This window comes from Tauraco erythrolophus, chromosome 10, assembly GCF_009769465.1.
Source record: "Tauraco erythrolophus isolate bTauEry1 chromosome 10, bTauEry1.pri, whole genome shotgun sequence".
NCBI classification, from domain to species: Eukaryota; Metazoa; Chordata; class Aves; order Musophagiformes; family Musophagidae; genus Tauraco; species Tauraco erythrolophus.
In genome coordinates, this window is record NC_141474.1 from 16,180,503 (window position 1) to 16,321,077 (window position 140,575).

Here is a 140,575-nt window from a genome sequence, read left to right on the forward strand (position 1 = left end):
TGGCGTATGCTGGTGGGTCGATCCAGGCCTCAGTTCTCTGATGTCCAGGGCTGCCAAGGAAGCAGCCTGGTGAACTTCAGGAGCAACCATGCGACTGATGGGAAGTTTTAAGAAAAGCTATGAGAAGGAAAATAATTAAGAAGGAAAAAGCCACGATTTTTTAACAGGTCTAGCGTTCTCTTTAACAGGAGCAGGAAGATACAGTGTCAAGTTATTTGCCTACCAAGGTCTGCCTAAAAAAGAGATATGAAAGCTGAGTTATGTTTTCTTTCATGCATGTGAAGAAAAAAAAAAGAAAAAAAGATGGAAGACACACAAGTCTCACGTCCTTCACAAGGAACAGTTCTGGTAACCTACACCGTCCCTGTGCACATTTCCTCTGCGTGTTTTGCTATATTGTTCTTGTAGGCAAACATCACTGTGAAATAAAACCAATGATTGTTAATATTTAGCTGGTTGGCAAACAAAATCAAACACTTTGGATGCTTTGGTACACGTACACTGGTGAAACAGGCTGCAAATGTTTTAGGTCCTGCTGAATAGAGAAGTGAAGCCTACCAAATAGGAGGGAGAAAAGACTGACCTACCTGCTGCAAGTCAACAAACTTACTTGCTGTTACGATGCTCGAGGAAGAAAATTGTGAAATATGTCAGGCATTTTGATTGCACAGCAAGCAATCTGAAGTCCTTTGTTGCCTTCTGCTTGTGTACTGGTTTTTAGCAAGTTAAAAGCTAATACCAGCAGCAAACTTTTCACTCAGATTCGAGTGGATGGGGTGGGGGACATACGGTGACACAGAATCCCCAACACTAATAACAATGCAGGTAAGTTACATTTTTAGTCTTTTATATTAGCTCTATCCAGGAACATACTTTGGCATGCAACTATTCTCTAGCTATACTGCCACTGATAAGAATGCAACTACCACATTTTAAGGGAAGGTCATGAATCTCAAGTAAAAATAAAAAAAGCACAAAAGAGTCTGCCTTAAGCTTATTTATCAACAGCTACCACTACCAGATAACAAAAAACACCCTCTATTTTCATAAGAGGATAGAGGACAGAAGAAGACATCAGTATTGGAATCAATGAAAAAGTAGTGGATTAAGAAGAAAGCATTTAGATATTCTAATATTCTGAATATATTCAGTTTTGTTTTAAATAAATCTTAATCTTTACAAACATTTAGATAAGTTTTTCACTTCAGCAAGTTATTTTATCATGAATATGCATAATATTTGTGTCCTTAAAAATCAGACACAGAGGGGAGTCTTTCTCAAATATAAGACTTGGGCTCCCAGTCTTACAACTGCCAAAACTAATGTTTAAAAACCCTTCCCAAATCAGGGATTTCCACCACTACCCACTTTCAAGAAAAGTCTGGGTTTGTTGGGGTTTTTTTTTCTACTGCAGTATTTTAGGTTTTGTCCTATGCAATTCTCTGAGCATTTTGGCATCACGTGCATCTCTGAAGACATCTCCATATAAGGGAATTTGCTCAATACAGGGAAAACACAGAACACAGATATCGGGTAATAATTCCATCAAGGCTGAATTTGGCCCCAGGATTCAGCTTGTGGTATTAGTAAGAAGTCCATGTAGTTAGTTTTTCCAGATGTCGATTTGAAGACACTTGTAAACTGGCCTTTTAGATAGAATTAATGACTGCCAAAAAAATGTTGTCTTCTGTAGTCTGGTAGAGAGGAAAGAGGAGTGGGCTACAAACACCTCATAGCATCCGTAATTGTTCTACAAGGCAAGAGGATCTCATACAGGATGAGAGTAGAGTCTGTTAAAGTAGTCAAGAAATGATACAGCACACATACAGCATGGCATGTTTAATTAAAGCACTGAGGGCAGTACTTTTAGGGGTATTTAGCATGCCCCTAAAATAATTAGCAGTTTGAGCACAGCAGTGTTTTAAGTAAGTGTTTGAGGTAACATATCAAAAGATGTTATGCAAGCTTATCTAGGACACTAATTATTTTCAAAAAGAATCGTAACAAATGAAAGTTCAAGGACAGTTTTGAGTACTGCTAAGGCTCACCATTGGCTCTTCTGTAGAGTTCTTGTTCTGCAGTTTCTTCAGTGCCGCTTGCATGCTGTACTAACGTTTGGGCTTAACGGGCATCAACCAGCAGGAAGAAGCAAGTCTCAGTAGAGTCACAAGTGTAGTTATCCTACAGCTGTTTTAGTAACTTCAGTCACATAAGTTAATTAGTCTAAAACATGACTGGGTGTTAGTGTCACTACCACAGGCCATTTCAGACTAGTTAACACACTGACGTGGGACAGGACAGCCCAGGAAAGACTCCCCCAAGTTCAAGGGAATTGCAAAAGGGCTTAGTTAGCTCCTTGTCTCTTAGCTGAAGCTTAAAGTATCCTTCCCCTTCTTAAAGCACCAGGTTATTGGAAAGCACTTTCTTTAGCCCACTCCCCCATGGGCTACCTGCAGGCCAGTGAGCTCCATAAATGTCTGTGCAGTGTGGGACCTGCTCCTCAGCAGTCACCCATACAAAGCCAGCACAACTCCCTGCTCCAATTTCCTCCTTCACTCCAGTGCTTTTAAGCACTGTAGCTCCCACCCAGGAGCCTACTCCTCTGCTCTGGGAAAAAAATCACACCCTCACCAATGACCACAAATGACCAGTGGCACGTTTTCTTCAACTTCTCCTACCCAGCCCCATAGCAGGTACCACCATCCTCCCCAGTTCAGAACCCTACTCCCCTCCCTCCAACTAGCCATACCACTCAGCAAAACCTTCTCCTTATATCTCACCCTTTGAAGGTACTCCTGGCAAATTAACCTCCCATACACAGTTTAGCTCTCTCCTTCTAGCATTCAGGAAAATCATCCTGCTCCTCAGCTGAGCCAGATGATTAAACCAAGGCCCTTTATCAGGATCAGACGGGTAGGAACAAGACGATGATCCATCTCAGACATGGCTAGCCTGACTCTACATGTAGGCCTTGCCAGTCACCCCCTCACACATCTTCAATCATGGGCGCTCAGTATGGCTCCGACACGGAGCGGAACATAGAAATCACAATGTGTATTTGATAGTTTTCCATTGAGCCACATTAATTCTATAGATTACCGTCGAATTACACAAGGGATAATTTAGGCTCAGGGAGTTTAATAGGACTACACATATGCTTACAATAATTCATGTGCAAGAATGCTTGTAAGATTATGGTCCATGTTTCCAAGAAAACAGACTTTGTCTCTTCAGAGCTCTTTTTCCTTGGTTTCCAGCTGAAGTCATCAGCACATGTTTATGATATTACATGTGGTTGCTGAAGAAGTTATTACAATGTCACAAAGAGGATTATGATTTCAGGTGGGGAATAATTCTCGAACAAATCCTCTTTCCATACAAACAGCCTTAGTAATAAGGAATGTAGAAAAATAGGGCAAAGATAAGAGATTTACACATAATGAGCCAGATTGCCCAGTATGCTCCAGCTGCTTTGTACTGCACTGATGGGTTTAAATTTGCTTTGTGTTGTCAGAGCGATGCAAAACAGAAAATGTTTTTAACTATGCTCAAATTACTTCTTATACAACCTTTTCTTGTGGGGCATGAGCATATTACTGATCACAGAATAAATGGCAGGAATCACCCCAAAAGATTGGTAGTTTTCTTATCAGAGGCTCAGTATCAATGTAAAAACACCAAATGGTATTTATGACCTGCTTGGATGAGGTAAAAAATAAAAATGCTAAATGATTTAGTTGAGGATAGTTTAAAACTCATTGTCCAGCAAGAAAGTATTATGCCATATTTTTGTCTGCTACTAATCAGGACCATTTTATTTTAAAATTGATGAAACATGTAATTTATGGAGCTGAGAAAAGCATACCAATTGTAAATGTCTCAAACTTCCCAAGCCACTGCGTATTGTAGCAAAAATGATTGAGAGCATTAACAAATAAGGTCCTGATCCAACTTTACTTAAGTCAATAGAAACATTTCCAAGGATTTCGGAGGATATTGAATCTAGCCCTAAATCATATGTTCTCTGAGGTCATGAAAGATGAGTTTATCCCAACATGAATGTCTGAAAACTAATGAACTTTCATTATGTTTACATGAACCGCCATTTCCCTCACCCCATTCTTCAGTTTCCTGCTTCTCTTGCACAGTTTCCTTTTCCCAATGGGTAGTTCAGGCAGTTCTGCTTCCTTTAATTAGGAACAGCCCTGGCTGTTTTCGTTAGAGGCTGTGCAGCGGTGGAGCGGTTTGAGCTGAGCTGATCCACAGCACCACAATATAAAAAAACCTCCTGGCTGCCCTGGGAGTCCCTCAGGACTGTTAGAGCCTGACAGGGCCACAAGTCTTTTGAAAGAGCCCTGTTCATTTCAACCGGAGTTGGACCAGTTAGTCCTGCATTTTTGCTATGAAATGGAAGCACCAACTAGTTATTTCTGGGGGATACCAAGTAGGTGGCTAGCGGGCCACAGCTCCAGCAGCCAGTTTTACAGACTTCCTTACCCAATGAGTCCTGTCAGCTGATTACCTTCTGATTATTATCTTCTGATTATTATTTTCAAATTTGATAAAATGTAACTGTATTCGAAAGGTATGTATATTCGTGTGCCCAGCGTTACAGTAACACTGAAGGAAACACAGTGCTGTAATTTCGGGTCAGTACCTCACTCAACAAGCCAAGCACTGAATCTGCGCCCGCTTTCGAGAGCGGCTTCAGCGCCCAAGCCAGCAGTGGCCGACTACGCCCTGGGCTGGAACTGGTATGGTCCTGCTGGTATGCCCAGCACGGAAACCCAGAGGAGGGGGACTGGTTGCAGAGCAGACAGGCCGCTCACCCCAGCCTTGGACAGCACAGGCCTGTGTTGATTCACTAGCGCTTCAAGGCAGTAGGCAAAGGGAGTAACCCGCACCAAAATCTGGAGGTGCCAGCTCTCGCAGGGATTCATCCCCACAACATGGTGCAGAGGAACGCTGAGCTCGAGGTGAGCCCATCGTCCTACTCCACCTCAATCTCACTGCAACGATTTGTGCACTTTTTCTGGCCCCTTTTCACCATCTTCCAGCATTTTGCAAAGCTTATTGTGATTCTATAGCCTTTTACAGGAATTTCGGAAGTAGCTCAAGGCATCACGCAGTGCAGGAGAGCTGTTTGCGTGAGCGGCTGAGGCCCTGCCCAGCCGCCAGCCCTTCCTGCGGCCGGTCGTCTCCTCGAGCCCTCCTCTCCGGCGGCGGGCGGGAGCCCCCGGTCTCGCACCGTCCGGGAAGAGCCTGAGGAAAGGCTTCACCCCGTAACGGAAAGCCACCGCCGCCCTCCCTGACTTCCCGGCTCCTCGGCTGCTTTGCCAGTGCTGTCATCCCGGTCCGGCGGGGGCTTCCCACCGCGTACCAGCAGTTCCCCAGCCGGGGCGGGGAGGCCGACGTGAGCGGCGGTGCAGCGCTGCGCCGGGGCCGCCGGTCCCTCACCGAGACCCCCTCCCACCCCGCCGCGGGGGCGCCGCAGGCGGCAGGAATCCGCGGCGGCGGCGCATTCCGCGGCAGCTCCCGGCGGCGCTTCCCCGCGGCGGCCTTCGGTGGCAGCGGATTCTTTCCCGCTGACGTTCCCCCTCTCCTCTCCGCTCCGCTCCGCTCTGCTCCCCGCCCCGGGCCGGCCTCCCCGGGCGGCACCCGGCGGCGGGCGGGGCCGGGGCGGGGCCGGCGCCCCTCCCCCGCGGCCAGGCGCCCCCTCCCCGGGCGGGCCGGGAGGGGCTGCCGCAGCCCCGCGCCCCGATTGGCGCGCGGGCGGCTCCGACGGCCGCGGGGAGGGCGGTGGGGCCGGGCCGGGAGGGAGGGACTAGAACTTTCCGCGGCCGCGGGCGGACTTTAGCCTCAGCCCGGAGCCGCCAGAGCCTGCGACCAGCGCCCCCAGGCAGCGGGGAGACCGCCGATATGACCCACTTCAACAAGGGACCCTCCTACGGGCTGTCTGCCGAGGTCAAGAACAAGGTAGGGGCGGCGGCGAGGGGCTCGACCGGGCTTTGTCTGCGCCGGGCCGGCGGGATGGGACGGGACGCGACTCGACGCGGGGCTTCGCTGCCTCCGGCTCCCGGCGGGGGTCGCCGCCCGCCCCGCGCGGTGGCGGCACGGGAAGGATGCTTTCTTCGCTGGCGCCGGGACAGCGCTGTCGTCCGGGGCACCGCTCGGGAAACTTGCTGCCGCAGCGGGGACTGGAGAGTTGTCAGCGCCGGGCGGCGCCGCGATTCGCGCCGCGTCCCGGGCTGCTGCCCGGGCTGCACCTGCCCGCGTCGGCAGCCCTGGCACGGGGCGTCCCGCTCACCCTCGCGGGCGCCGTCCCCTCTCCTCTCGCCGGGGCCGGGCGGGGCGCGGCGCTGGGGCTCGCAGCCATCCCAAACCCGTGCCGCGGCCGGCGGAGCGGAGGAGATCAGCAGGGCGCGGAGCGGTGGGCAGCGCCGGCCCCGCCGGGGCAGGGCGCAGCCGGCCCGCGCCGAGCGGAGCGGAGCAGATGAGACGCGCGGCGCGTCCCGGCCCCCCGCGCGGCGCATTCCAGCCGCATGACATCATGGGCACGGGCGGCGCGCGGCCAATCGGCGTGGGCCCCGCACAGACCGCGCATTGTCTGCCCGCGCGGCGCGGCCCCGCCCCGCCCCGCCCGGCGGGGGCACACAAAGGCGCGCGGGGGCGCGCGGCCCCGCGCCGCGGGGGGAGCGGGCGCTCGGTGATCCCCGGCCCGGCGGGGCCTTCCCGCAGCCTCCCGTCGCTGCCGAGCGCGCCTCCAGCAGGGAGAGCACCGGGCGGTCGCTGCTGTGACAGGGGCTTGTCACGGCACCCGGTGCGTCGGTGTAAGGCGGCGGAAAAAAAAAAAAGCCTCCGCTGACAGCGGCCGAGCCTTTGCCGCCGGAGAGATGCGCGCCTTTTGTGCGTTGTTGCACTGAGTTGCTCTGACGTGTCTTTGATTTTTCTCTTATTCTGTGGACCAAAAGGTGCTTCCGTTAGTGTCCTGTTACACAGCCTGTTACCTTGCAGCGAGCGATTACTTGGCAAGAGGAAAAAGCCTTTGCAATAAAAATTACACCGGTAAACAACTCGAGATGAGTTGGTGCTCTGTGTCTTTATTCACAAGGTTAAATTCCAAACGTGGTATTTAATAAGTAGTTATTTCACTCGTGTAGTTTCAGGCCTCAGTAAATCCCAAAATCCTGTTTTACTTCTGCCTGAGTAGAAGGGGGAGGAGGGAGAAAAGTGGTTCAGTTTAAAACATTGTAATTTATGCAGTAAGTCTAAGTTACTATGTTGGAAACTTTACAAAACGTACTTTGGCTTTCTCAGGATGGCTGTGGGGTTCTGCTGCGAAGTTTGATGACATCATGTAACCAAATGTCTTCCAGAGCAATTGCATCCAATGTCTAAGCTTAGTGATTTATCTACACCGTAACAATCTGGAAAAAAAAAAAAAAAGACAGTAAAACATATGTTGTGCATTATTGCATGTGAATTAGGAAGAAAGTAAACGCTCTTCTACTTTAAAAAATATTGATGGAATCATGTAGGCTTAACAGTGCTGCTTAATAGAGATGAGATGGGAAGAAGTTCTTGAGTTGCTTTTTCCAGTTTCTTATTGTCATCAGCTTTCTCCGGGCCTCCTGAGAGGAAGTGTTCCAAGCCCCTGCCTTAACAGAGAGTTTGAAACTGGTGTATTTCACACCTTTATGCAAAGAGCCTTCTACTTTATCTTGCTGAGTGTCTGTTATTTCACTCACTTTCTCTGCTTTCTTCAATGCAAATGTTCCAGAGGGATGTGTGTTCTGTGGCAGCTTCAGTTTACTTGTGTGCAGGCTTCTGCTGCAGTCCTTGGAAATGTCATGAAATAGTAGAATGGTTTGGGTTGGAAAGGACCTTGAAGGTCATGTAGTTCCAACCCTGTCAATGCAGCCATAAAATATGATTCAAATGTGCCAAAGAGATGAACTCATCTATTTCAAAAAAAAAAAAAAAAAAAGGAAAAAAAAAAAACCCCAACAACAAAAGCTTCAGCAAAAGATATAGCTTTGAACTTTGAGAATGTTGTGTTTTGCTGCAAGAGATCAAATTTCAAAGCAATTGTGTTATAGATAGATGTATTGCATACTGCCCATCTAGTATCTCGGGTGGGTCTGTGCATTAGATATGTTTCTGTTTCTCTGTGTAGCTACAGAGGATTAGCAAATAATGTCTTTGTAAAGATCAGAAATTCCTTTTTCCAGATCCTTCTGTCTCATAAAGATTTGAGGAACAACATCTTGTTTCCAGCTCTTGGGGGGTCATTTTTCAGTACTGATCTTAATCACGTTTTCTAAACCACTGACCCTCGTGCAAACTATCATGTCATGAGGTTTTTTAGTGTGGTGTCGGTCTAATGTTTGTAAGTAGCTCTGGTACCTCCCTGCTTGAATGATGGTGGATCTTAGATACCCTAGTTTGAAATTTTCAGTGCTAATCCCTAAGGAGATTTCTGCAGAAAACAGACGTGTTGATAGCCATGCTGCCTGAGGGCACAGCTATGCTGGATAGAAAAGTCTTTTGGTTTTGGTTTTTATTCTTTTTCTCATTTGGCTTTATATTAGTGTTCACAGAGACCTTTTTTTCATTTGCTGTGGTATTCAGATAGATGAATATAACCTCCTGATACTTTATAAGAATTTTGTTTAATTGATGTTCAAGATTCTGTCTCTAAACTTAAAATCTTTGTTTAGCTTGGTGTTTAGGGATTTTTTTTTTTTTTTGTCCTTTTGGGGCTCCACCCTCCTCTTGTTTTGCTCCTTACCTTAGTTCACACTGATAAGGTGTCGGGTCTCTGTTAGGGATCTCTTTTCCGCATTCCTACAAAGAAAGGATGGAATCTGTGTACTGGTTCTCAGCTGTAAGGAAACTTGTCTGCATGAGAAATGTGTAGGTAGTCAAACCTACAAAGCATCCCTTTGAAGCTGATTCCCTATTTACTTGAGATCACAGAAGATACTTGATCCAAAACAACCACTCGGTGAGGAGCCCTTTAAGCTGATTGAAATGGATAGTTTCTTCTGCAGGCAATAAATAATTTTCTTCTTAAGCAATGGGAGAGTTTCTGCAGTGCATAAGGTTAGCATAGCTGGAGACGGTGATGCAATTAGGTAAAGCTACAAGCTAATGTTATATTTGTCTCTGATTTACAGCTGAGGTAGGTGAGAAATTAGCAGAAGCTTTTGCTTCACTGCCAGGCTGCATAAGGTGTGGAGCAAACAGGAACAACGGGCAGGAGGAGGAGAGGTTCCAGTTCATTCAGCTGCTTCCTAGTGACTCCACCCTTCCCATGGAAATGGTATTTGTATCAGGCAGCCATTTATCTTGTCTTACGTTTGATACACTGCCAGTTTCATCTCCATGTGAAAGGAAAGATGGGCAGAAAGAGATCTCTTCTGTCTGTATGGGCAGTTAAACTTTACATAGCAATTGGCTATCCCATGTCCTCACTCTAATCTCTGACCTTCCTTCCAAGCCATCCCTCTGTCAGGAAGCTGGCACTGGTCAGTGCCGCTTTCCAAACTTAAAGACAGTAGAGTAGCTGAGGTGAGTTAGTCTGTCCCTGCAGCTGCCACCCTGAATGGTCAAGTGCTAGCGATATGGAAAAGGAAGGGAAAGAAACTTTTTAAACTGGAGGCTGTTAGACAAATGAAGCCTGTAAACAAAATACCTATTTTGCAAGCGTGCAGGAGGGCAGTAGTACTTCCTGCTTTTCTTCTCGAGGGCAAATACAGATTAATGAAAAAGAATTGAAGTGTGTGGTGAATAACGCTAACCAGTCCCAGGTATGATTATTCCGTTCCTTCTGAAACTGCTGAGGAGAAAATTACTGTATTTCACTTGCTATAGGCCAGATAAACAGATATAATTGGTTTCTCCAGAAATTACTCTTTTATGAAAATTTTGTAATCAGGAACTAGATTCAAATAATTAATTTTCAGATTTTTTTAATTAGTGATTTAATAGCTAGATGAAGTTTTGGCTGCCTGTAGTTGGACCATTAAAGCCTCTCCTTCCTCTTTCCTACCTCTCCTTTCAAAACAATAATACCACCCTCTTCCTTCTTAAAACGTAACTGTTGTGCTATATACTACTTTTATCCTTCCATACTTCCTGTAGGCTATTTTCCTTTAGCAGACCTTTAGGTTTGCTAACCGAATTTCATGAACCTTGGGTAAGAATGTTTGCTGATGAAAAAATGTATTTATATTAATGATGTCTGAAATTATGTAATAAAAATGGAGACTGTATTGGATAAAGGCAATAAAAACTTAACGCTTTTAGAGTACAGGTGGATATCTTCTGTGATAAAACCCGACAGTATTGGATCTCTGCATTCCTATTCTCTTGTATGTAGATGTCTGTATAGCTTTTAAAGAAGTAATATTTTTAATTTACGAGTTTTGAATTAAATTCAGATATTTAGTTAAAAAAAAAAAATCAGCTTCTGTGGCCTTTTCCATGATACAAATCTTCATTTTTTTGCATAGAGAATAAATTAAAAATCCAATATTTTGGTGCTATCAGCAATATTGTAATAGAAATACATACACTGAAACTTTACAAAGCAAATTTCAGAGGAAGTAGCAGAAGTATTTTACAGGAACAAGTGTTGAACTTCAGTTTGCTCCAATTAATTCATGGTTTCTGATAGTTGATCACAGCTCTTGAAGTTAACATTTACTAGCTAAATATTGGTTTCAGTGTGTGTAGCACTGAAACTTCTCTTTGTGTCCAATTTCTGTATTTTTTTCAAAGAACTGTGAATTTTTTTCCAGCTGGATCCAAGACTTAGGAACAGATCTGCAGTTAAAATGAACAACTTCATAACTTTGTCCTTTATATTTATTGTCTTCCAGAAATCTGTGTTAATCTTCAAGCATCCTATTTTTTTTTAATAGCTGTTCCCAAACCTCCTTTATAATTGCAGTACAGAGGGATGAATGAAATGCTGAGTGCTCTGCACAGAATGTATTCAACATAAGAGAATAGTACTTAATGGTACAGTTTTGATAACTGAGTCAACAGCAAAATGCATCACAAAACATAAATACAACAGTGGAATAATTCCATAGCTAAACTTACAGGTCAGTCAATGTTTGGCACAATAACTACGTGTCTCACTTAAAACATACCAGTGATAGAAACGGTGAAAACTTGTATTTTGTCAGTTAGTCTTAAGATGCTTTTTTAAAATCTATCAGCAACCAAATGATGAGAATTCTCCAATTTATTTACAATATCCCTGCTGGTTACTTCTTTCTGATGCTTAGTTTTACCTTGACTGACGATACTGAATTTCAGTAACTTGGGTTCAACAGCAGTTGAAAACAGTCCTGCTGCATGCTTCCCTCCGCTTCCATGTCATGCATCATTCCTTTTCTGGGCAGGAGCCTCTGATGCTTCCGAATGTTTGCTATCTCAATTTCCGAAACATTAATTTAACCTTTTGCTGGAAATTTTGCAGAGGATTTTTTTTAGATAAACCAGTGAAACACTAGCTTTATTAAGCTGTAGTAACCTACTAATTTGTGTTCTCCTAGTGTAAGATCCTGTGCGTGAAGACTTCTCACATTCATTGAGAAGTGATATTAATGTAGTAGCTCTGATCAATAGCTACATGTTTTGGTTACTTTTTTTTTCTAAAGGAGGAAGGTATTCCAGCAGTGGAGAATCTTAACTGCAGTGTGTCTATGCATCTTCATCCTCTACTGTCTAACTTAGTGTGTCTGCTCTCTCTCGATGTGTCCAATCCATTTTCCTCTCTCACAGGTCTGCTCTCTCGAGCGTGTATCAGGTATAGGTTTCCAATGCTGTGGCTACTTCAATAGAAGTATTAATACTACAGTGGTAATAAATAGACCTACTGACAGGTACAGACTGATGGTGATGAAGCCTATGTAGCATTGAGTTGACAGTTCATACCTATGATACATCTATTTTTACAATACGAAGCAGCAAGTAATTTGCCATGGAAACACTTCCCTTGCCAGCAACTTGGATGTTAGCACCCCTGTCATCTGCTTAAAGTATCCTGTCTTTGTCAGCCAAGCATTACCTGTTCTACACGCTCACCCAAGCCCACAAACAAGGAGACTTGCCTTTGGGAGCCCTTGCACAATTCCACTAGGTAGATATACCCTATATCCAGTTTCACTGGTCAGTAGCCCCTGAGTAGGTGAGATGAAACAAACCTGTGAAAGTCACTACCTTAGTGACATCTGGCAGTTGTTGGTGTAAACCACCGACACAGGAGTCAGTTTCTTTTTCTCAATGGTTTAAATCCCCACTAAACCTTGACACATCATTGCCAAGTTGCCAGTTGTCTTTTGGAGTCCTCATGCATCTCAAAACCGTCGCTTGGAACAGCGCACAGCTACTGCGAGATGTGTGTCGCTGCCCTGTGTTAAGCCCTGTGCGAGGGGTCTAATTTCCAGTTCTGTCTCTTGGTTTACACTATTTTTTCTAGGAGGAAGGCGATGAATGGCATGGCGCAGCTGGGATTAGCTACCACTGCCTCATGGACATCAAAGCAGAGGTGGAGCACTAGACCAGTCTGCCCCTGTGCGTGTATGAGGACAGCACAGATGGAAACTGCCAGTGCTGCTGCCCCCAAAGCATGGTTCCTAAGTCAATTTAAAGTGAGGATGTTTGCTGCAAATAAACTTTTGTTATGTTTAACCTCAGGAAGCACACTGTGTCCGCACTTCCAAATTTAAAGCACTTTCCGTGAATTTAGAAAATGTATTATAGTGACCTTGTTTCTGGTGGATTAGTAAACTTTTAGTAAAACTGTTACTGGTGATAGAAAAACATAAAACTTGCTGAGGTTAATGTTTAAGGGTGTGGAATAAGCATCAAGCCTTACATCCTTGATGTGCAAACTCACAGCATACCTCCTATGGCCAGAACACCTCTGAAGAAAGCAAATAGAGTTTGATAGTCATGACAGTTAAATGGCATTAGCAGTCTCAGAAAGTAAAAAAATTGACATGACAGTAATGCTTGCATGTCTAAAATGTACAAATGAATGTGCTTTTTGTGTGGTTTTGGAGTTAGACTTAGTTTAAAATTTAGAGGAAAAATACCTATTATATTCCTGTTGCTGAGTCAATACCCTTAACAGAGAGATGGATGGATGAATGCATCATTTTGGGATAATGGCACATCAGTGATTTTTTTTGTCACCTCGGCTTTTTTCATAAGAACATTAATTTGGAGACTTTTTCTTGCCTCCAAATAATTTATAATTTGCCTTGGAGAATAAAGGATAGAAACTTCTTTGTACTCACAATTGTTAGCTTCTGTAGCTACGTAACACTGTATACGCTGTGCATCTGACACATCCTTTTAAGGCAAACTTTGTAGAGATTCCCATCCCCTATGGAACTGTACAGGAAAGGCCTTCAGTAGAAACGGGCTTGAGGCCAGGACACGTAGGGCAATTTGAAACAGATTTTTTCTAAGTGAGATCATGTGAAAATCCTTCTTTTTTCTTTAAGAGGGACTCTTTTGCTTAAAAAGGCTTTTTGTAAGTATCTGATTCTAAACAACTGCTAACTTGTGTAGCTATGTCAAGCAGCAAATGCTCTCTTTTGGGTAAATATTTTTGGTTTTGCAGTAATGCCTCAGAGTAACTTATGTTGTTTCTGTTTAGTGGCATTGAATTACAGTGTTTTTCTCAAAAACAGTTTTGACTTTCTTCAGGTGGGTGTTTCTGTGTTTGGAGGTTTTTTCTTATAAAAACAAACAAAAACCAACCAACAAACAAAAAAACCCTCAACAGCCCCTTTTTTTCTTTCTTCCCCCCCACTCCCTCCTTAAACCAGTGCAGAGTTTAGTAGATACTAGGAAGGGAGACACAATTAAACTTCTTGCTGCTTTTATAAAACCATCTCTCACCTGAAGCAGATACGATTCTGGATGTGTAAATCGCAAAGACTTGAAGGCATCAGTCGCACTGGTGGAGCTGGCAGTAAGCGAGGCATGAAGTGTCACTGTCACAGCTACGGTCTGGTGCCCTGTTTGGACTCTCACCAAAGTGCCTTTCCCAGTTCCCATGGCTGGGCCAAGCATGCCTTAAGCCTTGGGAGTCTGAACTTGCTCTGGTCACTCACTGATCCTCGCTGGCTCCTGGAAACTGGACTTTAACCTTTCAGGGCCTTTGCTGCTTCCCTTCCAAGTCTTGACCTGGTCTTCTGGAGTCTAAACAGGAATTTTCTTGAGGACTTTATTTAGGCAGACATCTTTTTGGTTACAGAGTAATCCCTAAGAGTTACAGTGAAGTGAAACTGTACGTGGCTCATGCATACACCCAGCAGGACTTGAACACCAAGTCTTTTCCTAGATTTTGGCAAAGACTAAATATTTCTGCACTTCCTTGCTGTTCTGAAATGCCTTCATGAAGGTGGGATCTGACCTACTGCAAGTCCTAGCTGGCTGAATTATAGATGGATTCTAAATGGATCTTCCTACCCTGTTTTGCATGTTTGGACCACGGCTCTTCCCAGAGTAAAACCGGACGTTACTACTATAAAAACCTTACTTTGCTTTCCTGCTAAGAGAGCTCTTCTGTTATATTGCTTTCCTGTTGATATTTCCACTGCCACAGCCTCTTACTTATAGACAGCATTGTCTTAGTATTCCTGGTTTTGCTTGAATAAAAGTGATATAGTTGAAAATTATTTTTCTGTTGTCCTTGATAAATTGACTAAATGCTAGAAGCCTTCCCAGTAAAAGATAAGGCATAAGAGACACCTACATTTGGGAAGGGATTTGGCTATAGTCAGCTGTTCATGGTGAAAGCCAGGTCTTACCTCGCTGCTAACATGGGCCCCACCAGAACATTTCCCTTTTGTCTTGAGCACAGACAGAGCACGAGTCGGAGGTCAGGCCAGTACACACCAACCGGAGGGATGCACTGGAACAGGACCTGTACTGCAGCTCCTGTTGAGATTCCCACAGCCTGAGCTGCCACTGCTTTGGTTAACTTGATTACACTGCGTGGGATCAATCTGAAGTTACGTTATCTATAGTATCTGAAAGGCAATACAGTGTTGAGTCAGTGAAGCATATATAGTTCAGTCGCATAACTAGTTTTCTAAGACTAAATGTTCTTTGCTTATTTTTGCGAGAATATTGCTTAATATTACCTTGCTGACATTGTATTAATCATGCCTCAAAGTAAAAAGTACAAGTAACTTTCTAAGAAAATAAAGACTATTATATTTTGACTATGGTCTGACTTGATAGGATCCGTTATCATTAATAAATGATGGTATGAAAATGTTTGTGATATGGAAAGGTACTTATATTTGAAAGAATCTGGCAGGTTTTACTAAAAAAAAAATAACAAAAAAAGCTGTGCACTAAACATCAGAGGTAAAGAACTGGCCTTTGAATGGATGGAAAAGAATTGGAACAAAACATAACTAAGAAAGTTAGAGTTCAGTCAGGGCATCCAAGCATTTTGTTCTACAGAAGAAGAGTAAAACTTTAAATAATTTAGGACTGGGACCTCTCTCACGCATAATTTGTTGTACAGCATTGCCCACACATACCGCTGCTTATGTATTTCAAACCCACAGTGAATTGAGGTGTGCAGTGTAGTCAGAATACAACTTAGCTTGCGGACTTCAGCATTTTGGATGCAGTGTATGTGTGCATCCCCTACCCACCCCCAGCAATGCTAACAGTTCTTTCTGCTTAATTTCCAAAAAACATTGGTTTAGAAGTTACTACAGAGTGTTTAACCAGAACCTCTTACTTAGGATTTTGACTGTCTTTCCTACTTCAATGGTAATACTTTCTTTTGTACTTGTTGTAAATGTCAGTATAGCAGGCTGTTGGCTTGATTTTTACATAACTTAAACTACATTTTCATTAAATGAAAAGTTGAGCTAAAAGTTCATCTAATCCTAGTTTTTTAAAAATGTATCTAGCTGTCTGGTATACATATTTTATGATGTATATAGAACTGCCTATAAGATCTATGTAAGTTTCAAGTACTCTGTCTTAGAGTTTCTTCAGTAATCTTCTAAATTTCAATAGTAGGCCTTTAAAGATGGGTATTATTACAAAATTAAGTATATGTTTTCTAATGTATTTATGGTCATCACTTTTTTTTTTTTAATCACATTAATTGTAGATCATATTCTTCTAACTCTTTTTATATGATTAAAGCACAACTTGCTTGGCTGGCCATATCAAAAATATTTTTGGATGTTTCCTGGAGTATTATCAGCATTATGTATCGCCTACTGAACTTTAACTGGTCAGAGATACAACCGAAGGAGGGTGTGGAAGGCAGGGAGCAGCAGAAGCAGATTATTTTGTTCCATTCTTTGTGCTGAACTTATTCTTCCTTTTTTTTTTTTGTGACAGAAAAGCAAAACAATAGTATGAAGCCACTAGTAGGCAAGATCTTCTGAAGCTTAGGGTGTGAAATCTGCTTTTCTTGTTCTTCCACTGAAGAACTGGATATGGGGGAAACTACTTCAACCAGAAAAACCTACTATGTGTGAATTCAGAGATTTCTATCTGCTACCTGTATGAAAGATAAATCTAGGCAAACTTGGATGTCTAGTAGACGCTAAGGAACTTCTCAAGAAATCATATCTTTCACTTAAATTACAAAAAAACACAGATTGAGTCATTTTGTGCAAGTATGAAGTGGTGGTAAGAATAAGAGAAATCTGCGTTTTTCTTATGAATACCTATCACAGGCACCTCAGTTAGCCTGCTCATGTCAGTTCATGGAATTGAATTGGAGCAGGCTGACAGGGGGCCAAATAACGATCAGAGCAGTCGGTGGGAGACACAGAGCACAACTAACTGGTCGGGACCTGCCATGTTGTGTGGTTCTATTTTCATTCAAGCCTCTGTCTGGGGTCACAAGTGGCAATGAGTAGTTAAGTGTCTGAGCTTATCAGGCGGGCCAAAAGAGGTGTGAAAGCAGCAGTCTTGAGGTTTAGCTTCAAAAAAGGTACTGAGAAAAATGCAGCATGGACTGTGCTGTCACCGGAGAGGCAGAGGAAACATGCATTTTGAGTGACATTTAGCAAAGCTTCCATCAACAAACTTCAGTTCTCTTTAGCTAACTTTTTTTGAGATGTATGTTCAAGTTGCTGATGAGCTACTTGCTGCTGTAAAACACAATTCCTCTGCTGAGATAGTGAAGAAGGTTTGAAGAGAAGAAAAAAGGTGTGGAGAGAGACTCAGACAGAAATAATCAGGTTTTGTGGTCCTATTCGGAAGGTGAAGCTGGAAGGCATGTCAACACAGTTGGGCCTTGGGGAAGGGCCACAGAGTCACAACACAGTTTGGCTGTAATACGACATATTTTAAAAGCTGTTCTATTGGGGGAGAAAAATAACTTGAGAGAATATGTAATTTCCTGGATTGCTGTAGTAGCAATAGATTAGAAAAGTACTCTTAGAAAGATGCAGTGATCATTGATGTTACTGTTTCTGTTTGCAGACTCAGTCTAGCCTTTAAGAACAGTTCCACCAGTTACAGTAGAAGTCATCTCAGGAGACGCTTCCTTGGTTACTACCAGAAAAACCAGGTTGTTTTCACGAAATTTAGTTGGTTTTTTTCTGTTTATGCACCAGATTGTTCTGTTAGATTATATTTTTTTCCCCACAAAACAAGAGCAACTAGGTATCACTGAAGTCTGTCAGCACAGCAGCTTACCAGTATTTCATCGCAGCACTCAGTGTGTTGTTTCAGAAGACATCGCTGCTCATGATGTCAGAGCCTGCTCAGGTGTGCTGTGTCATAGCGGAGCTCAAGCCAGTCAAACTGGGGGTGGGTTTCAAAGGAAGGAGAATCTGTTTTCCTCAGGGAATAACAGGCTTTTGTGATATGGGTTGGATCAGTTTTGGCTGAAGAGAAACCTCATATCCCAGTGTTTTTTTTAATGAAAACAGCAGTGATTTCAAAGAATACATAGCAAATATTACTGAAACCGTGTTCTGTGAAGAAATTAAAACTGTTCAGCAATACGCAGACTAAAAATACAGCATAAAGGGACTTGATATCAAGAAGTATAACGTATGGTGGCAGGACCAGAAGGTGCTACAATTGAAAGCAGAAGCTGATGACTAAGGAGAGTTGGAGTTATAACCCAGAAAACTGTGACTATGACAAGAAAAGATAAGAAACAAGGAAATGCAAAAAAACCATGAGAACAGTTTTGAATGAGCAGGAGCGTTGCAGTAGTACAGCTGCAGAGAACGAGGGAACCAGCACTTGGTCCAAGGGCCAGCGTACATCCCTTCTCTGAGGGAAGAGGTGATAGCATTTGCTTCTTGAATAGTTTGCAGGCTGTCACAAAAGGATGCTGGACAGCCAGGGAGCAGAACACTTTGTTCTTCCAGCCTGCTGATCAGGCAGCATCACCATGCGTGACTACAGGTATCTCACTTGACTTGGAAACTCTGAGGCATGACTTGTTCTTACTTCACAGAGTTTAAAACCGGTGCCTATAGGGAGAGTGCCGGCAATTTTTTTTTTTTTATCCATCCTTCCTTTAAAGATTGCAGCTGAAATTTTGATTTACCAGGGACACAGTGAGATGTTGGCAAGTTATCAATTATGCTACACATAACAAAAAATACTGCTGAATATTAAGTAAAATGGATACAGCTGTAAACTATTTGTGCTAAGAAGCATAGTGGGATACAGTGAGATTTTTCAATATTAGAGTTAACGCAGTGTATTCTCTGCCTTTCTCTACAACGGCCCATAATGACACAGAGAAAAACACATGTTCAGACAGCAGGGCATACTTAATGGTGGCTTTCCATTTTTGAAGGACTTTCCCCTTTGGTTTTCATCTGGATTTTTACATTCTCTTTACCTTTGGGTTTCTGGTGTACAAGTATGCCTCCTCTGACATTTGTTTTTTTGCATGCAGTCCTGGTGCATTTCATACATGAAATTAACAGAGAATTTTAATTTGTCCTTATGATAAAAGGTCATGGGGTTGGTAGCTCAAGCAGCAAGAAGCTCCATGTGACAATAACCTCGGTACTTTGTCACTCCCTCTTCTCACCCACTTTCAGTAAAAAATCAAAACCTTGTATTTTCCCACTGCCTTAGGTTCTCTGTCTCAGCTTAAAAGGGATGCTATTTATTTATTCTATGACTTAATAATCACTCTGTTGGCAGACAACTAGAAGTGTTCTGCAGAAAAATACTGGTTATGTCCTTGTCATTCCCCCTCACCTCTGAAGCTGAAGATTAGATATATCATCTATTTACACCATAGAATTTTAACCAGAAAGTTTTAACTCAGTTGTATAATTTAAAAAAAATAATAATCTAGAAAACCTTTCTTTTTGCTTATGAGAAGAACACCTCCTGGTCTGTGCCTTTTTCTTGGTCATTTGTAAAACCATTAAGCTCTTAACACTTTTTTGTCCGACACATTTTGCTGTGTAAATTTTAGATGTGATGTTCAGAACTGTGTTCTGTAACAGCAAGTGATGAACATAATGGGGCAGCTCGGGTGCCAGTAGCTGGAATTCTGGGGAGTAATTTGGGACTGGCTGTGCAGCCTGCCTGACTCCCACTTCAGAGGAGTAAGGGCTTCCGGGAGCTTCTGCCTTGATACCAGGAGATAATTCTGCTTTCATCTTTCCCTGTACCATCATAAAGCCTTTAAAAGAGGAGGAGAAAGACCTCATCGCAAAATAGTGCCAAGCAAACAATAAAGAAGTATCAGCATTGGTGTCTTTGGCCTCTGCAAGACAAATCACTCCCAAGGTTAGTAATTATTTCAATGCAAAAGATGTTTGTAGGCACTACTGAAACAAAAAATCAGTTTCACTCAGTTCCAAATTAATAAAAATAGAAAAATTGATATAGGAACAAATTGCTGCTTAAAATGTAAACTGTACAACTTTAGGTCTTAAAAGCTAGAGTTTTCCTTTAGTTATCTTTATTTGGTTTTAGCAGTTTATAAACTAAATGTGTGAAAGTAAAACTAAAACCCCTAGCTAGACCTGGATTAAATTCACTGAGATGAATATGCCCCCATACTCGTTAGAAATCCAGCAAGCTTTCTTGAGCTTTTTTTGACTGAAAAAATTAGTAACTTTGTGTCACTTTAAGCAAGGATATAGGTCACACCAAATTTCTCCCTATGAAGAATATTAACATCTAAAGCCTAGAGCTTTTTTTGTTTTTCTTTTCACTTTGGTGAAAAAGTATGTGTGTAACCTCTTCATAAACTATCTTGGAGTAAAGTCCTGGCTCTTCCTCTTGCTTAACATGGCTCTGTATTTACCTTGGAAAACATTGACAGATAATCTATTTTGCTGCACTTTGTATGTATATAAATCTTAGATTTTGTTGACAAACAGTTCCTGTGATAGAGTTGTTCACTTGCTTTGATAAGCACATGCTTTTAGCGTTAAAACTTTTGACCAGAGAGCAGTTTCTTCAAATGCTTACTAGCACTTTAAATTTAGCATGCTGCACATTAAATGTTTGACCCCTGTGGTGAGGCCATAAAGCCTGAAGCTTTAGTCAAAAGTTTCTTCAGAACTAAGAAGGGCAGCTGCTGTGACATGATGGGTAATTTTGAAATTATCTTTTATACCTGCTTTTTAACTTCCTAAGTTTTCTGTTTGTTAGTCCCAGTGACTCGTAAAAAGCTATACAGCATACTTAAACTCTTTCTTGAGATACTGTTACAGTGTTTTTCCAGAGTAGCAGCAATATAGGCAGCTGAACTCTTAAACTAGAGATTTGGCACATATGTAGCCCTGAGCGTACAGTGTGTACTGTGTAATTTGGAAAAGATTAGTATAGAAGGACAATTGAAAGTCCATATGATATCATTTATGGTGTGAAATACTGGTTAACATCATCACTCAACCTTAGCATGCTACAGGCACACTGAGTTCCCTTAATGATCTGTCTGTGTCCCTTGAAGTTGGCCAACATAACTTCATTTGTTTCCAGGAATCCATACGCTTGATAAAAAGTGATGATTACTGTTCTTGTCCTACAAATGGAGGGAGGGTTTTTACACTGTAAGAGGTTCCAGACAGGAAAGTCCTACCTGAACAGAACAAGATGCAAGAATCGAGTGTGAAGTTGCCAGAGGAATCTAGTTTAACCCAAGGATTCTAGCCTTACACATACATTTATGCCAATGTATGCCCATCACATCACCTGCTAGTTATTAACTGCATCTGACGTTCAAAGATGACACTTGGCATTTAAAACAGGAATCACCTAGTAACAGGAAGAACTGACTTCTGGACCCGCTCCATCCTTCCACTCAAAGACAACAGAACTCCAGCCCTACAATTGAAGGGCATCTGTTTTAGGCAGTAGAGAAGCGTTTACTTTAACTTATCCATAATAGAAGATTACTATACTGAAAGAAGAGATTTTTAGCTGAAATACTGGTATTAGTATAACTGAGTTTTGCTGCTCCTGCATCATTAATTGAGGCAGTCTTTTATCCTGGCTGTACAGGATAGACACTGTTTAGCAGCATAAGCATCTGAAACATTTTAATTCCTGATAAACTTTAGTAATATGTTAAAATTGCATGAATGTGTGTGAAGCTCAGGAAAAAGCCAAATGTAATGTGATCTTAACTGGTACTAAAGAGTATCAAGTTCAAAATGCTCTCTTATAGCATGGAGAAGTTTTCCAGATTTCTGCCTCCTTCCTCACAAATTCAGATACAACTGGAGTATTTTGCAGAGTTGTAACTAACTAAAGTTGGTATTTTATACAGCTATAGTTAAAAAATCGGGAGGTGAAAATTTGGTTTTTAAATCTAATCTGAAACCAGTCCAAAAGGACAGTAATACACAAACCTAGTTTTTTCTCCAGCCTCCTCTTACTTGTGACTTACAACAGCAACGTGATATGTGCTGTCAGTCTTTTGAAGACTTGTAGTAGAACTATTAAAATTTCTACTTACAATTATTCAAAAAATTGCCTTTCAGTTAATCATCAAATTTTGTGTAGCTTTTTCTATATTGAATACAAAGACAACTCCTTTGTATTATGAACTTTATAGCAGTCAAGAGCTTGTAATAGACAAGTAACACCTACACTCTTCCTCCCACAACCTTAGATCACCTATAATTTTGACCACTTGTATAAACTTTATTTCCTTTCAAAGGTATTTCTGACTATTAAATCTGTATCTCTGAAGCATCAACAAAAAAGAGTAACATTTACAATTTCATATATCTTTCAAAATTTGTCAGAACAAAGTAAAGAAATTAACAGTTAGCTTCCTGCTGCCTGGTTTTATACTTTTATAAAATCTTTATATCCATCGCTACAATTTAATCTTTTCTACAGTGTTCTGAAACCATAGCTTTTTTATGGCATTGATGATGAATACTTTGAATGAAGCTGCTTAGCTACTGCTTTCATCTTTAGTAGATGATGTTTTCTTGTGCTTGATTTTCAGACTTGCAAGATTTTCAGTATCTTCCATGAAAGTTCAGTACTTGAAAAGGATCAAATGTTGGCATGTTGATTAGTAGTAATGGAAAAAGCCATAAATTTTTTTTCAGTAATATCAAAGCTTCCAACTTCGCCTCGTAGATAGCAATCAAAGGAAAACTGGAACAACTGATAGACATACGGAAAATATGAAGCATTCACTGACTTAGTGTTACATAACTTCTGGTGGTGCCAGTAAAAGAGCAAAGAATTCAGAGTAAGCCTAATGCCTCCTTTCTGGTAGTACCTGACCTGTTGGTCTGCCTGTTTAACCCTTTCTTGTCACATGTTTAAAACCAGATTCTTAAGTTTCCATTTCTTTCATTTCTCAGATAGATTGACTATATTTTTTCAAAGAAACTATCACCACATGTCACTTGTTGTAACCTAGTTTCCCACCATTTCAAAAACCAAAACAAAAACTTTTACCATATTTAAGTCAAACCATACACCAGTGAAGACAATGCAGAAAGTCAGCAGATTTAATAGTAGTGCTTTTAGTGTCAATAAGACAATTTTCCTCATGTGTATAAGCCTTTTTTATTTTCTATCTCTAGATAAGCACTGTAGTGATATCCCAAGACACTTTAAAACCCGTTGAAAAACTCAAGATTTGAACACATTTGAAAGTACTTCAACATAAAGTAAATATTTTTCAGAAGTGATAAAATTACATCCAATTAATTCTAAGTTCCCCAAGCAATGGGGGTAGCAATTTAATATTCAGCTCAGTTGTAATATCAAATATGGAATGCACTTAGTATGAAACGAGGAAAATTTTTGCCATTTTTTTTTTTATATGCTTGCCAAGAAAGATTAGAATAGCCACACTTGCAAAAGTCTTTAGGGTTCTCACTCCATATTTAGGTAGGTTTGTGGTTTTTTTTTTTTTTTCAAATATGGAGAGGGAGGACATAGACTCTGATCTTTAGAATGCGTTTCCTAATGGCATGATCACAGACTTAATTTTCTCTTTTAAAAAAAAATTATTACCAATACTTAAATATAAATGAAGTTGTAGAAAAATCACTTCTAGAAAGGCAACTCCAGTTGTATCCAGACAAATCCAACTGCAGGATGGATAAACTATGATTTAGCATTTTCTTTAATCTACACTGAAACAGAAACTGCCTGAATTTTCAGAAAGCGTAACATTTGTTACATTTCCAACTAACTAAAGAATTGTGGAAGAGATTAGCTTAAACCCCTCTCTGTACCCACACGCATGTTAGAACAGCAATTTTAGCGTAGGCTGAACTGTCAATGTACAAATGGCCAGCCCAAATCATCTGCTCTCTTCTAACTGGAATACAAGAACATACCAAGTTCTGGCCTTTCTAGAAATCCTGTTTTTTCTTTTGAACTGTTGTACAGAAATATATTATCTTCTGTCTGTCTAGTCTGTATACGTCACATAATATTTTATGGGCGAGATTGCTTTTGTAAGATCTCTGTAGGTTCTGTAATGTGTAATAAAGAGCATGATGCTATGTTTCATTCTTCTCGGGATGTTTTGAGATCTTTCTCCTTTGCACAAATATTTACTTTCACACAAAATAACTGACTCAGTCATGTCTAAGACTGCTGCTCTTCTATAAGTTTGAACAAGCTAGTTGAGTTCTGCCAGATGTTCTGGGGGAGACAAATCAAGGCTGTGATCACATAAGCTTTGTTTCCATAGGAAGTAAAAATAGCCATGAAAAGTACTTTGTAAGCTAATCACCAGGTGAGAAGGAGAAAGACGACAACCAGCTGCCTCATACACCATTCTCAAGATGTTATTCTTTCTGGTAGCCCCTCAGAAAAGGGTCTACCCACCCTTTACTGTTACTACCATTACCATAAACAAAGAATGTGGTTGTGCTGCTTCGCAGCGTCTTTCTCTATGGAGCTGTGAACTTCAGCTAGCTTTTCTAGTCTGCTTCTCGTCTTAGCTAGCTAATACCCAAAGGTGTGATTTGAAAAAATAATAGTCATGACATTTTCCTCACACTAGGCAGTATTACCTCAGCTTTTTTCTTCAATGAAAAAGGGGTATCTTGGTTATTTTAGATGAGCACTGAAGCACTTGTCATCTTGTGCAGAACACTGCACAAAATTTTACACCTTAATCAAGATCTGAATAAGAGAATGAGTTAGTCCATTATCCTGATCTGTAACTAAGGCACCATAGCACCACTATTACAAATAGTCTAAGGAAAATAAGTATTACTCAGTCTGGTTTTTGAAGTAAAGCCAGAGATACAGGAATTTTCCATTCTCCTTAGAAGAAAAATAGAGAACGGAATACTGTAATTTTTAGTTTGGTCAGTTTGGAGTTGAGGATTACTAACGCTAGCCAAAATGTAGCAATTGCCTCTATCCAAGTAATTCAGATAGGTTGGAATTATAATCTCATGCAGTATAAATAGCTGCTAGTATCTGGTCTTTCTGGGCTGAAGTCTAAGACTATATGTAAAAAGTCTGACATTTACATTCCGATCTGAATGTGAATGGCTTTACATGAGTTTCTTGTTAGGAATCTGTAAGTAACCGGTAGTAGCTGAGCTGATTTTCCATTAGTTAGGAATACTGCAAGTATGTTCTGTGCTTGCCTGCCAGGTTTCTCACGGCAGCTCCCTCATTCCCTGTCTTGCTCACTGACCCATGTGAAACAACTAATGAAGGTAGAAACGCGTTGCCAACGTCAACAACAGCGGAGTTTGTTTACGCCACAAAATCTTGTGCTCAGATAACTTGTTTTGCTTGCAGAAAAAGTAGCAATGCTTTCAATGACATAATCCCCTTTCTCCAATATTGAAAAGTATTGCAAAGTAACAAGTTTAGAGTGAAGGAAGTTCTTGCTGCTTCACAGTCTTTTTCAGGGGCAGGGGATGAAGGTCAGAGCAAGGAGCGTGGGCCCCATTAGCTTCCAGCATCCTTAAAGTTTACCCGTTTTCAGCATTCCATTCACATGGATTGATTTCTAGTGACTGAAGCATAAAGTGACTCACTGATTAGTGAAGTCTGAACATTTGGAAAAGAAGTTTTGAGTCACCTTGCTAATAACAACTCTGGGCCTCTGTTTGATGCCTTTAACTTCAAAGACCATTTCAGGTTTTCTGTCTCTAAAGTAGCAGTGCTGCGACTTTGCAATTAAGACATGAGATCACAGTTTATTCCATCAAAGTCTTCTAGCAAGACCAAAGAGAAGAGAAATGGCAGGATTACTAAAGCTTAAGTGTAGAAGAATGACACGCACAACCCCCAGAATCCTCAGCAAGATAACTCTTAATGTTGTAGCAACAAGGGGAAAACTTACTAGGTCATCTCCATTAATCATAACCTAGCTAAAAAAAGCAAACCCACAATAATCTTTGGTCGAATAACTTCAAGTGTACTACATAAAAGTTCCCATGTAGAAATCTACATCTGAGCAGTAGTACTGACGACATGGCAATTCAGAATTCTTGTCTTTATAACACGCTTTCACTTTTGTACTTCCTCCTAAAGTACAACTTGGGTAGAATATTTTTTCTGAAGAGTCATCGTTCCTCTGCAGCTGTCAAAAAAACTGTTCACGAGCTCCAGCAATTCTTACAGTGGGAAGAACTGTTAAGTGCCTTAAAGCGCTATTTGTGAATAAACATGTAGTAAAGCCATAAACATAATAGTAAAAGGGATAAAAGACTTAACACCTGTACTCTGATATTTAAAATACAGTCTAAAATCCAGCAGTAAAATTACTGGATAAATGCTATAACATACTCCTTGAAAGAGATTGGGGGGCAGAAAGAGTTGCAGTTTTCTGTCGTGAAGTAACTTTATAACTGCTTGTGTTACAGATTGCCCTGAAATATGACCCCCAGATAGAAGAAGATCTGCGTAACTGGATAGAAGAGGTTACAGGGCTGAGCATTGGTGCAAACTTTCAACTGGGATTAAAAGATGGCATAATCTTATGCGAGTAAGCATTTATTAAATAACCTTATTTTTAGCAGATTTCCACTTTTGAGGAACTAAGGAGGGACTTTCTGAAGACTCCCCTTCAAACATATTAACTATAGTAGTCAAAGATAGCTGACAGTAGGGTGGGAGACAGCTTCTTTGAAACTGTGGAAAAGAATGAAAACTTAAATCTCCTTTATATTTCAGCAAAGATTTCTAAGTATTTCTAAACATAATGGTGAAGCTCTTTTCTATAATAACCAAACCACACAAAAATTCTTATGGTCTGTTAGACTTGTTAGACCTGAGATCTGAGCTAGGCACTCTGTATAGACCAAGAAATTAGCCATTTTGATGAAACTAATGCAATGAATAAAGCATGAGTGAAAATATCATATAATGCCTGCACAGATGGTATAAAGATGAAATTTATTGTTTAAGCATTTCCCTGTTTTTCACCTTCCCAGGCTTATAAATAAGCTGCAGCCAGGATCAGTGAAGAAAATTAATCAATCAAAACTAAATTGGCACCAGGTAAACAAAAAATTCCCCCAAACTATATCTCTAACCCCTCCAATTCCCAAACAGTTCTTTTGTTCTGTATTAACCAATTTGCTGTCAATATGCTACACCTTAAATCTTAACAGCACTAAGTTTTGTATGTGGTATGTAGACAACATTTGAGGATATGACATATATGAACAGCATTTAACAGAAAGCTACTATAGCTGAGATGGCTCATAAGTGGCAGTTAAGTATACGTATTTAATAGTAGTGCTTTAGGTGAAATTTCAGATGGAGGAAGAACATAGAGCCATATAGCAAGGCCTTTTTCCCAAGTTAAAAAAAAAAGCGCTGTTGACTTTTTTTTATTCAGTCACAACTGGAGATTTCCATCCAGTCAGCACTGCAAGGCATTAGATCAGCAGCTTGCCTGTACCTGGACGTTTGAGGTCACTGTATGAAGTGTCCTCCTGAGAAAGCAGCTGGAGAGGATGGGGAGGGAAAGCACTGAACAGTCTCAGAAGAAAGGGTTGTGTAACAGAACTCAGAAGACAATATGGTGCAAATTATAGTTTGTATTTTATTTCAGTATATCTAGATTTGACTTCTTATGAGTCAAACGCTCTATCTAGCACTTTCCCCCCATAAAGGGCTATCAAAGGCAGCGTCCATTTAGAATGAGCATTGGAAGGGTTGCTGGTTAGAGTTGACTGCCTTTACTGGTGCTGAGTCTAGTTTAATACTGCCATGTCAAGCTCTTGTTTTTATTGGCATTGAACGCTTTTAAATACAGGGGAGGATTTTTTTATTTTTTAAAAAAAGTTTTAATACCTCTTCAGAAGGAAAGATAAGATTCAGCCCTTATTCCTTGTACTCCATCTTGCTTTCCAGTTTCTACAGCGCACAGTGCTAAAAAGTGTTAATAAACCCCAAAAGCTTAGTTGAATTTGTCCATGAGGTGAGCGAGATAATACCTTCAAACTAAGTTAAATGTTCATGCTATCCACATAGTTATGTTTTTATTTTACGCAAAATTATCAATTGCTGAAGTCACATAGTATGGTCACTATGTCAAATTTTCCAATTTGAAGAAGGTTTTAGATTAGGATTTCTCTTGGAAGGGACATAGTTGAGGCAGTTTAGTCATCAAAGCCCCCTCTTAACAAAGTATATGATACTCACTGATGGAGGCTAAATCAACCCTTAGATTGATTTCTGAAGTCAATACTAAAACTAACAAAAAATAATCTCAAACTTCCTACCAGTCACTCTTAACCACACCAACTGTTTTGTGCAGTTTGCACAAGGCAAAGAACTTGTGTAAAACAAGCAAAACAAACAAACACCAGAAAGCTTTGAAATTACTTAGTTTCTGAATTGAAACACTGAGTAGAAAACTGGCTTTTTTGCTTCCGTTTAGCTGGAGAACATTGGGAATTTTATCAAAGCCATCCAAGTCTACGGCATGAAACCACATGATATTTTTGAAGCAAATGATCTTTTTGAAAATGGGAACATGACTCAAGTACAGACTACTCTCGTGGCGCTAGCAGGCCTGGTAAGTATTTGTACCCCTGGAATTGGCACAAATCCACGCACCAGTCCAGATGCACCCTTACTGCTCATGCGAATATGGAAAGCAGCATACAGCCTGTCAGGAGGGGACAGATAACTACTATCTCCCTAGTAGTACTAGTACTACTACTAGTCGGAGCCCTCTGAAGTGCAACCTCTGCACTGTGTCCTACCTCATGCCTCCAGGGAAAGCCTGGAGTTCACAGTTAGCGTTCTGGACTGCAGATGGCCTTGCTCTGGAGCCACAGGTGCGTATTCACAACCAGTGAGGCTCATAGGAGAACATTAATCCCTGCAGAATATCCTTCTGACAAGATACTTGGGTAGCTTTGGAGTGCCACCTTCAAACAGCACAGAGAACTGTTACCTTCTCTCACCCCTAACGCAGCGAGTTTCTCCTAAGAGAGAACCTCCTTGTGGCATCACTTGAGAGCCCAGGATCAGGGCCATAAAGCCAGTGTTCCAGTAGCAGAAAATATACTTTAAACACTGAATATTCTATTTTCCCCTCTCCCTAAATAGGCAAAAACCAAAGGTTTTCATACTACAATTGACATTGGTGTCAAATATGCAGAGAAACAAGCACGAAGTTTTGATGCAGGAAAACTAAAAGCTGGTCAAAGTGTAATTGGTCTGCAGGTAAGTATGAAACTCAAGTTAGCAGTTAATCTCTACTATTTGAGAACAACTTTCTTGTTTTGATTAACTGGTATGTTGCTTATGCAAAACCAGCTGCAGAATTACAATATAGTCTTATCATGGAAGGAACTATGAAGTTTTAATTCTTGAAAGCAGTTGATCTGCTTTATAAGCTCAAGTGACTGCCTGGACGGTTTTTCTGTTTGTTTTAAATCTGCAATAAGAGTGATAAGGAGGAAAGGAACAGTTAATATTAGCAGTATCATCTCTGTCCCCTAAAGTAGTTTTAAAGTAGGAGTCTTTGGATAGCTAAAGCTCCTTATATGGCAGAAGCTTTTTTTCTCCTCACTTCCCTTAACAGTCAAAAAACCGAAAATAACTGGCATAAAATCTTAAAATTCCTGTGGTAGAGAAGTTGTGGCAGTGTAATTGAATCATTACTATCCAGGGTAAAAGTTGATTATTACATTTTGATGCATACATCCACTCTAATTGCACATGCAGTTGGGCAGATGTCCCTCACTAAAATGCCTCAGGATGACCATTGCCTTTATTTTTCCTTTTGAAGCTCAGTATGGAGAAGGGGTAATTTATTACAGATAGTGGTCAAACTATATGAGGAAAGTATGCACAGTAATTACCTTTTCCGTTAGGCATCGCAGTTAGCAACCATTTTTGTTTCCTTAGACTGTGCTTGCGGTACAAATAAAAATCACTTTTTCTGTCCCCCTCTTCCTTCCCCCAATAAAGATGGGCACCAACAAGTGTGCCAGTCAGGCAGGCATGACTGCTTACGGAACTAGAAGACATCTCTATGATCCAAAAATGCAAACCGATAAGCCATTTGACCAGACGACAATTAGCCTACAGATGGGCACTAACAAAGGAGCCAGTCAGGTAAGCAGGACTGTGTGTGACACTGGCAGAGGGAACACAACTCTCAGCCTGGGAGAGCTCAGTGGGATAGGAGAGCGCAAACTTTGTGCAGTAGCAGAGTCTAACTGGCAGCAGTGAGAGGGTACAGTTCCGCTGTGCTTTTATGCAGTAATTGAAGAACTTAAAGTCTTTCTGCTATCCAATGTGTTCTGTCCTGAATATCTTCAGGCATAAAAATGACCTGGTGCTTCTAGAATTTCCAGCTGGCTGTGTTATAGCAGAAGAAAACAGTAACTTCATTTCAAGTACTAACTAGGCAGAGGCAAAAACGAAATTGCTTCCTGGGCACTACCTCAGTCCTAACACCTATCATGTTCTCTTCCAAGAGGGAAATAAACTGGACCTTTCTGCAAGGACTTTCTTCTGTGACTTACCTACTAAGGAACACATGCAGCTGCGCTATGTTTTGTTATACTTGAATTCCTTCTTTCTAGCACTTCCAGTAAGGTGTACTAGTTGTAATCTGAAATCTAGTAATCACAGCTCTTGACCTTCTTACTGAACCTCTACAATCCTGTTTTCTTAGGCTGGTATGCTGGCACCAGGTACCAGGAGAGACATCTACGATCAGAAGCACATTTTACAACCTGTGGATAACTCAACTATTTCATTACAAATGGGTACCAACAAAGTAGCTTCACAGAAGGGAATGAGCGTGTATGGGCTTGGACGACAAGTGTACGACCCCAAGTACTGTGCTGCGCCAACAGAACCCGTCATTCATAACGGCAGCCAAGGAACAGGAACTAATGGGTCAGAAATCAGCGATAGCGATTATCAGGCAGAATACCCAGATGACTATCACGGAGAGTACCAAGATGACTATCAAAGAGATTACCATGGTCAGTACAGTGACCAGGGCATTGATTATTAGCTTTGCATCAAAAGTTCAGTATTAGTCCATTATTTTATTCAGTAAGAACGAAACTAGCCTTGTGGAATCGTTACCTGTCTTTCCTACACACTATGCTTAATGTACCTAAAGAAATATTGCCTTACATACATTCCTTTTTCCTTTCTCTGCCCTTTCCCTGTCTAGTTGCCTTTAGTGCTGTAACAGTTGTAGTCTACAGCATAAATAATAACTGCCATATGAAGTAAAAGGAATACTGTGAAAGGGGGAGCGCTCTTGTACAGCCAGGTCGTCTAATAAGGAGCTATGCATTTTCACAATCTCTACTTAAATAGGTATTTACATACCACAGTAGGCCTTCATTCTACATATTTACAGCTTTTCTGTTTTCCGGATGAGCTAAAAGAATTTCATGCTTAAAGTTAAATGTGGTCTTTGCCAATTAAATCTAAGACATCACATTAGTGATTTAAATATCATTACTATGTTCCTGAGGTATTGTTTGCTAATGGTAAGTCCTGCATTAGACATAAGTGTGCATTTGTGATTGTGTATTCATTCCATTATCAACACTGACCAAACTTAGAAATAGTTGTCTTACTAAAAAGGGAGCTTGTACAAAGTCTTGAGCCAACAGAAGTCCCATGATCGATGGTGCATTTACCTTTTATTGTGCCATAATATATCCATGTAGAAAAGCTTTTTTCTTCCTTGAACTGTATTTATTGCCACACTTCTCAAACTGATCCCAGTGTATTTTTATAAATAAATATTTTTTCTTAAAGGTATGTAGAAGATCCTGTCTCATTTGTTGTGCTACCGTTCTTAAAGATTAGATACCGCCGAAATTATTCCCAAATCAGCATCACCTTTGCCCGCGTTAAGGGTAATGTAGAACTGCTGTCTGTTGCAGTTCAGGTTTGTTCTTTTCCATGGGATTTAATCTAACAACCTTGTAAAAAATCTCCTGGGAGCGAGTGACAGTGACTTAACAGGAAAGGAATGTAGCTCCTTTACAGCAGAGTTCACTTCCCCTCTACAGGACGGACTGTGAGGTTATGACCAGAGAACCTTAGCCATTCGCTAAATCCCTGCCCTTTTCTCAAGACAAATGTGGAACTGCACATACTGAACGCTGCCTCTGCTTCAGGGTATAGTCTTCATACCACCACTCTGAGAACTCAAAACACGCTTGCTTTAGAGTATGTAAAGAGATATCCTGATCTTTGCGCCTACTGGTCTGCAATCTGAGTTTAGTTACCGACAGTTGAGCTTTATTCCTAAATGGAAAATGCTTTCTTCCTCACTGTGGAGTGCAGACAGGCTGTACTAATTTAACTGGGCTGTTTTTAACAGGAGAAAAAAGAGCATGTTAACAAGGGGGCCACTGTCATTGATACTATCTTTTGTTAAAAGGTATTTTAGAAGTATTTCCTGCAGATTAAACTTAATTATGTTAACATATAAAATATTTCTTACTTGCAAGTTCTGGACTTGTGAAGGCTTCTTCCCTCAAAACTAGAAACTGTTTGTGCTATGCTCCATTGTTATCTTTGGGTGTGAAGTGGTGGTCTGACTTTCAGCTGACCAATTTGTTGAACAAGTCTTAAGTTTATTTATTTCACAGAAATTAAACTTGAAAGAACCTCTGGACGTCACTGGTCCAAGCCCCGCCTCTGAGGGTGGAGAATTGTTACCAAGATGTCTGTTAAGACCTGCTCTTCCTCAACTACACTACTTCCCTCCTTCAAAGTAACAGTATTTAACAATTTAGAACTATTTTATTGAATGCTGAAAAGCAGTGCTATGATCAACGACAAAAGCTTTGTTGGTGTCATAGTTTGGGTGAAAGCAGATTCTCTTTTTTTAAAGCCTGAACCATGCCCTCCTGCTCTTTCCGCATCCAAAACTTAACAGTTTACCCTGCTTGCACACATTTATTCTGTATGTACTTCAAGAAAGGAAACAAAACAACACAAAAACTGTTCTCAATATGCTTGTTTTCTTTCATCCACAGGGGTGTCCAGTGAGGTGAGTTAAGTTAGAGCTTGAAGTAGACACCAAGCAAGACCAAATTCAAACTGCCTGGCTTAAAACAATAAGCTGTAACACTTAGCCATTTCCTAGTATACAGACACCAGTAGTCCCCATCTCCTATTTTTAGGAATATAGTTATAAAAGTACCTTTCATTCCTCTGAATCCAATCTTCTATAGCTTCAGGAAAGAAGAGACACAATATTGGGCTGTTTTACAGGGCAGACATTGAAATACCTGAAGCAGCTTGGAGAAGCATCAGTACCCAAGCTAGTACTATGTATTCACATGAGCTGTGCCTACATCCAACCTCACCACCTCCTTCCAGCCTGCTTTGTAGTTGCCCAACGACAATATCCTGCAGGTGAAGACAGCAATGAGAAACGAGTGCTAAATAGTATCAGCTTCTGTAGGGGTGCTTTATCCCTCTAACTCAGGTGAGGACTCCTGCCACCCAAGAATGCTACAGTTGCAGTTGTTACCACAATTGCTAGTGGAATGTATGTAAGATTGGGAGATCCTGTGTTGCACCTGAAAGCTATAAAGCTATGCTCTGTGTGCAGAATTTAAATAAAAGATATACATTTGGAACTCTTCTGTAAAAATATATGTGACTCTCAAACATATTGTCACAGTTGTAATTTCTGAACTATTGGCAGTATAGCATTACTTAAATGAAATACACTCAAATACAGCTTAATTGGGATTTTTCAGTAGCTTCCTTCTTTAAAAAGCAAACCAAACTTTGTAGTAAGTGTCTAAAAGTCCTTTCTCCATCCAGGAACTGCACTGAAGGCAATGATACTGCATCATAATTGCAATGAACAGAATCACAGAATCATTAAGACTGGAAGGGACCTCTGGAGGTCATCTAGGGATTGTCTGAAAATGAGGACATAAATAAAAATTTCCCTCCCTTTCTTCCACCAGAGAGCTCCTGACCAGCTTCACCTGCCAAGCAAAAAGTAATTAATCTATTTCTTTCCCTTTTTCTTCATCTATCCCATATTCCTCAACTTCTTGAAGTGGCTTATATTAAAGTAGACAAACATTAATTAAATGAAGAATAAAAAGGAAGTACTTCTTAGCATTCCCTAGCAGATAACTAGTCTCCCTTCAACAGCAGGAGATCAGATACAGTATTTAGCTGAAACATTTGTCATTCAGGCCATCAATGAGCTCTCCTGCATGTCACTTCCAAGCTGTGACTAATCAAAGGTTTATCGATCTATTCATTATGACAGCTTATGAGTCACTTACCTGCAGTAATGTCTCACTTCCTATACTGATGGGGACTTTACTGAAATCCCTGGTTGAAGTCATCTTCCCACCTCAAACAAAAGGTTAAAGGAGCTTTTGAACAAAGAATAAAGTCATGTGCCACTGAGTAAAATCTAAAACTACCCCACACTCAGAATGAGGTGGAGCCCACAAAAGTGTGTTATCACCAGGGTACAAAGTTTAAACAAACCACAGAATTGCTCACAAGAAAAGGCGGACAGATGCAAGTTATGTTTTTGAAAAATGTCTATGAGAGAGTAGCCCTGAGGAAAAGGACTTGGGAGTGCTGGTGGATGAGAAGCTCAACATGAGCCGGCAATGTGCGCTGGCAGCCCAGAAAGCCAACGGTATCCTGGGCTGCATCAAAAGAAGTGTGGCCAGCAGGTCGAGGGAGGTGATTCTGCCCCTCTACTCTGCTCTCATGAGACCCCAGCTGGAATACTGCGTTCAGCTCTGGAGTCCGCATCACAAGAAGGACATGGAGCTGCTGGAGTGAGTCCAGAGGAGGGCCACGAAGATGATCTGAGGGCTGGAGCACCTCTCCTATGCTGAGACAGGCTGAGAAAGTTGGGGCTGGTCAGCCTGGAGAAGAGAAGGCTCCGGGGTGATCTTATCGCAGCCTTCCAGTACTTAAAGGGGGCCTACAGGAAAGCTGGAGAGGGACTTTTTACAAGGGTATGTAGTGATAGGACAAGGGGCAATGGATTTAAACTGAAAGGGTAGATCTAGATTGGATATAAGGAAGAAATTTTTCACTCTGAGGGTGGTGAGGCACTGGAACAGGTTTTCTAGAGAAGTTGTAGATGCCCCATCCCTGGAATTGTTCAAAGCCAGGTTGGATGAGGCTTTGGGCAGCCTGGTGTAGTGGAGGGTTTCCTTGCCCATGGCAGGGGGTTTGGAACTAGATGATCTTTGAGGTCCGTTCCAACCCTAACCATTCTATGATTCTATGATTCTCATGTCCTTCTGAGTACAGTCCTGACAGTTTCTTTGCTACAGTCCTCCATAATATTTTATGTTTCACATCCATGTTACAGCTAACATTTCTATAAAGTATTATTTATAACATTCTTTTATCTCATGTCTGTCCAGCCACTCCTTAGGTGCTACTTCTTTCTTAAGCTTTAAATCCAGATACAAATTTTTCTGCTTCCTTTGTCTTTTCAGTTGCAAAGGGAAGGTAGTTGTTTATTTTTATTTACAAAAAAAAAGGACTATTCCTCATCTGCCCTTTGGAGAGGAGCCAGAGGATAGTTTTACCATGCTAACTTGCAAAAAACATTCCCAAGAGAATATATATAAAAGACACCTACCTCATAACCATTAATTATCTCGACTACAGAGAATTTCTATCAATGGTAATTTCCATCAATGAGCTCAGTACAGTTCCTTAATGGGTTGCACTGGCTGTTCAGATTTACAGAATATATCAAGAAACAGTCATCTCAGAGTGCTTGCTCTGCAACTGTTTCTATGTTTACTGAGCCAGGGACAACTGGCCCAGTGGTCCCAGAGAAGCATGAAAAAACCCCATGTTAGCTGACAAAAAGCTAAAGAGGACAGTTCCATGACCTTGTTGACTTAGTATTTTCAGTCAGACAACACAGAAATTTACAAGGAGTTTGTTTATTAACAACTTTCAGATCATCATAACAAGCATATTAATAAAAATCAGATGTGCTGACACACAAAATACATTATTCATACAAACATATTGTGTGTCATTTTACCAGTGCAGAAGGCACAACAGAGATTCAGAGAACTAATGCCTTCTCCTGGGGTATTGGCAACCTTTACCTTTTTTCTATAACTGTTTTGCTATTGCTGGTCTGCCTTCTTGCTTCCTGGTACACTTCACATTCAAGTCTACAAAGAGAAAAAATGAGTCAATGTGTAGCACTAGTCCTGTTAATGCATTTAAATGTCGTAAGATTAAACTGGGAAAACAATTAAGGTTCTTTTGTGTCTCAAATCCACAATCTTCTTGCAGGGAATAACCCCACCCACCTCCCAGTATCTGTGCTTGGCAAAAAAAAATTACTGAAGAATTCAGTAACAAACCCAAACAATGAAAAAATAAAGTACAACTATTTCTCACTGTAGCAATAAACTGAAGCAGTGCTTAGTAGCCCAACTGCCTATAGCAGAATGCCCACAAGACTGTGTGAGAGTTCGCTGGAGTCTGGTACCTCTTGAAAGCAGATGAAAAAAAATCACCAACATCTGTTACACTCCTGTAAGAGGTAGCCAGGAGAACTCCAGACACTAGCGGTACTGTCCAGCAGAAGTAGGTGCCAGAGTAGTAGTTGCTGCAGAATCTTTCTCCAGCAGCCCTGGCTTGGCCCCTCTGATGCTGGGGGAAAATCTGCCCAGATTCTGAACTTGCTGGTGCAGCTTCTTGTGTTGGGCAAGTTGCAGTATTTTTTCAGACGTCAGTTAGCGAGTATTTACTCTCAGGACGTTCTCAAGCCTGGGTGTGGGGGAACACTCCCTTCTGGCACCTCAGTTTTTTCACCCCAGCATAAAACAGAGTAAATAAGTACATACACTGATAGAAAAGAAAGAAAGAAAAAGGGTGGGGGTGGAGAGGGAAGGCATCTACGCTCTGATCTTACAGCTCTGGAACTTCGGCAGTTCCAGCATGAAAGCAAGCAGCCTACCACTCTTCTGACTTGGATAGGATTTATCTCCCACCCCCTTGCCATGGTCTGATCTTTCTCCTTCTCTGCTGGGCATGCTGGGGAATGGGAAGAAGAATGAGAACAGGTATTTGATCTGTCCATTTTGCAGCAGCAGAGGGTTTCCTGAGAAGGGAAAGCAACAGAAAGAGAAAGAGGATACTGGGTACAGCATGTTGATTGCTGGGAAACATCAGCAGGTACATGACAGCCTACATCCATTTTTCTTGGGACACAAAGGCAAACACATTAGCTAGCAGATAAATACATATCCCACACTCCTGTCTCACCATAGGTTGGAGCTCTGTCCCATCTTCATTGTCCTGGAAAGGTTTCATGCTTCTGTGTTTTTGCCCTTCTGTTATCTTGTTACTCTGACTCACAAAAGTCTACAAGCAACAACCAGGGTGAGATCATTTGGGAATGCAAACCATTATGTAAATAAAAATACCTGGTAAAAGCAGATAATTAGCCCGGGGCTAAGAAACTGTAACTAGTTCCTAGCTGGATAACACTGAGTGATACTGGGAGGGACTCTGCAGAGGCACCAAGGTATCACATGCAATTGAGCAGGATGAATCAACAATCTCTGTTACATCCCCTACTACAGCAATGAGGACCCTGGCTGCCTGAAATCCCTCACCCAGCTCTCCACCCACTGCTACATGTTGTCCTGAGTGCCACAGAGCCTCCCTCCCATCTCCAGATGTTTGTAACCTGATTGTAACACAGACATCCCAAGTCAAATGCCTTCATGTATTGGGAAACTCCAAGTTCTTGGCTACATGAGTAAACTCACTCTTGATCATGCAATGACAAGGAGTTTGGATGTACTGCCCCCAGTTTTTCCATACAAGGTTATACAGCCTGCTCTGCTTGGAAGACTCCTTACCCCTGTGGGAAGTCCTCTCTTCACCCAAGGCCCTAGGGCATGGCTAATTACAAGGAATTAAGACCAGAGTTAAAGAGAAACTACCACAAAGTCTGGTAGTGGAGAAAGGAAAGCCTCTGTCTGTTTCATGAGAGAGAATTGGCTTAAGAAGTATTTTAGCATTTGGCAAAACAGAGGGAGAAGAACAGAGGTCAAGGCTTCAGAGTTTTCCATTCAGTAACATATTCCTATTCAGGACATGTGCTTAAGTACTGTTCTGAATCAAGGCCAAAGAATATCTATCTGCTTTTTTTCTGTAAAAAGGGTTAAGCCTATCTTTAGGCTGCCTTTTTGCCATTTTTCGTTTCCAACAAAATTCTATGAACATTACAGGAATCTAACAGCAGCATTAAAAAAAAAAACAAAACAGTTCTGACACTGTCCTGAAGAAATCCATCCAGAAGATTTGTCTCATATGAGCTATTCTGGCTGCTGAGTTTGTTTTTCATGAATCACTAAGATCTTCTTTGTTGCATGGTTTATGAAGGAAAAGACAGAACTGGCAAAAATAGCATGAAAGGAAAAAACATCTGCATCTTCAAATATTCTCTTAATATGAAAGGGATGGCATATATACATTCAAATGCTTCAAATACAGCTATTAACTAAAGCTCTCCATCACTATTAGCTACATGATTCTCCATGGAAATACTTGTAATACAATACAGTAATATGAGGTTAAAGACACAGAACAATCAGTCCAGAGGCAGAAGACAGTATTATGGCAAAAGAATCTATACAGGCATGAAGCAGAGCAACTCAAGTTCGCATGAAGTTTGTTCAGAACTACAGCATCCATAGGATATGGATGGATACCTGACCCGCTGCTGGAAACAAGAAGCTCCCTGTCGTTTGCTTTTGCTCGTCACTGTACAGTAAGTCACAATAAATACAAACATGTAACCTTAGAGTACCCCATGGATCAGTCTCTGCAGCTAGCTCATCTATTTCTATTTTTAATTGCCAACAATATATTGAATATGTATCTAATAAGGCCTAAAAAGTCAGCCATTACTTACAGGGTATGAACTAAAAGAAGGCAGCAGATCATAGCTAGCACGCGGGAGCCTGAGGCAGCCATTTACTTCAGTTCACACATGGTTTGTATCCCTGAGCCCATCCTGTTCTAAAGTGTTAGGAAGGAAATAGCATGGGTTGTGGGTTCAAATTACTAGGTCTTGGGGAAAGAAAAAGCCCTCAAAAGCTTAGAACGGCTCAAATATCTTTGCTGTTATCACTGAAGTTTACCAGCAGCTCCTGATCCATGAAGTATGGCTTCTCTGCAGATCCATCATTTGTTTTCATATCAATAGCACAGCAAAGGAACATGGCATCTGCTGTCACTTCAAACACAGACAGAAAGCTGTGGGACATCAGGTAGGCAAAAAATCCAACCAGCAACAGAGGAACTACCCAAGCTTGCAATTCCCGATGGTAGTTGAATGCCATCAATCCTCCAAAAACAGTAAAACATACAACAAACACCTGTAAAGGGCAGTGAAAGAGAAATGCAGCCTCTTTAATCATGTAGAAATAATACTTAAAAAAAATCAAACCTCCCAAAACTCTAAGGCAAATACATTACAGCCAGAATTTAACAGCACATCTCATCCAGGAGATAGCTATGCAGTTTCTGGCATCACGTAGTTGTCATACTTTGTGTTCAATTCAGTGTGTAAATTCTGTAGGGCAGAGACAGTCTTTTACTATATATTTACCAAAGACTCGTTGCAATGCAAGAGTGGTGCCAGGGACACTACTGTAATACAACTAAATAACTCTGTAAAGACTATGAAAAGGATTAAATTCATCAACCATTATCTCTCTCCTGAACTCATTTTACAGCATTAACAACACTGAGTTCAACAAAGATAAACCTTATTTACTTTAGGTATAAGAAAAGAGAATCAAACCCTGATTTTTCACTTCATTCGTACAGAACAGTCCTTTTTGTACTCTCACCTTTCCGAGAAATAGGATAAAATCTCCAAAACAGCATATGGATGCAAGTTTAGTAGAATTCTTCGCCAAAATAAAGACAGCATCCTTTGCTGATGTACAAAAATTTGTCCCATTTATGGCTGTAGTTGTGTATGCATGCTGAAATGAGAGAGGAAATACTCTTATAATCTAGATTTTACTTCAACAAAATACAAAGACTTAAAGTCAATTTGGAAATATTGTCTTTATGAATATAAAGAGTTATTTTGCATAATACGACAATTTTATTTTAAGTGACTATAACAACTATGTTTCTAACTTCAAATAGTTTTTCTACATGATTTCCACCATTAGCAAATGCTAGAATAGTGACCAAATAAACTTCTGAACCCACCTTTATCCAATTTATTTTAAAACATAAAGTTCTCTACCCTAATTTTTGTTAATGAATACGACACAGTTACCACAGAACACTTACTTACCTGGAGTCACACTATGCAAACTTACTTGCTTATTTTTTATGAATCTATCTCCAAGACTGCTGGAAAACTATGTAAGTAGAACAATCAAGTTATGTAGTTATCAAGTCATTTAAAAGTTGATGATGAAAAAACTTTTATACATGGCCTTTTCAAACTATTCATATGCTACTGAACTTTAAGCTGATGACTATACCCATAAAATAAACATTTTCATGAAAGATGAAATCAATTGTGAAAATGACTGGAAAATAACAGCTAAGGGATCCTTGACTAGATAAGTAAGGAAAAAAAAAAGAATTTCAACAGACAGTAGGGCCACTCACAGTTTTTTGAGGTATTGAGAATTTAGCAAGATTTCTCTTTGTGGAAACTTGCCAAGAGAGATTGGAAGGATGGAATATTTACCTTCATGGATTGCATTATTTTAGCACTTCTTGTGCACAACTTGACGTATACGTCTCATGTATGGAACTCCTCAACAAGGTTTTGTAACTGTGTCCAAAATATCAGCTAAGAAAAACAGTGCTCCAGATACCTGAAATATATGCTGATCTTTACCAGCAAGTCTTATAAGTAGTTTCCCTTTACTTAAAATATTAGAAGGTGGATTATGTCACAAGACATTAGTTACATCTGGTATGGTCAGTAAGAACCACGGTGTGCAAGGGATCACTGTTCTGAAGGAATTTATACACCACAATATGCACTTGATTACAAGTTAGATTACTTTCTGCTTTACCTACAAGTGAAAAAAAAAAAACCAAAACTGGTTTGCTGAAGGTGAATTATACTGGCCTACTGCAAAACACTTCATGTTCAAAAATTTGTTTTTTTTTCACTTAGAAACAAAATTATAAAACTGCTTCAGATACCTAAAGGCAGAGAAAATTTATTTCAGCAGAGTTCAGTTTTTCCCCATAGCAATTTCTATAACATACTGTAGTGTAGCAAACCTTAAAATACTACAGAGAAAGAAAGAAATTAAATGCAGTCAAAGATCATTTGTCTCTTCATTGTGGATATTATTTATTTTATATATGACTAAGGAATTTTTTTTCTCTGATAGTAAGCAAAGAAAGAGTAGAAGTAAACAGTGACATCTTGTAAATATTGTACTTACATAATAGCAAATGCATCCATAGATGGAAAAAGTACAAAGACAAACCATGGATTTACTGCCTACTCTAAGAAAAAAATCCAACGCTCCACTGAACTCTACAGAAACACGTAGAGTATCTCCATAAAAATCTGTTTAAACAAGCAAGTTCACTTCATTCCTAAATAGGAAAAAATGTTTTCTATGCTAACTTTAATTTATACTGACTGATGCTGTTCCTTTCCCTGGAGAGTGCTGGAACAGGACTGGCAGAGAGGTGTACCTGTTGGCTTGGTCAGGCATTGACCGCAATACCTTTGCCTTCTTGGCTGCCTACACCTTTGAAAGAGAAGCATCCTTGTCCCACTTGCAACCCAATCGGTTTGTAAGCAGCCTGCTGCCATCCCGTGTGAGGAAATCCGATGGCCTGCAAGCTCGCTCACAGGAGCATCGCCCCAGGATGCGACAGCAGGGGAGCTGGCAGTTCCGTAAGGCCAGTGCCAGCCTTGCTGGGCTACCATCTCACAAGGACACAGGCGTAGGGCAGATGGCCTCAAGTCAAGCTCCCTCTCTGTCTTCCATCTGTAGCTGTCACTGCCTATTTCAAACATGGACAGACCTATCTTTATAACATGCTGTGAGTTAAGTCTGTTTCATCATTCCCATTAACAGACAGGAAATTGAGACACAAAGTGGAAAAGGGTTTTCTAAGCTTGTTTCTGTCCCTTAAGAACTAAATTCGTAGAGCAGATCCTGATCTGGTGAGGTCAGTATAAATTTTGCCAATAAATTAAACAGAGATTCTGTATTCGTTATAAATAGCAAAAAATGTCCTGTTTTAAAAATTAAAAAGAATGTTGAAAATGCATGTGCACTTGTACAAACATTGTTTCCAAACTTAAAATAAATAACCATTTGTTTGCACTCTTGAATTAGCCACTTTGGTATTCGAGGAATGTGCAATGAAAAGAATTTCTGATATTTATTAACTAGAACAGTTATCTTGGAAAGACTGAAAATAATACTGGAGACTCAATACTACCTGCACAGGGATTTGTCATGTTACCAACTAGTTGATAAAAAATGGCATTTATAACAATTACAACTCCAACAAATCATGTAAGTATCGACTAGTCATAACATCCAAGCAAAAAGGCAGCCAGGTAATAATCTGACATTACAGCAGGAATAAGACAGACACAGAAATGAACTGCCGAAGGCTACAAAACTAGTCACTGATATAGGTGAAGCAAGAATGTTATTAGTACAAGCTGAAGACTTAGCCAAGTGATTTCTACCATTTGGAAAAAAAATATATTTCTGAGAAAAAGGACGGTTTCTTGTTCAGCCTAGACTGTGGCTCCATAGACTTTCCTCACAATTCTCCAGTTTCCCATCCAGCCACACAGAAATCTACATGTTCTTACTAATAAAATACGTCTAACATTTAAGCAAATGTATGTGTTCATAAAACTCAGAGTTGCACAGAAATGAGCTCAAATAATTTCTCATCCTTACCATCCAAAGAACACCTAACACATGCAAGCTATTATTTGGACTTTGGACTTATAAGCTTAGATATCCCATTAATTTCCCAGTTGCAAGGTATATGCAACAGCCCACTCCCTGTCAAAGGAAAGATAGTTGTGAAGGCTAAGATGGTAGACCATGTTCACTTAAGAACTTGCTATCATTAGAAATAGATTATCTAAATGTGCTTTTCTACAGAATGTATTCTCTTTCCCATGCACAAAAGCTTGAAAATGTTTGAGAGAAGGGCAGCAGGAATGATCCAAAAGGTAAGGAATGTCTTCTGTCTGCGGAACAACTGACTACACCAGGCTGTTCTGTCTGGAAAAGAGATGACTGAAGGAGGATGCGGTAAGAGGGCTACAAAATCCTGAGAAATGTGGAGAGGGTAAGTAGGGTTAGATGGCTGACTGCTTCTTCCAGAACAAAGACTAGGCAGGGGGAGGACCGGACCATAGAAAATAGTGGGAGCCAAATTTGAAAACAAATGGTATTTCTTCTCACTAAGTCTGAAAGCTGTGAACCACTGGACAAAGGGTGCTTTAGCTGCTGAAAATTCACATCGACTCAAGGGAGACTGGGAAAGTTCAGGGAAAGGGAATCCACTGAGAGTTATTAAACACACAGAAAACATTCTCAGCTCAAGAAGTCCGTAGGCTGAAAACAGATTCAGAAACAGCATGGGGACAGGGAAATACACACTCCTTCTACTTTAACATTCACTCACAGCCACTGTTGGAGACGGGATACTGAGCTAGGTGGAGACACAGTCTGGCCCAATATAGCTATTATGTTTTTTACCTTTGCTTAAGGAATTGATGTTTTACAATGGTAGTCTCTGCTATGGTGACAAGCAAGTAATAATGGCATTGATAGCATACCATTGATCAGAAAGCACCAGAGATAGTGGGTCAGGAACAGTCTTTATCCTTGCACCAGCAAGTTGGTACTGTATCACTACCTTTGTGAAGAACACAAGCCTCCTCTGGCTTGGAGCCTGGGAACTAGACACTAGTTTCTTAGTGTCAGGAGGAATAAATAAGGAATGTGAATGTTTACATATTTTCAAATACCACAGTATGCAAAAAAAACTATTTAAAGAATACATCCTTCTGTGCCTCACAACACAGGATGTCAAGGGTCTTTGCAAAATTGACCTGGTAGTTTCATGAGAAAGGCACTGTGGCTCAGATCCAGACCATAAGTTCCCCGATTGTTGAGAATAATTGCCACTTTGTGTAACAGCTGAATTCAATCCTCCATCCCAGTACTTACTTTAATAAAATGTGCTTGGGGAAGAGAGGATTGCCATAGCAACAGCATCTTCTTTAAAAAGGAGCAGGAGACAGGCCGGTCTTACATCCCACTTCGGCTTTTTCTGCTCTGCTGGTATTTTCAGCCTGATCTGATCTTGTTGCTGCCAAGTCTCTTGGGGGCTGCCCTGGTTAGCTACACTCAGCACAACGCTGTGCAGCTCAGGCTGGACTTGTAAGTGTCTTAGCTTGCGTCACAGCTGCCAGTGGAATCCCTTCAGAAAACAAAATCCAGTGGTAGTGAGAGGCAATGACATATCTGTGGCTGCTGTACAGCAGTGAGAAAGCTGTGTCATGTCTCTCAGACAGTGGTGAGAAATTAGAGGAACATGGCCCTGTGAGGCCCCACTGAAGAGATGAGGACATGTAAGACTGGAAGGAACTTTCAGCCACTCCAGTCCCTGGCTACTTCAGATTAGCACATTATACAATTTCTTCTTGTAAGTGGAAAGCTCCTCTTTAACTATTTACAGCTTTTCCCCTCTCCCAGCCCTTACATTTGGAGCTATTCCAGACAGTTGTCCCTCGAACCTTCTTCCAGCTTCCAGACAACATTTACTCATGAACAGTTTACATCTACTCATTCTTCTGCTGATCTTGTCTTGGCTCTTATCCCTCCCTGCTGTTTCTCTTCTCAATATACTCATAGATGGCTAACAGGCTTGCTCTTATCCTTCATTTGTCAAAGCAGACACACCAGGATATTCCAGTCTTCCCATGACATAAGCCTGATCACCTAGCGAGCAACTTGTACAACAGCATTTATCTCCATTTCTGGTGCAAGTATTCAAACTCATACCTTCCAGGACTGAATCTGCCCTTTCCACAGCCTTGTCAACTAACAGGTAATGTCACGTGGTTGACAAACACAAGGAGAATATTCTCCTCCCTCACTTCCAACCAAAAAGCACACAGCTAATACAGAAACCATTTTTCATTCTTAGGTTAATTACCATCTGTAAGAAACCCTTCAAGAGCCTCCTGAATTTTCCCAAGCAGTCCAAGAAGCACAACTTTCCTTTATTTCCATTCCACCTTATATCTGCAGTCTGGACTTACTGGAGGAAATCTTGTCCGACTTTCCTTTGCTTTTTACTCTGTGTGTCATCTACTCTCTCCATGGCTATTATCCAGCAGGTAGGACCAACACAACTTTCTCCTCAGAGGGTAGCTGGGTGTCCTTTCCTGCAGCATTGCACTGCTACACCTGGACTCTGTTTCAGCCACAGGAGTTGAACCACAAGGATCCTCCTTTAAGTGCCCATTGCATCATAATTACATAATTACTGGGGTTGCTTACAGTGACTTCTGCAGTTAGTGCAGCAATGTTCTCATTTAGGATTTCTGAAATAAAATCAAACTGAACATTTTCCAGAGAGTTGTTCATTCATAAATCACTCTGCTTGAAAGCACTGAATTATTGGTCACTTGCTTCATTGCCTTTTATTTTCTTTCTCTTTTTTTTTTTTTTTTTTAATGGGATAGGGGAGAGGAGAAAAGTATCAAAGCAAGAACTAGTCAGCCTTGTTCATATCTATCCCCTTCATGATTCACCCTACAGAGCAAGTAAACACCTATGGAATTTTATTTCCTGTTATTGCATACATAAAGCCTCTAGAGGGAAAACACATTTAAAATACGATTTTACTGAAAAATAACATTTTAGCCAATTGTATTTTCAAGATGATTGAAAATTTAGCTTAACATCTAGAAGCAATTTTGCCAGCAACATTAAAATGCAGTATGGTTTTTGGAAGGAAAAAGTACTTGATTGGGCGAGGCACAATGTGTTTGGCAGTCCAGAGGAGAACTGGACTTACACTGGCATGCATGAATTTGGTTTTATCTAGGTCACTTCTCCACAAAGCATTTAAATGCAACCTCCTGATAGGCTTCCATCCAAAATTTAAGAGACAACCAAGTGCTATAGATACATGACCAGCAGACAGACTGCTTCTGGTTTTTACACTAGACAGTTGCTGGCTTTGAGTGTCAGTGAAGGGTGTCGGTACCAGCAAAGGCAGGCTAACGCACTGCCGAATTCAGCCATGGCTACCCCAGGGCCCGCAGGGCTACATGGCGAGTAACTGTGCTGATGAAAACAGAGAAACCACATACTGCTCAGCAACTCCTTCAGAAATTCATGGGCTGTACTTCGGAGTGGCTGCTTGCCAACAGGCTGCAGCTGAACCCGAAGCAGACACAGAAAAGCAAAACTATCCTGAAATAGATACATTGTTAAAAAAAAAAAGTCACTGCAATAAGGCTGGGGGGAGGGAGGGGCGGGTGGTGCGCGGAGGGAAAGGCAAGTGCTTCGATGAACCAAAAGTTAAGACTGCCACTACAATTTCAGAAAGCAGGAGACAGACAGACCTTGTAGCTCCCAAACCACAGTGCAAAACCAGTATAGTCTTTTTACGGAAGAGAAATTTCAATCTTCCATATTTTACTTGAGATATCTGGAACATACTGAAACCATCAGAGCCAGAAGATGAAAAATCTGTGGTAATTCTGACAAGTGTTGGCAAACAGAACTGTCAAGTAAGGATAACGACTTTATATTCACAAAGCACTTTTCATCCAGATAGAACCCAGAGTGTTTTACAATTGTTACTAATGGATTATACACATGCATGAATCACTTTGCCCATGACTGAAATGGAACAGCTTAAGGAGTGAACTGTTTAACAGCACATAGCAACACTACACCACAGTTTAGCACACGATCCAGTTGCAAATCCAAGAGAAATTTAGGAAGGCAGAATGTAATTACCCACATTGCAATCTGCACAGGATGCTGGGTTTACATTAGCCCTCCTCCAACAACCACCACTGGAAATATAGCAACTGCCAGCGTCTCTGTCACAACGGGAAGATAACAGGGTACCTTTTTGGCCTCATTTCAGTTAAGTTCCAGGACAGCTGAACAAAACTTAGCTGAGCCTGTGGAGGACGAGTCACTTCAGGGGTGCATGAAACTAGCAAAGTCAGAGTCAAATCCCACCTGAAAGATGGCACCCCAGTCCAAAAAGTACTCCTTGATAACATAACACAGCATCCGATTGATACTGCATGGGAAGAAAGAAGCTCACACTCTATCACCAGTGTCACTTCCTCCAGCACCTGCTTCTCATCTGCAACTTTCCCAGAGGGAAAACAAGTGGTTTTGTTTAATGATTAAAGTTGTGAATGAAGGAGCCGAAAGAATTTAAATCATTTAAGCGATGTAACAACAGGTTGAAGAAAACAGTGCAGAAGCGATGAGGAAGTCTTTAATTTTTTAAGAGTTTCAGGTAATTATATGCTTACTACTACAGTGAAAGTAATACTAGAATAAAAGGTTAAGAATATAGTAAGGAATGTTAGTGCACACTGTGAATGTTAGTGCACACTGTGAGCTTTGGACCAACTTTTCTAACAGCTGTTCCACATTTCAGAGATTTCAACTCACACAAAAATCAAAATCTGAACTAAAAAATACTTTCAAAATGTTAGAAACATAGGTACAAGCAATTTTTTAACCCCTCCCAAGCCCTACTGTCAAGTCCATGCTCAACACCTATGTGAAATTTCAAGGCTATACCAAGCAGCTTTCACTGATCTCAGTAAGAGCTCTTAAGAGTTCAGTACTTCTGTTAATCAAGCCATATGTTAAGCTGCTTAAGACTGCAGACTTGTCTTCCTGCCCCCTCCTTTTTTTTTTTCTTTTTTTACATTTGGTCACAGATTTTACAAAATTGAAGATTTTCAATCTTAGTCAAAATATATTTTTTAAAGAAATAGGCTTGAACACACTCTTTATAGGAAAAAAAAAGAAAAAACTAGTTAGATACATTAATTACTATGAAATGCAACAATCTGAGACCAATGTTGCACCTTCATACAGATAACATTTCTATTGAAATTTTACAGAGCTTTTCTTCTCTAACCCTTGCCCAAATTGCCCTGCATTTGAAGCACGTGGAACACCATCATCTTTGCCAAAAAGATACTCAAACAAACTGTTATCTAACAGCAAACACAGTATTATGATCATTAGGTTAAAACCCACAACTCATAAAACCAGAAATTTGCCTACAATAGATTAGGAAACAGGAAATCTTTTAAGGGAATAAGAGCTACAATGCAGCCTTCTGAAACAAAAGGAAGAACATTACAGTAATTAATTCTTCTTTTAACAAACACACAGCATACAACAGCTGGGGAAAGTAAACACTAGGATGCTGGATATCTCTTTGAAAAGCAGGAAGCCAAAGGGAAAGGATGACTACAAATGGAAAGCCTGGAGTCAAAACGAACTCTGAGATTCCTCACCAAGTCAGTGACCATAAGATCTACCTAAAAAATGTAAGCCTGGAAAATTCATCATCTAGAACCAGAGATTTCACTGCACAAGTATTTAATCTAGGCTGAACTAAGTGAAAAACTTTCTCTTCATAGTTGTCCAAGATTAAGCTTAATTTATGCACCTACTTTAGAGGAGAAGTCAGATCTTTTATCAGAATTGTCTTGTTTACTTCACTACTGCCCTCAGCAATGAGAACAAAGAATGCAACAGAGAGTTAGGAATCAGCAGGAACATCTGATTTCCTTTCATATCAAGAACACCACCGTAACTAGAGATAACAAAAGAGGACTGACAAGAAAAATTAACTATTTACAATGATGATGTATACAGAGCTGGAAAACATTTGGAGAAAAGGATCAGGAAGGAAAAAGTAGAAGCCAAGTATCTGAAAAACTGCTGTATGTCAGAAATCATCCATTTTCAATAAAAACACTTTTGAAACAAAACTGCTAACAAAACAAAGATGTCTTTCAAAGAAAGAGAATATTATATCATCTGGCTTTTTCATCATGGATCATATTCCCAGATAAATTGATAATGGAAATCAGCCAGGAGTTCAAGTTTCCTTATTCAGGACTTTCAGGTGGAAAATACTGTATCTAGTTTAATGACACATCTCCAGGTGGGTTTCCTACTTCTTCATTGCTTCTTTCCACCTGGACCCTCTGTATTTCATCAGTCTGTCTGGCACAACTCAACAAAATGTTAAGCCTTCTTACTTTCAGAAATAGCAAGTGGCCCTCTCAAAGGGCCAGCTCAAGCTGCATTAACAAGTTTTCTAATATCTTGCACCTTGCATGCTTGTCAATTCCCTGTTTCTTGGCACCAAGTTCCATCTACACTTGAAGACATTTTTGTTTGTTTAGTTTAGGTGGCCAGCAGGAAACTCTGGCTTGCATGCACTGGATGTTGCTTTAGTCCTGCTAAACGGAGCTAGCATACACACACGGTTTCCAGACTAGGTAGTAGATGGTTGAGTGACAGAGAGACGACAGAGTGTACCTGGTTAAAGTATCTTAAGCAACTTTCCTGGCACCAAAACCAGCAGAAACAGCACTTGAAAAGGCACTTTGCACATGCACTCTCCTGCAATAAAATGAAATGTTTGGTTACTGGACATAGAATTAGACTCAAACAAAACTGTCACTTTAGAAAAACTTGTTTTACATGTGGCTGATTCTTCTAATAAAGCATTCATTTAGGCAGCAGATATTTCCTTTAGGATTATAAGAACCATTTTTAATTCAGACTCTTCAGTGTTAAAGACTGATGAGCCAAGCATATTTTTTTTCTTCATGTGGATGGAAGATTCTTCTTTGGGAAATAAAATAAGTGCTGCAAGGAGTGTGTGAGCTAACAGCTTCTTGGAGAACAAAATAGGCAGGCAAGTCAGTAACCCTTACAGTACTCCACAGTGATCAGGGGGTCACTGAGAGATTTTTTAATATTTTGTTTATCAAGAAACTTTCACAGTTCTGAAGTGACTGGTACCCTAACGAACAAAAATAAAAGAACAGGCAGAAGGACTTATATGCACATGTGTATTGACTCAGAGCATACATTCATTTTCCAGGACAGTAGGAAAAAGCATGTAATAAAACAGACCACTCATAGACCATTGATCTATATTAATTTCATACTAAAAACAGAGCAGAAAAGCTCAGTGTTTGTTCCACCATGCCCCCACCCCTCCATCGCATCACGAATTCAGAACTTTTCATCATATAAAGATTTTACCGAGCAAGACAAGAAAAAGACATCTTGGTAGCCATGGTAGCCTTCCAAATTTAACTGTTTTTCTCAGCAAAAAGAAATTCAGTTCAGTGATACTTGAGTCATTTTAAGCTTCTTTTTCCAGAGGTCAGAATGTTTTTGTTTGGTTTTGGAAAGCAAAAATCTTCCAGTCACTATATGAAAGCCTCAGGTCCCCACAACCACCATTGTTCGTGCAGAAAACACAAACCTCCCAACTTTTTTCAAAGAAGTTCTCGAAAACATTCCATGAATAATTCCTTTAAAATGGTGACTGTACATGCAAATTCCTTACAGCAGAGAAACACTTTAATCTTGCCATGTATTGCTGGAGACACGATTTTACTAAAACTTTCAATCTCAGTAAGTACTGTATTAAAAACCTAGAGCAAGGGACAACAACTGCACCCTCCTCTCTAATTCTGCTTGAAGACTGCTGTGTAGAAAACATCTGTGAATTTACCTGCAAGCTCGCAGACTCCTGACTTTTCCTCCTGTTCACTAAAAACAGCAGCAATTTTTGAAAGGCTGGCAAAGTCTGAGTGAGCTCTACAAGAATGCAGCATTGCTTCTCCATCCTTTAGAACCACTACTCTGGCCCTCTATGGAAAGAGCCTCAATGGAAAGGGGCCATAGTCTGTCCTTTCTTCCCTGGGAAGGAGCAAGGTTACTTTGTGGGGGGATTCTGCTGCGGACTGGGGACACAAGCTGGCCCAAGCACTTCATAGCTTCTTTAGGAGCAGTTACAGCCATGAGTCATGTCACATCCTCAGCTGAATGCTTGACAACTGGACCAAAAGGAGTTTGTACCACACTGCTGCAAACTATCTTTCTTTGCTAGTTAAGTCTTCTACAGCTGTTCAGATTACAAAACCGTGTACCCAACAAGTCCACTTATTCTGCTTCCTCTAGAGGCGGAAAATACTATCTTCTTCTATCTACAAGATAATACTATCTATCCTCTTTCTAGCACAACTTATCCCACCCATCATCTTTAAACAAAGCTCTTAGCTTACCCAACTCACCAAGTTTTATAACCAAGGCTTTCATACGAAAGTGACATAAACCAAGACACACATCTTTCAAGTATCTTATTACAAGGGGCTTTTATTTAAGCATTCACAAACTATACCCCACATACATGCCTCATAGGTATCAGGGATAGTCAATGCAAATACCCTGTCAAAACTACACATAACATGCTTCAAAGGCAAGATAAACTCTAGAGGAAAAGATCTACATTTAAAAACTGCCTAAATCTTCCTCTAAAATCAGAGCTGTGCAGTCATGACAGCCCTCTCTCACTGCCAAAGTGCCAGAACTAACTGCAATGGTATGTTTCCAGCAGAAGATGAGAGATGTAAAGATGTATGAAAGATAGAAAGAAGGCAAGCAACGAACAAAACAGCTCAGCTATATTTTTTATGTATCTTAAAAGACGTGGTTTGAATTGTACACAAATCTCTGGAATAGTTCTTATTTCATACATTCTTTCTCTAAACTCATATTACAAAATGAAATATTTTCGCTAAGATATTCTGTATGGAACAATAATGTTCTTACTTACCTTTGCTTTTTTAAAAGTCATGATGCAAAAGTTTTAAATAGAGCATTCTGCAAAATTTGTTCTTTTTCCTTCCTAAAAAAACTTTAAATATAAAACCACTAAACAAAGATGGTTTTTAATGTTGGTGTTTTCTGCTTTTAAGAATATCTGAATTCAGAGAAAAAAAGAAAGCACATGGAAAAAGCTTTCTTAATGAAGAAAATGGGACAAAATATAAAATCCACATCATATCAGACATTTTTAAGCAAGAAGTATAGTCTTCACATTTTTCCTCACCTTTTAACTACTATTTTATAGTGTTACAGAAGTATATACCTACCTTTTGTTTTAAGATATTATAAAGGTACAAGAGAACAATCCTTGGTATTCTCAGTATTGTGATTAGAAATGAGCCTTTTACAGCAGTTCCTAGATGATAGCAAAAAAGAACTGATATGGAAGACAGGACTGGGTGAGGTGGTGGGCTATTTTTATTTCTAGAAAGAAAAACAAACAATTCAAAAAATTTTTAGAAACTTATTTAAGAAGATATAGATTTTATCTTTTCACTATTTGGAAATTTAAACAATTAAGCTGGAATCTCCCTTCCCACTAGAACAATGTGAGTTTTCCTACTGACTTCATCTGAATGTTCACCTTAGTCCAAAGGAAAGCAGCCAAGTTTATAACGTTTACTGGATTAGTTTAATTCTTAAGCAGTGACTGTTTTGATGTATTCAGTAATGGAAAAATTTCTAGAAAAAACCTACAATGGAAAATACCAGAAGGGAACAACATCTGAGAATACTTCCTTGAACACCTCTCTTCAGTTTCTGTCACTTCTCTTATTCTCTGAAATATTTTATTTGACTGTTGTTTCTGCAAGATATTAGTCTAAAGCAATTAATCTTCTCTTCCTGATTTAGTAGTAAAATTAAAACTAGCAAAAATATCACAAGCTCTCACACATAAAATTGAGATCTACTATCTACTTTTATTGTTGCAATTTGAATGAATTTTGCTTTAAATTTTGTTCAGATAATTGATACTTTTTTTTTCACTGAACAGATTTGTTTTAAAATGGAATACAAAAAAAAGGAATATCATACTATATGCTTAGAATCACAATTTGGTCTAAAAAATTTGTAATTCTACTGCACACTAACCCATATTGTTCTGGAGAAACAACATGTTTCCCAAAATTGAAAAGCAAAGACAAAAAATTGGTCTAGGAATCTCAAATACAAGTTTTATTTTCTTGGTTTCTTTATAAAGGTCAGTTCAATGTGCATCATTTACAGAATAGAATGACACAGCTCTGAAGAATTTATATGAAAACCAGGAAATTAACTTAAAGCCACTTCCCTACAATTCTTCAAATGCTATAAAAAAAAAAAATTAGATCAACACTATAAATACTTTAAAAAAAAATGTTTAAGAGGATTAAAAAAGCCCACTGATCAATAGTCATAAATAGCCCTTCTAAAAAGCAACTCTTAAGCGATTGGCCCAACTGTGAAAAATTTACTTAGGCAACAGAACCAGCAGCAGTTTGACTAAGTAGTTAAGTAAAGATCAGGCCTTATACCACAAATAAGATGTTCTGTTTTCATAAGTGATTCCTTCAAAACCTCCGTTATCTTGAAAAATTAATAGTTTGCACAAGAAACTGAAAAATAAAAAGACAGTGATAAGAGTGTGACTGGCTGGGGCTAAAAAGCTCTACAAATATATTTTTATTAAACCCTTACTTCAGCAAGGATTTAAATCATACACACTTCATCAAGATAGGTATCACAGTTCTGCAAGAATCCTGAAGGTATCACTGCAGTTCATTCAAAATACTATATACTTTGCAGCTGAGAAGCGGTATTTAAATATGTGAATATACCACATTATTTTAAATAGGAAATTCCAGCAAAGCAGTTGCTGCATTTATTACTTTTGGTCTTACAACTATGGGAACAGTTTGGGGGATAGTGGAATTTTATACTGAATAAGGCAGGTTTTTTTTATTTAAGTCATCAGGTTTCTGTGTTAGAAACACATAGATCACAATGTATATGAGTTATTCTATCCATATAGTGCCATTGTTTCCTTTCCCCTCATACACTACCTTACATATGACAGTCTCAGTCAGATCTCAGAATATACAAGATTAAGTTTCTGCAAGTTAAATGTTAACCAAGGGTGAGAAATACAGAAAAGACAAAGTTTACTGTTATGTTAATAATTTACTTACTACTGAAGAGAAAAATGAAGAAGGGTTTTGATATTTTTAACAAGACTGATTAATGAACAAGAATCTCAGAATCTGAAAGTTTAGTTTAGGTAAATTTCTACACATTTGGATGCTTTTCCACACCTCCTTTTCCTAGCAAAGGAATTCTCACAAGAACAGGGTCTGCCAAGGTTTCTCGCTTTGCTTCCAAACCGATCTGGCTCAGGGTAGGAATCACAGGAGAATGGCTAGCTAAACACAACAGGTGATGCTTGTGACTCTAAACAAGCTCAAGATTGGCTCAATCATCTGCCTACACCAAATTACCGCTAAGGATGACCATTCACCCAGCTTTGTACATTATATGGCTGTAATCCTGAAATGACCTTAGCACAAGCATACAGTCAGCCATATGCATAAGGTTTTGCAGGCAGCTCAAATTCTGCAGTGAATTCTGTGCATGTAGACTCCACTGCATGCACACAAGGTATTGGGAAAAAACAGGAATCTGCCTGATACAACAGCTCACAATACTGACAAGGGCTACAGCTTGCTTTTCATCTTCGGTATTCCTATTTTATGTTACCATGGTATTGTCTTATTTACATAGAACAGTACTATTCTAAAATCCTGTGAACCTGTACTCAATACTACATCATCTTGTAATAATTTTCCTTCTTCAGTGCTGCCAATTGTCTTTATTTTCTTGTGAGCTCTGTGACACTCAATATCTTTCTTACCACTGAGTTCCTTGAATCAAATGATCACACATGCATCTCAGCTTTCATTTTAAAACCACTTTTTTGTGTGTGAAGAAAAAATGTAATCTTGACATATCCAAAAGCCATAACATTTGAAAGGGGGGAAAAAAGCATTTCTCTAAAAGCCTGCCCTTTTCAGAGCTGTGCTTAACAGTCGTCTTCAATTCTGCCTCATCTGTTTCGAAGACTGCCTAAAATTTAGTGTAAAATACTTCAGAAGTGTTAAGGAATGAATCACGTATGTAAATATGAACCTCAGTTTTTAAACAAATACAATAAATTACAAGATTTGTAATAAAAGAGATGTTATCAGACTAACAGAGAACACACAGACTGTACTTCCAAATGCCCCTTTACCTGCTCTCAAATCCACAGGGAACAGGCCTGACTACACACATGCTGATGGCTCTTCAGGGGTTGGGTCAAGCATGTAAGTAGGGCAAAAGATGCTCATAAACATTGCAGATATGTTTGAAAAGGGAAGATTAATCCTTTAAAAATTTGGTCCTAGCTCCTCTCCCAATGACTGGTGCAAATCCACAAACCTGGATTTTTGACTTACTGGGAGATGCATGTATTTCACCTCTCACTGAATCTATCGGGAGGTGTGGTGCTGAACACCTCAGTCAGGTGGAAAACCTCAATCCTGCAAACACTTATGTACTTCCTTAATTTCAACCCTGTGCAGTGACATGCATGCACTGGAGTTACTGAACAAGCTCAAACACAGACAGGACAGTGATGCCTGTGACTTGAGTAAAGTTATCATAGCACCTTCCTTTAATCCCAGTGAGGGGAAAAGCCTCATCTCACAGAAAAGGTAAACACGCACATAACACCTAGGCACACTAAGATGAAAATAAACCCTCATGTAAAACAAAGAAGGTTTTTTTAAAGACTGAGTCCTTTTCACAAGTCATAAAGAGTAATCATTAAGCAAAAAATTTCTCTTCATTTTACTAAATTAATAAAATCTTTCATGTATTTATGTTTCATCTGAAATAAAAGAATGTAAAATCTGTTTTCAGTGGTGGTACTACAGGTCAAACATATGTCACCTGGAAAGCTAATCCAGCTAAAACGACTGCCCCACCCTCCCTATTTGCAACTCCACTGTGGCTGCTGGCTGCAAACACGTTGCTGCGTGTGCTGTGGAAGGAGATTTCTGCAGGGAAAGGCTGTGCCGTTTCCTCAGAGCACTTACAAGCCAGGAAGAAAGCCTCTCTGTGAGGTATCACAAACAAACTCTTGTGACATGCCTTTATGATGCTGCCACAGGGAATACATTAAAAACACACAGCAGACAAGCTCAGAATTGCTGGAACAGCTTGAGATAACCCTTGCCCTGGATGGTGCGACTGCTCTTGCTGTTAACCATCCTGTCCCCTTTCCTGGCTTTTAGACTGCTCTGCGTCTCTGCAGATCCGTGCTGACAGCCTAAAGGCCAGGAAAAGGGATCACCACTGCAAAAAAACCACATTCCCCCTCCCAAGCACAACTCTCTCAACAGAGTACATGTCACCTGGCATGCAAGAAGAGGACTCGACAGCAGATGTACAAAATGATTTCAATACAATTGGGTGCAGGGACCTTCTGTACTCTGCAGTCTGTTCCTGTGGCAGTAAAAAATAGCTGGAAAGCGGAAGACCCAAACAGAGCAGTAAACGTCATCACAGCGGTTTCTACAGGTGCTTCCCTGCTCTGTATGAAGAAGATATGGACAGTGTCTTTGCCTTGGGGATTTAGATGGTGTATTGTACCAAAATACACTGCAGCACACAGTCCAGTAAGTCCGTGAAACTGCTTTTCTTCCCTGTGCCTGCTCAAGCAAGCCAACTTAAATGAACCCTTAGTGCCTCGGCATTCAGCTGCTAAAGCTGAAAAAATTGTTAAAGCTAGAGGAACATAAATTTGCTTAGAAGAAAAGAGCAGCCCATTACCCACAAAAGCACAGCCACACTCATTACTTGTGTTTAGAGATTTGATAGGAAAAAGGAGATGACATAGGAAACGCGAGCTTCTCCCTTTTCAGGTCTTATCGCGGCATGTAAAATAACAGACTGAGACTGTGTCACTCTACAGATCTCAACCTTCGAAGAGGCTGCAGTTCGGGTTTTTCTGCTCTTTTACCAGCACCAGTTCAGCGGTACAGCTGTTGGCTGCACAGAGAATCCTACCAGAGACAGGCTCCTGACACACGTGTTAAACACTGCCCTGCCTTGGCTTTCTGGACAAGATGACAAAACATCACTTAAAACAATGGTGGGCAGTGGCCATCCAGGTCTTCCAGCTTTGCTACTTTGGCTGGAGCAGAGCTATGGCCAGCTACAGCGGGGAATCCTCACGAAGTCGCTCCTGCCAGCGGGGCCTGTGCTGCTGTCTCTGCTGGGCGGAAACGTCCAGAGGTACATTGTAGAGACCATCGAGAGAAACCTGCTACCTAGGTGCTGGGGAAGCCCAAAGCCTCCCTTCCCAGCCACCCACGTGATAGTCCCAGGTGGCTGTGGCCAGTGCTTCAGGGTCCCCAGTCCCTCTCCTGCTAGGCTCCTCAACCTGGTCTCACATCACTTTCCTAAAGGGCTAATTTTCCAACGAATTGAGATTATCACCATATTCTTTTAATACAAATGAAGAAATGCCTTAAAATGCCAGAGTTTTTCACAGATCAGAAAATCTCATCACTGGGCGCAGAGGAACAGAGCAATGAGGGCGAGAGAGCTCATAAAACATTTATGAGGAAAAATGTTTCAGGATACTACTCTCTTCAGTGTCAAAAACCTCAACAACGTATTATGAGATTTAAATCTTCCCCTGCAATGACAGGATAGCACCGCTCCAGTGCATGAAACTGATTTAATTTCATTTTACGATACTGCAAGTCTAAAAACCAGTCTAAATTATGAAAAGTATAGATTTTTCCTCATATCCTCCACATTTACATTTCAGGATAATATAAAATTCAAGAAAGTTTATTTACACATCTCTAAATTCTAAGCATTTTGGTTAACTGAAAATATCTGCACAGAATAAGAAAAGGAGTAGCAAGCTACGCATTTGTGCAGGCAGAACAAATGGAAACCCAACAAATGGAAACCCAGAGCAGGGATGAACACTTATGAAGAGGTCAAACTGCCTATGAATACGTGAAATTACCAAGGAGCTATATATTGCATCTCCATTTGGAGCTAATGCAGTCTCCTGGAAAAGGGTCAAATGCAGCCTGTGCCTTACAAATGGCAATTTCACCAGAGTCAAATGAGCTCTATTGGCTTGTATCAAGGCTTAGTTTGGTCCGGTAACTCCAGCGGCAGGGATGAGTCATGTTAATATTACACACATTGTAAAATCTTACTCAAGATCTTGCAACAAGCAACATTATTTTATATTAAATTTCATTCCACAGTATTGACATAAATTGCAGTCTATTTGAGACTATTTTCCCTAGAAAGAGATTGAAAGTAAATGCTGGAAAATCCCCAGAACTATACAGGGAGAATTCTTCACTCACCTGTTGAAGTAACAAGTAACCACTGCCCCAGCAATCGTCATTTGCTGACAGGCAAGAATGAATTCACTAGTCCAGATAAGGCCAATGAAATGATACCATGCCATGTAGCAAATTCCAGACAGAGCTCTGTATTCTACTTGTCCTCCTGATGTAGTCTGTGCAGTACCTGGAGTTGGGATTACACCACTGTATTATTATAACACACCAGACAAAGTAGGGGGGAGGAGTACATGTAAGTGCTTCTGTAGCCTTTTTCTTAACTTTTCTTCAGTAAAATTATGAAAAAATACAAACAGGTGCTATTTAACTTTATGCATACTAACAAAATCAGAGAGCCAAAATTTTGTAATTCAAACAGAATTTGGAAGAACAAAATCTTACAAAAAGCAAAAGCTTGGGTTTAAATTGGGATTGAGACACAGCTGCCAATAAAGTCAAGAGGACAGCTACAAATCAGTAAAGATTTCTGAGAAAACATTACTCAAGATTTGTGTAATCAAATGCTTCAGAAGTAATGAAATCTTAATTTTCTTCATTCAAATTTGAAATAAATTCATAGTTATGAAATGCTTTAGATTTTTTTCTAAGAAAGTAAAGAAAAATATTAAGGATGCATAACGTACCATCATAGCAAAGTAAAATTATTATTTTAATTACTATTACTAATTAGAACCATGGCAACTAGATTTCTATTCTCTGTATTTTGCAATCTATGTGCAAAATACAGGTACATAAAGGTGGCATCTCAAAAAAAAAAAAAAAAAAGAAAAAAACCCACATACATCCGTATGGTAGTACACGGTCCAATGTTACTACTGTATTCAGGAATGTTGACAAATTCACTTATTCAGGCTAAAAAAAATTGCCTCCACTTCTGTTAATATCAAAGAATTTATGCCATGTTCAATAGATGGCTTTTCACAAAAGGTGAGGGTAACTTCGATAACTTAGCAATCAGACCTTTCTCTACGCAATCCAATTTATGCCACTTGACTCTGAAGTCTAATCAGGGGTAAGGACATCAGGACATTTGCTCCTAATTAAAGGTCTCTAGGTCCACAATCTGCTGTATTTTTAGTTTACCAAGACTTAAGTCTATTAACCTTAAAGATAAATGTTCACAGAATAAAACAATCTCTGGCAGTGAGCAGTTTCTTATTCTAACTTCATGAAAGAAATAAAGTGAGACACAGAATTGTCTATTACTGCTAGAACAACACTATAACTTAAGCTTTAATACTTCATATTCTCCCACAGGACAGTGCACCACCCTCAAGTTCAAAACTACCACAGATATGAAGCTATCTATGGAACAGTTCACTTATTTCTGTGCTATCTTTCTCTAGCCACAGGGTTCATATTCAAAAACAGCTGAAAGTAGAAACAATAGATTTTTCATCAGTACCATTGGGTTCAGAAAAGTTTTGTAAGTCTTCTGAACCAAGGTCCATTTCTGTAAATTATGAAAAATATTCATCTGCTCCATAGTAGCACTGCAAAGTTATTTTGAAGTGCTTTGAAAGGATCAAAAAATGCTATATGGGTGCATAATTATTATATGGTTAGATTAAATACGTATCTGCATAAAATAAATGGAATTTACTCCTACAATATTAGCACTATAAGAAACTCATTCGTCTTATATGCTCAGAGAAGAGCTACTCACTATTTGAGGGCAAGAAGAAAAGAGTCAGATTATGAATAGATTTATGGCCTACAAACTAAGCATTCTTCCTAGAGCTGAGCCAATCATCTTCTCAGCACTCTTGTAATCAAGACTTGCATCCATCAGCACAGTACAGCTGACCTGAAGGAGGATTTTGTAGGTACTGCATCAGACTCGTTCTTCAAGACAGCCTTTGCTGAAGTGCAAACACAGACATATGTTCCTATTTTATTTTCTGAAAGGTTATCAATTTCAGCTAAACACGCAAGCTCTTTGCAGTGCTATACAGCTGGTCATTCACAGAAATACTACTGTTTCCATTATATTCAAGTGTATTTTAAGCTTGTGAAATGCAAGATACTTCATGGTGTGAAAAAGCTACTACTCATATCTCAGATCTCAAACTCTCAGCCATTCCTCCCCAACCCCTGCCTCCCCGGTTTTAAGTTTGCATGAAAAAGCTTCTTTTTTTTTTTTTTAAGGGGAATTTTTTATTTTGATTTAGATTCATTTGCTTTGGTACACGAAAATAAGCTGTGTGCTATACCATTCCTTCTTGTTCTGAATTCAAGCGATTTTTCATCTCCCTTACTTCTTCCAGAGGCTCCAGACTGCTGTTTTCCTACAGCACACACAACCAGCCAAATATGCTCATTAGCCATAGCCTATAGCCCTTACTGAGGCAACTTATGCAAATGATAGGTCGATGAGATACAAGAAGGTCTCCTACCCCTCCATTTTTATGCAAATACATTATGCCAGAATTAAGCATGTTTTCCACCATACAATCCACTTGAACATTTCTTTTCCAAAAAAGGCACATTTCAGGCTTTGCTTATGTAGTTTTGTCATGATGACTGACAAATGTATGTACGGTAAACTAATTCTGTTTGCTTTTTACCAGCCTACTGAAATAACCATCTGCAGTAACAACAGGAATGGCTTTGTCTTTCCTGGCCAACCTTGCGCATGTGCCTGCGCACAGCACTGTGCTCTGCTGCATACAAATGAGGCACATCCACCTTCGAGTTCACCATTGATCACTTTGCTGTCTAGATACAGTGAACTGTTTTTGCTACTTCACAGAAACCTGCTTATGAATGTAAACATCTGTGTCTGACTGATTCCCTGTCTTCTGGGCCTCCTGTGCACGCATAATTTTGTCAACAGAATTACATGCAATGATATTTTTCATACGTCAGTCTAGTAGCACAGATAAACTTTAAAGCATCCTAGATACCCTGTTGAGAAAAGTATATGCCATTTTCCTCATCACTCCACTGTGATTTATCCATTCACACAAGCTAAACTTTCTCAGCAAAGCCTGGAAACATGGTTTAATTCGTCAACAGAGTATTTTTCTCCAACTACATAATCACAAGTCTTTCTGGTGTACTATACGCTCTTAGTGATAACATGAAGAAGTTAGTAAAGAACTGAAGTCCCTACAGCTGAATCACCACATCTGAAAACCTCTGATCAGTACAAATGTTGATCTGCTGTAAATACTTCAAAGAAGTGTTGTTAACAATGCAAACAGACACAAGTGTTTGCAGCAGAACTCCAAAGAGTTTCTCCATCTGACCCTGCAGCTCAGTGCTGTGCCATTATGTCAGTCAGCACAGCACAGCACAGCAACGACACCAAAGTCAGCGTGCACATGCAGTATCATTAGCTACGTTCTGGTACTTTCAGGCTTATGACAGATGCTCTTATTTGGCAACTGCTGCTGCAAGGTCTTGCTGATGCCTGGAGCGGTAAGCTGTTGTAAGCGACCAAAATTCCTGGGAAGGGAAGTCTCGTTCAGCAATTTCCTTATCAGAAACGAAGAACCAATGACCAGAAAATACTGAGAGCCTTTTTATCAGCTCCTGTTAACACAAAAATATGATGTGCCCTTCCCACTGCTGAGGAAAGGATCTGGCACCATGTACTGAATCTTCATGCTTCCTGCAGCAGAATTTATTGTGTTATTTTATTTAGCTTTTTTCCATGCACTGGTATTTACAGCTAAGCTAGCTGACTGTAATTAGAATGTCAAGGACCCTGCAGGAAATACGTTTTTATTGCTGGGTTTGCTACTGCACAGCTTTATGTGGCAGTTTTATTGCTCACTTGCCTGTAGGATGCACCTTCATTACATGAATATCTCACACCGCCTTCTCATCCAACATTACACGCGTAGTATTTATGCCATGTGGACTTCACAGCTCCCACATGAGGGAAAGCTGAAAGACATGCTTTGCTGTGCCACATGGCCACTTCAGTTCTGCAGTGAAATGCCACACAAATCAGCAAACAGTAAGACTCAATGATCCTAAGACATATCAGCTTTTCCAAAGCACAGCTGAATTCCATTCCTAGCCAGCTAAAGGTTCTAACTGGTGCCACTGTTTGTGCTGTCTCAAGTCTTGGGGAGTCTGGCATTTCTCCTAGTTTTGCAGGTCTGGAATTCACTCAGTCTCTGCTGCTCTTACAGATTCTGAATTACCAAGGTTCTTAAGCAGGTGCCTACCTTAAAATGCATAAGTACTCCCCCTGATTTTAATTGGATTATCCTTGTGTTTCAAGGCAGTCATGTGCATAAGTACCTTTCCAAGTGCAAGCTACAGTTTTCTACAGCTCCCAAGAAGTTAAGTCTTTTTCTCAGACTAACACTAACTTTTGGAGGGGATGTAAATAAGGTGTCTGTGTGGTCACATAATAATCAGGCGCAGTACAGCTGAAGCAAGGATCAAACGCTCCAGAGCTGTAAGATGCAGAGATGCTATAAACATTATATAACTAGTGAAGATTCAAGGAAAATGTTAAGAACAGGTGCAGCACAGCAGCAAGCCAATTTCACTTGCCCATTTCTCTGTATTAGACAAAAGACTAGTGTCTTTGTAAACATTTCATTTTTTCAGCTTTCTTGGTATATTTGCACTTAAAATACAGTCTGCATAGCCTCAGAAAATATATTTGTAAGAATAAAAAGTCCAAGCATCAAAACCAAGAAAACCATCACCTGTATTTTACAAACTGAATCCTGTATAGGCACATATTTGTAAACGGAGAAAACAAATTGCTAAAAGAGAGCATATCTTGGGAGATCTTCAGAGAAGTACTCTCAGCTGTTGCAAAAAAAGTCCCCAAAATTCAAAAATAATAAGATGTGTCTTCCATTTACAGGGTGATTGTAGAAAACTAGTAGAAAATACAAAGCTGTTCTGCCAAAGCATTACTAACCATACAGTACTATATTTATTTATTTTTACAGGATGCATACGTACTAGTCATCATAGAACAGCAAAACAATCCCCAACGAGCTGCCTTACTGAGAGCTGCTTTAACAGACAGCATTTCGGCAGCCTCGTATTTGGGTCAAAAATTTGAAATACAATTTAAAGGAATATTTTCAACATCAAATCCAGTCTACTGTTTGTCTGTCCAAATTTTGAACTACAAAACAAATCTGAGGTAGAGTATTGGACTGGAAATCCAAAGAACCGTCACACTTGCTGACACAGACCTCCTGGGTCACCTCGACAAATCTCAACCTGAGCGCACGATAAAACAATCCTTCACTACCTCCCTAGATCATTAAAAGGCTAAAATTGCCTTCGTTGCCTTGGAGCTGCTCTTGGGAGGAGTCACTGTGCAGTCAGAGTAGCTGCAAACAACCAAGAGGCTCAGAGGCCGCTCTCTCCCACGACATTACCGGCACCCAGCGGGCACTGGCGCTGCTGCCGGGCACTCGCACGGCCTTTGCATCAACACCTCAGCCCCTGGGCCTTTCTAAGAACTCCCTCTATGCCTGGTGGGTAACCGCAGCCACCATTTAACACAGACAGCTTAGCAAAACGAATAGTTACAAGTACAAGTGATAAAATTAACAGGATCGAGTTTCAACCAGAAAAATAAACAAATGTGTAGAGTGGCATTTTTCTACCTGCATTATGCTTACGCTGTAACTTAGAATTGGTCTGGATTATTTATCAAATGCACGTTCTCTTCTAAATATTAACAGGGTAACCGTTAACAGAAAAATCTTAAAAGGATTGACATCTACACTAAAAATATCCCGGCAGAAGATCTCAGTCCAAATGTTTGTCTTACTGGATTCCTCATATGAGTAATATATTGACAGTTAAGTGCCTAGAAATGACGTTGCCTTCTTACGCTAAATCTGCAAAAAGTTAATCCTTCCAAAACTGAGAGCGTCCTAGAAACTAACATTGCTGTACTGTGCAGCAAGATTATGCTGCCTTCTGTACTGTACTGTTTGTATCACTCACTGGAAACTTCAGCATTCCTATTACACTAGGGAGAAGACAGAAAATGAAATACCTTTGAGCCAGGAGACATGTGCTGCACTATGAATGTAACAGCAGGTCACAAACTGTTTGAATCCTACTCTCCAAGGAGGCAGAAAACAACAACAACAACAAAGTTGAATAGAAACATCTAGCAGGAAACAGAGAATATAACCAATGAAAGAAAATGGCACAACATAAAAAAGCATAAAAAGGCTCTCCAAGGCAGCTGTCACTGCGTTTTATTTCCCTGTGAATACATGTGGAATTTGCTTTCGGATATAATGTGCAAGTCACTACTTTCCTGCAAAGTCTGTAAAAGCATCCAGGAAATACCTGACTAGTTCCCAATCCTAAATTTATCATCAAGCTATTTCTGTCATATGAGCTAAAATATTTCTCCTCTGCTAATGACTGCTGCATTTCCAAAAGCATTTGAATACAACAGACTCAGTTGGCATTTTCCAAATTTAGATTTAACAAGGGCAAGCTTCACATCCTTATGTGTGCATAGTAAAAATATCAGTGAATATTCCTGTGAGTAATGGGCCAGCTCAGCTTAACATCAAGGAAGTAATACTTCCTCTAATAGTTATTGTTTATTATATATTTAGCAAATCTCTGTGTTATCATTCATTTTATTTACCTGCTATTAGATTTACTATAGTTAATGTTTATCTTAAATTGCATCTGATGCAAGCAGGTGCATGAAATGAACAGCTGGTTTACAGCTCAGAAGATGCTCCTTTCTATAAAGGACTGATCTGAACCAGTAATAAGGTACCCCACAAGGCCAGTTTGAAAATTACTGCTGTCTGGCTGATATGTGCATAAGTCGGATGAAGATTTTGCAGAAAAGCTAACAGCCACACAAAGCTGCGTTTAGCACGTAATGCTGCCTCTGTAAAGGGAAAATTCAACTCAGAGGAGCGTGGAGAAGGAATATCCATTACAACTAAAGCAAAGTGAATCTGCTTGACTATTAAGTCAGCCAGGAATGACCCACAAAGAGACTGCAGGCTGGACATTGAGCCTTCCTAGGTCTGACCCTTTTGCAGGAGAAGTGGGCTATAAGCCAGGTAAGTGCTTCAAGCAGTCATTCCTGACAGACAGGAGCTACCAGGGGAAAGGCAGCAGAAACAGAGACCCTTGCAAATCTGCATGACTTTCCAATGAAAGCTGGAGAGAAACAGATTCTAGTCTAGCCTAAGCAATGAGTGAGTGACTTGCAATGTCAGACAGATGGAGAAGCAGATCTTGTACAGAGCCAGAATTAACATGTTAAGACTGAGATGGAAGCAGTTGTGATGGAAGAGTGAGGTACCTGACCCATGGAGGTGGACATTACTGCCAGTTTTGCCAAATGGGCTCAGCTACAGAAAGGTTGGAGGCTCTTCTGGCCTAGCAGGGTTCTCTAAGCCTGTGCAGAGGAGTTACTGCAGCCTCTGTGTCAAGGAGTGGTGGAAACACATGATTAAATGGTAACACATAAGCATTTGAAGAGCTAGGCTGTATTTGGTTTTCCACACAGAAACCACTGCCAAACTTCAGAAAATAGAAAACCCATGAATAAATAGGGAAATGACAAACAACTGTCTCTATCTGCATTAGTTCTGCATCAGCTCCAACCCAAAGGACAACAACTAACTCCTAGCAGTAGCCCTAGAAATTTAAAATTAAAAAAAAACCTAAACAACCCCAAATTATAATGTTTCCTATGTAAAAAGGCTGATATCTGCAGGAGGAGTTATCCTCAGAGCTACACAGAGTTTAGCTTCCCATCTTTGGGTGATGTTGCATGGAAGAACAACATCCCCCTCCTTTGCATGGTGTGATACTGCACCAAGGGACAGCATCCAAATTACCCCAGTTCAGTCAGTGACAGATCTTATAGCGGTATGTTCCTCAGTAATACCACTTCCATACTCAAAATCTGTTCTTGCAGATCTCTCATAGCGATGGACTGTTTCTACAGAGCACCTCCCCTACAACTGCAAGAACCTCTGGATCAATCCAAATACTGTTGTACCAGTCTAAATAGTGATAGCACTGACTAAATAGTCACTGAACTACTGCTCAGAAACAACATTCTGCCTTCATGACCACTGGACACTGTTTACAGTCAGAGGAGATTAACATTCTCATTTCATAACAACAGCACTAAAAGCTGTCTCCTCCTTCATGTTACTTTCTTCATTGAAATACATCAAACATTTACTGAATCTACCACAATCTAAACATAAATTAAATAATTGAGAAAGAACAAAACTGAAGTCCACATACAGGAGCAAAAATCTCCCTTCTGTATTGCTACAACTTGCAGAACTATGGCAATGTTGAAGATTCCAACAAGCAGAGGGGGGGGAAATAAACGAAAAAAGAAGAGTAACAGTGCTAGCCCACATTTTGTACACTAACACCAGGAGGTCCCATATTTAAGAAGTGAACTTAGGAAACAGATAGCATGCATCCAAAAATACGGAAAGCATATACTTACCTGCAGTTCCTAAGCTAAGTAGTACAGCAACCCAAAATACCCAGAACACAATGAGAATCAGAAAGGTCCAGAGTGGTTGGAACAGGAGGAAAGGAATTCTGCCAATGATTTTACCGACAATTCGAAAGAGCTGTACAGTGAACTGAAGCCTCTTTCTTAGTACAAGTATAAGCGAAAGTAGAACAACCTGTTGTAGGAAAGAAAAAGAGAAATTGTTGGGTTTGCTTCCTTAAGAAAAGTAGCAGAGTTGTCAAATGTGGGATGAGAGGTGCAGATTTCATGAAGAGATGTCAGCAAGGCATTGTACACAAACTTACTCTGCACTGGAAATGCTTTCTGAGACACTGCCTATATTCTCAAAGAGCCTGTGGATTAAAGTCTGATTTTCATAAAACTGTAACTCACCCAATGGAAACAGTCTGTTTTGCTTTACAGCAAACACAAATGTACGTTATGTGCTACACATCCCTTTCACATACCCTGTATGTCACAAACATTTAAACTCTCTTCCTACTCAGGTCAGCTTGCCACTGTTCACAGTGGTAAGAGGACCAGCCCTTTTCTGTAGAACAGACAGTAGCACAATCAGACTAATTTGAGAGCTGTGTATGTATGGAAGCAAAGCAGACATAAAATGAAACCTCATTTAAATAAATTATTTTTTTCTCAAAGTAAAAAAAAAAACAAACAACGACGAAATCCTGAGTCAAAAATCCCATAATGACCCCAGTTCTTTGTATATGACAAGGAACTATGAACAGCAATTAAAACAGAGTCGGAATCTATAAAATAATAAATGCAACTAATGGCAGTTGCTTCACTAGTTTTCTTGCCTGCTCTAGAAAGAAGCCACCAGCTCTGAAGAGAAGTGTAACCTGCAGCAGTGGGTGTTCCCACCGTTCTGCAAACAACAGTCAGTTGTACTGGAACACACATGCAAACAAAGGAACCTTTTCTTACCCCTTTAGTATCAACAGAAGTAAAAAGGTTATAACTTACAGAGGATATGAACAAAATGTGATCTATGACACATTTATATTTGTCACTGTAAACCGTCATACTGATCATATCCATTGAATTCCAGCCTATGGATCCTACTCTGGTTTAAGAAAATAGAAGAACAATCATTTTGACAAATGCCTCATGAAGTACAAATTGTCTGTACGCTCATATTGAGCAATTACTCCTTTAACATGGCAACATCAGAGTGAAAAAATCACTTTGAAAGTTGCAAGCCACACTCAGATTTTTGGTTGGAAAACAGGGTCAGTGAGATAAAACCCGTAACTTGAGGCCTAGACACTGCTGCCTGCACTCCACTACCCCTTAAAAGAGCTGCCACCCCTTTCTCCTACTGACATGAGTCTGTATCCACAGATCTCATGTTCACATTGAGCCAGTGCCCCTCTGTTCACTCAACATGATTCTCCAGTTAGCTGATGCAGAAAAGAACGGGGACGGGACACAATTCTTGTATTTCTACATCATCGATGCCAACACTGTTTATACAGGTTGAAGTGTGGCAAAGCCCTGTGCACAGTGAAGATATAAAACGATTTAAATGAGTGTAAGTAGATCTTACAATTGATTATCATTTTCAAATCTGAAAGGAATGAGGAATTATTTTTACTGTTGTAGAACCACTGTAGTTCAAGTTTTCAAGCTACGGCCTCTGCCATTGCTTAGAGTAAAACGCTACTTACGGTAACTATTGTCGAGAAGATAGCATATCCAAGTAGAAACTTTACATTTTCCTTTTGTGTTTCCAGTTCAGTGCTGGGATCGTTCCTGTAGTCGTAATAGAGCCACCAGAGAACACCTGAGACAACTGAGCAGACAAGAGCAGCGTGAAGCAGGGCAGCACTCCCAGGCTGCAGCACAGCGCTGTTGGCAGGCGGATGTCCCCCTGGCCGCCCACCCAAGCCCCTCACCCTGCTGCCTGACCCCAGCTCAGTTCAGGAATACTGCCGCGTAGCAGAGGCACAGTATCAACCATCAAAGAGAAAACCCACATAATGGTCTGTTAGTCTGACGTAAAATCACAGCAGAATGTTTGGTTTTCTTGCAGTTATTCTAAAGCTCAGGCATATAATTTCATCGAGGAGATACAAAGCTAACTTTCATGGAATGACAAGCTGGACACATTCCTATAGTTCTCCCTTTCTGAAGTAGGCAATGTAAAACTCCAACAAACTTTCTTTGAAACAGTAGCATTTCATAACTGCATTCATCTGCCAAAAGAAGTGTTGTTTCCAGGCATCTATAAAAAAATAAAAATCGTCATCATCCCAACACTCAGCAGCTGAAACAGCACAGCCAGACTTTGGCACCAAAAGGCAAGCTGGGCTCAGCTTGGAAATGGCTGTGGTAAGCTTAAGGTTACTGAAGATGGCCATGGAGAAAAAGGATAGATGTTTGTTCAGCTGCTTCTTCAGCTCAGTGAGATGATCCATTTAACTAAGCATATAAAAGGTAAATATACTTACATAACAACCCAAACACAACCAGTGCAATCAAAGTATGGACCAGAAGTGTCCGAATGAATCTGAAGACTAAAACCAGTATAAAAGAGAAGGCTGAAAAATATACAAAGCAAGTTTATTATGAGTGTTAGAACTCATTTAACTTAACTCTTATTTAAAGATAAATTTAAGGTTCTCGCAGGATTTGGGCTTTTATTTTTAAACAGTGGTCTCAAAAGCAACAGCATTTACTAAAGCTGGCAACCTTTTTAACGTTTAAAACACACAGTTACCTAGAACTCACTAATCATGAGCTTATAACTGAAATATTTCACTTTGGGAATTACAAGCTTTTCAATAATATTTTGTATAAGATTTAAGTTAAAATGTTCATGCTGATGCTACTTTTTTTTTTTCACCAACAATTTCTTACAGTCCCCTGAAATGAGGTATATGATCATATAGAGGAACACAGAATCTGGTATTTCATAGAGCTGTATTTCATCAGTCTATTAAATGCCTCCTGATAAAACACAATCACACTTTCTTAAGAACAACTCTACCCAGCAAATATGAAAAAGTCCACTTTTAAATTAAAAATATAAACTTAACAGAAACATTTGAAACCTCACATTCTAATTGAATATTATTGTTCATGTTTTATTCATAACCTTACCTAGTGCAAGGACACTCAGTCCTATCACCGTATCTCTTCCTGCCAATATTCCACTCAGAATTTGGTGAAAAACATCCATTTCATTAACCATACTTATTAAGGCAGATGCATATTTGGAATAGCATTCAGGATTTCGTGGAACACATCGATTAAATAATGGAAAAGATTTACTGGAAGGTTAAAAACAAAGATGGTAAAAAATATTAATTACTGTACAGACAGTTTCAAATCCACAGACATGCATTCCCCCATTCTCTTCCAAGCCCTCTACAGTACCTCATTGGCACCCCCAACACAGTTCTGCAGCCACAGCTGGCCAGTATGATCTGTAGCCTGGCAGATGTCCTCCCCACTCAGGAGGAGACCTTGCACATGGAGTCTGACACAACAGGGCAGTGGGCATGGGAGTGGTCTGTTACAAGTGGTAGGTTTATGTTTCATCTGCAAAATAAACTCCTAGCAGCATCATGTCTCTATGACTGTACCAGAACATCCATTCAAGAACAACCTGGGGGAAAAAGTGAACTATTACCTCAGTCACCCTCAGCATGTAGCTCCTGTTCCCATTCTAGTCTGGCTTCACCTGGTTTGCTCCCATGTGTTTATGTAAAACCTAAACTCATGCTAACATAGCTGTAACATTGCTGTAGCTAATTCTAGACCACAAGCACTTTGCATTGTTTTTATTATATTTAAGCATTCTAAAAGCCAAATCAAAATGATGTTTGTAAGGTACAATTAACATCTCCAAATGTTTACATACGAAATTATTTGGCACTCCCAGCCAAGCTTCTTGAATATATTAGAATCATGGAATTGTTTGGGTTGGGAGGGACCTTGAAGATCATCTAGTTCCAACCCCCTGTCATGGGCAGGAACACCTTCCACTAGATTAGGTTGCCCAAAGCCTCATCCAACCTGGCCTTGAACACTTCCAGGAATAGGGCAGCCACAACTTCTCTGGACAATCTGTTCCAGTTCACCACCCTCACTGTAAAAAAATTCTTCCTTCTATCCAATTAAAATCTGCCCTCTTTCAGTTTAAAGCCACTACTCCTTGTCCTATCACTACACGCCCTTGTAAAAAGTCTCTTTCCACCTTTCTTGTACGCCTCCTTCAGGTACTACAAGACTGCCATAAGATGACCCCAGAGCCATCTCTTCTCCAGGCTCAACAACTCCAGCTCTCTCAGCTTGTCTTCATAGGAGAGATGCTCCAGCCCTCGGATCATCTTCATGGCCCTCTGGACTCACTCCAGCAGCTCCATGTCCTTCTTATGTTGGGGCCCCAGAGCTGAACGCAGCATTCCAGGTGGGGTCTCACCAGAGCAGAGTAGACGGGCAGAATCCCCTCCCTCGACCTGCTGGCCACACTTCTTTTGATGCAGCCCAGGATATAGCTGGCTTTCTGGGCTGCCAGTGCACACTGCCGGCTCATGCTGAGCTTCTCATCAACCAGCACCCCCAAGTCCTTTTCCTCAGGGCTGAGGAATCTATTCTCCACTCAGCCTGTACTTGTGCTTGGGATTGCTCTGACCCACGTGCAGGACCTTGCACTTGGCCTTGTTGAACTTCACGAGGTTTACACAGGCCCACCTCTCAAGCCTGTCAAGGTCCCTCTGGATGGCAGAGGGAATATTTATTGCTCCATCTTGGCAATGCTGCACTACAACAGTCAAAGATATATTTGTATCCAAAAAGGAGAGGTTTGCTCATCAACAGTTAAAAACTTTCCTGACTAGCTTTGCTTCTACTATGAAACATTACTGTGCAAGATGAACAACATTGCTGAGTTCCTCACCAAACAGAAAAAAGCCTTAAAAGTCAAAGTAGTAAGTAAAACATGCCATATTTTTTCAATTTACATGCTCTCCTTTGATCCACTGTACATAATGTTTTCATGTGTCTCCTGCTCTCTTCTGTTTGCTTTTTTCCTCTATTTTCTCTTGTTCAGAGTAGATGACTTAGCTCTGCAAACACGGAGATTTCAATTCCTTGCTGTATTTTCATGACACAGGGGAATTTAAAATCATGAGTTTAAGGATTTTGGCTCACAAATGCCAAATGTTAAAGACAGTGTCATCCAATGACCTATGCTTCAAGCCAGCTGGCTGTGAAATGATTCTGATAGAAATTTCTAGGTTCAGGATAATAAGCAAGGCCCAAGACCACAGCTCTTCTTCCTTCGCAAGTCTGTGCAGGAGATAATTCGCTTCTCATATGGAGTGCTCTTCTCCCGATTTGGAGAGGAAAAAAATCTCTAAAGGGCAGAGGGATGGAGGGAATGCCGTCCTTGTGCATTCTGTGGGACAGGACTCGGGCATGTTCACAGGCACACGTGAGAAAAGGATAGATGCACAAAAATAAATAAGCAAAGCAAACCCATTCTGACTGTAAAGCATCAAGTCAAATACAAAACACGAGGAAGTAACAATCCTTGAGAAGCTGTTTGGACTCCAGGATGTTGGACTCAAAGCTGTTGTAAAGTACCCAATAATTCTTACCTTGGTGGAACTGGCAGTGTGGGACACAGCCCAGCTGCCTTCGAATTTAATGTGTAACTGGAAACGTTCAGGTTGTAAACACAAAGACAAGAACCTAAGAAGACGGGGGGAAGTAAATTAATATTCATTAAAGTTTTAGAGAAAACCATATTATCAATTCAGTTTTGTTTCCGCTTCTGCTTTGATCCCTTAGCAGGCCATATTCATCCTTGATATTCCAGTGGGAATGTAAGTAACAAATTCTTTAACTGGGTAAATCCAAAGCAACCTCTACACAATCTTTTGGCTTCTAGACTTAAGTATAATTACCATTTACTGATCTTCCCAGAGGGTAGGCACACTATTTGTTCCACAGTGCTCTAAACTCTTACTCATTAAGATAACAGAAAAACCTAGAATGACAGAAGATACAATAGAACTAGGTCCCTCGTGATTTAGAATAGAATATGTATCTATCCAGAAACTTAACATTTTCTGGACTCTAGGCTAAATATTACCAGGTACTTTGCTAATAACACTCTGCTCCATTATACAATGCTTCAGGGAAAGAATGGCAAGATATATTCAAGCTATTCAAAATGCAATACTGCCCTCTCCCTCAAGATAAATATGCAAGCAGTTTTAGCGTGTAGATGGAATTTCATGCAATTATATTCAGTTACACTGAAAATACTTATATAATATCACAGGTGTTTACAGCTTTCTGTACATACCAAACGATGGCAAACTAGCTCAAAACGAAACTAAAACAAATGTTGTCAATTTACATAGCAAACCGTGCCAAACAAAACAAAGAAGAATGGAATTCTGATACCCAGCAAAAATAGCTACTACTATACATATGGTCTGCAGTTTACCTACACCCCATGGAATAAGGGTTAGGCTACAGGTCATTTTATTTGCATGTTGGACATGAATGAACCGGAGTTGCCTCTTTTGCATAATTGCTACTTCTGACATCATATTTATCTTGAACAGCAGAATAAAATAAAAAATTTCTAGGTGGAATAGCAAACTTTGGGATCCAATGTCTAAAGGGATAAAAACACTTGTGTATCTGTGAAATTAATAATTCCAACATAGTTTTAATTAAATTTAAAAGAACCAATTGGACAAGTTTCTCAAATAGCATATGTGCTCTATTCATCTACTGGCACCTCCACCAAACTACACTAGTTCATTCTCAGGAGCCAGTTTGCTGCTGCATACTCTCAGCATTGTGCAAGAATTAATCAACAGCTTTTGAATTCGCATAACAAAGCTGTAATGTCTCTAGAAACTATGGCTTTGAAATAAAGCAGAAACAAAACATTTTATTTTCTGTTGCCATGGGCTGCTCAGGAAATTAATGGTAAGAAATGACTCCCCAGCATAGCAAACATAAGAATAACAAAGTGAAAGCTGCTCAAGTGTTCTACAGATACACTAAGATGTTCATATTCCCTGTTGCACACCATTATTCCTTGCAAAACTCTGGAGGTCTTCCAAAGAGTTGAGTTGCTCTTGTGGACAACTAGACACGCACAAGGAAAGTGAACTGATTTTGAGGCTTTGCATTTCCAGGTTGCATGAATTCAGAAAGAACACATACCTAGAAAGAAAAAAAGATCCTCTTTTCAAAAAACAAGCTTTCTAGTTTTTATAGGTTTAAATTCTGAGCCTTCTTTCTATCTTTTTAAAGCACTACAAAGCAAATGAAACTCTTTTTCCACATATCATGGAAAAAATGGAATTTGAAGTCAGAAGTTAAGAAGCAGTTTGAGAATATGCTACATTTTTACACTTTGTTTTATGTTCTTAAATGGGATCAGAAGCTGCCAAGGTGGGTGCCATTCTACAAGGACTATAGTTCATGGCAGTTGACAGAATGACTGGGAACTTCCACTGAAGTACAACAACTTCCTGTAGTACAAAGCCATACAGAATGACTGCTGGATTGGCCGAGGTCCTGTTTAAGACCCTATTTAAGAAGCCAGCATAAAGCATAACAATGTAGCACATTTTCAAATTCTATGTTAACTTTCCAGTTTTGCTTACCATTGTGCACCATTCTCACACCTTTCCTTTTGGCCTTTCAAAAGACGCAGGTATATGTACACATATACATACGATTGACAACTAGAAGATGTGTATCTTCCTAAGTTCTCAAACATTTGATTTATTTAGACATTATCTGATGTACTTACTTTTTATTAGTCATGTCCTGTCCAGAGAGAGGTGCCCCCTTTACAGGAGTATTCTTCCTACCACATATGTTCCCAAAGCTGTCATACCCAAGCACAAGTCTTTCTGCGGCACCAGCCATCACAGCGTAGCCAGTTATAAACATCTGTTAAAATATTTTTAATGTGAAAACATGCTACAATAGCTTTTCCTTCCCATTCAATAAATACTCTTTCTAAACCATGCATTTTTGTCTTCTGGATGCAAACAGTTAAATCTAAACTTCACCCCTCTGCTCAAAGCCGGACCAAGTCATATGGGTAAGTTTAGTCCCATTGTCTAATTTAATAGACTAATTTGTCTAAAAGTAAAATTTATTTACTTTGTCTATTGTTGAAAGTATATAAATTAAACAGAGTACCTCAGGAGAAGAAATATAGAGGTCCTGATTAAAATAATAGGAAAGCAATAGTAAGGTGCTAAACACTGCCTCTGCCTAAGCTTGTGTGTGTCACTAGGCAAGGTCACTCAAATGGTAATTTTTCCCATGTGCTTACTGCTGCTTGTTTTTCAGGGTGCCCTTCAAGACATACCTGGGCAACATAGCTGCTGAAATGTTGAGCCCTTGCAGCTGCTAACGAATTTAATAAGAAGTATACTGCAAACACATAAAATATAATTAAAATGCAGTTTACCTGAAATTTCAGGAAGATGCATTCTTTAACACATGTGAAAAACCTGGAGAGAACCACACTGTGGACTTAGGTGACACGGTACCGATCTTCTAGATGCTCTGCTGTCGGATCAAAGCCCCAACAGATCAGGTCCCTGTAAACTCCAGAGGCAGCTAAGCATCTCCGTTGGTCAAGCAGCAGCAACCCTTAGTCAATCTAAGACACCTTGCCTCAGGATGCAGCTTAAACCCTGCTCATGTATGCCATGAGGGCCAAAACACCCATTGAAAAGAACGTTTCCAAGTGCCAAAAAGCAGTAATTTTTCTGGGAAGCTGGTGAAGTCCTGAGCACTACTTAGCCCAAAAGCTTATTTACAGCACTCCAGCTATTAAGAACTCAGTGAGTCAATTGTCTCCCCTGTCCCATGGGGTGTAAACCACATTTCACACACACCAAGGACAATTCACTAAGCTCTATGGCTACATGCCAACTGCTGGCAGCAGCAAATCTTCCCAGACCCACATTAACCACTACTACTTTGCATGGAGTTGTTGAATATTAGCTGTGCTGGAGACAGATTGCACATATCAGATCCAGCACAACTGCTTTCTAACTTAAGGTTTAGAGGCTTTATTTTTCTACTTTTAACACTTGTGACTACAGATGGGACCTGGGCAAAAACTGAGTCTCATACACAAACACGTTAAGTACATGTTTCCTCAGTCCCCAGCATAGTCTCATTTTTGCTTATATGTTTGCAGTTTAACTAGTTAAATATTTTTTTTTTAATTATGACTGCATGTTAATGCCATCTCAATATGGAGATCTTTGTAGAGACTCCACAATTAAAGCTGACACAATACTTGCGAATGTGATATTTGTTACAATAATAAAACAGTTTCAGATCTCATTTATTTGCATAACAAATACTTGTTAATAATTAAATTGTTCTCAGAAGGAAAAGGAGAAACGAGCTGGTGTTGTAACTTAACCTGAAATATGCTTTCAGAAAAACTGGCATTCTTTCTGAAAATGGACATTACAGGTCAATTGCCACCAGTATGGCAAATACTGGTGAATTTTTTTTTTTTTTTAAGTGCAAAATGCTGGATACAAGCCACAAATATTGTTAAGTAACAGATGGCTGTATGACTACTGGAGGGGTGTGTCTATACATGCCAGTGATACGCACTTCCAGAGAGTTATTAATGTGGTTTCAACTTTTTTCACTAAGTAAACAAATCAGTCATCAAAAAATTTTTAATCTTTTAAAAATCCCATCAAACAAAAGAAAACAAACACATGTATGCAATAAGCTATTTCACAGAAACTGAGCAATAAAAACAGTGAGAGAACACAAACAAAAATCCTAAATTTTCACTGTTTGACAGGTTTAAGTTTTGGCGTTACCTTCACTGATGAAAGCACTAAGCACAAGACAGCATGTAAAAAAAGCTATCCTGTTCACAAAGCTCAGCTTCAGCTTATGCAGTATTCAAAATGTGTATGTATTCTCCCGCATTAGCTTCCATTAAGAGAGTTATTAGGAATTGAACTGAAAACTGATTCATAGTGTATTCACGAGTTCTGAGTAGCATCAGACATATGAAAAAACCTATTCACACTTAAGAGAGACAAAGCCTGTTCCCAAAAGTTTTCATGCTGTTATAAGCACAGGACAGACAGTGACTTGATACAACAGATGGACATGTTGCAAGATAACAAGACTACAATGAACAAGAAGAAATAAGAGTCCAGTCAGAGCCTAGACTAATTTACAAAAAAGCAAATTCTAAATAACCCAGCCCTATGTATACATGGCATCTAAAGCATACGAGTAGAACTTAAAAGTCTGTGTAACAGACACTGCAATAAAGCACTGCACCGCCACAAAGGTCAGTTCTGCCCCAGTGCAATCGTGGGACTCTAACACCTGTGCCCACGATAATTTCCGTTTAGATTTACTATACCACTGTGCAGAACCCCATTAACTTTGGATCTGATTTTTCTTTCAGAAAAAAAAAAAACATGCTTACCAAACCAGCCCAGAAAAGAAAGAAGAGGAGCAACCAGAGAGTGTCTGTGCACTTTCTGTAAATGACTGGTCTCCATTCCCTTACTTCGGAAACACTATCTCCAGAATCCTAAAACGAAACAAAGACATAAAAAAATCCAAACTTCCTGTGAAATCCGAACCAAGTTTCAAACGCCTGAGATTTCTGAAAGAGCATAACCTCGCATTTAAAATTCCAAACACCTGGTAGCTCTCTGCCCGCAACAGCTGCGCAGCTCGCCCACCTCGCGGTGCGCTGCCGCCGCCCCCCGCCCCGCACCGCCCGGGGCAGCCCCGGCCCCCGCCGCACGCCCAGCTTTCTCCCTCCCCCGCTCCGCCTTCCGCGGGCACCGCTCCGGCCCGGCGCTCACCTGCTGCCGGCCCCCGCGCCGCTCCATGCTCCCGCCCGCCCCGCAGGGCCGGGCCGTGCCGCCGGGCCGCGCGGGGGCGGCAGGCGGGCCCGGGGCGCAGCCGGCTCGGCGGCCGTGGCGGGGCGACGCTCGCGAGGGGACGGCACCAGCGCCCGCCGTGCGCAGCGCAGCGCAGCGCGGGGCCAGGCCCGGGCCCGCCTGGGAGGAGCGCCCCGGCCGGGCGGTGGCACCTCCGGCAGCTCCTCCTGCCGCTGTGGCCGGGCACTGCCAGCGCCGTCCCGAGCGCTCCTCCCGCGGCGGGCGGGCCGCGGTCCCGCTGGGCAGCTGCGTTTGCGAGGGGAAACGGCATTTCTCTCCCCGCAGCTCAAGCGCCGGCGGCCGGGCGGGCCAGGGGGCGGCAGGCGCGGGGCGGGCAGCGGGGACGTTCGTACAGTGAACTTCCCTGGGCAGGCGGATGGGTGGCTTGGGATGGGGAAAGCCGCGCTCGGGGACAGCTGCTCCCAGCAGCGCGGCCGACGGGGCGGACCCCCGTGGGTCTGCCGGCCCCTCCGCTGCCGGGGCTGCCCGGCTCGGCGAGCGGGGCCCTCCGCCCCGCGGCGCAGGGGCTGGGGGCAGCGGCCCGAGAGAGAGACGGGGCAAGCCTGCGCTTCGTCCGCAGCCGCGAGTTTACAAGTGGGCACTGGCCGGAGTGGGAGGTTTATTTTTCGCCGTTAAGTAGTTTATTTCTGGGAATAAGTATAGATTTGTTATCGCCAGTACAAAACGTGGGCTGTTTCGTTGTGTAAAGCCAACTGATACTGATACCCGTTTGGCTATTCTGGCTGCATTATCAAGACACAGTCGCCGCTTTTTTGTTTGTTTGGGTTTTTTTGTTTGTTTGCGTTTTTGTTTGTTTGGGGTTTTTTGTTTGTTTGGGTTTTTTGTTTGTTTGGGGTTTTTTGTTTGTTTGTTATTTGTACAGTTACAACACACTGACGTGTTATGTTAGACTATAGTTACCTCCCATCGATGTCCATATGAATTTTGCATGCACAGGAATGACCACACTGAATTAGATCAGTGCTTGTAACTTGAATGACCAGTGAATGCAGAAATTATTAGCCACTTTTAATAACATTTTTTTCTCAGCTCTGTCCCTGTTGTCTTTTTATTTGCACGTTCACTCAGTTCAGCTCAATAACATAGAAAAAAACTAATATTACGAATTGAAAAGATATGAAAAGTATGCTTTTGTCCCTTCCTGACAGTCAATGGAAAAAAAATGTCCTTTTTAAGAAGTAATACAACACCCGCAACTGCAATAAAATTGAATTAAATTGAAGCTATTTTGAAAAGCTGTTTAAGGATTGGTCCATCTTGTACAGGAGACAGAGCATTAGGCTGGTTTTGCTTAGAAAAAAGAACTTATTCCAATTCTCAAGTGAAAATGCAGAATGAAAGTTTGGTGACAAACTAGCATAGACAGAAGTAAATGGATAATATCAGAAACTATTATTTAAAAAAAAAAAAAAAATCTCTGCCCCAGAGCATTTCAGAGTCCTTCTAAGCCAACCAGAAATAAATACATTTTTTAAAAAAGTTAATTTGTGCAATGTTTCTGAAATAGACTTTTTAAACTGCTTTAACAGAGCTCGGTGCAATCCTGATGGAAATTTAGACACCACACCTTCCCTGAGAAGTGGTTCTGAGAAAACATGACAGGAAAGATTTCTAAAAACTCTGCATCTTACAAAGGATTAATTAAACCATTTAGTTTCCAGCCAACTCACAATTCTAGTCTTTATCAGCATTGTGCCTTTTAATGCTCATTATTTGTCAATTTGCAGAGTTTTCATAATTTGTGTGAAAATTAGAATAAAATTCTAAAATTTAATACATGTTGAAAAAGTAATTTTGTGTTTATAGAATGTAAACAGAGAAAATAACTTTTCCTTCGCTTTTTGCTATTGCACGGTAAAAATATGTGAAAAGTAATTTTTCCTTGAAATACAAATGTGAAATTTCTTGTAAAACTTAAATTTTTTCCATAAGAGAAGTTGAATATTTTGATTATGTCAAGAAAAAGAATCAATATTATTCATAATTTTAAACCTAGACAAAAAGAGTAACCTCATTAACTGATTAAGAAAAATCATTCTAAAAGAACAATGCCAATGGTGAAGGCAGATGTTAGAATTTGATGGCTTGCTGTCATCACGTGCTAATACTGGCTTTCATTGTTGATCTGCCCCTTTATGAATTCTTCTCCTTAAGCTTTGTGTTACATTCTTATTGTGAATAAAGGAAAAGAGCAAGTGGAACATATATTTTTAATAAAATCCAGATTCCGAGCAACCAAGTTAATGGAAAAACACTGGAATCAGTAGTAAGGCCTGCTTTTACTGAGCAGTATCAATCATAATTCTTGCATTCTTTCAATTAGCTTAGGAAAAGGTATCTTATACTCGATAGCAAATAACTCAGGATTAGAATAGGATATTTTTTAAATTGTAAATTAAATATTTTAATTGTAGTAGTTTCATTTCTGATTTTCAAACACGATCAAATAAAACACTTATTTACCTTAGTAACAAAGAGTAATTTTATGGTATGTCACCAGGTGGTGCTCTGCTCCATATTTAGAGTTACAACAGCATGTCGGATCCGGGAGAAGAGGCTTACGCTGTGGTTAGCCAGTGTCCACAAACGAGGATTTTCATGTTATAGTTGAAAAAAACACGAGGAAGCAACGCTCAGATCGGATAAGGGATTTAAACATCCACATCCAAGATGTAACATGGAATACTCTTGCTTGCTATTTGTCCAGTCCTGCAAGTGCCCAAATTGTCAAGATTGATTTGAAACTTTCACAGGAAGGACCCTGGTTCTGAACTGTGTAGTTCAAGCGCTCAGTGGGGAGTAGGGAGTTTTAGAATTGACATTTTGTAGGGTTGATCCAGTTTAACCTAAAATAGAAAAGAGATAAGAAAGAGTTCTGGAAAAAAGAGTGTTGGATTACAGAACTGTTCCTTTTATGAGTGTGCCAATGACTTGGCCAGAGAGGTGGACACTGTCTTGTGCTTGCTCACTCTGGTGAGAAACCCAGGTTGGAGCCTTTGGTCTCAATCCCTTGATCTACATGCACAAGATACTGACTTTATAATATGCTTCATCTAACTCTGGTATCCAACTACAGCCACTTTCCTGGGAGATTAGTATGATGATTCACTTACGAGTCCTCACTGCTCTCTCGAGTATGTAATGTTTCTTCTTAAGGCAAAAGAATATTTAAAATCCTGGAGTACCCGGGAACTTACAGTGATTTAATTGTGAATTAAGACAGAGTAACCATTCAACCTGCTTAGTGTGTTGTGGTGGGGCAACCATAGGAAGGGAGATTAACATTTACATTTTCAAGACTCCTTGTAGTTTTTAAGAGCTTTTTTTACACGTTACCCATTTTCAGACATGTTTTATCAGCAACAGAAATACTGCAGCAGTGAAAACTCACAGGCATTTTTCTCTGGTTTCAATTCTTTGTTTTTCACAAAGTCACTCAGAATATATAGAAGAAAACCAGACATAAGCTTCCTGACTCCAAGCCTCTGCTTTAATCACAAGGTTCTTGTTATTTCTTATAAGTGTGTTTATTCATGGAGAGTGAATCCTGGTGCTGCCAGCACTTAAGGCTCAACTTTCTTACCAAGAAATTTGTCTGGTTAAAACTGTGGCAGGAATGTGGGTCGGGAGAGGAAGGTCTTAAACGAAAGCATGACAGTTCCTTGCTAGACTGGTTAAGTGAGGTGACTACCCCTATCTGTATCCCCTTCTGGGTCAGACATAGAACAGAAACCGATTACTTTAATAGCAGGTCACAGCAACTGAGAAAATCAACCTAAAAGCAAACATTTTCTGCCTAATCAGAGAAGGTGCAGCTGAGCATAGTATCTGTTACTCTGAAAAGATCTTGTTTATGTACAGTAACTTAGGAAGTAGGTGCTATTCTCTATATGTAGCTATGTTACTTAGAATATCCTGAATTGAAACACCCGGAGACCGAATATAATGCCAGCTATTATGTTCAAGCTGCTAGTCAGCTTTTCTGACAATTTCCACTCTAATACCTGGTGTTTATGACCTTGCCTCACTTGAACCATTCAGTCTGAAATTTCTCATTGCAGGTGCTGAAGATTTTTGGGCAACTTCAGCACAAATTATTCAGTCATTTCTAAGAATGAAATTAGAGAAGCAGACATTATAGTATCCTCTTTTGGGGTAGTAGTAAAGAAATTCTTATAGATTATTTGGATCTGAGATTTTTAATGGACAAGGAGAAAGAAGTGCTTTCTGCTCTTTCTCATGTCTGAGAAACTTTGTCCACATTTGCCCAAATCACTTCGATAAATCACAGTGTATGCTCAGTCAACTTGTTGAGCTTCATAGCTATAAGGAATCTGAAGACGATGCCTGCATGGTATACTCCTGAGCCTGCCTGAGTCAGTTTGGATTACCCTGAAATGTTCTTCTGACCTGCCACATTCGCTGTTTTGTCTGTGCCTCAGCAATTGTCCTGATGGTGGCCAGGCAGGAAGGACAAAGAAGGATCCTGAGATGAATGTAAAGAAAAACAAAAGGAGAAATGCTATATCTGTTAAACAGCTTCTTGCAGCTGATGAGCAATACCTTGGTTAATAAGGAAAGCAGGGCCTAGGAGCTCTCGGAGAACGATTAGGGGATGCATAAAGGACAGTATCAGGAATAATCATGAAAGCATTTAACTTAATGCTGTACACAGTGGGGGGGCCATTATGCCTCTGTTGAGCCACAGTAACTGTGACTGACTGAAAGCCAGGACTGGCTCAGCGAAGATGCTAGAAACAGAAGTCTTATAGGAAAATAGAAGACTATGACAGTAGGAGAATAGCAGCCAGAGAGAAGAGGTGGACAGAGGACTGGCTGGTGAGGGACAGCATGCATGATTGGAGGGAAGGGTAGGACTCGATGTGAATGAGACTGAGAGTCAGGAGGACATGGCTGGAAAAGGGAGGTGAAGATTGAACAAAGAAGGAACCTGAGAGCTAAGGGAGATCAGGATTGGTATAGGGAGATATACAACTGGCCTGAGAAGAAGAGGGTGGATCACAGAAGCATGGAAGCTATGTGGGGATTAAACAAGCAATAGCGCAAGTCCTAAAGGTACATAAAAGATTAAGACTTTAGGAAATGAGTAAAGGAATCTGGGTCTTCTACCACTCCCTTTCACAGCCGGAGTACCACTTTTCTTCTGCTGTCAGCAAACATCCACAATGCTGACCTGAAAGGGCCCTGTCACACTCTGGCCTGACTAACAACTCAAATCACCCTTTCAGGTTTCTGATCAACCTGCTAGTACTGTCAGTTACTCCACTGGATCAGCTGGCAGATGTCTGTCCTATGTACCTAGAGAATCCAATCCTTTTGATGACTTGAGTTAGTGTCTTTATGATGCTCCATGTTAGCTTTTCTGTTTGCTTATCTAGAAAATCTTACCTGATAATATGTTTGGAGATGGAAAGTTAACTACTCTGTTATCCGTATGATCATGAAAATGCACAAAAGTTAAAATAAGCAATATTTTCTTTTCTAGTAATCTGATGATTTTTGAGATGCTCCACTTCACAGCCTTAAAAGTCACTTGAATTTGACAAGTTAATAGCCAATTAATAAGCCACTTATTTCCAGCTTCCAATGAACATCAATCCCAACTTCTTCTGAATATCATCAATGCATTGAGGAGCTCTATTTTTATTTCAGAATATTAATTATTAGTAGATTATCTAGGGATCTACAAGAATAGAGCATGCACGTCTTATAGCCCAGGTATATAGCTTTCGCTTACTCCTGCTAACGACCACACCTCCTGTGATTTAACAACAGTATGAATCATTCAAGGAAGGAGTATAATCCCACAAAGTTTATTTGCTCCACTTTCCACATGAGCAACCAGAGATCTACACAGAGCCCTTTCATCCCTGTCAACATGCAAGCTAGAGTACAGTCCAACACTAGGAAAGTGCTTTGAGTGTGTTTGCGGAGCTGAATCTGATAATAAACTTTAGAGAGGACTTATTTCAAGGTTTTGGAACAAAGCAAGAGGATCAGTGTTTCAGGATTGCGTGCTACTCTATATACTAACCCAGACAAGAGACAGCACTAGAACTAGCTTTGTAGGATATCAGAATTACAATGTACTTACTCAGTGTTCTGACTTGTAAATGGTATGAGTAGCAGAGGATGAAAGAGCTTGAACTGGAACTACTTCTGTTGTTCAAGACTGTTAATGTCCCTCTCCAGTCCAAAGAGTAGACATGCCAATACATCTGAGTGCATTGATGCTCTTCACAACACCCCAAAAAAAGCCAGGAAAGGGAATTGCTTGTGTTTCAGAGAAACTGAAAAGTGAAAGATGTGGGTTTGTAAGATTGGAGAAGGGTGGCTTGTTCTGTAAATTATGTAAATTATGTAAATGGAAGGAAGGATGGAAGGCATTCTTGAGAGCAGCAAAGAAAACAGAATAACCTAGGATAAACCCAAATCAAACAGGCAGCTAGCAAAAGGCATCAAGCTAGACTGCATGCAGTCTTGTAGAAATATCTGTGACCTACACAGTCAGGTCTAGTTCTGAGTGAAAAGGATGAGAAGTCTTCATTAGTTGAGTGGAGACCAGGGCAGTGCAGTTTTTATCAACACTGAGATCATCTACAGATTCATTACAAACTAGAGGAAGTCTTTTGTATCAGCACTAGATCCTTCAACGATAGTTTAGCTCCTGTAAGGACAATTTATATTAATGTGTTCAGGTACTGAATATTTGCCAACGAAAAATAATCGTGTCGAATCCAGACAGCTTGGACTGTAGGCTTGACACTAGGGCCTTTTAGAAGAGCTGTGTCTGCACAAGGAGCTGCTGCTGCGTCAGATTTCCCCACATGATGTCACTCTCGGGCAGTTTTGTCAGCCCCGATCTTTGCCTACAGCAGAAGGGTTATGAACTCCAAATGTCAAGCCCATATACAGAGCATCACTTTGCTTACAGTATCTTCTAAGTGGCTTGACTGCAATTTTGTTGTTGCTTTTAGTTTTGGACTTTCTGGGAACTGCTTTTTACTGGTTCCTTTAGTGACTGCTTAAGACTAATTTCATGGATTTATGGTGTCTAAACATTTATTATACAAAGGTTTAAAAGCATGTACAACTCTATCTGTATTTTACAGTAGTCTTTTAAAAACAAAACCTGTTACTGTATAGTGAGGCTTGGACAGCAGTTTATACTTCCTTGCATTTTTTCTTCTTACAAATAACACAGTTTTTATATAGAGAAGCTTTTATATAGTCTATTCAAACGTAATGCCCTCAACCACACCACAGGCAGCCAGCAGAGAATCTACTCAAGTAGTCAGAGTATTTGTAGACTTCTTTGTATTCACTGCACAGTGTGGCCTATTATTGCAATTACTACACATAAGAATAATCATTCCTTTAGTCAGGAGTTCCACGATAAGACTCTTCATGTGTAATAATGTGTTTCTGCATAATTTTATAAAACTGGACAAGAACCAAAGTTCCACTGCAATGCACTTTAAAAAGACTCAAAGACATGGCGTCTTCATTGCTTGAAAAGAGAATACTAAACATCCTGCTTTGGTCAGCCTGTTAATAGCAGGAGGAAAGGTGACTGTTTGCTCACTGCCAATAGGCCTCTGTGCCAGAGAATCAACAATCTGCCCTGTGAACACCAATGTTTGAACAGGAAGTTTAAAACTCTGTGTATAGCTAGTCATGTTGAGTCAGATAATGGCCCACAAGACGTCTGTTATTTATCTGACCTATTCTTTATACTACATTTGGTTTATCTTCATGTTTTTACAGACACTTCTCATAAATTACCTGCTTAATTAAAGTTTCACCTTAATTACTCATGAGAAGAAAATCAACAGTGAATGGAATGCAGTCATGGAACCAGCAGTCAGTGGCAGTGTTACAGAATATGCAACGGCATGAGTTACCTAAACAGTTTATTCATCTTCATTAAAGTTATACTGAATCAGCACCAAGGCCACGTATGAGAAACTCTCTCAGATGAGTAGCTCTAACTCATAGGAATTCTGTAGTCATCCTCATATGCACAACTATTCACAGGATAAGAGTCCAATAGCTGAAATATTTGCTAAGAATGGCAGTCTAGTTCTGCAAACCCTAAGTAAATTTTGAATAGCTAGAGAAATAATTCCAACCCTATTAAGAATTCCTGGGATCCAACATTATATGCTACTGTCAGAGACAGGAACCCTGAACTCTAGAGTCTTTTCCATGACATTTTAATTTTCCCTGTTATCCAAAAAGATAAAGAATATTGTTACATGTTATACATCAGACTCCCTCATAAGATCTTATCCTGCTCATATGCACGAAGTTCAGCTTGTTAGAGCAGCTGGATTCTAAACCAGAAGCCTCACAGCTCCATGTCATCAGCCAGCCCTGTTCTGTTTCAGGGCTCTATCCATTTGCCTCTGGTACTTCAGGGATCAATACATGGTTTCATACAATTTTTAATCACTTCGCATCAATGTTTCCATTGATCATTTAAAGTGAAAGAAGAAACAGTTTTCCTGTAATAGCAGGAAGATCAATGTTCATTATTTTGTTGTATTGTCACTAAAGTTAATTTCGTTCAATTTCTAAGATTAGATTTAAGAACTGCATTCTTCTGAGACTTCTTTTCAAGTAATAACACTGCTTCTGTAATAACAACTCATCACTCTGGTCATAATGCTTATTGCAGAATCCTAATGCAGCTTATAAGCAATGTTATTTTGTGAAATGTGTTTGTGGTGTTATGTAAAATGAGATACGGTATTACTTTTTCAGTAGGCATTGAGATCTATGTAAAGAAAAATGTACATAAATTTCTAGATATTGCCACAGTATTGATTTATCTCAGTCTTTACACATGAACCAAGGAGTGTTACACATCTGTTGTGATTGAACAACAGAACAACAGTATTCCTAGTCCATCACATTATCGGTAAAGTTATGAGATACCTACCATACTTTGATAATATTTGCACAATAAAAAAGAGTTATCATTCTACTAGCTGTTGCTACAAGAACTCCATTTTTCCTAGTAACTGTATATCTTTACAGTGGAGTAAACTATTAGGTAATGTATGAAACAAAAACACTTGAGGGAAGGTAAAAATACGTTCCTTGAGCAGCTATTTGAGGAAACAACATTTTGCAGCAATCACTGTATGTTTAATAACGGAAAGATATTTTGAAAAGAGGATGTTGACCCTCTTTCTAGTGACTAAAATTTGAAGTTGTCTGAGCAATGGCAGTATAATAATTTCCTGTTCACGTAACATGTTTGCACAACATAACGTTGCTGATAACACTAAGTAGTAAAATGTATAACATCCAAAGGATGTGCATGTGTCTGGGAATTCCCATGGTCTTTCCTGTCTACCAGTAAAGGATATTTGTAGAAATAAGACAAAACTAACATCTAAGGGCTAATCATGCAAACTCTTACTCATACAGTTTACCACTCTTCACCCTGTTGACCTGTGAACTTTGTGCTTCAAATTTCCATATTTAAATAGTCAATTATGTAGCTAGTAGTAATCCAGCTTTCTGTCGAGACTTGGCTCAGAAAATAAATAACGTGCCATAACAAAAACGATTTTGAATTTGATTCTGTTTAGTGCGTGTAGCTGTTCTAGGAGAGTTAGAGGCAAAAAGTGATTCTGCTGTTTCTGGCCTTTGTTTGAACCCATAGAAACCTGTAGGTCAGGTAGTAATCTAGCTGCTATTGCTGACAGTGAAGTATTTTGAAGCACACCAGTACGTACCAGCAACTTGCACTCACAGTGTGTCCCCATATGATTATTTGTTTGTAGTAATTTGCTTGCTCATTCTTGCAGGAAAAATTTGCATACGATTTGGGTTATAGGTAGGGATCTCGCCTTTAGGTAGCTTCTCTCTCTTCTTCTGTGCCTCCCTCACCACTGTCAAGCAAGTATCTTCACCTCTCCATGCCTCAGTCTTGCCTCTTGCTTGGTACACTGGGAGCAGCTGTGTTCATCTACTCTCTTAAAGCACTCTCAGATCTATATATAAAAAGCAAGCTATCTTTGCCACAAACAGCTTTGTTCATGATTTTAATTTGATTATGGTCTGCTACGGATCATACTCAGTGTAAGGAGAAAAATATGAATATTGCACATAAGTTATAACTTTGATACTACTCATGTAACAAGATTGTTGACATTCTAAAAATAGTGGCCAGCGTACATTAGTTTTCTTATTTCCAGCTGATTTATTTAAAAAAATCCAAATATTCAATTTTGTACTAGGAAAACAGGCATCAAACCCAAATGTATTTATTTTAGATAATGTAATCTGAATAAAAACATTCAACTGTGAGATGTTTCCCCCAGGAATCAGCTATCTGCAAAGAAGCTTCCACATTTACATCCCTGGAAGTCACAACTGGAGCCAAATTTTCTTAATTTTTTTTTTTTTTTTTAAATAAAAGCCATAGTTTTCTAGGCCATCTCTCCACAGAACAATGTGATTTCCATTCTCACTGAAACATCATTCCCAGAGAAGTATATATTGTATGTGAACTTAATGCTTTGGAAAGGACAATAGCTAAAACCGAAAGAATTTTAGCCTGTGTGGTCTGCGGTACTTATCATTCTTCTTCTAAGAGGGTTATGAAACAAATGCTGGGGTCCAAAGTAAATAGTGTTTCAGCCATTGTTTAACAATGCATGTCATGGATGTAGCCTGTTAAATGGCACCCGATCAGATGTGTGAGAAGTCGCTGTAAGTATTTTTTTATGCATATTAACAAGCTGTACTCCATATTTCAGTTCTTGTTACTGTGGAATGCCCTAAAGCATTTGTTCAAAATTAAAAGCATGCAGATACTTATTTTCCAAACATGGTAAGTTGCCAGTGTGGACAAGGCAGTGTGTTTCTTTATACCTTATTTTTAAATATCTTCTGTTCATATGTTTGTAAATCAAGCCACTAATGTCTTTCATGTTGCAGTTTGCTTTTCAGGTTTTGCCATTAGAACACAATGCTGGTATTTCAGTATTCTAGAACACTTCAGGTTTCTGAAAGTATATTTCCGATAATCGGAAGGAAGTTCCTCATTGTTCATACGCATGTTTGTTGCAAGTTTTTATAATTTAGAAATTCTCATGTGCAAATCTCACTTCCTTCCCTCTAGTGATGAGTGACGTAGCTTTTTACTACTGGCTGAAGAGTTTTATATCTCATGCAATTGTCCATTCTTCTCTAGATTCAGTTAATACATATCATATGGCAAACAGTACTAGGAATAATACACAAAATTTGGTGGGATATAGAAACGAAAACAACTAATGTCTCAAGAGCTTCACAGTCAGAAACAAAAGCTTCTCCAACAGAAAAGCTAAGGAGAGGGAGAGGGACATGAATAATGTGCCTCAGGACAATGATCTTAAGCACTTGGGTCATCAGGGAGGAAACAGGCATTCTGAGTGTAGACAGCAAACTTTCTCAGACAATCTCTTGCTATTTTTTTCTTTATTCTTGCTTATAATACAGATAGAATGAATTTAGAAACCTCATGAGTCTTACGTCTAGTCATTATTTCAATGGTAAAATATAGAAACAGACCAAATCCTGTCTGTCTATTCAGAAACATTCAGAAAGACTGTAAAATATTAAACAAAAGAACAGTAAGGTTTGGAGACAAAACCAAAAGCAGGCATTCAATATGATTCTCATCTGCTCCTTCATCATCTATTCCTCCTTGTGGTAAAGGGGAAGATAAGATGTGGAAGAAGATACACTGGTTGCTGATGTTTGCTGTCCTTCCTGATGTCTCAACAAATTAATTCTGTATCTATCACATCTCATGTCTGAACCTCTCCAGGGATGGAGACACCTTTGTCAGACTGTCCCAGTTCTCTGAAGTTTGTGCATATTGATGCAGGGACTTTGAGTTAGGCATACTATTGTTTACCAATGCCGTCTAATCTTTGATGGCCTCAGAGTATAGACCATATAATAATTGCTTCTGAGACACTCACCATCTGTAACAGTAGTTACTGTGTATAAATTTTCCTCCTAAAATGAAGTTGATTGAATAGTGATTTCTTTGACTGATTCAGCCTTTTCTTCTGTTTATGAAATGCCAGTGACATTTTTTTTTAATGTTAACTTCTTCAACTAATAATTTTTTTGCTTTTTTTTTTATTTTGTTGATGACTGGTTCTAAAACCAAGTTGTCCGTTCAACTGTGACTGGCTGAACAAAAGTATGTGTTACTGTTCCTTTCTGATTATGAGAGTCTGAAAATTTTTATGGAACAAATTCTGAACAAACAGTTTCACAATATACACTCCGAACTGGTAAATTGAAATGCATCAGTGTTCTTGCATGTAAAATTAATGCAAACATGAACAAGGTAAATTGACTAATTTATATAGTCAGGTTGCTGATATTAAAAAGCATATGCATCATTTGCCCTGTGCTTTTTAAAATCTGATTGGTATATGGGTAGCAGCACAAATTAGAATGTAATTGTCAATATACTGCATATAGTTAGTAATAGGTAATTTCCTGAATTGTTTGTGTTTAAACAATGATGCCAAAATATTATCAGAGCCTGTTAAATAAAACTGTATTAAGAGTTAAAAACTATAGTTAAATAACTAATACTTAAAACTATATTAAAACAAATCATTGATGCCTAACCTATTTTGACTCAGGCCTACCCACTCGCCAGCATCTTTTCCAGTGATATATATGCCTGTTTACAAGTATGCTGTGACCATACATTTAACCTGAAAGTAACAATACTGTGAGGATATAGCTGGCCAGACACTTACAGTTTCAAGGCCTTCCTGAAACCCAATGTAGCAAACCAGTTGGTAACCACAGGTACACAGCACATGGCCATGTTCATCTTGCATTATTCTCCAAATTGAAAAGCAAATTGCTAAGTCACAATATGTGCACCTTCAGTATGAATATGAACAGCTGGAACAGCAGTAACTAGGGTTGGATATATGAGCAGACAATGGACAGATGAGCAGACAATGCAAAACTATCCATCTATGCTTTGATTCATAGAAATGAGTGGGCCAGGCACAGTAAGAGATGGGCAAATTCATTACGTTGTTTCATTTGTATGAAAGGAAGCAATATAAGGAGGACAGAAAACAGAATATGCAACGCTTTTGTTTGCTTGTTTCTAATATACTTTGTGTTTTACTTCATCTGTTTTAGCCTGTTACACCAACTTTGGGAAAGAAAACAAATGAAAAGTGGATAAAGGAAAAATGCATGATAGAAACTGCTCATCCCTATTCACAGCCCCGTCAGATGGGGTTTGCACAATTCAGGTGGTCTAAATTGGGGTAGCCCTGTTATTACAGCCCCTTGGACAGGCAGAAAATGTCTCTGGCACTGGAATTTTTACAAGAGTTACAATTGACTGAAAACAGCTGTAATAAGAGATGAAGTGGACAAATATACTCAGTAAAGTCTAATAAAAATAAACCTTGTGTGCATGTTTGTACTTCAAACTGAACTATAGGCTGGCAGTAATCAGCCTGTCACTCAGGGACATTGCAGGTCAGCAAGACATCAGAAGGTAACATGCAAAATGACTGCCAAAAGATTATTCCTCTGTCAACCTCTCACACACACAGCAGAGCACACAGTTGGCACAGTTGTGTCAGCCCTTCCTAGCAAACATAGACTGTCCACAGCTCCCACTGGCCCAAAAGTCACTTTATGTCTATATCCTCTACTTTTCATTAACCTGTGTAGAACAGCTCAGCTGTAATACTGTAAGGCAATAACACTATGCTTACCCAAATAGTAAGTACTTTGGTTATTTATTTTCCCTCAAAATACCAAATAATAGTGGGTTACATAATGGCTTTTCCTGCATGCAGTCAAGCAGGCACCTTACCAGAAAAGGCCGCAAACACCAATCTAGCTTAAACTTTATGCTCATCCATGCAATGATGGTGCACAGTACAAAGATGAGTGTTTTCCCTGCAGCAAGGGTCCTTCTGAGACACAGAAGGGACCCCAAAATATATTACAGGGCTTGACTCTGCCTCTCTGCAAGGGAGCAGATAAACATTCCTTAAGCTCCATCTCCCCAGGCCAAAGTGCTTTGAAAACATAGAATCTGGTCCAAAGTCTGGTAACCTTGGATACTGTCATGGAACATACATTTCATGAACTGTATACAGTGAATTTGGCATGCTACTTGTGCTCTAAGGCTTTAAGAGGATGCCACAATGAACAGGAAGGAGCAAACCTTGTATCTTGAAGACAGACACATAACATGGTCCATGTCTGGTATCAATGATGTCACAGAAGCAAAAATTTTAATTGGTGAAATGGTCCCTTCCTTCTTCATGTGAGAGCCATCACTTTCTCTAAAGTTGAGTCTGAACCAGTTTTGACCAAGGTGATCTGATCAGGTTTTTGGTCCTTACCCAAGTATTTGTTTGTTTGATAGCCAAAATATTGTTTTGTCATTATCCTGCAGATTACTAGGGAATTCTAGGGAGCAGGAATAATCTTTTTCTTTCTCACTCTACTATTTACTGTTATGATGCTATTTTATTCCTAGAATTGTCAGTAATCATCTTACTCTCCCTGCCAGTTAGTTGTTGACTGATTTAGGAAACAGTGTAAAAATGCCTAAAGCAAATTGGGGTGAAATACTGTAAATAATGCAGCAAGGAGCTATGCAGTATCATCAAGGCTTTTAAACACAAAAATATTTACTTAACAATAGTCTCTAAAGTATATTCTTCACAAATATATTTAGGAATATGTTTAAGAATTCTATAGGAAACAGCTGCTCCAAACAGTCTTCCCTGTTCATGGCTTACAATTAAAACAAAGTAAAACTATAAAACTGGAAACAAGAGATGTCATTAACTCTCCTTCATTTATACTACACAGAGTCCAGCCTTGTTGTATTTAATGCAAGTGTATATTCCTCTGAAAAAATCATGACTGCCAAAAATAACAACTTGATGAATGATGATTAGCAGTTAATACAAAATGTTTATATTTTGTTGTGTATGTAGCCCTTAAAAAGTCATAACAAAATTGAGTCATTGGCTTGACTAACTTAATCAGACATAGAAGATGTCTAGATGGAGGAGGTGGTGCCATGGAAAAGATGGAATAACAAACATAAGATGCAACCTCTTGTCAGACATACACTAAGGATGATCGCAATTTTTATCTGCTTTGCCATTAGCAGGACATTGTTATCTGGACACACTATGAGAAGTGAGGCTTGAGGAACCATATATAAGTAGGTAATGCTGGCTTCTGAAAAGTTGTATTTCTCCAGCAAAGACAAAGATGTCTTTCCAAAATAACAAGTTTTATAAGTCAATCCTGATGGTACTTGGTTCACCGCAAACGCTGTGGAAGACGCAATGCCGAATTCATCCCTGACATCAGAGCCAGTGCTATTATCTGCAGGATGCAACTGACGAAACTTGTGAAGGATGATCTCCTTTGACATACTCGCATGATGCATTTTAAGAAATACAATTTTACTAGATAATGCAGAGAATGGGGACATGAAACTCCATTTCCCTGAAGACATTGAAGGGAATACAGTTTCATTCTGAATCAACTTGAAGTGTAAGCAAATGGATATTAAAGTTTTGATTCATGAAGATTTCAATGTGTTTTTTTCTGACTGAAGATAACAAAATATGGTGTTTTGTCCTCCTGGCACTTTTTTTTTCGAGGACTCTGAAAATGTCAATATTTCACTTGTGATTAAAATCTAATATATGTTTTAATGATGGCATTCCCTGTTCTGATTTTTGCATTACTAGGTGAGTTGACATGGGTCTACTTTGTTTTAATAAGACTTCAGTCAAAGCATTTTAAGAATTAAACATTCATTAAATATTTCTGTTAATACAAAATTGTTCTCAATGCACTAGAGAAATAAGTAAAATCAAAATTTTCACTCGCACATGTTTCTGTAAAATAAAAATATATTATTTACTTTCTCTCAAAGTCTGTATAGTCTGAAACTTAACTGAAACTCCTCTCTGGCAAATGAGTCTCAGAGTTTGAAGGAACTGTGGATTTGCATTTGAGATTTAAGACTCTAACTATAGCTATTTATTAGGAAAGATCCAGACATACCACTAGAACTGCATTTCAGACCCTAATCCTCAATCGTAATTTAAAGTAACATAGGGACATGTCACAACAAGATGAGAAGACACAGTGTTTGTTTTCCTGGTGTATATCAAGGTCAGGAACCTTATTGCCAAAAATAAAGATGGTTTTGTTTTCTTCTGATGATCCAAAATGTATATGCTTAGATAGTATTTGAGAACTCTCTTGCTTGATAGGACAAGGGGTAATGGTTTTAAAATAGAGGGAGGTAGATTCAGGTTGGATATTAGGAAAAAATTTTTTACCATGAGAGTTGTAGAACACTGGAGCAGGTTGCCCAGAGAGGTGGTGGATGCTCCATCCCTGGAGACGTTCAAGGACCGGTTGGATGAGGCCCTTAGCAACCTGATCTAGTTGGAGATATCCCTGTTCCTTGCAGGGGGGTTGGACTAGATGACCTTTGAAGGTCCCTTCCAGCCCTAACGATTCTATGATTCTATGATGTCAAATCTGAGACTAGAAAGGACTTCACACTTTCATTTACTTAAGCAGACAGGAAAAAAAAACAAGAAAGAAAATAAGGTAGAAATATGTAAAATTTACTTAATGCCATAACGACAAGAAGAAACTCAGAGAGACAAATCTCTTGTAGTTTAAGAGTACTTGTAGTTTAGGAATAATGATAACCACAGATATTAGCAGACTCAGTCTAAGGCTAAGGTCAGGCCATAAACAGTACAATATAGAAAATAATTAATCATGTGCTTTAGTAATTCTCACTTGGTTTTGGCTGTTATTAGTGTGTCAGGAAAGCAAAAGCCCTTCTTCATACCCTCAGCTCTATTTTCCACTGCTCTTTTCATCTATTACTTTTTGCAGCCCTCTTTGACAGGTCTGACAGCTGTGGCAGCTCATGGCTTTGCTCTTCTTTCTCAACCCTCTTGGAAGAAGTTTATCTTAAAAAGAGTGTATTTAAATCAGAGGAACTCCCACTTGTACAGTGTACCAAACTGGTGTACAAAGAAGTTGTGGTGGTAGAGGGAGAAGAACAAAAGGTCCAACTAGACCTAGTCCAACTCTAGAGCCTTACTAAAGCCCACGTAGTGCTTCCTGCAGCCCACTGCTGACTCCACCTTGGTCTTTCCTGTAGTGGCAGGACACAGGCTGAGCATTTGTGGTGGGAGTACACCGAATGCTTCCTGAAGGAGTTGGCTATGTGTAGTTTGGGATTGCAGGTACCGTGGTGCAGCAAAGGGATGAGTAACTATGCATTTATCACAATCGATCCATAATATACTTCACTTCTGCACATCTTTCTCAATGTTCCTGTTGTCTTTTTCTGGCTCTCAAACTTTTGCCACTGTCAGTTACCTTTCCTCTTGGCTGTAGGATATAACTGTGGCCCTGGCAGTGTAACTCTGTGCCAGATTTGGCCTAAGCCTAAGGTGCCAACACACCTTAAGCAGGAAAATGAAGGTATTCGTGGTTCTTGCCCATCTGAACAGATTGCAACTCTTCCTTAGGGCTACAAAGGCCTTATTCACCAGATTCTCAGCGCTGTGTAAACATTTCTTCTCCTGGGTCACATACCCTGCCACTACTGTAGCACATGGTATTCCAGAAGTCAGCTACAGAAGGTAAAGAATGAGCTACAACAGGTCAGTGCAGAAACCTGCCATGCTGGGAATCATCTGAGAGTTATGATACTTGAAATCTTGTCCTGTAGTTCATTTCATGCCTATTTGACAGATCAACACTTAGATTACTTCACACAGTAAAGCATAAACCCAGTGTTCACCTGGAGAATAAACCACAAATTAGTGAGGTGTGGGAAGCGTCTATGTTCAATTTTATATGTGCTGCCAAGCAGTCATGAAATAGGACAGTGGGACTGAGCTCAAAGTTTGTGGAGAAGAAAGGAGACACAGAGTCTGGAGTACTGGGATGAGGTGTGGTGTCAGTGAAGGTACAGCACAAAGCTTCAGGGCCCTGGGCTGAGAAGTGGTAGGACAGGCAGGACAGCCCTGAGGAGCTGTGGCTGCACCACTGTTTTGGAGGCAGAGTAGACATGGTGGAGTAAAGCTTAGGGGCTGGGAGTATGATGGGAACCAGGTGTGGTGAGAAGGCAGATAGTAGGGCAGGGTTCCAGGGGCAAGGCACGCATGAAGGAGTGAGACCTGGGGCGAGGGAGGACCATGAGAATGAATCTTGAGCATAATGAGGAGGTGCAGCTCATGGCACCACTTCAGATGTGGGGCAGGCATGGAGGTGTGGGGCTTGGGGCTGAGGAGGGCCACCAGGATGGGCCAGAAATACAGAGAGTCCTTGGCACAGCTACAGAGAAGACAGTCCCCAGCAGCATTTCTGAAGCATGGCCACATGCTGAGGCACAGGGTCTCAGGGGAAGGCTGCCAGGCCCAGCAGATGCTAATGAGCTGGGCCAGGACAGGCACAGGTGTGGGGACCAGGGTGTGGTGAGAGTAAGGAGCAGCCCAGATGAGAAGCTATGAAATGTCAAAATGCCCAGACAATGATAAAGAGGAAGGAGAAAGAAGAAAATCACATCACACAAGTGGCAACATGCTCTGTCCCATGATCCTTCCTGGATCACTAGGCAAAAGATAGGTTGCAGTCTTAAGTGATTTCTGTCATGTGGCAACAACATTGCTGAGGGACCAAAAACTGTCTTGAGTGCACCATTGTACAAAGGAAGAGACTGTAGCCTGACACTCTATTTTCCTTTGTGGCAAAGTTGATTGACCTGTTTGCCACTCTCTCCTTTTACCCTTCTCCAGCTACTTAGCAGAAGGGTTACCTTTAATATCTGCTCTACCATGAGATAAATTACATTTCTAAACTATTTTAAACTTCAGAAGTGAAATAGCTCATGGTATCATTGTTGTTGATATTATTATCTTGCTTTTTTCTCCAAAATGTGTCCTTTACCCAGTTTAAAAAAGAAACATGAATGATATACTCCCTGTAGCCAGCCAAACTGAACATCTAAAATCCCCAAAGAAATGAAAAAGAGTTAACTCCTATGTACGAAATTTGCTGAGTAATGCTACCCCTTAAAAAAATTCTACTCTAACTCTTGCAAACTATTTGCTATTATTTCAGACCACATCCTCTAGAAACAGAAGATCTTACTACTCCATGTTGCATAATGTCTGTGGCAGTTGTGCTTTTAATCAGTTTTATTGGCACTTAATAACTATACAAATATTTTCCAGTTCTTTTGCTTGTTATGTCTCTGTATGGTTATACTAAACGCTGTGTCAGAAATTGCTATGAATAGGACGCTGTTACATTCCTTAGCACTGAGCAGTAGTCTTTCTTTAGAAAGAAGAGGTATAATTTGAAATTGAGCTTTTTTTCCTGTGTGATGCTTACTATGAATGTACACATATATTTACACATATATATATGTATGTGATGTACATATGTATACATATGTATATAGTAATACATATACATACTGCTATATACATGAAAACAAAATACTGTATTTTGGAATGTTACTGTTCATATGTCCTATAATCTAAATATAATACCTCAAACAAAAGATTGTACAACCAACCTGCATTACAGACACATTTTAGAGTTTTAATTCTGCATTCCTTGGGAACCCTAAATTCCCGTCAAAGTTGATAAAGCATGGTAAAGTGAAAGTTGAGGTTTTACAATTCTATTCACACAGGTTTGTGAATGAATATTGACATGACTACAACAGTTACCTTTAGGACACTAGAACAGAAAGATTAAAGTTTGCTTACCTTAGAAACAGATCTTAGTGTAACAATGAGAATCTGTACACTCAGGTGATCCTCTAGATCTTATTTCTTTTACTGGTTCAACATTTCCTTGATTAAAGGTGTCCAGAAACACAGTGAAACGTGGAAGCTATGATAGTATGCTATTGAGTACATAACCTCTAAACACCTTGGAGGTGGGTATATAAAAATATGAAATTAATTCTCTAACATTTATCAGAAACTGCAGTGAAATCTGCACTACTAGAATATTAAACAGCAGCTAAAGCTGGGATATGTTCAGCTGTGACAATAAGAGAGTACACTTTTCTACGTTAATAGAGTACCTTTTGAAGTCATATAACCTTTAGCCACTGTCTCTTACACAGATGGAATATATTTGAGAGAAACTTTGTCTAATCTCTACATCAACCTGTGTTTGTTGATTTCAATCCGTTTGCCAAAGGCTTTTCTCTACTGACCCAGCAGTTTTGCTTATTATGCACATTACTTTACGCCACTTCCTTTGATGCGTCTCTACAGTCAATCAAATATTATTATTATTTCATGGGACATTCATTTTACAAAACTGTGAGAAAAGATCATAGCTCTCACAACTGCACTCTAGCAGAGCAAATATGCAAAAGATATGCCCTATCCTTACAGCAAATATAAATATGTTTATAAATATAAACAAATGCACCATAGCTGTCAGCAGAACTGACAGATAAAGTTTGCAGGTGACTTTGGCCAAAGCACTTAATTCTCTGTGATCCAGTTTCATTTTCTGAGAAGTGAAAGACAGTTTTACCTAGACTTCTACCTTACGTTTATAGCATTTCTCGGATAAAGAAAGATACTGTTCTTAGCGTAATTACTTTGGTTTGCTTTCTCCAAAATACTTGAAATATAAGAACATACATAAACACATGTTCCTTGTTAGTGAGTCTGGTAGTAGGGAAAGAATACTAAATACCCCCATGTCTCAGTCTCCTTCTATACACTACCACAACAAAGAAGTACTTTGTGGAATGTGATCAGTAATCACTACAATGCTGAACTACTTGGATAATTTGTTTGGGGTTCAGAGGCAGGGAAAACTCAAAAGTTAAAAACTGGGTTTGGTTTTAAATCCAGAGTAGGCATTTAACTATATCTTTGAACTCTTTGAACCTACCAAGATTTCAAAATTATGATGGTGACTTCATGAAAAGTGATTATTTTTCCCAAAGCATTTCTGACTCTCATATTTGCTTATACTTGCAATGGAAATAACATAAGCGCTGTATTTTTCAAGGAATTTAAATGCTTTTGGTTTCGATGATGGTCAGAAGTCATAAGCCTCTGGTTTAGGAGACTTTAATTCCTTTTTGTAGCATACGCAAATTTGGTATGGGATGGTACAATTAAAACAATATTGCAATAAACAAGCTTTTCACCTTTGGGAATTTGATTAAAGTCTAGCTTGGATCACATTCACAAGCAGTTTTAAGTTTAACAAAGGAAGAACACTTGTGATTATCAAATAATACAATGCGTAACTATTCAGTGTCCAGAATATGCAAAGAATAAGATACAGAATACTAAATAAGAGAGCAACTACTATGTACTGTTTGGCCAACAATACTATAAACACAGACAGACATTTTGCACAGTCATGGCCTCTTAATATTGAGACTGTAATTTTTATGTACTCGTCTTCTAAGAAACTAATTTTTAAGCTATGTGGTTTAGTAATGACAGCGTAAGATATACGTCTGTTTGCCTGATGATACAAACAGTAAAGAATGCCTGGTATTTATTCTTTTTGTTCATTTCTGAGCATCATTTCAGGTAGTGTATGAGGCTATCAACATGCTAGACATTCTGGAGCCTGATTGCTTGCAGGATGTCTGTCTTTATGCAGTATTGTGACATTGGGAATTATCTAGCACATTTTTGCTAATGCATATGTAACAGATTCAGAGAACTCTCAACTCTGGAGAATTGTTCTGAGAAAGCTTAGCCTCGTTGTCTTTGAAGGCACAAATCTGTTTTCATGGGCTTTTTGCATCGGGTGTGTTGGTGGGAAATATATTGAATTCTCCTGATTTGGCATCTATTGGGTATAAACACTTATCCACTTGTTGAGTCTACACTTTGATAGCTCTGTTTATATAGTGTCTTAAACATAAATGTGTGTTTAGAATTGAACTGTGTATCCAGACTCTGAACAGGAGTCTGCTTACACATGGGGTCTGGGTGAATTTGCTCCCCTTGGAAAGGGACCACTTGTGTGCCTTTGACCCTGTCACACAGGCCTAATAATAGTGTTGGTAAACTAAACAGGAGGATGGCTATGCCTGCTCAGCCCAAGTCTGCCACTGTACATCGCATAACACCTTGCAGCAACATCAGATGGCAGCCAGGTTGCTATACTGTTCCATGACTTAATTTTTCATGTAGAAGTGCCTTATCAGAAATACAGGTCACCAAGCCTATCTGAAGCAGTGCGGATATCTAGAACACATCATGGTCCTAGCTTGCTTGATTTTGGGACTCATGTTTCATTTAGCACCATAAAGGTAGACTGCATATGAAAAGAGTGTTAGTGCTGCCCCATACATGTTTCCAAGTAAATAAACAGAAAGAAGAGATCTTTCTGTATAAAAGCTTTGCAACATTTTCAATAGAATTTATTTCCAAATACTCTGGAAGAACCAGAAATTCAGTATTCAATGTCTTCCTGTAGGGTCTTGGAATAGACTGCTGGAGTGAGAGGCCTCTGGCAAAGTTCTAGGTACACAGGAATCAAACATTAAGAGCAAAGTTCCTTTGAGTTTGGAAAGATTTCAGGAATACATTTGACTTTAAAAAAACATCTGTCTTTGTTCATTTCCAGAATATTTATTTATTTTGAGACAGATGACTATCATTAGCCTGTTGGTGGGTCTTGGCTTCCTGAGGCAGTGTCGTGCTCTCCACTGCTAGCTGTTGCTTTTTCAGCTTCTGAAGGAAGAGCTTTAGGAGTTCCTCCACTACTATACAAATGCTATTTTTTACTTTACTTCTGCACATGATCATATGACTCCACTACTCTGCTCCCATGAAATTGCATTCTTGATTAATTTTAATTAATTTAATTTACATGTGTAAATATTTTGGTATTTATCAAAAAGTGAGAAAATAATTTCAAAATAGTAACAAATCAAGTAACAAAAATCGAGAAATATCAAGACTCAGTAACTTATAAAGACAGCAGAAGCTGTGCAGACTTCTTCATCCAGTGTGCAAGACTGCCTGTCTTCCTATATTCTTATTACAGTACAGTGTTTTCAACACACTCTGAGAAACCAATATTTGGTTGTTTTTTTCTCAGCAGTAACCAGCGTGGTAGGTCGGAAGTAAAAAGAACAGGGGAAAGAAAAATTGTGCCAATACACAACTCAGATCCTAAGAAAAAAATTGTTGCAGACAGATTGATGGTAAAATGATAAAAGTCAATGAAGGGTCATCAGAATAGACATAAGCATAACAAGTCAGAAGCCAGCCCATTCTTTTCCGCAGTAGAGTTTATCAGTTCGCCTACCTGCTTCCAAGTCTGTTATTTAGATGTCGTGTTTTAAGAAGTTGGAGAAAAATATCACTGGATGTCAAAACCCTCGTTTTTCAAAATAGTGCACTAGTAGAAACTATCTCCTTGTTACTTCTCTGGTTTCTGTTTGCAATAAAGCTGTAAGAAATCAGCACGTTCCTTGTATTGACTGGGTCTATCTACTCGCAATTGTAGTTGGGCTAACAGGGGTTAAGAAAACTCAGTGAAGCTGGGTTTCTAAGAATACAACAAGCTGAAGTGCTGGCCCTATAGCTAGTAGAAGAAGGAATCAAATTGTTTTGTTCAACTTTCCTTTAACCAGACACTTACTGCACGTATTAGCGGAAACACAATCTACCATAATAATTTCTCTGTCATTAAGTTTTTCATTTTACCAGTGTGGGAAAAGAAACTTCTATTCAGCTGGCTTCAATGACAGCCCCTAAAGTCTATCTGATGCAAGGGAGTCATTAGAGTTACTTTTTTTTTTTTTAATAGACTGGAATTCTGTGTGCTAGGGAATAGAAAAAAAATAATTAAATATCTCATCTGTGGCTTAAAATCTATGCCAAGAAGATGACTGGAAAGTTTCTTAAATTAAAAGTCATATTCTACAGAAAGAAAATCCCTTGATATCAAAAAACATATCTAGTTTTTGCTTTTTGGTCATTGTACACTTTCAATTCACAGACTAGCCAGTTCATTTTCAGAGATTAAAATATTACTATTTTTTTAATTTAATATCTTTCGTCACATCGCTCACTTCTCAAGTGCTTTATATTTCTCTGCTCCATGAATCTGGAAAAGATTGATATAAAAGTGGGAGGCTGTGGAAAAGGAAGAACATCTGACTCATGCAATTAGAAATTGTGGCCAAACCACTTTGCAAGGAGGAGGTAGTATGTCCTGGGAAAATTGAAAACTCGCTGTTGGAAACAAGAAGTGCCAACTGTGTTCAATAGGTCTATGTGAATCTGTATTTGGTGTATCACTCTAACCATTTACTCAGCTATGTGCATTTAAAATTAATGTGACAGAAATTGACACAAGTAACAACTGAATTAATTAAACCAAATAAAATAACCGCAAACTTACAAGGGCCTCTCTGTGTTTGAGAGAATAGTTTGGATATTTCTATATTAAAATTATGTGGACATCTGTAAATATTAATAAGACCAATAATTACGTAAGTAAATCAGAAGTTTTCTTTTGACTAAAACATAATTTACATGCTCAAAAGTGATGCAATCAGTTGTTTAATTAAAAGTTTGTACTCAAAGACAACTCTGTTTTGAAAAAGGAGAAATCCCTTTTTCATTTTTGGAACTGTTGTAGTAGACTGCTGTTTATCTATGTGATAAGTCAGCTGTCATCTTTCTCCTATTACTAGATAGCTGATTTTTGCAATTTGCTTATTTGCCTTTATCGTATACATGGGAGCTTTGTTTTCAACAAGCAGAAGTTTATACAATGATGTCCTCTATTAAATATATCAACAACTGAAATTTCAAAACACTTCCTTTGCACATGAAAAATTAAGTATTGGGGCACTGTAACTGTGAGGATTGCAGCAGGGCACATGGGACCTCTCCAGATGCAGCAAAGTGGAGAGGTCTAATGGGACAGGAGCAGCACATGGACACTGTCAAGTGCCAGCTAAGGTCCCAGCCCTCAGGGATGGCCACCTTCACCTGTGGTAGGAGCAGTGCAAGAGGAGCTGGATATAGAGGCAGGCACCGAGACTTGTTTCCTCCTTATTAGACCCGCATTGGCTAAAGGGCATAGATACTTAAGATTATATTTTTTTTCCATGCAGTGGGCTGAATCATTCCATTCTTTTTGATTTGACTAGCAATAAAGACAGAAAGGTTTTCTTTTGGAGCTGTGACAAACATTGCTTGGACTGGGTTAACTGTTCGCAGTGGCAAACATGAACAATACAGCCTTGGGCAAACACAGATCCAAAAGGTGCGGTAAAGGGAAAGAAGTAGCAAAAACAACTCTAGCAGATTCTGGTGAAGAAACAACTGCAACCATTAGTAACAAATCCTATGAATAATTATTAAAACCCACTAATAACTAGCAGCAAATCCAACAGAACCTACAGGAACACCAGTCCTGTTAGCAATTATAGCAATGCCTGCACAACACTGCAGTCACAGTAACAGCAATTCTAGGGAGAGAAATAACAGTAATTTCTCCTCTTGTCTGTGAATCTATAAGAGATGAAATCTCTGCAGTGGCACTGGCAGATGCTACAGGAAATATGGAAGTCCCCTTAAAAATGGAGTACAATTAACTCAGAAGCCACTGCAAAAACTTTTGAGATCTATAACTTACAAAGGATTGAAAGAGCCACTCAGATAGATTACTGTCTCACTAGGAAATGCCACACAGTATGAGGTGCAGGGCAGTGGAGCACGACAGATGTCTCTATGCAGCCAATCTAGACAACATAGGCCCAAGTAAGAAATCTTAGTGATGGTAAATTTGGTATAAAATACCCCAGAAATCCAGCCTTGAGCAGTAGCCTGGTAGTTCAGAGATTTATATATATGGGGAGACAGAAAACTGAGTCATATCGCAAGGCAAACTAAACCAACTCTGCTGTATCTTTGAGGTAGACCTTGGTCCCACTAGCGGTTTGTATTTCAGCCACAAGAGGCAATATACCTGATGAAAAATTACTTGAAAATGAAACTGAGGTACCAGCTGAGAGTTGGGAGAGGGATGTATCTTTTAAGGGGCCAACCCAAACATTGAGCTCTTTTTGGCACTGTTGGGCTTAGGTTACACGATGTGTCATCAAGCCACATGAAGACTCAGCAGTTGCAAGAGGCACACAAATGAAGAAAAAGAAGTCTTTTCTTACTTTGTCTTGTGATCAGGAGGTGACAAGAGCAGAGGCTGCCCCTTTGTGTGGCATCTCATTCTGTACTTCAGATACTAGGGAAGATGTACTGGATAATGCCGTTTGTCATGTCCATGCCTCTGTGACATTTCTAGCCTATGCACAGGAAGACAAGTAAGACTTTAACTGTTACTAAGCAATTGTGGTACCTAGTGATATAGGCCTAAAACTGGGATGCATGGACCTGGCTCCTGAAAACAATCCTGGAATGTTTAATGGAAAAATACTATCCTCCTTCTGACCCTCACTTGTTGATCATTAGCCAGTATCCTGCTGAAAACGGTGCTGAGACAGCAGGGAGATATCTGTAGCCCAAAGGAACTTGAGAAAAAAAAAAGTCTTGGAGTGCAGTGTAGTACAGAGGCTCTGGCAAAAAATCTTGGGAATCAGACTGCTCCCACAAACCTCTGCAAGCAGCTGACATTCTCCAGTATCAAAAAGGATTTTCTTCAAGGTCAGAGAACCTTGTGTTTTTTACATGCTGTTCAGCTGATGGTTGATCAGCTTCCTTTATTCTGAAGTTTCCTGGGGATAGTAATCCTCAACACAGTGGCAGAACAGGGGATTGAAAGCACCCGAAAGGAGACAATATGTTCTTTGGACTTTTCACCATTTGAATGGCTGTATGGAAGGCAGCCCAATAAAATACTGGAGGTCCTCTGGGAATATGATCAGAGGGTCTATTTGTTCTTTTGTCTTTGGTAGTAAATGCAGCATCCAAATCTAATGTTTATTCAACAATGCAATGTCTTGCATTAATGAAACATTAGAAGACTCCAGGACAGCATGACATTATATAACCACATCTGATATGACACAGGCAATGTGGGTCCTAGAATTCAGAGCACCTCGCTGCATGTTCTGGGCCCTGACAGATTCAGAGTCTCCAGTTTATGCTACACAGAGTCTCAACAATATTTTAGAAACTGCTCTGATTTCCAGGCAGGTGATACACCTTGGTGACCTCTTCCAACCACTTCACGGGCAGAGCCCTTGCAGCATGCACAAACTGCTCAGGAGTCTCTGTGTCAACTTGCCCAAATGTCACGTCAGGCACGAATAGGCAAAACACGGGAGGTAAAGCCTGAAGAATTAAGCTGCCTTTCATTAAGGATTAAGATAAACCCTCTTTAGGTATGGTAAGATTTTTCACTGAAATCTCCTGTTCTATTAAGCAACAGAGGATATTTTTGGGATGGTTTCAACGATCATAAAACCATTAGCTGATTTGCTACGAACAGGAAAGTAGAGAGTACACTACAGAATAGAGGACACATGTATAGACGCACTTGACAAGATACAAAGCCAAATGTATTAGCATCCTAGATTTTACTCTGTAGACAGGCGCTTCTGAGTGGTGTTCTACTCCTGCGGGATTTTGGTTGCTACTCAGTGGCTGACATAACTGATTACTACTCTACTATGTGTGTGTAATGCAGTCAGTATAAACTTCACTGCTAAAAAACTTGTACATAGCTCTTTCAAGAGATGCATGTAATTTCTTTGCTATAGGTAAAAGTTACTTAATTTCTTGTCTTTTTCTTAGCATTCTATTGCTTTTCAGTTTATAGTTGTTGAATAGGCTGTGGAGTTCAGTGCTCATTCTTTATTCCAATGAATATATAATTTAATTGGGTTCTCTGATTGTATTTTGCTTGGAATAGTGCTCACAGGCCAGAATCAGCATCGGTATGAAACCCTGGCATACTTTTGCTTAAGGTCGCACACTTCTATTCAGTATATTACTTGCAAACTGCTAGATGATGATTATTAGAGTCATAAAAACTTCTCCACCATTTCATGTGATAAGAAGAAAAGAAATACACGTTTGTATAAAATATCTGTGTTATAGAAATCTACATACAAGTGATTTTAACTTAAGATTGTTGTCTAATAGAGCTGCTTAAAGATTCCAGAGGTCTTGGAGCAAAAGATTGTGGTCTTTCCATTGCACAATAGACTACATAAAGTGGAGGTCATTTTCAACCCTTCGAAGGAAGAAACAGAAAGCAAACACTCTCATTTCTGCCCTTTTTGCCTCCCCCTATGAGACACAGAATTATACCTATGCTAAAATACAAACTCCATCCTGTTGTTCTGATCCGTTTCACTATACAGAAATAAGGAATTTTACTATAATACCTGCCTACATTTCACTATATAACATCCAACCAGTGGCTCTTTTACTAATATACCAGGTAACTGCACTTTAATTATAAATACAGAGAGATAGCTACAGGAGTGTTGATAAAGGAGGGTGAAGATGTTGGATTTTTAGTAAAGTCTTTGCCTAGTGGCCTAGTTAAACAATGATTCAGTCCTGAACTAAGAATTTACTTTTACAGATAATAAACTGAACGTGTTAATAAATTATTCGCTATATGCTGGTAGTCTGTAGATAACTCTAGACTGCCCAACTATTTCCCAAGCAACTGAAGCTCTTCTGCATCTTCTTTCCTGTAGTTACACAAGGAATTTTGCACACGCTCTGAGTGTGGCTCATCTGCTTGATGTGTGGCAATTTCTGGAATTTCCATATGTGCTCAGAGCCACTCATCATGTAATGCATGATGATATGGGAAAAAAGCAGAGCTTGGAAAAGATATTTTGAAATCAGTATAGTCATCACATTTGTGGCTATGGATTCACATCAACAGCACCTCTATTGCGAGGCACAAGAATCCTTCATTAGCTCTCTTGTCTTTATTATGTTTGGAATGAAGAGTTAAAAATTCAAAACAGAAACTGACTCCTAAACCTCTTAAATCCAGCAGTCGTTAAGCTATTCCACTACAGGAGAAGGGCATCCCAAATATTTGTTGAAAAGCACCACTAGCACAACTCCATATCAAGAGGAGTTTTTTTTTCTGAAATAAACTGAATTTGAGTAGGAAAGAAATTTTATAGGAAACAATCATCAATTCCCCTAGCCTTCTTGCACTCATTTTTTTTACACTAATCTTTCTCTATTACAGTAGTTCTGTTAAACCCTCTCCAGGCTCTATTCAATTATTTTCTCTTTATCTTTCACTAACTTTTAATAGTCTTGCATAAATACAAGGAAAAGAATCACATGAATGGAACAAAGAGAACCAGGATCAGGCAAAGCAGCAAGTAAAGACTTAACTAGAATTGAATTGATATTAACTGCTAAATGAACATGAATTATACAAGGAGAATACATGATACAGTACAAAACCCCATCAGAAATCAGCTCGCTATTTCAAATGAAGATGCTGTCATTTTGGCAAAGTTTGCTAAGAGCATAAATACTTATGAAAGTAAATCCAGTGACATGAATCCTGGAAATAAATGAAATTAACACTGAGCTTTTACTGAACATAGGATTCTAATAGTGCTTGAATGCCCAACAGTATAGTATTCCAGTTGACACTGCTTCTCTGAACACTGCTATAGTTCTAATTTTCAAAACTACTAAAAATCTCCATCATTGCTCACTGAAGCCAAATAAAATTGACAGCTTAAGCTTAAGGCACAGTTCTGATTTGTCAGTTTTAGGCAACAATTTAGTATTACCTCAAAATAAAGACAATAAAATGTGAAATTAACACAAGGATAAGATGTGATCAAAAGACTGAAGATCTGTTACTTGTAATTCAGCTTAGTTAACACAATAATCACCCTGCTGTTGGAGGTCTAACATCAAGGCTATACGTAGTATTGGCTGATGTGAGTATTTGGAGAAAATACATCTCATATTTCTATTATATAGAGAAACACAGTCCTAGTAAAAATAAACCCAAATCAAGTAACTAAGACAACTGACGGAAAAATCTATTGAAAACTAGGAAAATATAAAGAAAGCAACACCACACTAAATTGAATAGGCAAGATTTTGGGTTTTAAAACTAGAAAAATGTAATTTCTGCTCAGACTGACTTTGATCCATTTTGAGCTACCACATATAACCCTGAGGAATTCAACATGTTTATTTAATCAAAAGAAAGCCTAGAACTTCATTTAGTAGTGAATTTTCACTTAATAGTCACATTTTTATTACTAACAGTGATTTTGTGTGTGTGTTTTTCTTATACCAAAAACAGAGAACAAAAAAGTATGGAATGTTATATCTTTAGGAAGTAACTTTTATGTTTTGCCCTCTTTAAAGTTCTTAATCCTTCAGAATAACAGAATTCTCATCACCAATTAATTTAGAGTCAAAATATGGGAAAACTACCCAGACAGGATCCATGTGTACATATAAACACACATATACATACACATGCGCTGCAAACTGTTTAAATGGAACTATTTAAAAGGAGTAAAATTAAAACACATCTTTTGCCCACAAGTATTATTTATATGATACGTTGTTGTCTGACTATAAGTAGGATTTGAACTCCATCTACACTATCTAGAATTCAAAACTTAGAAAAAGAAATGAAGTGGAAAGATAACTATCTTTCTTTCTCTCCTAATTTTGAGCGGGCTAAGCACTGCCACTAGATGGACATTTCTGCCATTTCTAATATATAACTAAAAGAATGAAAGAAAAACAGAATATGCAGAAGAAATACTGAGGAGCGCTTGCTGCTTTAAGATGGAGCAAACTAGAGTGCAGGGTTAGCTGTGGTCTTTCACTCCTAAGAAAACATGACAAACTAAGAAGTTTGCTTAGTCTAAGTCCTCAGAACCACACCTGAAGCAGGAAGTTCATGCTTGGGAACTAAAACCATTAAGACTTTTCTTGGCAGATAACCCTGAAACAGATTATGTTGCAGATGTTCCCCAGATGTGAAGCCCTGAAAGCCAGCTCCATAGCAGCAAGCTGAATGAGTTAGGAAGGAAGCAGATAAGTCTCTGTAACAAGGTGCTGCACACTATCAGAAGCCCTTTAAAATATGTATATTCTTTGCCAATTATTCGTTTAAATAAATCACAATTTTCTAGTAAAAACCTTGTTTAATAGAAAATTGGTGACCATTCCTACTTATCTTTTTATAAGGCCCTCACTTACAGATGGAAGAAACAATCTATTTCTTACATAATTTGTTCCACTGAGCTAATCAAAATAAGATCTAGCAGATCCAACTAAAACAAAAAAGCTAAACCAACAAAAGCTAAACCAACTTAGGCAGATGAAAGGAAAAAAATGGGAATCTCACATTGCATGTACTTCTCCAATGTTATGAAACCATAATAATCCATTTTTTAGACTCCGTTAATCTTTACTGGTTACTTTTAACAGACACATTAAGAGCTGCAACATCTATTGACTTGAAAGAAATCACGCAAGGAATAAACCTCTAACATTGGTTTGTGCTCTATTTTAAGAACATACGCATATTCTCTCAGTTCTAAACCTTTTTTCAAAGTACTACGCCCCATCCTTAAACTCTGTGCTGCTATGCAGACAAACATCCTATGTGGATTGCATTCTAATAACATAACGTACATTTCTGAAAAGAAGCAACATGCGATAATTGTAAAAGCAGCTCTTCTTTCTGCGAAGGATACACGTGATCTGATGACTTACAGATGTGCACTGAAAACTGCCTTTGGTCTCCGTCCTAGAGCACCAGATGGTCTCACATCATGAGGTTCCTCTGATGTGTGAGTATTGCAGTCTATATGCTTAGTCACTAAAGCTATAAATAGTCTAAGTACTGCTAATTTTATTTTTTTTTTTTTTAACCAACAGCATTCATCAGCCCCTTCCACAGGAAAATCTCTCTCAAGGGAATCGCAACAGCTTGAATATACAGCAGGTTGGAATTGTATTCCTTAAAATTTATAAAAGTGTAAGCATATAAGGTAGTTTCTTAAAAATATAATTAAAAAAAAAAATGTTCTTGGAATTGCTATCCTGAGCTCCCACAAAGAAGTTTAGCTTTTAGTGGTTGATGTGGGAGGAGATGGGAGGAAGGAGCTGGTAACAATTACTAGTCAAAGTTTCAGCCCTTTGTGTAGTCTGTCTTCTTCTGGAACTTGCCACATGTATTCTTTACTGCAAAAATCTATTAGTGACGATTACTCAGTTCTGCAGAGAGTGCCCTGGTAGTGATGTCAGCTTCCCAAGGTTTCTGCTGGAATGGTTCTTAAAACAGGAGAAAGCAGCCTCTTTTAACCCTGTGCTTACTTCATTATTCTCAGCGTGTAATCGATGATATCATACTTCTGTTACATTATGTTTTTACAAGAAAGCCATAAAGAAACTCAAAAGACTATGAACTGGCCTGACCTAAAACTCATTGACTAAATAATTGGAAAAAGACTAATGTTTAAGCTTCAGAGGATTTCAATTCCTAAAGACTCTTTTCACCCTGAAGTGTATGACTCCTTCCTTTCTTTTCTGAAGAATGGTGAATTTAAAAGGGAGCCAAACCTAAATTCCAGTCCTAAATTCTCCACATATTTTAAAGTACTCCTCATTGAGGTTTGAATTGTGTAGCTGATCCCACACTAATGGCTGAATCAAGCTCTCAGTTACAAGCACCTTAAGGGGATAGGCTGTTTGTACCTTTTAAAAAAATTAACCTATTTGACTTTCAGGTAAGCAATTGCCTTCACCCACTATAAGTGAATTCCACCACCTTCATCCCTAAACGATAAAGTTTAACCAGTGATTTGCCTGCAATTAAAAACAGAAAATCCAAGTCAGCCATGTTGCAATTTTGGTTGCCTAAACCAAAACTTTTCATTATAGAACTAAACGTTATTTGGTTTCAGTTAGTTTGAATCAAACACCCAGTTTTACACAAATTCAGACAATTCTTCTTTCCTTTTTTAAATAAGAAAAAATATTTTCTGGAGCAGGTAACACAATAAAATATCTGAATACATTTTGCTAATGTTTAAATATCAGTTTTAATTTTCTGTGTTTTGCTTTTTTTTTTTTAACAAATGAAATAACATATGAGATACCAGTTAAACGATCTTCACAGTGATGAGGGAAATAATTCCGTTTTCAGAAGATAGATAGTTTCTCTCAAATCCATTTTAATTTCATATGCATTTCAAGAAGTAACTCCTCTGCCTAGGCATTTCAGACTTGACTCACATACTATGATGATCAGTGGAAAGCACTCTGCGTACTCACAGATGCTTTCTGCAACACATGTCAGAACTAGTATGAAATGCCTTATAAGGTATTGCCCTGGTTTGGCCTTCAGCATATTATTCTGAGATTTTTTGGCATGATTTGTAAGAAACATTAAGCAATCCAAAATCTGCAGATGTACAATGAAGAAAAGCCTCGCAGGGACTAAGTGGTGCAAAGTTTTAAATAGATAAACTACACAATAATAGCTAGCAGTAGTCTCCAGTGACATGGGTTAGTTTGCTTCATTATGAGAGATTCCCAAGTCTTTACTTTTTTGATTAATTAAAATAATAAAGATTTTAGAGAACAAATGGAGTGAGAACTCAGTCACAGATTACTAAGAAGAATAAAGCTTTATTCCACTTCCCACTTCATATTCTAGTCAAAGAGTAAAACTGCATGTTGTGAGTAAGGATGGCCTTCAAACTGAGGGAACAATCCCTATTCAAAGAAGCACAGATACATGACTTATAGATCTTATCTCTGTGTGTTAGTAACTACAGATACAACACAGAAGGTAAAATAACTACTTTCACAGAGCCTGTACCTGTCAATGTACTCCATACCAATCCCACCGCTTTAAGATTCTTTTTTTATACTCCTATGTAGGTGTAATTTTCAGTTCTTCTGAAGTGCTGCTTCATCCAGGTCTAAGGCATGAAATACATTGAAAGATCATGGTAACATTTCACCGGAAATAACTGGGGGATACCTAAAAACGTCTTTATCTATACTGTCTACATACATAGGTTCATCTTTTCCTATGCTATCCCTCTATATGAAATTTCTACATTATTATTTGCTTTACCAAAATGCCTAGGTATCCCAGTGAACATCAAGACCTCAGCATGGTGCCTTCATACTAGTAGTAAGAAGATGCCTCAACTGCAAAGAACTGAATAGATAAGACAGTTTGGAAAAAGAAGATACTACTCCCATGGCAATATATAGGAAAATGAGATGCAAGAAGACCAAGTCCTTGGTTTTTGGACTTGAGTATAGCTTATGTGGAGCACAGAAACATGCCAGTGTCCACAAATCCCCTTCAATTCACAGTTTATACCCTGAATACTCTTGCCTTTTTGCTGATTAGGGTTGTTTAGTCGAATTCCTGTTTGTCTTCTCTCTAGTCTGCATTCTAGGATCACTCCCTCTGCCCTCCAATCTCTCTGCTCCATTCCATTCAGTGTTTCTTCTCCCTTAGCTTTTTGGATAGATTCTCCTCCTCGTAGAATTTCGTCTCTGCTCCTAAGCATTCAGGAGCTGCCTTGCTGTTCCCTCTCCTGTGTGCTTTATTTGTCCCCTCAACCCAAACTTTCTCTAGTTTGCCTGCTCAGATAGTAAGTTCTTCTAGGCAATACTATTTTATTTCCAATTTGTATAGTAGCTATAGAACAATAAGGTTCTTATATCAACTATTCTACCAATACACACACAAATTTGAAGAGCTGAAATACAACTACTGAGTTGAACAGGTGCAGGCATGACAGTCTGATTTCTTCCATAGTTTTTGGGTTTTGGTTCGGGTTTTTGTTTTATTTCATTGATTGACTATTTTTTGTGTTGTTTTTGGGTTTGTTTTTATTTTTAATCTGCTCAATTTCTCTCTTAACAGGAATGCTTTGTTCACAAAGTAGCTTCTAGAATGACATTATTATAGTGGGACTAAGTCTAACTACTAGAAAAGCTTGTACTTCAAATACTTTCAAATTTAATACTGCAGTCCTAATACCGCATGCCTATTTTTCAGTTACTTACACCACTGTTGGTTAAGAACATACCTAGCCAACTTCTGTCAAAGTATTTGGTTGTTTATAAATTCAGTGTGAAACATTTATCATAATTTATACTATATAATTCAGAGAAACAGCAGTAAATATTTCTACCCTAGTTCCATTGTCAGCAAAAGTCACTACAGTTCCTATAATGTTCGCTGCCATTCTTCAGGGATACTGGCAGCCAGACAATGGGAGAAATGAAATGTCTGTGAACCACGTTTTTCAGAATCAGTTTTAAATGTAGTTGTACATGACTATCGTTTACAGAGAAAAAGCTGTTAAATCTTTACATGCTAGTAGACACACCCACTAATAAATGAGAAAATCCCTGACTGGGAGTTTGAAAAGCAGGAAATTACACTTCATGTGATAGTGCTTTAATGTGGAAAAAATATATATATATATCTGAGGCTGTTTTAACAATTCAGCACTTTGCCATTATCAGCATGGTTTTTATAATGCCATGCTACTATTGGCTTTAAAGGATTTTAATGCTGAAATTTTAAACGCTAAATTAGAAATGAAAACTGTATCTTCATCGATGATTCCATTTCTTTAAGGAAATAGGATAATGAGATTGTTATTACAGCATCTGAGACTGAAAGTCACTGAGGATGAGGATGCAAGTGGGCCCAAAGGACCCAGCGGGGTCAGTCTTAACACCTCCCAACTGAACTTATTTCCTTGCTAGTGATCTGGACAAACTAAAAGTCTCTGTATCAGTTCCACTTTTGATCAGTGACTTCCCACCGCCATCAGAGCTGAACTTCACAGATGAGGCACATAACTTCAGAGCAATACTTTGGCTCCTTGTGTTAGAGTATCCAACTGTGCATCCCTCTGTTGTTTCAGACATGTTTTTTTCTCAGCTGCTCGCTCATTTCCTCGGGTGCAGTGAAATAGCTAGGTTGACCAATAGGTTCGTCTGATAGAATGTTATTTTATGGAAGTTTGTAAAAGAAAAGCCAGTGGCTTCTAACCTTTCAGGCTGACTGATTTCCAGTCCCTTTCTTTATAAGCAGAGGTGTTAGTCATTGCTTCCCACTATTCTGCTCAGGGGTGTTGCCTAACCAATGCCAAATTTATGAAGTCCACTGTGTAGGCCTTAAAACTCTCTCCATCCCATGACGTTTTTGCAAAGAAAGCTCCATTATTCCCATTCCAGCCATGCCTGGAAACAAGTACATGCAAAATCAATTTTTTTTCCGCCCCACAGGAACATCTACTGACCACACTCATGAACTTCATGCACTGCCAAAAAGCTACCAGTGCTTCCAGGGCAGTAACACCTGAACGCTGCGAGTTCACCTTTCACCTGACAGGAAACCATGTGTGTAACCAGCAGCAGAACTATTTTCCTTCTGAGTTTTAAAGTTTCCCAGAAAACACACAGTTCACAGACATTTAATTTTTTCAGCTGTCTCATTCTCAAGTGTAATGTCCCTGAAGAACATCAGTGTACATTATAAGTTTCTATGCATTCTCTGGGAGAGGCATATCATACCTTCTCTTAAACAAGTTTGTGGCTAGACAAAGAAAAGCTGCCCATTTTCCTGGCAAAGGAGAGCACTTCATCCTGAGAACAACTGAACATGCTCAGATTGGAAAAGCACCTAGGGTACAGCCCAGGGCAGCCAGAAGGGAGACAGTAAGTGAGAAACTGTGTAGACTGGGAGACTCCTGTGAGGAGGAGGAGATTCACCTGCTGCAGGGAGCAGGTCTAGTGCCAATATGATAGGTGATGGACAGAAGGTGGCTTTGACTGCAATAATAAGTGGGGTAAGAGCAGACTTGTACAGCTGGTCCCGTAGACCAAATATCTACAGTGCAAGTGATTCAGTGGTTTTACTGTAGACAAGTTCTAGTCTAGTCCTGTGACCAGAAAGCTCAGCAGTAGTTGGAAGACACAGAGCGTCCAAGAGCAAATCTTGCACTTTAGTTCCGTCTGAAAGAAGTCCCGTTTGTGTGCCCTGAGATTGCTAGACAATGTGAACCAAAGCATAACAAATGGGAACACTGCAGATTCAGTTCTAAAGCACATTCCTGACAAAAATAAAAAAGTGCTGAAGTAGATGCACCCAAAGGTTTTCCTAATAATCCAGAAAGAACTGTTGGGAAATAATTTGAAAAGAGAAAGTCACCAGAAAAGGTTCGACATTGGTCCTGCAATGATACAGTAAGCACTAGTTATATTTACAAGTCATCTTTTTAGTCTCCTATGCTCTGCAGAGCTGTATTTTCTATCATTACACAATTATGTTTTTCTGGTTTATTATTTGTGTGTTCTAATGATATACAAATCATCTTTAAGGAAAAGCCATATGTAGGAGGGAACGGCTCCAGTTCCTTCTCACATCTCTGGCTGGCGCAGCTCAATATCATGTCTTGCTGTTTCTGTAACCATGAGGATGTGCCATTGTTTACCTAAAAAGGTAACACTGCAGTCTGTAACAGTCGAAGTAAGTGGATTTGTCAGTCACCTGGAGAATAATCATCTTGTCCTTCCCTTAATGAACCAATACCCTAATAATTCTGAGCTGCTGCATATGTAACTATGTTCAAGATCCATTCCACTGCATTATTAAACTCGCAAATACGAAAAACTGTTTTTATTAACAAATTCGTGACCATTTTTGTGCAGTTAGTCTCTCACCACTCATTCTGTGATGTGATGATACAAGGAGGAAATGAGAAATGGAAATTCTGGCACTGAAAGGCAAGCTCAGAGCAGAATGAGAGGTAAGTATCTTTACTTCCTGATCATTGAAGAAAAAAAAAAAGCATCAAAGATGGTAAAAGCAGCATCAAGAATCTTCTTTGTGGATTCATATCTGATGTTAAGAGAGTTTTCAGCTTATGTTTTTTAATAGTTCAAGACATGAACTAATTTGTCAAATTATAAAATGCAGTTGCATTCTTCTAAATTTTATCTGTTTATCTGATTCCATTATTACAGTGAAGCAACTTTGGCTGCTTTACTATGACTTCCTTGTAGATCTTAATCACTTCTGAAGAAAGGTGAAGCAAGCTGTATTGCAGTTTAAGTTTTTGTCATCAGTAATAGAGGCACCTAGAAACCTATATGTAAACAGCATACATTTTTAACACACCATTATTCATTCTGTTCAATATCTGAGAGGTGCTGATGTGTTCCAGTTCTCCAAAACCAATCCTGCCTATGGCTGTAGACAGATTAGTTTGTTCTCCAATTCTAAAACAGATTTTAATACCTTCTAAATCACCATATGAAAAAAATTTAGTTTGCTTACAACTGGAGTGCTAACACCCAAATTTTGATCTCCTGTTAACAGTGTTAGCACTTGAAACTTGTTGCCCTTGCACAGCCAATTTGATCACAGGAATACAAAAAGGTGGGTTCTGAGGAGACAAGGTTCCTAAACGCCTTGTATTTGCATAAACCCAAACTCCTAACTCTACAGTTTTCCCAAGCTATGCTGCAGTTCACCTGCGTATTTCTAGAAATATCATCATGGCAAGTTTTATCTTTTTGTGGGCATATTCAAAGCAGAGCTTAAAACTTCTCTCACAAGGTCTCTGATAACGAACAACAGCTTGTCATTGATGTGGAAACAGTGACATGGGAATATACTGAGAGGCATTAGGAGAATTTGAAGCTAACCGTTTGTCTAAACTTTGCAGAAGCACCATTGTGGCTGGTACCTGTATGCTACCACGTCACCTGCCATTTCTTAAGAATGCAATATAGCAAGTACATTCATCCATGGCAAGGCAGTTTATGTAAAATTCAATTTCTTAGGCACTTAAATCATTTAGGTAATATAACAGTCAGATATTTTTGCCTCTTTTGCGATTTCATTTTGGCAAAGACTGTGTTGATACGCTTACATTAGGTTAGCATATTAGCCAGCTACCAAAAAAATGAATTTCAAATTATCAAGTCCCTTGTGGTTTAACTGCACAGTAAACCATATATTTTGTCATGAATTTAACAGGTATAGAAATAGAATAGTGTCTCAACAATTGTATGGCATGCCATACAAGATTCAGCAAAACAACATAAAAATATTGACAGGATATCCAAGTAAACACATAAGCGAAAGTTCTTCAGTTTTCCCAAAGGATACAAATACCTATTTCCCAACAAACTAATGAATATGAATTTTGCATATCCCACACACAGCTTTGATCTGAAAGTATTTTTAAAGGATCCCTACAGGGATGGCTTGCGAGATCCTCTGCTCAGTGGTTTCTGCAATATATTTGCTAGATTTATTTGTTCTTGAGCAAAATGCCAATAATCAAGAATGCTACAGACCAAATCAGATGATCAGCTACTCCTGTTGATACTGTTATTGAGGTTACACTGCCACAGATGTAAGTAACTGGAAGTAGTAAAGCATGTTTCTGGTAAAGCACAAGACAATATCATACGGCTCCTGCTTTTAGATGTTTACGGGGGAAAAAAACAAAACAAAACAACCACGGAAAGTTGTACTTCTGACAGAAAACAGAAAAATCAAAAAGACATGCCTATAAGAAAACAAAAAAAAAGGAAAACACCATATTTCTATTTCATAAAAAGAATTACATATTTTTCACAGTACTATACTTTAGCAGTTAAATATATTTTTCTTTAAAAACCCGTTGTAACAAGGATTTGTAATGCATAATGAGTTGTCTAGAAAAATTAATTTTCTGAAAATTTAAAGAACGTCTATTTTGCTTTTCTGACCAGTTAATTCTTCCATCATAATATTTCACTGCAGATGTACAGCTTTGTGACCTTTCAGACTCCTGTGTTTGGTTCTTACTTTGTGCTGCTATTTAATAATCTCAATAGATATGGAAAAAGCTTGCTGATAATATATTGATAGGTTGGGATTTTGGTTTTTTGTTTGGGTTTCCCCTTCCCTCCTCCTCCTCCCCCTCCACCTTTATCATCGCACTGTGGCTGCAAGAAAAAGAAATTAAATAGATCTGTTTCTGCTTACTTTAATCAAGCACACTTCATCTTAGCAGAGATAGTAGCACGAATAACAGTTAAAGTGAGAAAAAGTAACCTCACCAGAAATTAAGCCATTGAAAGAGTTCATTGTGAACAGGGTACATTATGATACATACACCCTAGAGATTTTTCAAAAGCAGAGTTACACAAAGAATTCATTTGAATGAAACTTGACCATGCCAAGAAGAATGGCATTTACTATGTCAATATACGCATCAGTCATCAGTATAGGAACGTGATACAGCAAACAACTTCAAATGCAACTGGACCACATAATCCCTTGAAAAATAAACTGGTATGAGCTCATCTATACGGGTAAACTAAACCCATTAGAGGTCAAGGAGTGTACAACAGAAGCAGTTACGCAAAAGGAACAAACTGTACCCACCTATGAGCCGGTACAGAAGCACAGACAGGGACATTTTCCAAAGTGTACGGGAAAAGCAAGCAGAGGGAAGGTGGCAAAGCATAACCAGGCCTTAATGCTTCTCTTTGGGTTGGGGAAAGAAAAGATTCGTAGTAACTTGTCTTTCCTCTCAGGTTGGTGGGATGCAGGCCGCCCAAAACTGAACAAATTACTGCCATTTAGAGAAGAGTGACTGTAAACTATGAGGAAAAAGAGGTATTAATAAAACCTAGACCAACACCATGTTTTCCACAGTAGGTAGCTGGAATGCTGTAGGGCATTACAACTAATTCACTAACTTGTTAAGCCTTATTAGGCAAGGACAAAGCCTTTTGTGCTTAGTCTTGCTGAGTAAAATAGACTACTCCTAAATTACATTTCTAGGATTACAGTATTTATCATGAAACTTTCAACAGCACAAGTTGTTTTAATGATCTGCCCTTCTACAATATTTTGACTGATTTGCCCATAAATTGTGAAGCCTTGTTATTTGCATATTGCACCTTTGCCCAAATGACACAGGTTTCATTAGATACATAGGTAGGATGCAAAGATGCATGGCCAGAAATTTTTCCTTTCATCAGAGATTAACTTAAAAGGTGTCACTAAAGCTAGGCTAAGGAGTAGGGCAGAATTCCATCCATCTTACACATTATTGTTCTGCAGGAGAAACAGTCCAGGCCAGTCCTAGAGGTTTTAAACTTGTAGCTTAAAGAAGTATCTAAGCAAGAGTGTCTGCCTCATAAAAGACATTTTGTCTTGTGACTAATCTCAAGCATTCTAAAACCTATATAATGTTTACATATAATGTTCTGCTTTGCAGTGACCTTTGGAAATTTGCATCTTGTTACTGATCTTAACGTTGTCTAGCTTCAATCTCCAAGCACTAGCTGGCATTACGAGTGCCTCTGCAGACTTAAGAGAACCACCTCTTCTGCAGGCAGTTTCTTTTAGGTTAGCAGGAGTTGCAGGTCTTCACATTAACAAGTAAACAGGTTGAATTAATTTATCATTGCATTAAGGAAGGCATGTTTTTCTATTCTAAAATTATTCTGTTATTACACTAATTATTTCTGTTATTACACTGAAAAGAATGTTTAACTCTCCATTTATTGCACATTGTCTCTAAAAGTGGCCTGGATAGTGACTAAAAATAAATGGGATAGTTGAGTAATCAAAGAAAGTGAAACAATTGGAAAAGATCACCATTTTCTGATTCTATGAGTCAAATCAGTCAATGTGTCTAGCCAGGAAAGAGACTTGAAGGTATTACAAATCATATTGCTGTGTTCTTTGTCCTTTTGCTCTTCAGCTGGAAGGAAGGACTAGAATTATTTCTCTTGTAATCATTAGCATTAATTGTGCCTCTAGTACAGTACACCATAACACTTTAAATGTAAGTTGGTGCTACCATGGTCTGATCTACAGTGAGTCAACTCCAGGAGCTAAGCTAGTGGAAAACTATTATTTTGTACCATCAGTTTTCTGGCAGTTTAGCTGTCAAAACTGTTTCCCTGAAGGATCAGACAAATGCCTACACCAAAACACGTGACAAAATGGGGCTGTGGCAGAACTAAATTACATTGGCTGAAGTTGTTCTGGAGCTGCACCTTCACTGTACTTCGTAATTATTCTTTTCAGTTTGTTCTTGACAAGCTAACCACAGAGGAAGTGTTCTCAGTGCTCACAGGCAATATCATTATTGCCTTAGTACTTATGTACGCAGTTGCACCATTTCACTAGGTATAAGAATTTATTTTCTAATTCCAAATAATCCGAGGATTAGCATATCATTTCAGCTATATTACTATTTTCATTTTGAAAATAATGAAGTTGCTATATGCATTTGCTTACGTATCCTTAAAAACAATTTAGAAAAGAACTTCTGAGACTTTAGATTTTTTAAATAGAGGAAAATTTGATGAGCATTACAGGTTTACTAACCTCTCTGAATGAGCCTTCCCCCTTCCAGTATCCGTAAGCGGTTTAAAAAAAAAATCTTGACATTTATAATTTAAATATTTGAACAGCTCTCTTTGGTCAGGTCACAAAAATGACATTGTCCAATGTGAGCTGCAGGCTCATAGGTTCAGCAGCTGAGTACTGTTTCATGCAGTTGCTGAGTCCTCTAGTTTTGTCTCCTCTACCCTGTACCCACTGTGCTCATTAGACAGTGGCCACATGTGACCTACCACACTTAACCCCATTCAGTATTAGAAACATCACTTAACATGTGTAGTCACATCCAAAGCCCCATTTCTACTTCAGTTCACTGTTTACCACTATCCTCCCTTTCTTGCTATGTTCCAAGGCATCTTCTCTCCTCATCATTAGGCAATGAAGCATACCAGTTACACTATAGTCTTCCATGTCTAACAAGTGCCTTTGTGTCAGACTGCATTTTGCAGCAATAGTCTACCTGCACCATTTGCAAAATAAATCTCATTAAGTACTTCCACAGTGCTTTTCATAGCAGTAACTAAAGCCAGTTGACAGCATGAATAAAGAAATCTTCTAGCATGTATTCCTTGCTGCTTGAGTGGAAAAGACTCCAGTTAAATTCCTCTGCAAAAGGATCAAGCTCACAGTGTCACATCATCACAAACAAAGCAAGAGCTGTTTCCCCTGTGTCCTGCAAGCTTCCTGAAACTTCTGGAGTTGCCCTATCTCCCTCATTTCTGAAGTGATGTAATTTTCACACTGATGGCAGATTGCAAACTGCAAATTCTAAGATAGAAGAACCAGTCCATTTTACTTTCAAATGTTTTCAAGTTATGTTCTGTCTGCTCACCAGGTAATCCCTATGGACATTCTAGGAGAAGATAAGGATAGAAACTTCTCTGAACCTGTAGCTCTGAAGTTTCAGCAATTTATGAAAATTGGCCATGTAGGGATAATATCTTTTTATCTCTCACCTGAATTGAGTTCCTTCTTGGCTGTAGATATGATTCAGCTATTTTATAAAGGACACATGTACTTGAATTTTGACATTGAAAGTTTCAGACCAAACTTCTGAATTCTTATCACACTCTTTAATCTACACACCTCACAGGTCTAGCTGAGTTTCCGGAATTGCACACAAAGAGTAGAAATCATACCTCACTCCCTGGTCTGCCCTGCCTTACATTACAAATAAAGTCAATATTGCAGTACAAACAGGTGGATTGAACAGTGAGTGTCTATTTAGATGAATTAGAATTCAACTTTAGCCTAAATTATGAGGCTACTCTCTCTCATCTCCCCATATAACCATTCATTTTAAGTTGGGCTACTCTGGAGAGCCATTCAGAGCAAGACCTGTTCTATCTCCACTGCCTGAAAAGGGCATGAGGTAAAACTGAAACTCCTAACCTCAGTATTTAAAGTTAAAGTATAAAGATAAGCCATGTGAATATCCTCTTATCCTCATAACCAAGGTAAATTCAGCATTGTTACTCATATTCCTCCTGTTCCACTTCACTTTCAACACATATTCATTCTTCATTTTTTATTCAAAGTAGCCATCATATTTCAACAGTTATTAAAGATACCAAAAGGTTGTGAGCGGTCACTAAGTTCTATGTTCTTTACATTAGAGTTACCTTACCAGAAACACTGGCTTTTGACTCCAGAGCTGTTGATCTGAGTTTAGGCAATATTTGGCAAGCAAGCTTAAAAAAAATATTATGACAAAGTAATCTAATATCTCTCTTACACTTTTTTTAATAGTGTTAGCAAATCCACTGGGTCAATAGTCTCACTGTGTGCATAAAATGGTAAACTGCCAAGTACTGGCCGTTAAGTCCTACCTTAATACTTTGTGAGGTTTTGGAGTAGACAGAAGGAAAAAAAAAACACACAAAAAAAACAGAGGTTTAATTATCCCTGCATTACCAAAATCCAAAATCTTCTGTCGTAAATAGGGCCTTATTGGAAACAAACTGTAGGATGAAAAAGCCCTGGGATATTCACTAATTGCAGAATGGCAATCAGACGCTATGGCTATCAGACTGTTGCCAGTCTGAATGGGATATATGTAACCCTCTGTTTTACCAGAAGAGTTTTTCCAGCAGAGAAGTATTAGTGGCTTTGTGCAAGTCTTCATCAGGGTTATTGGAAAAATGTGAGTCACCCATGTTAATGAAAGGAGAAGTGAAGGTTTCACAAGTGCAAAAAGGAGCTAGCAGTTTGATCAGGAAATAGAGATCCCATCTGACAGAAAAAAAAAAATCAGGGAGCTTAACTGGTTTAAAATAACACATGAAGATGCCCAAGCTATGATCTCTATATATGTGCACAGAAGAAAAACAAAAATGAGGGGAAAAAAACCTCTTCAGGTTAAAACCAACTTTGAGCACAAGAAGAAATGAGTGTAAGGGGACTACCAGTACTTTTAGGCTGATTCTCAATGGAATTGAGTAACTATTAGAGTAATCACACTTTTGAACAGTCTTATAGTAGGAGTAAAAAAAAAAGTTCCTCATGAAATTAAGCATTTTATGAAAGATTGTATGATTTGGCATCTGCAATAGTGTCAAAATCCCCACACCTCTATGGTCCAACTTTTTTGATACACATCCCAGTATAACAGCATATTCATTGCTAAGTTCCAGTCATAGCAAGCATACTTACGCAGTTGCCTTTTTGTCAAAGCTTTTAGGGAAAGTATACATTGGATTAAAATGAAATTCAAAATCAAGGGGAAAATGGTATGATAACAAAATTTGATCTCTTAGAATTCTTTCAACACGTGTTTTTAAAGTATTACCATCAGTAAACTTTGGCAGCTATGATCATAGTTAGGCTGCGTTGAATAATCTTTTAACAGGAAGATACTGGAACGTTAAAGGTAATTCACTAGGTACTGCAGACGGCAACAACGTAAATCAGGAATTAAATCCACAGCAGGATTACCGTAAATCCTTTTTTGTTACAATTAGCCTGGTTCAGTTTTGGATTGCTGCCGCAGAAGACTATTTCAGGACAAGTTCTGATTACCCTTTTTAACCATCTTTGTTGTGATTCCAATGATTCAGCCGTCATCTAATTCATTGGTTTTCTCTTTATCTACCAAAGCAACAGATTCTCTCAAATACCTTAAGGAGAAGCAAGGTACTTGAATACTCCATTTTTTTACTGGCTGCACGACTAATCTGAAAGTTATATTATTAATAAAACCCCCACAACTTATTAAATCTCCTATGGCTATGAAAGCCTGAGGACTATGAAATCCCTGTGATTATTTGGTGTATAAGCAGGTATGACTGCTTATATTTGCATATCACTATGAAACTAGCTAAATAGTATCTACTGTGGTTAATCTGAATTAGCAATACAGTAGAAGACGTACAAGAAAACCAAACAGAAGATAGACTTTTAAAGTCATAACATGCACTTATCCTCTCACCCATGGAAAAATCATTCTGAGGAAGGGCACACAGATAACCAGCTATAGCAAGTGCAATACTTAAGAGAAAAAAATGACAACACAGAGTAAATCACATTGCTAACTATGGAGATCACTGCCAAAACAAGCAACAAAACACATAACTGAAAAAAAGAGAGGGAAGGTGACGGAGAGAGAACTGCACAACAAACCAATCATGAAGAAATAAAACTTAGAGCGAATCTAAGCAAACTGCAGCCAGATGTTTTGGGCTAGACAGTACAATTTACTTAGAGGTCTGTGTTGAGGGCATGACTCAGCTGCATTTTATCAAGCAATTGTCACACACCATCTATTACAGTTGTATAGTTTTTTTTCTGTTGTGAAACTAGTCCTTATTTCTCACCTTGCCCCCTAAGATGACAAGGGCTGGGGCACATCAATTTGACAAGCCCTAGTCTGTCTAGAATACCCTACTATTAGCTCACCAGAAGAAATAAAGTTGTTCTTGAGTCTCCACGCTACGCTTTGAGACATGTCCTTGTGTGAGTCATGAAACAAGACCAGAGAGAAACTCTCTACGTGCACTCACCCATACTTATCTCTAAAATGGTCTGTTGCAATTTTCTCTGAAGGGCAAGGTAGTATCTATGAGCAGATGCAGCACACACAAAAAAGTGTCATTAAGCAATAAATATTATCTTGATCATTTTCTCTATTAGTGCCAAGAGCTTGTAATCTCAAGTGGAATGTGTATTTATTATAACTTACACACCCAAAAGTATCTCACTGAGGTCATGAATTCCAACTAACATTACATTGAGTAAATAAAATTTCTTTTATCTTACTAAGGTGGAACATTTCCTATAGGTCTATTTGTCTCACTACAGTTGTGAGGTACAAGCTCATTCTTTTGTCATTCTGCTTTAGTATTTTATTTCAAGTGATCCACAATTCCTTGGGCTTCAGTCTACTTTGGTTCCACTTACATCTACTGGCTGCGATTTACTGACTACAAATACATAATTTTCATTACAGTGATTAAAATTTTGTTTTGAATTTTATCAATGTGCCAAGATTAGAACTTCAAATGTCACTCAGGATGCAAGTTAGCCTAGACAACATTTAGCGTTATCAGAAGTCATCAAAAGTCCTATAAATGCAGTACTAGTTGAAGTTATTTCCTATTATGGTGACATATTTGAAGTTATCACTTCATTTAAATTTGTGACATTTTACTCAATGAAGCAAGAAAACTCATACTGAGCCCTAACCTTTTCCCTGTAAATTGAAGGTGGGAAAGCATGCTAGTAGACATCTAAGGAGGAACATAGGATAGATGTTCCATACAAAGAAAAGAAAAATGTGAAAAACAGTGCAGATTTAGAGCTAAGAAAATTTGTTAAAGATATGCAGTATTGCAGTATGCCACAGCAGCAGTGGTCAGCTGACAGGGCGTACTATGTAGGAACAACATGGTTAGGTTCCTCAGTCTACAGCTTAGTCACAAATGCCCCCAGAACACTGCATTTGACAAATAAAGGGCTTTCAGGAACTACAACAGATATCCTCAAGGAGAAGAACAATTGACATTTATTGCAGTCTTCCAGTACTTAAAGGGGGCCTACAGGAAAGCTGGAGAGGAACTTTTTACGAGGGCATATAGTGATAGGACAAGGGGCAATGGATTTAAACTGAAAGCGGGTAGATTTAGATTAGATATAAGAAAGAAATTTTTCACTCAGAGGATGGTGAGGCACTGGAACAGGTTGCCCAGAGAAGTTGTAGATGCCCCATCCCTGGAAGTGTTCAAGGCCAGGCTGGATGAGGCTTTGGGCAACCTGGTGTAGTGAAGGATTTCTCTGCCCATGGCAGGGGGATTGGAACTAGATGATCTTTGAGGTCCCTTCCAACCCTAACCATTCTATGATTCTATGACATCAGAGTTAGAATTTAGCACTGACTATGTGATGACTACAGAAAAAGTAATAGAGACACTTAAAAAATAATAAATACCTAAAACAGTAGTGAGAATGCTTGGAGATGTCTAAGGAAGTACTAGCAGAAATAAAGGAGAGAAATTGAAGAAAATTATTATGGGTAAATACTATAAGATCTTTTCATGTAAAGTAGAAGCCTAAGGAAATGCTATAGCCAGGAGCAATTATGTTTTTATAGAGGCAGGGACTACATCACCCAAAAGACATAAAAGCTAGAGAAAAATCTATGACTTCCTACAGTTATTGTAGGACAAGCACAGGAAAAATTATTCTGGACTACTAACAGGCCAGAATGTTGCCTATTGGTGGGGAGAACTGTGAAAGGATTTTGTAGATGGCTGAAAATAAAACATTCAAGTAACAAAACAGTATCTTTTCCTTTCTGTTTCACTTAGTTATGATACAAAGAGGGAGAAAAAATCCTAATTGTTTGTGACTGAAATTATTGTTAGTCTGTTAAAGCAGACCTGTACTGAGAAAGAATGGATCTTGAAAATCATTGTTTTACAAAAGAATAACAGTAAACACAGATGAAAGATTACTATACAAGTGCAGTGATTTTAGCCTGTGTTGAAGCTAATGTTTTACCGTGATATTACAGCTCTAGGACAGATTAATGTGGTTTGTCATTTAGATATCTAGCATTTTTCTGTATCTCATGCTTCAGCACATCCAGTGATTCTATAAATCAGCCATCAGATATAACTGCTATTATTTCTTAAGCAAAACACGTTTCAGACTCTGCAGAGATCAGAACCCCTCCTACCTCATTCCAAAGTAAGCCATAAGAATAAGAACAGAGCAGTAGTACAACTGATCATAGAGTCCCACTAACTGACCTGGTTTGCCATGAATCATAAAGCCTAAACTGCTTTTAAAAACACTGCTTTCTTCTGAGTTTTTGAAGTATTCTCAGCCAAGCCCCTACAAACCATGGAATGATTCTTCTCTTAGAAGCCTCTTTGGGACAGGCAAGGAAAACAGCTTCTGTCTGCCTTTCTACAAAATAAGCCCAAACAAACAAAAAACCCCAAACAATCCTGCTTCCTACTCACCCCTTACCATGTTTTATCTGGCTCGCAGGACAATGGTTTTCACAAGCAAACTGCTGAAACATCAAGGATGTTATCTCTAATTGAAACCTACCAACACTCTCATTTATCTTCTTTCGCAACAACTGAATTTGTCAAGCTGCTCCACTGAGAAGCATTAGTAGCAACAGCTGGTCTTGCTTACTCTTGGGACAGCTGCTGACCCACACAGCTGAAATGGAAGGGTTTTTTTATTACAGTGCTACTATCTTTCCTCCAACCTGAAAGAACTCCTTCCTCCTTTGTTTGGCCAGGGTGTGGTTTGCTAATCCATGGCACTGCCTGTAGATTGATCAGCTCAAAACCTTGCAAATCTGAGCAACAAGATTTTACATCTAACCTGGTCTTCATGGTGAACTTTTACCAATAAAATCCTTTGTGTATTATAGACTAACAATATTGCTTCAGAACCTTGTCTATCTAGTGACATTGCAGTCTCTGGGGTAAATCTATGATTTAAGCTTATGTTCTGGAATTGCAAACATATATGTGTCTTCTACTGGCATACTGGTCATCTCCTTTCAGTTAGTAAATAACTGAAACTTCTTTACAAAGCCGATCCTTTAAAACAATAACAACCGTGAGCCTCAGTGTAAAAGCTGGTACTGGAGGAAATGTCGTTTTGTTGGGAAGAGCAACCTTTGGCTGTAAGCATCTCTTGTTCCAGTTCCCTGGCAAGCCTCATTAGCAAATTACTAATGTTCCTAGAAAAAGATAGATAAAGGATTCTTAAAATCCTCTCCTACTCTGCATAGCTTTCTTTGCAGATCACTTCATCCTAGTCTATGTTCCACTGATCTCAACATATTTACAGTATGGTGAGTATTTGGCCCAGATATCCTGGGATTTTTTAGGATGCAGCCAAGAATGCTGTACAATCCTTATGCACTCCCTACAATGACAGGAAACTAAATGCGAGTCATGGGCTATGCCTTTATTCTCACAGTGTAGGCAGTCTTGTCATTACAGATTTTTGTATGGTACAGATAAACGTAAAGTTTGAAGACTAGTGAAAATGCAATTAAAACATTTTTGTAGCTCTGTAAGAAACAATTCTCAAGATTTGACTACACTACAAATTACCTGATGGTCATAGAAGTAAGTAAAATTAATCTGATTTTTAAAAATCATTTAAATTTTAATCAGTACCCTTATCTATCTTCTTTATCCTGTCAATAAAAATAGTTAAATATCTCAAGATCATATTTTCGTGTTTTGTATGCCTATTGCTCTACTTGTCTGTCCTTACAGTTACTAAAAATAAAACTATTGATATAATGGTAAATTTTTAAGTCACATACAGATTAGACAAAGCCACTTATATATCTAAGGCAGCTGCAGTGCAAACTCCACTTATTTCACTAGCTTCTTGTTTGCCGTCTCCCCCCTGCCCCAAACAAAACCATAGTTCTAAGGCCTTCGTTATCTTTCTGTATCTGTCACACATATACTGAAATATTCTTCACTACAATCTTTCTGCAGAAAGAATATTTGCATTGTTAAACATCTTTAAATTGAAAAGATAATTTGTTACTCTGGTATGAATCAGAGAAAGTGGTTTATAAAATATCAGCAGGGAGCAAAGTTAAAGGACCAAGAAAGCAGGTTTTACCCTCTGGCTACCAAAAATAAAGGAATACCAGAAATATATGAATCAAAAGATGCAAAACAGAATTATCAGTGAGACAGGAAGAAAAAAAGAAGAAAAAAAAACCAAAACAAAGAGTGGTTTACAGATACAATAATTACTCATTTTAGGTAGAACAGGCAAAATTTGGATTGTAACACCTAAATTAACTCATTTCAAAGAAAAGTAGATTTGTGATTACCGACACAAGTGCAACTTTAAAGATTATTTGCTAACAAGGAGAAAACATTCAAATCAAATGCCTGAACAACTTTTCACAGGCTTTTTTCATCATGGTTCACCTAAATAACAAGCCCCCTTAGGGTGTTAATTTAGTATGAAATCAAGGTATATAATTCTACAGCACAATCAGACAAGTTTATCTGTAGTAGAATCTCAATTTGCATCATTAATTTTCACTAGTATTGCTTTCCATCCTGATCAATCATACAAAGCACTTACATCACTGAGGTGAGCAGTCAGCTGCACCAATAACTTCTTTCCTTTCAATTCACATCTCAACTACCTCACATATCTTAGATTTGTAGTTATTAGTGGTTGTACTTTTAATCCAAATGTGTAGAAACATAACTGTAAATGATTATATATTATTTCAAAAATCCCCAACGGATTTTCTATCTATATCAGCCCTATAGTTTCTTTTGCCACTGAATTGATTTATGATGTTTTTTCAATATACTAAAACTAAAGACAGTCCTGTGAAATACTTCCAGAAATTAAAGTTTAGAATAGGGATACGAAAAAACCATGGATTTAAAGTTCCAACTGCTCTTTTTAGGCAATTTTATTCAGCCAATACAGGAATTAAATCCAGCTTCTCACTATTTGTCTGTAACATGGAAAATGACCACTCCTAGGCTTCTAGCTACAGCAAAAGGTAGAAAAATGAAACTGTGGGCAGAAAAAAAAAAAAAAGAAAGATTGATTTGAGGAAGTTTTAGTGACCTTTCAGCTAATAGTATAATATTACAGTGCTTGGTCATGGAGCAGTGCCAATAAGTTCCAGAAATGGACTGAATTCTCCTCTTGTCTAATTCACCTGTACAGTTATTTATTAAGCCATTACTACCTCATTGATTTGTATCATCTCAATCTAGTCATAGCTGTAATATATGGTGTATATTGGATGCTGTTACACTAAAATGTAGCCTAATAAAGAGATAGAAAATACTTGCCTGTGAGATCACAAATGCTTCCTGTGAGCTTCAGCAACTTTCAACAGATTTCAGACTAAGCTACTACTGCTTAGATTATACTAAAAAACCTCAGTCAGAGACAACCATGCTGATACAAAGACATCTGAAATTTTAACATTATACCAGATAAAAGGTATTTTGAGGAACCACCGTTTTTTATTATAAAGTAACATCCCAGTGATTTCAGTATCTCCGTGTTTTGCACATCTTTTGTACTCTTCCTATCCCTTGTACCTTCCCCATTCTGAAAATTTCAGATATCTGATCTCTTACAGAAAGGTTTCACTTCTCTCTGACAGATACAAAATGTTCGGAAGAGGTCAGTATGGTTTATCCTGTTATGTAGAAGCTGACAGGAAACAGAAAATGCCATTTATGGCTCCCAATCCACTTAAACTTACCTTGAAAGCTACTAATTTCATTCCAGAAGACGTGAGAAATTGATGGAAGTGCCAGTACATCCTTAAATAGGCCAAGATACATTCTGCATTGCAGTCATCATATAAGCAGTGTCAGACGGTGTTACTGGGCTGACAGTGTAATACATGCCTTTTGTAACATGAATTACAGACACTTCTTTAATATGGGAGAGATTCTGTATCACCAGTTTCACCACTTACTCCTGAACTCAAGCCCAGCTCTGAAGTTGAACAGACATTTTTATAATGTTTATCAGCAACATTTCTTTAAGGATAAAAGGCTCTAAAATGTAATGGTATTCACTAGTCACTGTGTGAATTCTCTGCTGAAAAAAAACCACCTTTTTTCTTTTTTTGGAAATGCAGTGAAGAAGAGTCAAGTTACATATAACCAAAATCTAAGCGCATGCACAGTAAATTGCTACAAACCTTCAGTCTGGTTGCTTTAAGACAGAGTGTAGAGGAAGAAAAGAACATAAATTTCTGGCTGAGACTTAAGCCTTTTGGCAAGGAAGATGTCTTCTTTTCCTTTCCTGTACCCACCACCTTTAAGAACTGCTTCTGAACTATGATCATTCTCATTCTTAAAGTATTAGTTGGCAATGTAAATGAGATTTACTACTGTTCCAAGTGGTCTTGATTTCTGTTACATAAAATCTTGTTTGATAATTAGAGCCTCAGAGTGATACATGTCAGCTATTTTCCCATCAGTGGCTGACAATCATTGATAGAGTTTTGTATGCATACATAGGCTTTTACACACAAAGACTTAGAAGAACTTTTGAAAACTTACTCCAATGGTTCCTTTAAAGAAAGAAGTCAAGATGTATGTCTGGAGGAAAATAAAAGGTGTCTGAAGAAAAAGCAGATTGAAATGTTGTAGAAAATACAGAATGAGAAAGGAAAAAGAAAACAAAGAGGAGAATGGTACAAGCATTATTATGTTTTCAATGTGAGGGTACAACCTCATGTGGGTTAAAGTAATGCAGTAGAATAACATGGTATAATTTCAAAGCAAAATTCAGGTAAGCTGGCTACTAACTGGAGGAATCTATGGACTTAAAGCTGAGACAATCCTTTTCATTAGACTGCAGAAAACAACAGACCTCCTCTGGCTAGAGGATCCCACGTGTCTACCTTGCTATTGATGGTGGACAGCTTACTGAGCTTGATGATCTCAGCCCTGACCTCTTTTCTCACTTGCTTCCTTGTCTTGCTTGCATGTGGAATTCCCACTTCCAGTTTGTATTCTAAATAAATGTAAGATTGTAGATAGAGACTTCAGGAAATCACAGTCCTGAAAATGAACAAATTCAGCAACAGTTGGCACAGATCCACCACTCCACTTGCAAACATGATGCTCCCTTAACTGCTCATTGAGTTTGAATGCCACTCCTTAAAGAAGATTTATAGAAAATCTAAGAAGAGAAAATGAGATCTCTGTACAGATAAATATTTTGACTGTGAATCTGGATTTATGCTGAGAATTTTTGCTGATACGGTTAGACCTGATTAACTTTCTCGGCCAAAGGCTTTCTATATAGTTGTCTGCATGTTCCAGCCTTGCTGTTATAGGTCAGTTCACTTGCCTGGCACAAGTAACCCCTACAGGAAAAAACAAGTTAAAACCAGATGTAATTAATATATCTTTGGCTTATTTTTCTTATATTAATTATCCTTATGTCTGAAAAGCAAATTATTGTAAAAAATTTCACCTGGAACTACTGTTGCAGGATAAATAGGAAGGATAAATATTTATCCTATTGAAGGATAAATAAAGTTAAGGATACAAAAATAATCTAATGTTAATTCTGTCTCCATTGTACTTAACAGTATCTGTTACTCTCTGCTTCTATACTGACAGAGAGAGAACTGGGGGAGTTGGTGGAACAGACACCTGAAAGGAGCTGGAGAACCCAGCAGGGTGAAGGCAATTAAAACCACAACTAATAGGAGAATTAGTTGCTGAGAAAAAACTATGGAAATGTGTAGAACACAAGCCATATTTGCCAAATAATCAAGGCAAAATGTAGAGCTATTATAGACACTAATTAGAGTGTCAGTTTAACTTAACAGCATTTTTATCCACAGCATTCCTTTTTAAATAACAGACTTTTCTTTCAGAATTAAATTAGGACGAGTTATGAGTGTAAGTTACAGATGGCAGAGAAATGAGAGATGGAGAAAGAGATTTATAAAAGCTGGTCCCCTGCCTGCCTATCTCACATGGGAGTCTACACTGCTGATCATTGGCAAAATAACCAAAGAGTTAGAACAAAATTTGCCTGTTTCTTTCCCGGCAGCAAGAAAATGTATTTCCCTGTGTAATTCTGTTAGTTTCTTTCGGCTTCTTATTTCTTCTGTGCCACCAAGTCTAAGACCAAGAAAGCCTCTGACTCCATCCTTTCTTTCAAGTAGCACATAAAAGCTTTTGTAAGTCTAGTATTTTTTGTTTGTCAGATTCCTGGTTCAAATGAATCATTGAGCAATGCATTGGTCAATTCATAGGCAAAGCAGCCCATGTTTATATTCAAAAAGTGTCTGTGTTCTAGTTCCTAGTGCTACCTCCTTTCTTTCCTAGAAAATGAATGTATCATAATCATATGAAGGTTTAGGAATTAGCATGAGCAATGAAAGAGAAAATTTTCAGTACATGCTTGAGACAAAAACCTTGTTACAGAATCAAAACTCGATAACTTAGATGTTAAAAATCAAACTTAGTTGTATATTTTTCACACCACTACAGATGACTTCCCAATTAATTCAGTCAGTCTTTTCAAACAAAGTAACAAAGAATAAACGCTCACTGAACTTTGAATGAGTTTGGGTTTTAGACAAGAATCTGTAAAGTATTCAGAAATATTTAAGAAAGAAGAAGAGAAGGACTGGAGACAATCTTTCGGATTCTGGGGACATAGTTTTGGACTTGACACAAGATAGCAAGTCTGCTTATAAGCAGAATTGTTCAGTAAGAGTTCAAAGACTGTATCAAAAGAGTGGAGGCTGAAATGTAGCCAATTCTGGCCTCTCTTACTGGAATTCCACCTCCCCCATTGAATGACTGCCTCTGCCTGGCAGTACCATGTGTTTGAAAAGGTAACACCGGGTTCAAATTCCTCCTGAGATTTTAAAATTCCAAGGTGATATAGGCTCAGCACAAGCCTCTGCTCTATGTCAGGAGGCGCCTATGCCAAACATGCCTTTCAGAATAAGAGGAGAGTGGGAGGAAAGGATCCTGTGAAACATTTGAAAAATGCAGTTCAAGATTTTGTTCCCCTAGGTAGATTTTATGTTTTAATTGCAAGACTTTGAAGCTCTAAAAACTCCAATCAAGTTAATAACAAAACAAAGTAATATTTAAGATTGGAATCAGGTGATCTAGAAATATATTCTTCTTTTTTTCTAAATCATCTCAGGAAAATTCATCAGGAGTGATCATGACAAAAAACCAAACCAAACAAAACAAACAAACAAAACAAAACAACTTAGGAAATGTAAATGCTATCAAGGACTGCAACAGCAGGTCCACAGTCTGTTTTACACTTCTTGGGACTGCTGATCAATCAGCACACTGTTATCTGCCTTCAATGTCTTGCAATATTGCACAAAATAGCACAATATTGTATTTAACAAAGGAAAAGACCAGCATAGATGCCACAGATCATTCACAAGGAAAGGAAAAGCTATGCATACATAGATAAATATTTTCAAATCTTTCCATATCTATGAAAAACTAATGTTCTGCTAGAGCAAGCAAAGAGTTGTCATTGAGTTGAAATTCAATGTACACCCTGGCCTTTATCGGCACAAAGGCATCTATGCAGAAACTATGCAAGCTGTACAATCAGGTTTTTTCCCTGCATATAGGGCTTGCACTAGAAAATGGGAAGTACCTGCAACAAGATTAACTGCTGGATACACATGCATGTGATTCAGCATGAGGTATACTGCGCTGTACCTATACACCTGTATGAATGCAAGCATGCTTCTGCATCATTGTCAGACACCTCATTCTATTTGCTTCCCTCTTTTTATGTCCTCTCTCCAAAAGCCAGTGAAAAAAAAAAGTAACAATTACACTGAATAGTAGGGGAAGACTGTACTTTCTTTGAATACTCTTTGAACATTAGACTTATTTGGTATCTGAGAAGTTAGAAGAGGAGACAAGTCAAGCAATCCTGCTTTCAACCCTCTTCTCAGACAGTTTGCCCTGTATCTGCTGAACTGCTGCTATTTTTTTTAGTGAACTGGACTTCATTACATAAGCACAAAATCCCATTTTATTTTCATGAACACTACTCAAGAACTTACGAACTCAATTTCTCAAGTTGATAAGCATCATGACATTTCCTTCTGAAATTCCTCTGTCTCTGTCATGCATTTTTAATTCAATTGCACTTCTGTGACATGAAAAGCATGTAAAATGCCATTCAAGTCAAATGTGATGACAGAAAATGCTGGGTTTGTTTTTATTTTTTTTTAACCAGATCTAGTAAATAATTTGCTATATAATGATTTAGAAGCTATTTTGGAAATGAAGAAGTACTGCACAGTAACATCTATTGTAACTTAGAAGGCTTAGGAGAATACTACAGTTTGTCCTACTTGCTATAACTTCTGGGTTGTGGTGATGATTAAACCTTTCTTTTGAAGAGATGTCTTCTGTGCATCCTGTTCAGAAAAATCTGGTTCTCAATGAACAATGAACACTTTATTCAACTGTGTACCTATAGGCAATATTCAACCTCTAATTCTTCTAGGTCATAAACCCCAGATGTAGAAAATGGTTAAGGGCTGTTTCTTCATAGGGAGGACCTGGAAAATCTGTGGGTTTCCCCTTCTGCATGCTCTTATTCCATATCACAGTATTTGTTATCAAAGTAGGTTAAGCTGACTGGTGCAGGTGTACACTGAACGTCAAATAAAAGTGGTTATGTGGAAAGCTAGACTTCAGACAAGCATTACCTACAGCTCAGATGATTTCATTAGTGTCTTCTGTCATTAATCTGTGTCCAGGATGGACAACTACTTACAAGGATTCTACAGATAACACTCCCCTGAGGTTATCACATTCTGTAGATGAAAAATAGTTTTTCTTCACAGCTTTGTCCCTAACCTCTTAATGTAAATTTTAGATGTATTTGTGCCAGCGTCAGAATAAGTCCTAAGACCCTGCTTTATAAACTTGAAAAAGTCTGAAAGCCTTTGCCAAGTCTTTAGGAGTTATTAGGCAACAATTCCTAGAATCATAGAATGATTTGGGTTGGGAGGGACCTTAAAGATCATCTAGTTTCAATGCCCCTGCCACAGGCAGGGACACCTTCCACTAGATCAGGTTGCTCAAAGCCTCATCCAGCCTGGTCTTGAACACTTCCAGGGATGGGGCAGCCACAACTTATCTGGGCAACCATAAGCAAACACATATAAACTAATGATTAGCCACAAAATTCAGGGCCTGTAGCATTTGAGATAATTTTAGAATTCTTTTTATAAAGGAATCTTTATTGCAGAATTGCAATCTGTTTTAATAGATGCTGTATCATTTGTTTGTTTACAGTTTATTGTGTGTGTCTTGTATGTTATGTTCTGCTAAAAAGAAAGGGAGAAAAAGAATGAGTGAGAGGCATAGCAAGGAGGAGCCTGCAATAAAAGCAGAGAATGAGAAACTGCTGAGAAGATCAAAGAGTGAACATAGAACCAACTATCCAAACTGAGTTTAAAAAAACTTTTTTCTAGGGGCCTACAGGGACTCTGTCAAGTTTACTACTATGCAGGAAAGATTGTGGGGACAAGCACAAACCTAGAGGACAGAAATGTGTTTTGCAGGAAAGAAAGAGAAGAGAACTTTAATTTACCATGCACTTTCATTTCTCTTCTGCCTTATTCTACATTATCCTACTTAAAGAGTGAATAGTTATGATTTTGTCTAAATCCAAGTTAGTTTTGAATTTATAAACCCCTTCAAAGTGCTAGAGTACTCAGCATTTGGGAAAGACCTAGGCGATAGAACTTCAAAGTTTCCACTAACCTGGGGACCTGCCACCAGCAGACACGATACTTATCACTAGTTCATTAAAGAATTGAGGAGCCTAAGTTTGTAATTGGAAGCTTACAGGGCGATGGTTTTGATTGTCTAGCTGTCTTAGACAGCCAAGGAGTATTTTCTCGTTATATAAAAGGTACTTTTCCTCCCATACTAATAATTGTTGTATCAATTAGATACCAACCACACTGTTTAAATCAAAAGGAACCATTAGGCGGCAGGGGAAGAGATACATAGTCCAAGATGTTCCCGCTGGTATCAGCAGGAGTCAGTATGGCCCAGCATGGTTTAGATGGTGGAGACTGATACCAAGAAACAAAAACTGATCTGATATTACTCTGAATTTAAATATAATGAGGAAAGAACAATCATAATTGGACTCAAATAAAATCAGTTTTTCAAACTTAAAAATGTAGGCTATCTCTAGCTGTTAATAGAATAATATGAAATTACACATTCTTTATAAGCAAAAGCATTTGAAATTCAGACTGATCAATGTTCTTCATTTTTAGGTTTTCTTTGTTCTAAGGAAAACATTCAACCTAAGAACCTATTTACCTATGTACTTTACATTCCATTCAAATACACTCACAAAGCTCCAAACACAGCTAATCAAACAGCTGCATGTCAAAGTTAACAGTTTGGAATGCCAGCGTTTAGGCTTTACAAGAGACCCTAACTTGACTCCTAAGCATTAAAATACAAAATACAATGACACAGTTGTTTTAAAATCCTTGAGACTTTCAGGTTTCCACATTCAGCACTTTGCTACAAACCACACAGTTTTTCTAGCTAAATACTGGTTACTGGAAGTTTTCCCTCCCCCTTTCTTTACTAACTCCTAGATCAATTCACACAGGTCAGTAGGAGTGCAGCCTGTTAGCCCTCTGATATGGTGGAAGAATTCATTTGAGTGCTGGCTGCTACAGGAGGGCTGCTCCCCATACAGGAATGTAACGCCATAGTTCCTACCAGTTTATGCTGCAATCGTCCTTAAACTGGTGGAGTTAGAATTGTTTTTGACGTTCAAATACAGAAACAGAGCATGTCTGTAAAGACTAGTGTATAGATATTCAAGATTCAACCACTTCAGACCTTCTTAGATCAGACCTAAGATGTTTCTTTCTCTTTAATCAGATAAGCAGCTGATTAGCAACAGTGATGTCCCTCTCTTTGCAGTTTTTTTGGCAGGTCTAGAACTTTAAGATCTCTACACTGGCCTCTATGATTTAAGTGGACAAATAACCTGAAGCAGCAGAGAACAACTAATGAGTGATATGGTCTCTGCTGGTATTTTGTGAATACTATGTGACATCAGAAAACAGCAAGACTCAAATCCTTCTTTCACTCGCGGCACCTGGAAGGTAAAATTCACTCTTTCTTGTCATGATGATGAACTCTGAGCTCAAATCAAATGGTACTGCATCAGCCATTTAAGTCTTTGAATACTTTCTTTGTTCCTTTAAAATAAAACTTCAAGTCTGACATTGGGGCCATAAATGAACTAATTTCAGTAACTATTATGTCTGATTTATGTAACTGTATATTTTTTTTAAATGTAACTTTATAGCAATATTTAATTATTTAGTAAGTTGTGAGCTATTATGTCAAGTTAAATAGATAATACACATAGTGTTTGGATAGTGTTCTTTCCATTGTGATTTTATTAAGGAATAAGATACTTTAGTTGTATTTTTCTCAACAATATACCATTACTTGTTTTCAAAATCTCTAAACAAAAAACCTTTCTTTAACCACATTGAGTAACTAATATTTTATGAAGTATAATTCTAGCTACCATTGGCATGCTTCGTTTTCTGAGGAAAAGAGAAACAAAAAGATATTACATTCCAGTGATTACGATCATATATGTGTTGACTAAATCAATTGCAATACAAACTTACAAAGCTCAAAATAAAGACTGTACTGTGACTGATACATGACAATCATTACAAATCAGCCATTTCCCATCATACAGAAAACTTTCCGAATTTTAAAGGCTGACTACAATCAAGGAGGGAGTCAATGCTGAGTCTTGTAGTAAGCTATAGTAACACACAAACTGCAGCGTGCGACACGACTTAACTAATATTCTTCAAGAAAGAGTAAAAAATGCAGTACTGTGGTGTAACAGAAAGATGACTGAAAGGACACAGCAATCTACCGTCTGAGGCTGGAGAAGCAAAGCTGTATCTACCTAATGTCATTACTGATGCAGAGACTGTAATTTAAAGTACATGACAGTGAAAAATTTAGCACTCCAGTGTTAAACGGGAAATTTTGATATATTTTTAAAACTCAAACTTATGTTTGATAAGCTCATTGACTTTCCCTGGGTGTGATCCACATAACATTATTTGGGAAGTGGAGAAATCATTTCAGAATAAAGCCCCCTGGGCTGTACAACAGATGAGCTACACTGTCATAGCAGTGTAATTCTGTCTGATTACCAAATCCAGAATTCTCATATAGCTAAGTTGATCTATTTTTCAATTATCTTTAATGTACTACCCCCAAGTCAGCAATAAAGGCAACAACAAGAAAGCAATGTAATGTCAAAGACCAGAGATGCAGGTTACTAAAGAAACTCTCAATTTAATTTTGCTGGTTAGCTTTAGCACAGAATGTTTTTTCGTTGTATCAAATTACTCCAAAAGAAAAAGCTGTGTTACAAGATGATTAAACATTATAATAACTAAGTCAAACAGAGTACAGTTTACTTTTTCCTCTCTCACAGTTCCTAAGAATGGGTTTAATGACAGCCAAGGAACTACGTTTATTCAAATTGAAGCTTTGTTTATTTTAACCATCAATTGCCTAACCTTCAAGGCACGCTCACACCAAATATTTTTAAAGAACATTGAATTTGACTTCCACTACCTTTGTTGAGAAGTTATATATGCCATATCTAATACTAAAAAGTCAGCATTTTTTAACAATTGGTGAGGAAGGCAAATAACATTTACCAACAGTTAAGAATAACTGCTTAGTAAAATTAATTTATTTCGGTCAGTTAATTAAAAAGTCATGAGCCAAGATTGGATTCAATATGAAAAAAGATGCTATTATTAATGTACATGTCACTTTTAAACAGGTTTAATAAAAAAACAAAACATCATTTGGTACTTATGTTGCTTGCTTTTTTTTCCAGTTTGGACATTTCCTCACAAACTCGGGCATGGGAAGAAAACCTAAGTAAATAAGGTCTGGTAGTTGCATTTGTGTCTAGCATCATTTGTGAAAAATAAATCTTATGAGAGAGATGCATAGGAACCGCAAGATTAATTTCTGTAATTAAGATATTCTGGAGTAAAGGAATTACTCTAAGAGGCTACTAAACACAATGTTTAAAAGGCAGTGATATTTGTGAGTCTGTGTATCCATTTATAACAGAGTATGTGATAAAACAGCTCTGCAAGATAAATGCTAAGATATTTATAGAAGCAGGTACCAAGTCAGAGATTGCTCTCTAAACTTCTGTTTTATCTAATTAAATATAATAAATAAGTAAATTAATTACCCAATCATATGGGTCACTAAGACAAATTAAATAAAGATCTGAAAAACCAAGTGAAAGGAGAAATATCAGGATTGATTTCATTTTGGGAAAAGCTCCCAGGGATTTAAAATCTTACCCATACAAGTAAATTTTACACTATCAGACATGAAAATATTGCTAACTTTAATGTTAGCATAGAATTATGAATATTTTATAGCACTACAAAATTTCAAAACATTAATAAGTATTGCAAAATTTTACTTAAAATCTTGCAAAACTATTAGTGTAAAGAAACTGATCTGTTACGGACGTCACCCGAGGCATTCCACTTCAATGTCAACAATTATGGATGATAGAGCAATAAACACAATGTTGAAACTGCTTTGCTAAGCAAGAAGTTATTTTGTAGCTCTCTCTAAGCTAACCAGTTTAGAGATTTGGCAGATCATACAAAAAAAGAAATATGTGCATCTCTTTCCAAAAAACTGGAGTTTCACAGATTTACTTTCATTTTTCTCCTTACCTTCCCTATAATCAATGTGTGGATTGGTTCCATGGTATACATATAAAGGAATGAAAATCGGTAGAATCTGCTTGTAATCTGGCACACCTTCCCAATGGTGAATAACCTTGATTCCACTAAATTCAGCAGAGTGAAGAAGTCACAGAGTGGAAGAGGTCATCTCCTAACCTAAAGAATGCAGTCGCCCTTGTCCTCTTGCATGTTTCTGACATAGTCTAAAAAGTCATGGTAAGATCCTGGCCTCCCTCAATAGAAAAGTTTCATTTATTTCAACATTTAAATAGGTTAATCTGACTTGCCTTAGATGCCTATACTAGGAAAATATAGATTTCACCTTAGGAATGAAATTTTTCTCTGCTGACTGTAAAATGAGCAGAGGA

General features: G+C 39.0%; 2 protein-coding genes across 3 annotated transcripts; one reads left to right on the forward strand and one right to left on the reverse strand.

Moving 5' to 3' along the window:
- Nucleotides 1-5,919: 5,919 nt before the first annotated feature.
- Nucleotides 5,920-30,970, forward strand: CNN3 (calponin 3). Of its 2 annotated transcripts, XM_086617281.1 has the most exons (7): nucleotides 5,920-5,976; nucleotides 26,340-26,461; nucleotides 26,910-26,976; nucleotides 28,367-28,504; nucleotides 29,044-29,160; nucleotides 29,911-30,057; nucleotides 30,623-30,970. In XM_086617281.1, exons 1-7 carry the CDS (start codon nucleotides 5,920-5,922, stop codon nucleotides 30,968-30,970), a joined length of 996 nt encoding a protein of 331 aa, XP_086473407.1. The 2 variants fall into 2 exon arrangements, with proteins under 2 accessions (XP_086473407.1, XP_086473408.1); XM_086617282.1 differs by lacking the exon at nucleotides 28,367-28,504.
- Nucleotides 30,971-36,058: 5,088 nt separating this feature from the next.
- On the reverse strand, nucleotides 36,059-77,761 carry SLC44A3 (solute carrier family 44 member 3). Its single transcript, XM_086617736.1, has 16 exons — nucleotides 77,735-77,761; nucleotides 77,347-77,454; nucleotides 74,659-74,801; nucleotides 73,927-74,063; nucleotides 72,473-72,566; nucleotides 69,969-70,138; nucleotides 69,317-69,406; nucleotides 68,534-68,658; nucleotides 66,831-67,017; nucleotides 58,373-58,538; nucleotides 52,223-52,379; nucleotides 49,587-49,670; nucleotides 39,837-39,974; nucleotides 39,123-39,359; nucleotides 37,160-37,332; nucleotides 36,059-36,131 (listed from the first exon to the last, which is right to left on the reverse strand). The coding sequence occupies exons 1-16, from the start codon at nucleotides 77,759-77,761 to the stop codon at nucleotides 36,059-36,061; spliced, it is 2,109 nt and encodes a 702-aa protein (XP_086473862.1).
- Nucleotides 77,762-140,575: the final 62,814 nt, after the last annotated feature.

Bases quoted from the DNA above. Each gene is read 5' to 3' on its own strand.
- CNN3 (XM_086617281.1), top strand. From the start codon at position 5,920: ATGACCCACTTCAACAAGGGACCCTCCTACGGGCTGTCTGCCGAGGTC. The intron at 5,977-26,339 runs GTAGGGGCGGCG...CTTGTGTTACAG, and splicing joins CTGCCGAGGTCAAGAACAAG to ATTGCCCTGAAATATGACCC. The intron at 28,505-29,043 runs GTAAGTATTTGT...CTCCCTAAATAG, and splicing joins TCGTGGCGCTAGCAGGCCTG to GCAAAAACCAAAGGTTTTCA.
- SLC44A3 (XM_086617736.1), bottom strand. From the start codon at position 77,761: ATGGAGCGGCGCGGGGGCCGGCAGCAG. The intron at 68,659-69,316 runs GTAAGTATATTT...TTGTCTGCTCAG, and splicing joins GGTTGTGTTTGGGTTGTTAT to TTGTCTCAGGTGTTCTCTGG. The intron at 37,333-39,122 runs GTAAACTTCAGT...TGTTGCTTGTAG, and splicing joins TCATGGATCAGGAGCTGCTG to ACTTTTGTGAGTCAGAGTAA.